General features: G+C 40.5%; 9 protein-coding genes across 11 annotated transcripts in view; 6 read left to right on the top strand and 3 right to left on the bottom strand.

The window, feature by feature from the left end:
* Positions 1-5,045, top strand: part of DNAJA4 (DnaJ heat shock protein family (Hsp40) member A4) — a 6,160-nt gene extending 1,115 nt beyond the window's left edge. The window contains exons 3-8 of the mRNA XM_054387756.1: positions 835-1,015; positions 1,917-2,021; positions 2,732-2,959; positions 3,039-3,269; positions 3,798-3,898; positions 4,002-5,045. Coding sequence (XP_054243731.1) covers positions 835-1,015; positions 1,917-2,021; positions 2,732-2,959; positions 3,039-3,269; positions 3,798-3,898; positions 4,002-4,220 — 1,065 coding nt within the window. The 3' untranslated portion in view covers positions 4,221-5,045. The remainder of the gene's footprint in view (positions 1-834; positions 1,016-1,916; positions 2,022-2,731; positions 2,960-3,038; positions 3,270-3,797; positions 3,899-4,001) is intronic.
* A 463-nt stretch (positions 5,046-5,508) lies between these two features.
* Positions 5,509-12,320, bottom strand: SKIC8 (SKI8 subunit of superkiller complex). The gene is made up of 11 exons (XM_054387953.1): positions 12,284-12,320; positions 12,014-12,057; positions 11,894-11,921; positions 11,438-11,543; positions 10,487-10,659; positions 9,698-9,846; positions 9,270-9,363; positions 8,408-8,501; positions 7,673-7,765; positions 6,994-7,072; positions 5,509-5,732 (listed from the first exon to the last, which is right to left on the bottom strand). Exons 2-11 carry the CDS (start codon positions 12,023-12,025, stop codon positions 5,643-5,645), a joined length of 918 nt encoding a protein of 305 aa, XP_054243928.1. The 5' UTR covers positions 12,026-12,057; positions 12,284-12,320; the 3' UTR covers positions 5,509-5,642.
* A 19,698-nt stretch (positions 12,321-32,018) lies between these two features.
* Positions 32,019-45,029, top strand: CRABP1 (cellular retinoic acid binding protein 1). Its single transcript, XM_054388150.1, has 4 exons — positions 32,019-32,088; positions 32,606-32,784; positions 35,476-35,589; positions 44,979-45,029. Exons 1-4 carry the CDS (start codon positions 32,019-32,021, stop codon positions 45,027-45,029), a joined length of 414 nt encoding a protein of 137 aa, XP_054244125.1.
* Positions 45,030-61,816: 16,787 nt separating this feature from the next.
* Positions 61,817-90,737, top strand: IREB2 (iron responsive element binding protein 2). 3 transcript variants are annotated; one of them, XM_054388076.1, is made up of 22 exons: positions 61,817-61,940; positions 63,275-63,364; positions 66,242-66,407; positions 67,558-67,695; positions 70,429-70,650; positions 72,223-72,292; positions 73,445-73,628; positions 74,139-74,278; positions 75,057-75,228; positions 76,384-76,484; positions 76,953-77,069; positions 78,220-78,379; positions 79,203-79,338; positions 80,045-80,129; positions 80,648-80,804; positions 81,090-81,214; positions 81,525-81,629; positions 81,907-82,049; positions 85,715-85,862; positions 85,951-86,073; positions 86,734-86,919; positions 87,558-90,737. In XM_054388076.1, exons 1-22 carry the CDS (start codon positions 61,922-61,924, stop codon positions 87,666-87,668), a joined length of 2,898 nt encoding a protein of 965 aa, XP_054244051.1. In that variant the 5' UTR covers positions 61,817-61,921; the 3' UTR covers positions 87,669-90,737. The 3 variants fall into 3 exon arrangements, with proteins under 3 accessions (XP_054244051.1, XP_054244053.1, XP_054244052.1); XM_054388077.1 differs by lacking the exons at positions 61,817-61,940; positions 63,275-63,364; positions 66,242-66,407; positions 67,558-67,695; positions 70,429-70,650 and having other exon boundaries at positions 75,057-75,239; positions 76,395-76,484; XM_054388078.1 differs by lacking the exons at positions 79,203-79,338; positions 80,045-80,129; positions 80,648-80,804; ... (5 more) ...; positions 86,734-86,919; positions 87,558-90,737 and having other exon boundaries at positions 76,953-77,098; positions 78,220-78,365.
* Positions 90,738-93,117: 2,380 nt separating this feature from the next.
* Positions 93,118-97,874, top strand: HYKK (hydroxylysine kinase). Its single transcript, XM_054388037.1, has 4 exons — positions 93,118-93,463; positions 94,124-94,266; positions 96,539-96,722; positions 97,375-97,874. Exons 1-4 carry the CDS (start codon positions 93,118-93,120, stop codon positions 97,836-97,838), a joined length of 1,137 nt encoding a protein of 378 aa, XP_054244012.1. The 3' UTR covers positions 97,839-97,874.
* A 300-nt stretch (positions 97,875-98,174) lies between these two features.
* Positions 98,175-103,296, top strand: PSMA4 (proteasome 20S subunit alpha 4). The gene is made up of 9 exons (XM_054387838.1): positions 98,175-98,258; positions 98,515-98,552; positions 98,843-98,885; positions 99,588-99,750; positions 100,783-100,860; positions 101,087-101,175; positions 101,988-102,118; positions 102,317-102,440; positions 102,894-103,296. The coding sequence occupies exons 2-9, from the start codon at positions 98,550-98,552 to the stop codon at positions 103,046-103,048; spliced, it is 786 nt and encodes a 261-aa protein (XP_054243813.1). The 5' UTR covers positions 98,175-98,258; positions 98,515-98,549; the 3' UTR covers positions 103,049-103,296.
* Positions 103,297-109,506: 6,210 nt separating this feature from the next.
* On the top strand, positions 109,507-121,695 carry CHRNA5 (cholinergic receptor nicotinic alpha 5 subunit). The gene is made up of 6 exons (XM_054388343.1): positions 109,507-109,627; positions 115,485-115,636; positions 116,486-116,530; positions 117,863-117,972; positions 118,926-119,757; positions 121,534-121,695. Exons 1-6 carry the CDS (start codon positions 109,507-109,509, stop codon positions 121,693-121,695), a joined length of 1,422 nt encoding a protein of 473 aa, XP_054244318.1.
* Positions 121,696-124,867: 3,172 nt separating this feature from the next.
* CHRNA3 (cholinergic receptor nicotinic alpha 3 subunit) lies at positions 124,868-132,109 on the bottom strand. The gene is made up of 6 exons (XM_054388336.1): positions 131,998-132,109; positions 130,098-130,237; positions 129,976-130,020; positions 128,617-128,726; positions 126,481-127,492; positions 124,868-124,996 (listed from the first exon to the last, which is right to left on the bottom strand). The coding sequence occupies exons 1-6, from the start codon at positions 132,092-132,094 to the stop codon at positions 124,868-124,870; spliced, it is 1,533 nt and encodes a 510-aa protein (XP_054244311.1). The 5' UTR covers positions 132,095-132,109.
* A 5,374-nt stretch (positions 132,110-137,483) lies between these two features.
* Positions 137,484-141,296, bottom strand: part of CHRNB4 (cholinergic receptor nicotinic beta 4 subunit) — a 12,916-nt gene continuing 9,103 nt past the window's right edge. The window contains exons 5-6 of the mRNA XM_054388263.1: positions 139,013-139,985; positions 137,484-137,624 (exon numbers count right to left, since the gene is read on the bottom strand). Of these exons, the coding sequence (XP_054244238.1) occupies positions 137,484-137,624; positions 139,013-139,985 (1,114 nt within the window). The remainder of the gene's footprint in view (positions 137,625-139,012; positions 139,986-141,296) is intronic.

The following is a 141,296-nucleotide window of genomic DNA, read 5'->3' as shown; positions in this document are numbered from 1 at the left end:
GGACTGTGGAAAACTTGAATGATAGGACTATTTATCTAAAAGCTGGTGTGGTAGTACTTTAACATAGAAACAGAATCTCAGTATTTGTGTATCTAGTTCCCTAATTTACAAAACTCAAGTAACCTTTTCTGCTTTTATTTTTGGTCTGTGTTTTTTCGTAAACCACTTCAGCTGGTCATAAGTGACTCGTACTTAAAGTGGAAGCAGTCATTTCAGTAATAGCAAATAGTTTTTTAAAAAAAACTGAATTTTTTATCTTAGTAATGGGGAACTCCTGATAGCTATTTAGAAAAATTCCTGATTTTTTTTTTTTTTGATTGCTTGGGTATTTTGATTTGTATCTGAGTCCTATTAGTGATGTGTAAGCAACACCAGTGTCTGGTCAGTTAAGTCTGTTTAGCTCTAACTGGATGTAGCGACAGGCATGAAGGATCTCTGTGTAGCTCTGGAATGACTAGCACTGCTGTGGTCATTGAGCATCTGGGGACCTCCAGGACTTGGGGAATACGATCATATCCCTTTCTAAGTGGATTTGTTAAAGGTGTATAATAAACTGCAACTACTACAGCCGTCGAAGTGTGGTTTGTGTATGTGTGGAAGTGGGATGAATTAAGTCCCATTGTAACATGGTGGGGGGAGGGGGGTGAGACAGGTAAAAGGGGTGGTGTTCTTGGACAAAAGTGTACTATTACCATTTGTTATACGTTTGTTTAGGGAGTTTTCTTTTAGATAAAGAAAACTGCTGTAGCAGCTCAATGGGAAGATGAAGTTGCATATGAGAGGGTTACTTTTCCTCTTGGGCATAGTTGTTCAGAGCTTCTTTTTTCTTTTTAGTTTAAACTCATATCCCAGGCATATGAAGTTCTGTCGGACCCAAAGAAAAGGGACCTCTATGACCAGGGTGGGGAGCAGGCTATTAAAGAAGGAGGCCTGAGTGGCGGCAGCTTCTCTTCACCCATGGACATCTTTGACATGTTCTTTGGTGGTGGAGGCCGAATGAATAGAGAGAGAAGAGGTACACAGTTCTAAACAAGTTCTAGAAACTCTAACCATGCACTTAAGCATACAACACCTGTGCTATGGTACTGCTGTTCTGCTAAGTGCCCATAGTGTGGATATTACATGTTGCAACAAGAGACTGATTTATTTCTAGTTACTCTAGCATTAAGATTCTAATGAAGTAGATAAAATGACTTATCCATAGCAATCTTTCTGATGAATTCTGTTTATTTTTTTTATTAAAGTGGGTGTGGGTAGTATGTAGGGGAGGGGGGAAACATTGGTAGGTTAGAGTACTTGAATGAGACCTGTTTTAAGTTACCTGTTTTTTATGGATCTGTGCCTCACTTGCTCCATATGCTTTGGGCAACTTGTTGTAAAGGACACTGCCAACTTAAGCTTCAGTAATGTTAAATCATATTAAAATATTTTGGAGAAATTATGTGAAACTGAGTACAGACTGCTGCCAAAAGTGCAGTATGATTTTGGCTTATTCCATGCCCAGTGTCTGCTGAAAGCAAGTAGTAACTTGCTGTACAATCTTTGGAATTAATGCTACAGTATGTCATGGATATTTATAGGCAAACATAACAGCAACTTCTAAATTGACTAGATCTGAAGCTCGTAGTGTCCTTGCATCTTGTCTCAAGTTTATACATTTAGGAGTAGAGGTAGGGTGGCTTTAATGATGCTTTGCTTAATTACAGCTAAACTTCATGTTCTGACATAAGTGGGTACAGCTCAGTGGAAGCTGATGGAACTGCACGTGCTTTTAAGGGGGGTGAGCAGTGTTCTAAGTTTGGAATAAACTTTACATTTCTTCAGTAAGACTGCATGTATGAATAAGTATTAGAAGCATTTAAACATTTATCCTCAAAACAGCTGAAATAGAATTAATTTTTCTCTTTTATTTAAAGGCAAAAATGTTGTGCACCAGTTAGGTGTATCTCTTGAAGACTTATATAATGGTGTTACAAGGAAACTGGCACTGCAGAAGAATGTTATTTGTGGAAAGTGTGAAGGTAAAAAAGCAAGTAGTGGTTTCAAACCCCTGTTACTCCAAGTTCTTGTTTGTAGAAGAATATTGGGGGGAGGGGCTGGAAGTAGTGTGGGATATTTTTATTTCTCTCATTTTTCCCCAAAATAGGTAGAGTACTTCTTATTTATTAAGGCTTTCTTAAATACGGTGGTATAAAGTTATTGTTCTAACGGCAGAATGAAACTCACTGTGAATTATAGTTAAAGATACACACAGGCATCTCAATCTGGAAATTGAATTTTTAAAAAGTTTAATGAAACAGCCATTTAATTGCTGTTGGTAGAAGTCTGGCTTGTATTATGCAACTCATTTTAAAGCTATTAAGTATCCACAATGACTGGCCATCTTTGAGGTGAATTTTGGTGAGTTCTTGTATCTTGGTGCTTTATGAAATACTTAGTGAGCAGATTCTTTCCCAAGTATTAATGGAATGTCTGGGTCTTGAAATTGGTATGCTGACAGTTGCTTGAAAACCAAGATGTGTTGGGAGGTGAGGCAGAGGCTAATGAAATAAGCTGTGCATAGAAAACTTGACTCTTTTGCATGTAGAAACTAAATGCCAGTTATGTTGGAATACTGTTCCTGAACTACTCTTGAGTTGTCACAAACACGCTCTTGAAGTCAATGAGTTACTCTACTATTGTAACTTCTTTTTTTTTGAGACTGAGATCAAATTTAACTTTTTTGTCAAAGGTTATGGTGGAAAGAGAGGGGCTGTAGAGAAGTGCCCAGTATGTAAAGGAAGAGGAATGCAAGTTATAGTCCAGCAGATTGGACCTGGCATGGTACAACAAATCCAAACTGTGTGTCCAGAATGCAAAGGCCAAGGTGAAAGAATAAATCCGAAGGACAGGTGTGACAACTGCAATGGCTGTAAGGTTGTAAGAGAGAAAAAGATCATAGAAGTTAATGTTGATAAAGGTAAGAACTATGTATTTGTTCTATGTCCTTAATGGTAGTCTATAGTTCTGCAGAGAATACATTTGTTTCTTTTTTCCAGGTATGAAAGATGGGCAGAAGATTGTATTTCATGGAGAAGGTGACCAGGAGCCTGATCTGGAGCCCGGTGATGTTATAATTGTGCTTGATCAAAAGGATCACAGTGTCTTTCAGAGGCGAGGGCATGACTTAATCACAAAAATGAGAATTCAACTCTCAGAGGCTTTATGTGGTTTCAGAAAGACCATTGAAACTCTGGATAACAGAGTTCTTGTCATATCATCCAGGCCAGGTAGGTTTTCAGAATTCTGATGCTACATTGTGCCCAGGCGGAGTTTTTTAGAGGGGCTGGTTTGTGGTTTGTTTTTGTTTGTGGTTTTCTTTTTTTTTAACCTGTTGATGAAACAGATTCAAACTACATTTGCAGTCATTTAATTCAGTTATGTTTTTGATGTTAACACCTTACAAGGAATGACACATGCAGAATCACAGCTAAAGCTCTAGAATGCCTCTTAGTAAAACTTCAGCCTCAGTCAGCAGGTAGTCAGGAAAATACTGAAGGGGTCTGAAACTTCAGCTCTGCTAGGTTGTCTGTTAATGTAGCCTGAAGGCTCTAAGAGAAGCTGATTCTCTTACAGTAGAACAAACAGCGTGAATGGTTTTAACTCCTGCCTGGCTTGGGTTTAGTAATGCAGTCTTTCCTGTGAAGTACTTACTCTCCCTCCAGTGCTGTGGAAACACTGCTTGTGTGTAACCTGCCTTTTCATGGCTGTGAAAGGTCTGCCATTACAAGCTTACTTACAGCTCTTGCACCCTGTAGGTGAAGTAATAAAACATGGTGACCTGAAGTGTATCTACAATGAAGGGATGCCTATCTATAGATCTCCAACAGAAAAAGGCAGCTTAATTATACAATTTTTGGTAAGTTAACTGCTTTTCTATAGCAAATATAATCATCTTGGCACTGGATTAACTTCATAAAAAAAAAAACCACCCATGAATAATTTAAAAAAAAAAATTGTAGGTCCAGTTTCCAGAGAACTTCTGGCTCCCAAAGGAAAAACTGAGTCTGCTGGAGGCTCTGCTTCCTCCACGAGAAGATGTTATGATTACAGATGAGATGGATCAGGTAGACCTCGAAGACTTTGATCCAAATGAGCAAACCTATCGTAACAGTGCAGGAGAAGCATATGAAGAAGATGAGGAGGGTCCAAGAACAGGAGTACAATGTCAGACATCTTAAAGTAAGGTGGAATGGATGGCATCTAAAATGTAAATTTTCACAATGAAAACTGCATGGCTGTAATAGCCACTGCTTGTGGATTTTGTGTTCAGCAAATTGAGTTGCTGCGCTGTCAGTATCACCTTTTTGTAACTAATTTATATTGTGTTCTTGTAGTCTGTCTCTATAAAGCAAATGTCACACAGCTGAGAACCAACTGAGTTGATAGACATTTTCCTTTGCTGTGAAGGTTCTCGATTTACTTCACATATGCTATTTATATTAGACTTTGGCAATATTGATAGAGGCTAAGTGGAGTGTCTTATGTAAATACTTTCATACTGGAAAATTAATTTCATAGAATAAACCATAGCAGAAATAACTTCTAATAAATAGAACTCTTCATTTTATCATGCTTTTCTTGTACTTTTTTAGCCACTCCACAGCCCCTTCTTACTTTTTCTTCTAAGCTGAGCCTCATATCACCCAGTCCAGATTGTTATCCATATTCAACTTTGTGTTAGTATTGCAGCTATCTCCATTTTTTTGTATCTCAGAAGCATTTCTCCATGTCCCACTTTTTTGCATAGTGGCACTTTTCCCTGTGTTCTGCTGTGCTAGAGTAACATTCTTGAAGCTGCTCTGCTCTGTAACTTGGAGTTATAAAGTACCCTACTCCAGTGTGCACTCCACATACTTCTACTTTACATACAGGCAAATAACTTGCAAATAAAATTTTGATCTTTCAGAAGCTCCAGCTCTGTATTTTAGTGTTTCCCCTTAAAGGGTTTATACTTACTCCTAGGTCTTCTGTACTTGAGGCTTAACTGTGATGAATAAACCAGAAGCACCTACACTTGGGTATATTGCTCCTCTTTTATAAGATACTCCAGGAGAGTGATCATGTTAAAGCTTTTTTTCTTTCACCTGTTTGTAGCAAAGTGTGTATGAAATCGGGGTTGGAAGCAATTCACACCCTTTGGCCAAATTAAACCATGATGAAGGAGCTCCATCTCATCATACAATTGCTGGAACAGGTGTTAAACTGTAGTGACCCTATAGCTTCTACGAGGACAGCATCAAGATGAGTGCTGGCTCTTACTAACCCCACCTACAACACACTGCCCCAGTCACTTTTCCTTTTGCTAAAATAAGCTGCTGTGAGGTGTGGTCAACGCTTTCCAGCTCCAATCTATTTATGTATAAAGGCAGGGAAGACAAACTGAGCAATTACTTCATCCATGACTACGTATTGCCAAAAATACTTTTTTCCAAGGATGAGACAAGTTGCTTGGAGTTGTACCTTTTATTTTAAAAAAAGTAAAGCTTTCTTTCATGCTGAACAAAATCAGGATTACGTACAAACATACCTGCTTTTATCATACTAAAAAAATTACATAGGACAGTCGTGTTCCTAAGAACTGCCCCAAGAATTAACCACGTTTAAACAGGACAGTCATAAATATGAATTTCTTGGTCATCTCCAACAGATACAATTTTGGACCCATTTCCATTGTATTTCACTCCCCAAACCTGCAAAGAGGAAAGGTACAAGGTTAGTAACAGGAGACTCAAGAAACGTCTTCATAGCAGTCATTTATTGACCACAATGAGCAGAAGAGAGGCTTATTTAAGATCACCTTATTAGAGCTGGTCCAATTACAGCTTCTGCTTTAACAGAGATTAGGCTGATGAACCTGAGGACACTGCCACCTAGTAGCCTAACCAGTTTTTGCATTCCACTCCTGACAATAGATTACATAATCTAAAGAGTGTTGAAAAGTACTGGCTCCAGTTTTCATCAATCCTAACATTTTCACTCTTGCCCTTTCTTGTTTTCCTTTCTGAAGAGCAAGTGGGGACGTAACTTTTCATACATCATGGCAGACTGAAGAAGGATCCAGTTTATCCTTGGACTGATTAAGTCTTTTACTTACCAGTGCAAAATTTAGAAAAATTCAGGTCAGTTCACTGACTTAGGACAGTTAAACTCTTAAGTGACTTCTATCTCCCACCATCAAGGTAACAGATTGAAGGCTACCCAGCATATTAACAGCATTGCAGAAAGGGTGCATTGACAATGGCATGTTTTGGAGAACCTCATAAACTATTTTGCATAAATACTGAAAACCCAGCCTTCACTGCTTTCCACGAACTCCACAGATCACTGCAGACAACAGCTAAAACACTGGAAAACTCAGTCCGCTTGGTACTTTCATGCTAAAACCCCCAAAACTGTAGATAACTGAAAAGGTTACCAGCAAAATAGAATGATGGAAGAAAGAGCCCAAATCTGAAACCATTTCCTTCATTAAATCTTCCTCTATGATCAATTAAAAATAGAATTGTTCTATTTAACACTTAAAATTTGGCAAAAGAGTAGCTTAGTAGATACCCAAATTACTCATTCCTCACAGTGTTTGCCATCACTGAGTAAAAATAAAAGGGTATTACAGATATTGGAGAAGGAAAGAATCCCAAGAATGAAGGAAGCCATCACATGCCACGGAAGTGATGAAAACAAGTAAGACCATAGCCAAAGTCTGGTAAGAATCCTTTTGGCCCATCAGGACTCCCATTGTTTGGACCTGAAAAATGTAATTACTTGGAGAGGATCAACCTACAAACCTGGAGTCCTAATACTGAACTAAGTACTAAGTAATTGAACAAATGGGAGGACTTCATTACAGCAAGCTGCTGTCCAAGCACCAAGTTGAAGCACAAATGCACACAACTACACAACTAAAGTTCTCCTGTGAACACGGGGACCTAAGTAAAGCAAGAGCAGACGTACCTGATCATGGTGGTCATAGAAAGTATGAACACAGGTTCTTGTTCCAGCTTCCCAAACTTTTACACTTTTATCAGATGAACTGAAAGAAAAATAGTATTGAGCAGTGCTTAAATTAATAGATTAACTATTGAGCAAAGTGTAACACATCTCATACACTAGGCATAAGAAACCCTCTGTCACGCATCAAATAGAGGGATGAGGTAGCAAAGGACTGCTATGTACTTACTTCCATGTTCCAGTTACCTTTAAAATACGTTTACTCTTCCAGTGTATGCAACATGAAGATACCCATTTTAGCCAGAAAATTCTTGGAAGCAAATGCCTTGGCTAAAGAAACCCCTCTTACAGACATTGTCTGAGCTGTTTTAAGAGTTAACACTAACCAGACTAATGTACTACTACATTAGGTTCTTTCTTATTCAACAGCAATTTTTTAGCTATTTAGAATCAAATTGCCCTTCTCTTAGGTTTAGATATCCACTGGATTCGGATGACTTACGCTATAAAACATTTTTAACTACAACTGGTATTGCATCACAGATTGGCTCTGGAGTCTTTCATTACAATGTATGCTATTTCATTACAAATCCCATTGCAATCTCTACACGATCCATCTCCCTTTATAAATACAGATATTTTTTTTTTCACTAAGCATAAACAAATAAAAAATCCTCCATACCTGGAGACAAAATGGGTATCATCAGGACAAAAGGCTACATTTAATACCCAGGATCCATGGCCGCTTAATGTGCCAGCCAAGTTTGCATGTTGCCTGTGGAAAGAACAAATGGTTTGTGAAAAGCAACAGCAATATACTCTTAGCTCGTGATGCCAGGAGTGGTTCAATGCAAGGTCACGGAAGGTGACATGGCATTTGTTCATCCAAGCTGAATGGGTGTTACAACAGATTCTGTTTCTCGATTTCAAATGGTTAACATAAAAAGTCACTAAGTGTCCACATTGGTGAACAAAACAGTTTCACTGTGAACAAGGCAAAGTGATGCAAGGTTTGGGGGAAATCAAGATCACTCAAGCAATGCCTTTTCTTCCCCAGGGTCTTCCAGGTTTTTGCACAACACAACAGAAATAGGTCGTAATTTCTTGTGTACAGAACAGATGATCAAGATGGGTAAACACAGACAAGACAGATACAAAAAGCAATCAGCCTGTTGCCTACAGGGCAAACAAGATGAAAGTAATTTTAGTTTGAAGTTAGGGCTGTCATCTGCCTATGCACTTTTTCAAAACCATCAAAGTGGTAGTATTTTATTGTTTAAGATTATTTATTATATAAAGAAATCACCAAAAGCTGAAGGGAATTATAGAGAGCATAGGGTTTGATTTTTTTTTTTCTAGAATCAGCGTCTCTGAATAGTTTTTTGCTGTTAGCATGTCTTGGAAAAGAACAACTTACACATCGTAGATTTTGATGTAGCCATCATCTGAAGCAGTTACAAGTAACTGAGAATCTGGTGAGAATGTCAGTGAACGAATAGGCATCGCATGACCTGAAATTCAAAGTTACAGGTGGCTTAAAATGCAGCTATTCCTCCTCCTAATGGTAGTATTTAAGAATGCTGCACCGGAACGGCATTCCCTGCTACAAGAAAGTAATGTCTGAAGATGCTCTCTATGTCTCTGCAGGCTCCTTTGCTCAACATAAAATGGAAACTGACAGTAATTCTCAACTTTGAATGTTAAAGCATGTCCACTGCAACACAAAAGTATCTTATTTTTTCAGCTATGGATCTTTGTTAGAAATTATGACGTGTTTTCTAATAGGATTTCATATTAAGTGGTTGAGTTTTTTAATTAGCTATACAACTGGACAGATACTGCATGAATACTAAAACCTCATTTATCCATTAGAAAAATGTATGTCTTCTGCAATACAAATTGCTCGGTTATTTTTAAAAACAGGATTAAATTGCTAGAAGAATGGTAACACAGCAAAAAGAAAAATCATATGCATGGCAACACTTAGTCTAGTTTTATTCCCTTGTACTGCACTGCAACACAAAGAGCAACAGCAATTTAAGAATCTAGTAAAGAATTATTGACTATATCTTTTCAGATGGGCACATACAATGCAAGCCTGAGTTTACAATTTGCCTCTAATATTTTAAGTTACAGCACACTAATTTCTGTCTAATGGACAGAGGCATCAACTCATTTATGCCATGGCTGTTGTACCTTATTCTGACTTGCATTATATCCTTTGGTTCTGTTGAGAAAGGAAGCCAGCACTTGGGTGTTAAAATTACACAAACCATTACCTTCTAGAGTATGCAAAAGCTTTCCAGTTGCAATATCAAAAATATTGATAATGCCATCTATTGCTCCACTGGCTAAGTATTTTCCATCTGGACTCTGCAATAAACCACAGAAAGGATGTGTTTAACATCTGTATCCATTTAGCCTATGTACCTCCCTAGCATGCTCTTAGTGACTTTTCACAATTGCAATCTACTCAAGATAGCTGCCCTCCAAAAAGCCTGAAGATTCAGCAGATGTACTATATGCGTATAAGCAAGAGCAAAGAGTATTTTCCAGATATGCAGTTTCTATCTGGAACTATCAAAATACAGCTGTCATGCAGTATTAATGCAGAGAGAAACTCATGGACGGAAGCAAAAGTATCTGATTTACAACACGTTACAGCAATAGCAGTTTCACACACAAAATTATCAACTGTGCTTCTTACATAGGCAATGCTAAGGATGAACTTTCCCCTGGTGTCTAGAGAATATTCTTTCTTTCCGGTTTCAACACCAAAAATATTTACTTTTCCCACATGACTTCCTGTTGCAAGGTACTGGGAATCAGGTGAAAAAGCCACAGACCAAGCATCAACTGTATTAAAAAGAAAAACATCAGTTAGCTGAATACCGTTTCCAGTTCTTACTCACTAGCATCCAGTTCTGTATGCATCTGTTTAGACTCTTAATCTCCTACCTACTCTTAACACTAAACTCTATTACATCTTCTTAAGAAGAGTGCCCAAGTTCATGAAAGTTAATTTCCTTCTGTGTAATTAACAGAGCACAGCTTGAGCCATTACTTTCTGTTTAGTGAAAGATTACAAGATCTGGAGATTATCAGACCCTCCTGCAACAATAAATGTAGACTTGAAGATTGTGGTTGAGTCTAGTCTTACTTTTCTCCTGGTACCGAAAAATACTAAACCAGTAGAAGAAAGGAACACAAGTTTAGCAAAGTACAGATGCAGAGAAATACAGATATACAAAAGTAAGAAACCAAAATTCCTTGCAATTAAATTTAAACCCCGTATCTAAATTTATGTGGGAAGGCATAAGTAGTGTGAAAAAAAACAATGCAAAATTGTCTGACACTGTGTTGAGTTCATAAAATCACCAAGACTTTTGCAAACAAATATTTTAAGACCCCTAGTCATCTCATATACCCTAATTATACAGTATAGAATTTACTGTCTGGACTAAGTACACTTCTTACACAGAGACTGCCATCTTACCAGGACCAGCATCTATTGACTTGATTTGTTTGCCAGTTTCTAAATCCCAAAGACGAATATGGGCATCTAGTGAGCTGGATGCTGCAATGGAGCCTGTGTGGCTGATATCCACAGATACCACACCCAGCTGGTGACCCTCCAAAGTCCACTGTAGATCCAATTTTTCATCATTCCTTTTTTTCAAGGGAAAAAGAAGCCTAGTTATGAATAGTTGGGGATATTTAGCCCATCTTCAACCTCAAGACAAAACAAATCCCTTTTTTTTTTTCAACAGAAGAGAAATTCAACTTCACCCATGAAATGTGCAGATAGCTAACCACAAACTGCTTGCTGCAAAGCAGATATTTCACCTTGTTTGTAAGCAGTCTCACCAACATGTCCATTAGACATCACTACACAGCAGACTGCCAATCTGTCAGCGTAGCACGAAACGCAACAACCACAACAGAGCATCGCTAATTTAAAGCACACACTCAGTACTGTTTTGGCTAAGAGACAGAAAAATTTCTTTACAAAAGTACACTTCAGTGTCACCTGTATGATGATTATGAGGATTTTTTCAATTAAAACAAAATGTCATTTCCTCTTTTATTCCATTACCATTATTCCTTTCACAGTACAAATGCTCACAATGCTTTGTCTCATTAAAAGCTGCATTCCTAATTCTTCAGTTCAGAATACACCAGGCTGTAGTATTTTCTGACAGATGACATGCAAAATAGTGACGTGCATTTCTTTGAAAATTAAAGCACTGGAACACTACTGGTCCCAGAGAAAGCATGCACCAATGAAGACAAGCTTGCTCAAAAGAACTGTTCTGTGAGCCAGGTTACCCCCTACCTGATGCATCTTCTAACATCTCTGAAGATTTTGGAAATTCAAGACTACTGTTGTTTCCATACTGACTATTTCCAACGCTTTAAACTGGCTAATATGGAGCACTTCACTTACCACTTCCAGACTTTCACTAGATCATCCAAAGAACCAGAGATCACTGTTTCAGAACCATCTTTTTTATTTTTTCCCCAGGCAACTGACCAAATGGCATCATCGTGAGCTGAAAGAGAATATTAGCATAGAAATTATAAACTAAATGGTTTCTTTTGATGAAGGGCAACCACCAATTTTGGTAATGCTAAAATTGCTAATTGCAATGCTGGCAATAGACCCTTTGCTCTTCAAGTCTTATCAGTGTTCTGAGAGCTTTGTTACTGTTTTAATTCTTTCAAAACACATCATGCCCTTTGTTCACTAGGGTCACTGCTGAAGAAACAGCATAGCCATTTCTGAGTTATTCAGGTTTATACTTAATACAAACATAATCAAAGTCATCTCACAAGTAAATCTACCACTATCAATTTTGCATAATCCAAGAAGCCCAGCATTATTTAATATGTATTTTCTTACCTTGCTCTTGCTTGAAGAGAATACCGTACTAGAAAGAAAAAATAATTACCATTACGCATGAGTAGTCCAAAAAGAGAACAAGCTACCCATTAGTTCAATGAACGCTGTGTTTTTATTTACCTGTGTGGTCATGTCTTTACGGAAGCAATCTTAACAGGAACACTCTGGAAGGAGAAAACCCATTAGGCTCAGCACTAGGGCTCTGCCTCAGAAACAGCGCTCTGGAAGGAACAGAGGAAGGCCTGAAGGAAAACCGCCTGTCACCCTCCGGTCGCACGGAGAGACATGCCCGGCACCCCCTCCGCGGCTTCCCCTCAGCCCGCCCCCGTCTTCGCCCTCCCGCGCGGTGCGGCATCATGTCTCGCCGTGTGGTGCCGTGCCGTGCCGTACCGAATCAAACAATCCGTGCTGGACACAAAACTTTCAGCCGCCCACCACCATTCCTCCGCCGCCTCCACGGTCGCCGTCGCAGTGTGATGACGTCTCCTACCATCGAGACGTCCCGAACGCCTCTCCTCTAAGCCCTTCTCTTCTCCACCACAGAGTACTCCGCGCTCTCTACTGCCGCTCTGTGCCCAAGGCGGCTTCCTCTACCCTCACAGGCCTACCGTCCGCGCGCGCCCCGCCCGCCGGCGGGAATGGTTCGCTTCGCGGCCCGCCTGCGCCCTGGGGACCGCGGCGACGCCGTCAGTGCCCTCCAGCCTTCACACACCGCTCCCAGCAGTCCCTCTGGTTGCTGCGGTTACTCAGGCATCGCGTGTCTCGCTCGGGCCATCCGACAGTCCCGTCCCACGGCTTGGCGCGCAGCCCAGCTCCCTGACGCCTTGTTCAGGGGACGTCGGTGAGGCCGTAGGACTGAGGTTGTGGGCTCCGTGTTCGGCCGCTGGTTGCCAGCTGTACCCCTTCCCAGACCTTCATCTCCTCACGCTTACATAGACAGCGAGCCCCTTGTGCGAGGGTCCAGTCCCTGTAGTTGTAGCTGTACGGCAGCAATCAGCATCTTTTGTGTGCGATGCAAATAACAGAGACCCTTTAGTGTTGTGATGGCACTAATGTGAACGGGAGGAAAAATGAGGGACCGTGGAGTGCATTCCAGTCCTCCGTCTCAGCACTGCCGGAAGTTGCTGACTGGAAATTGCCGCTGGCTGCCTTTGGTCCAAGATGTGGAGGAGAAATGCCAACCCGTCAGGGAAATCGAGCACAGCATTGGCTTGCTTACCCTGTACTGCTGAGTAATTTTGTGAACAGCCGGCTCCGGGGCTCCAGGAGCTGCAGTAAAAGTTGAGGAGTACTGCCCTTTTTCTAACCACGCCACAGAAGACTTCTTTAATTTCACTGGAGTGAGAAGAAATTTGCCTACTAATCATCTCAGGCAAAGTCGGGGGGGAAAAAAAAAAAAAAGATATGACTTTTTTGGAAGCTGAGTTATTTCAAGTCGATGCCTCCTCCTTGAGTTAAAAGCATGAAAAATGTCATAATTCAAGTTTCGGAGAACAAATCAGATTCCCTGAGGCTTAAATGAAAGACAAAGGATCAGTGGCCTTTCACAGCTTTTAATCAGTCTGTATGCGTACGCAAAGCTCTTTGAGATCAAGAGTGCTTGTCTGAGGAAGCAAAGTAACAACCAAAACAGGCATTCTAAATGTGTCTTAACACAGTTCTGCAGTCAAGAATGAAAATCTGGGTAAAACTCTTACATATAATTACAGAATTCTCAGTTCTCTGATTATTTAGATTGAGCTTTGAGAGGATTTTGAGGCACACTGCTTTAATGTATTGAACTTCAGAAATGCTAATTTTCTGGTTAGAAATGATACAATGGTAAGCATTTCCCAAAAGTAAGAGAAAATATTCTATTTTTTAGCAGTATTCTCCTAAGAATTCTTCCATTTAAATTTGTACTTGTGATATTTTCACCTTATGATCAAACGATCAGGATTTGGTTCTGGAGTTTTCTGTAGAATACTGCAGTACTGTAATACAATCTTTGTCATGGAAAGTGTTTCTAATCCCAGCAGAGTTTTCACACCATGCGAAGTTGTACTTGGTAGTATTTACTCAGTACATGGAACACCTTAGACCTTCAAGGGAAAAGATTGTTATTGTTCTTCTGTGAGTGCAGAATGAGATTGTGGGTTATTTTCTACATCACTTAGACACAAATCTGTATTTGTTAGACTGAAAGCTGATTAGGTGCTGCTTTGGTGCATTGAGGGGATAATCTGAAGCAAAGTGTGCCACATGTGCCTTCTCAGAATAATGACTGAGATCAGGTTTCTATATCTAGGTCTATTGTTCTGGAGTGCTAGCACACTTTGCATCTACATGGATATTTTAACCCTAATCAGAAGAATACTTTATGAGTGTTTAAATGCCAGTTTTTAAACAAAAGGAAAAAGGGATGTATTTAAAACTGTCACTATCACCCTGATAGTATGCTAACACGTAGAAATTAATTAGGTCAGAACTTTGAGATATTATATAAACATAACAAAAGGCACTTCCCAGCTCAAAATTCAATTGCCGAGAACAAACTGAGAGAAAACACTTCATTTCAAAAATAATAGGCTGAGTGCTACTGTGGCCATACTGCCATGACAATTTAGATCAGCATTCACAGTTCAACATTGCCCAGTCTTACAGAGAAGACAAATGCCAGGTGAGCCTTGTTTTATTAATGTCTTGAAGACATATGAACCCCCATAAACCAGTAAGGTTAGATCATTAACTGGAGCTTCCGCTCTGCAGGTATGTGGACACTACTGCATTTGAATGTTGTCAGACATGTTAACTCCTCTTCCCCCTCCACACTAAACAATTTACTAGTGGATTGGAGGGAAATGCTAATGGTATTTGAAGTTACGTGTAGTGTGTGCCAAAGAAGGTGAGTGTGTATTCTTGTGGCTGTCAAGGATGGGTTCAATGGTGGATCACTTTCAGGACTGATCCATCAATTTTGGGTTTGATTTTCTGTCTTAGGGTTCAGTGTAGGATCAGTCACAGAAACCTGCAGGTGCTGCAAAAACAAAGGGTGACTTGGAGCCTGCCTGCAGATTTATACCATCTGCCCATTGTGGGGCAGCAGCACCAAAATAATCTCCATCTTTTCCCAGTAGCAACAGGGTTGGCAATCACAGTGAAACGTTAGTCATTCCATGTCCTCCTGTGTCTGCAGACTCTGAACAGTTATGGCAGGAGCCAAGTATCCTCTGCTCATGTTTCCTGATGTGCCTCTAGGAAACCACCAAGGGACTGTGTTCCAGGAGTGAACTAGAATGACATTTGCACTATTTGCTCATTTGTTTCAGGTATCTGTCCCCTCCATCAAGTTCCAGGGAGACAGTTACACACAATACATAAACCTTTGTCTTGAGAGGGAGTGTGCAAGCATGTATAACATGCCCACCAGCATCGTCATGCATTAGCATCAGGGTCACTGAGGCAAACGCAGGAGCTGCAGAAAATCAGTTTCTGAAGTTCCACTTTTTTCCAGTTGCATACATGCAGATTTGATAAAGTTTCAGCTTTTGTTTGTTTTCCTCTGCTCTCTTATTTATTTTATATATATTCATATATATATATTTCCCCTCACCCCTTTTCATGCAACTTTTTTCCCTTTTCATGCAACTCCATATGCTTTTTCACTGATACGTTTGTCTTGGATGGTCCCAAACAGCTAAACAGGGATGTAGAGTCAAGTATAAACTTTTCTGGAGTTGACAGAGGTTCAAATCAAAGCTTTGCTTTAAACCAATCTCTTGTCTTATTTTTGATACCATCCATTGTAAAGACATTGCATGTTCCAGGTTGATGACACCACACCCAGCCATCAGACTTTATGGGATGTAGAGTTGGAACTACATTCGCATCTTTAGTCTAAGTGCTGGCCAACACAGGGAAATGACATAAGGGCAAAAGTTCTTCTTTAAGAATTGAAACCAAGTCCAAATATTAATGACATTCTCACCCTGTGAGCTAAGGAAGGATCATTATCCCATTTCACAGATGGGTGCAATCTGAAGCAAGGTGACAAATGTAGTGATAGATCGAGGAATGTAACACTTTTCTTAACCTCTTGGTATGTGCTCTTAATGTGTACCTATACGTTGACATTGCTTTACACTCATGTTTAAATGTTAAATTGCTTCTCTAACAGGAAAGCAAGCTTTTCAATGTGTTCAGTCAACAGGCAGTGAAAAGTTCTTGGGACAGTTAATTAAATCAATTCTAGAAGCTAGAATCCCTACTCCATGGAAGCAACTTCATCCCCACTGTCACCTGCAGAGAAGGCAGAATGGTCACATGTAATTACAGACCCTTTAACCTCCTGCTCATGGCACTTTTAGGTCAAAGGAAACCTTTCAGAGCTCAATTATTTTGAAAGGAATAGTAATAGAAACAAAAAGTCCCAAAAAAGCATTGTTTGTGGGAGATTTTCTAACAATTGGTCTGTTCTTGATGATAACTGAAGCCAGACATGGTTCTCACCCTATCTTCTCTTTTTCCTTATGGAAAGACTTCAGTTCTTCCTTCGTTTATTTGCTGTATTTAATCAGAATCATTATAGTCTATTCTTGATTTTGTTCTCTCTTGCAGCTTCATGTTTTTTTAGGGGGTGAGAGGTGGATTGCAGAGTTTGTAAGACCTGAACATGAGCCTGAAATGTTGAATGACTATAAAATACAGGCATGATAAAAGAAACATCTGGTGCTCGTTTGTCAGGATTGAAATAAGGCTCTTTAAAACATCATGCATATGGTTGGACTTGCTTTTAGAGAGCACAAAGTTTCAACTCATACATCAAACCCAGCAGTAAAACTTTTCTCTCCAGTATGATGAATCTCACATGATTTACCAGAATGAATATATGGCCCTTGCTATTGTGGCTTCAGATATACATGACAGCTAGGAAGGGCCTGGTCTATGACCTTATGTACCAAAACTGAAGTACTTGAGCTCTAGGAAAGCGTTTTTTGGCTGTCAGGTAGTAGCTGTCTGTTTAGTTGTAAGCAAGTAGATAATGATCATGTAATCTAAGCCACTATTTTAAGCCTGATTATGTACTTTTTACTTTGGTATCCATACCTGATACTACAGAAGAAAATGCTGTAACACACACGTTGGTGGGCTTTTCTACACTAGGCATCACCCAAGTGATGTTTGGTTCTGAAGCGTGAGTGAATGTTTGCACTCATTACCTGTGTAAAGCAAGATACTTTCATAAAGCAGCAGTATAAAGATACAGGGTATCCAATGCATTTTTTTAACCCAGAATACAAATTCGTCTACTTGCATCTGCGTCATGTGAAGCTATGATGGTGTGGCAAGGAATAAAGTGTCTCTTTTTTCTGATCCAGGCAGATAAGTGTTCGAATAGGTTGCTAAACTGGGAGTTAAAGAGAAGGGAAGGAGTTTCCTCCATCTGCTGTGGACATTCTCTGCCTGACCAAGCTCCTCACAGTTCACCAATGATGTAGTGAATGGTTCCAGTCTCTGGATATGTTATTTGCTGCATTGTAAAATGTTGCTAATTTTATGCTTCTTAGGGATGCTGCTGATACTAGATTTTAGCCAATTTTGAGGGGGAGCGGTGAGCCGGAAACTGACCTGGCAAGGGTCTTTTTGATATGAAAATATTCTACAGGATCAAATGCAGAGGGCACAACTCTGGCTTTTGAGAATAATTTGTGAGAAAACTCAGAAGGAAACCCCTTCATTGGTAGTAGATGCAAAGGAAGTTTGTAATAATTAGCTCAAATGCCCTCAGAAACCTCTGGCTGTGTTTAGTAAGTGTTCGTTCCTATCTATTTTTGTGTCACCATCTCAAATATATTTACATAAATAGGCAGTTAGATCTTCAATCCCTGGTATCCATTTGCATGGGCTGCTGGCAGGCAGACTGTATGGATGCACTTGGCTCAACCAGCCAATTACTTCGCCACTTATCTTCATGTCACTGCCCAACTTTGTTATTGCAGCCTTCAATGCCACTTCTGTCTTCATCAACACTGTCTCATTCATGCTGTTTGCTTTGATGACTTTGCTGGGCAACCTCTTTCGTGTTCTTGTCTCCTTGTGAAGAGAGGCTTATTCTTCTCCATTTTGCCTGTCTGGCTCGCAAGCCCTTGTGAATCGAATTGATGGTGTTAACGTTACACAGAGGAGCTATGCTGGAGGATAAAGGCCAGTGCTCCGCATGCTCCAGGTCCCACGGAAGTCACCGAGAGGAGGACTAAGCATGGCATGTTGTGAAACGTTACATTTGGCTTCCTCCGGCTGAGATGATAGAATCAAACCTTGTGAAGTTTGTTAAATCCTTGTGTCCGTTGCTGGCTGTGAAAGCCTGTGCTGCAGTGGTGACTCAACAAACCATTTCTGCACAGCAAGAGCATGTGTTCATGTCTGATGGACTTTACTAGGTCCTGAGTACATGTTCAAGTGTCTGCTGAATTGTTTCCATAAATACCTCATAGAACAGGCTGGACACTTTTTCCTGCTATTGTGAGTTCCCAGCATTAAGTACTTCATTCACATTTGACACTGCCCCGCTGATGGGTGTTTCATATAATGGAAACATTCCTGGCTTCTAATGAGATGATTGTTTGACTGTTTTCGTCTGCCTGTGTTTAGTGATGTGTTACTGACATGAGCACATAATAGATTTACTTTGTGAGGTCATCATCAGCCAGAGCTCGAACTTTTTGAGATACAGAACAAAAGGAAAAAAAGAGAAAATAAGAGGGAATAAGAGAAAATAAGAGGATTTCAGTGAATTTCAGATGTATTGCTGTGACTAGAGATTGTTCCCAAGAGCACAAAACACTGAATTGGAATTTGGACACTGGGATCCCAAGTCACAGGGCTAAAGTTTCATGGTGGGACCTGAGTCTTCAGCAGCTATAATATTCTTTTCTCAGTCTTGATGATTTGGATTGCTCTATCTAGAATAATTTTACTGTAGCCATTCTGACTGACCACAGACTCATTTGTTCTCGTGTCATTACCACTCTAAGCATGAGCTCCTTGTCCGCACTCTCAGGCCCATTCATAGCTACAAACTCTGTTTCTTTATTCTCTCTCATTCAGTGTAATAGGTTCCGCATAGTAACAATAGGCAGGAGCCTGCCTGTCTTTTTCACATGCCACAGTATATTACTTCTGGAGTAGCCTCTGTTTTCAATGGGCATACTTGAGAGATTGCATGCAAGCCATTTTGAGTAGGGGTAGGAAAATCTGCTCTGAATTATTATTGTATAATAAATAATCTCCAGATGAAATAGTTGGATCAGTTTCAAAATCTGTATCCTTTGAGATTGTGAAGTAACAAGAATGGATGTATCATCACGTTAACATGCATTACAAATGAAGTAAATAGATGCCAGTGCATGAGTGACCTGACTGCTGTAACTTCCATCAGCTCATGGATACCCGGAGTAAGAAAACTGTGAACTATTGGCATCATGAGCACTATAACTGTGGACCATTAGTCCAGAGACTGATATAGCTACATTTAAAATTGCATCACAGAACCAGTAAGCTGATTTCTTAATCTTTGATCTCATTGTGCTCAGGGCTACCTTCTTTGCAGCTACTAGTAGTCATTCTTGATGATGATGAAACTGTTTAAAAATTAGAGTTAATGGAGACTTAATTAAGTATCGTTAAATACACTAGAGGCTGCAGCCACAGAATCATGCAATCATTGAGAGATGTTTGTTTTTAACAGTTTCACTGAACAAAACAGCTCCTTTCAAGTCCAAGATGTAGATTTTCCTAAAATAGCAGTTGAAATTCATTACCGTGGTGAAGAACAGTACAACTCTGGTTTGTTTATTCGGACACTGGGAAAAGGTCTGTTTCTGTCTGTATTGCTCTTTATCAGAAAGTTAGCACTAGCTATTTTGGGTCAGATAACTAAAAGCTTGGAGATTAGTGAATTTTATTTTTGGAGTGGTGTAGGGTCAAAAACAATGGTTTATGTAGACTCCTAGATGTAAAAAACACATCTGAAACTCTGAAAGTGACACAAATAAGTAATTAGCTGCTTTTCCTTATCTTGTCTGTTTCAGTATAAATTCCATTTCCAATTGCAATAAGAGTTCATTCACTGAAGACTTCCTTCTGAAGTTGGTAGGAAAATATTCTTTGGGTATGAATGTGACATGCATTTCATGAAAGTGACAGCAAATTGCTTGATTTTCACAATGCTCCAGATAAAACACTGCCTTTTTAGAAAAGCTTTCTTAACAGTAAATCAGTCTCATAGATAAATTATCATTATTCTAACCATAGGATTGCACCACTCTGTATTAAGGAAAGATGGTGAGGAGGTGCTGCATACAAAAGAGTGTATATGTGAAAAACATTAGTCTGAGGGTTTGGCAGGTGATGTTCATAGATAACAGTACAGTGACATCTGTTCTAGTAGGAGTTAATCTTTGCAGAACTGGTTCCAGTGACAGAGAACTAATGATTTCCTCAAGCAGCAGACCCTATTAGCATCCGCACTGGAAGTTTGTGTGTCTGACACATTGCCCCTGCAATGTTCTTTATGCCACAGGGGTTCCTCTAGAAGCATACAAGTAGACTCTCCTTTATTTTCTATTCTTGCCTGACCCAGAGGCTTATTCTGTCAAAGTGCTTTCCTGTGAGGATGGAAATATAAAAAGGATTTTAAAAAATGTATTTCCATTTTTTTTCCCTTAATAAATTCCAATTCTGCCATCTCACTTCAAAGTGTAAGGTTGCTTTCATGCAGTTTCTGTCAATATGCACCCTGGTGAGATACAGCTGGCAGAAAACCAAATCAATTTAAAGCAGTGAATTTAAAACTGAAGTAGGTGCTGCAGAGTCCTCCTGCAGGTCTGTGGCTTTGCTACCACTCTGTTTCTTTTGTTTCTTTCTTTGTGCTTGTTTGGTTGGTTGGTTTTTACATGCTTATTCTATACTGTTTCCCTGTTAAAGGTATAGAAGGATTTTGGAATAACTAAATGCCATGACCTTGATACTCAGGGATGGTCTAGTTAAGATTCACTGAGTTTCCCTCCCATCTCCAAACTGAAACTAACCCTGTAAGGCAGAGCTGGCTTGGAAGAGAATTTGAAGAAAACACCAGAATTTACTGAACCCTACATTTCACAGAGTAAAGACATTGGAAAGGTTATCAGAAAAATGTTTTTTCTTCAATTCTTTACATTTACAGGAATTTGTAGGGAATCACAGACATACACATTTTTTTTTCTAAATCTTATCAATATTATGTAAACATATATTCAGGTAGGTAGTATTAAAACATCAGATTCCTGCAGTACCATTCTTTTAAGTTGTGAGTTAAGGGCAGTGATTTTTCTTAATATTCTTCTGATAAAATTCCAAATACCAATTAGTTGGTTTTGTCCCACAAGTGAAACAATTAGCCTAGGGGAGATGCCAAGATCTTAAAAACTGTTCCAATGTGTTGGCTCTTACGCCTGATGGCTTTGTAAAGAAAATATTTCTAATACTCCTGTTATCTTTCCACACATACACAGTGCTATCCTAATATTCTCATCTGCTAAAACACTACTTGGTGTCTGGAGATCACAAAGAGGCAGTCAAGCAGAGCTACTCCAGAACAAGCTGTGATATCATGAGTAAATGACCTCTTCTTTTCGATTGCTGTCAGTGCCCAAGGCCAGCAAATGAAGAGTTTTAATCTATTCTGAAAAGAGAGCGTTGATGTGCCACTGTTGGGTTGTGAGAAGCAGCATATAGCACTTAATTAGTACTATATGAGCTCTAGCTGGCCTTACATACTACGTACACTGCACTTCTGTATATATTTAGAATTTGGGACACCATAGTGCAGCTCTCTTTTTGCGTCTTACCAGTGGGTTTATTGGGAAGAGCTATGGCTGTGCCAAACCCCCTCAAATGATAGGAAGCATACCTCTGGTACTTTGACTGAAGTCCCACATAGGTGGTGAGCTGTCAGTCTTTTCAGTGTGTCAGTACTCCTGTTTTGCTTTTCTTTGCCAGTGTGAGTCTGTTTCATATTTAGCATGATGGCCTACCTGCTTTTCTTGTTGGATATAATTAACGTCATAGCATCCACAGGAAGGAATGACATTTGAGAGGTGGCTGCACACACTGGTTCCTTCAGTAGGAAGTGACAGGTCAAATACTTCACCTATTTTTTTTGCCTAGCCTCCTCCAAGGTTGGGAACTCCATCTGAAGTGTGTGCAGGTGAACTGGCTGTGTGACTCATTTCATACATGTTCAATAATGGCTTAAGCCAGTAATACATTATACACATTTGTGGGATTTCTTCCTACCCAGAGTGACTGGTGATGGGACACACTATATAGTCCATGTTATGCCACTCACTGCTAGTGAGTATGGTACAACTAAGCCTTTAGGACTGTCAGATGAAACAGAATTTGAAACTTCTAGCCAGCAGCAATCTTCTCTGTCACAGTCATTAGCCTGTTGTGAAAGTATATTCTGGTTAATGACAGCTACAGGCTGTGTTTCTCTTAAGCAAGAAGAAAATCAGAATGAAGAGAATGAAGGTCCGATTTAACAGTACAAAGTCGGGAGGAGTTTATATGCTGTTTACCTTAAAAGATGTGGTGGACCTTGGGTTTTGTGTCTATAATTGTTCTAGTGAGTAAATGTTTCCTTTTTAAGTCTGTGATACTTAGCCCATTTTCCAAAGGCAAATACTGTTTCTGGAACTAGGCTATGGATATCTCAAAGTCATAAACAACAAAGTGGTAGGGTTTTTTGCAGAGAGTTTTGCTGGTGTCACTTGAGAAAATTAGCAAACACTCACAAGACTAACAGTGGAGAAAGGGAGTTGTAGCTAGTGTCATGGTCTGTCCTCAGGCACCTTGCCAGGAGAGCACCGTTTGCTTGTGGCTGAAACCAAGTGCAGAATCCTGTCCAGTCCTTAGTTCCTTCCATTGATCAATGCCCCTACACTTTTCAGATACAGATCCCATATCTGGCACCTGGAAGCAGAGGTATTTGTATCCCATAGGCTGACTGCCATACCTGTGCTACACCTATGCCACAGTCTACTGAAATCCATAGTGTGTCAAGTCCTTAATAGACAGTGAGCTGAGATTCCTGGATCACAACAAGCTTCTGAATACAGTTTAATTGCCTTGGTACTTACTAATCTTTCTGTCTTGTTTTAGATCATAGATAGTTCTCCCAGTAATCTTGCTTCTGGTAGTGGAACATCTCTGTGTTCAGAAAAGCATCCTCCATTACTGAACTCTCCCTCTCTTTCTCTGATATATGGGTTCCATTTCTCTTCAGAATTTCTGCTTAGGCTTGTAGCCTTCATTTTAGCACAGATTCAACAACTGGGTCCCAGATATACACAATTATTTTTTTCTGTGCCAAGAAAATATCATTCACAGTTATTTATGAATTAAAAAATGCAGACAGAATTACATCTATAGCATCTGGCATAATGGGGACTTTTATCTCAGGAGGGCCTTTTTAATGTACTATTAAAAAACCGTTGCATAGCTGAAAGAGATCTGTGTTGTCTGTGTTCATAAGCCCTTTCATGATCAAGGTCTGGCTGTTTGCATAAGACTATTGGATTTTTCTTTTGGGTGTGGACTCAGTGTTGCTTTTAAAGTGTTCATGTAATGACATTTCTGCGTTTATAAACTATCTGCCCAGACACAAACACTCTAAATGATAGAACAAACAATGCCATTTTAAAATTTTCTCTTATAAAGAGAGAATTTCTTGTATGGGTGGGAAAGCCATAGCCGTCTGACACTCTGGTGGCAGAAATTGAGTTCAGATGGGAAGAGTGCTCTTTATTCAGTGACCCACAGTAATTACTGGTAAAAAGGAACTGTTTAGCTTCTTTCCCTAAAATGTGTGGTTTGGGATTGCTGTTTAGGTTTCTGAAAGGGAAAGATATTGGTGCTCTTTGCAAAATGAACCAACATCACATAAAATAAAAATTTAAATATCACTGCAGCTTCACTGTGGCCCCTTTTTATGTCACCTCTCTTCTGAAAAGTAGAGCGACTACATCAGCACAGTCCAGTTTAAAGAAATTCCTCTTTAATAGTATACCCATATAATAAACATTCTATTGTTTGTATGTCAGTAAATAGCCTCCTGAAATTCAGTTGTAGTATTTCACATAGCTTTACTTTGAGAGTTGATATCTTGAAATTATTTGACATTATATCCTGTCCTTCTCCCATGTTTTTCCTGTTAACATTATTGATGGAAGATGTCCATAGGAAACTGCTCAAGGCTGAATGCATCTGGGATACAGATGGAAGAGCTACGTGTGGGTGCAGTGACATGAAGCATGCTCTGCACTAGGTGGTGCTGATGGGAGAAACTACAGCCTCGCTACCACAGTAAATTTACTGCTATTATCTTTAAACGGAGAGTTCAAAGATATTTTGAGACTACAGAATGGATTTCTTAGATCCTTGGATTTTGAATGGGCCCTTTTGAGAAAAAGGCTCTTGATAAAAATGACATAAATTCTGTAGAAAATTACTTACTTGTAGTAATGAGTTGCATGAATATAAAAATAAGTCTGCTGTTCCTAAGGGACTGAAGCCCCCAGCAGTATGCCTCAGTAGCTTGAGCAAAATTTCTGCTTTTCCAGAGTATATTATACAGAGATTCCTCAATCTGTACAACCATTCAGAATATCAGACTTTTTATGTCTTGCCTAAAGAAAAGGGAAAGAATTTTAAAAAATAGGTACTTCTCTCATAAGCACTTTTTAAAGTCATGTGGATCCTAAACTATAAATTTAGAAGCTTAAATACAGCATCCTCTGTTGAGAATTTTCTCCATACTTTCCACATTTGATTGCTATTCATCTAAGTGCATAGTGAGGCACATAAATAAAAATATTGTACTTCATAGAGGTGCTAAGTACCCTGTCCTTGATCTACTGACCTCAGTGGGAGTTCAAGCTATTATTAATTCTGAAGACTGAGGTTCTTTTCTTTAGAAACCTTATCAAATAGTTTGCTACAAAGTTAGACATCCAAGTTTGAAAATTGTGGCCACAATCACTTAGATCCCTAGAGATGATCCCTCTGATCCTGATTGACAAGGAATTGGCTTGAGTTATCTTGATGATTTCCAGGTAATGTTTAGACAAAGAATGTCTGCATTATTCTTTTCAGCCTGAAATTTACAGATCTAGTATTAGGGAGGAAGCCTGGAAAACAATGACCTCCTTGTCAGAGACTCTGGTTTCAGTTGGGAATGGTCACTGGGCCTGTTTGGTTAATAAGCCCCAGAAACCTTCTGAATTAGAAAGAGCAAAGGATGTTAGTTTAGAAGGTCATAGGGTTAAGAGTGGAAGGAGCAGTTGCACTCAAGGTCATTTTCTGAGCAAAGTTTAGAAGGACCAAATAAAGATAGGAAGAGGACTGACAGGAGTCAGGACACCTAGACTTCATCTTCTGTTGGTATAAATTGTCATATTTTCACTGGAATTAATAGAAATGTAGTTGTTTGTATTGTTAAGGACTAACTCCAAACCCTTAGACAACCTAGTGCTTTGAAATCTACTGATGAAAAACCTTTCAAAACATTTTCAATTTTAAATTGAATTAATGGGTGAGATTCTTATTTCCTGGTTCTAATTTATGTGGAATGCTAAATACTCTGTTTTGCTAGGAAAGGGAAAATTAATTTCCTTCATCTTCTTTTTGTCTGCCAGATGTAGTGGAAAGCTTTTGAATTTAGTATATACACAAAGGTCAGGGCACCAGAGTAAAACCTAGGATTGTGTCAATGACATGGCCTCTATAGCTTCAGGACATGGCCCTGTTGGGGGTTCAGTTCAAACCTAAATGACGATATATCCCTTTGAATTCACTCATTCTTCTTCTGGACATTTGGGAAAGATAACATGGTCCTCTGTCCCTGGAGATGAAGATCCTGTAAGTATTCAATGACCATGCATCAGCTTGGTCCATCTGCCTCAGTAAGTCAATCTTAATAGACCTATGTTGTCTTCAGAGAAGAGCTGACACAGTTTGATTACTGTTATATTGACAGATCCAGCTTCATTAGTGCCTTTTGTTCAAGCAAATGAGAACTGCACAGTTCCTGGAAGCCTCTATGAAAATCATTGATTTCTAGTGTCATAACTGCTTCATGAAAAAAGAAACAACTTTTCTGCGTTAGTGATTATGGGGAGCGTTTCTAATTCCACAACCAAACTTCAGCAGTGTCCCAGACTGATGGAACAAATCAAGGCTGTGCATCATGCATAGCACCACTATCTCTTCTCTAGCATTGTTTAGTTATTTGCTGTGACCACGTAGGGAAACTGCCAGGCATAGCTCAGTGGAACTGTTGGTTTTAAGAGATGCTTTATCAACATCTCTGCTCCTTGCCTGCTCAAGTGCACATTTGGAGACATCAATTAAATACACCATATGAGGTATTTATTTAAAAGTCTCTGCTAGGGAAACAATAACTTCATTCCTGACTCTTGGTCTATGAAATAAACTCTATGAAAGCTTCTTTGGCTGGAGATGATTTTATTGTGTAGACCAGTGTGTCCCAACTCCTGCCTCAGTTCCTCTACTCTCCTAGCTTAGGTTTGCCTGAGCAAGTACAGGCACCTTTACTGTGTAAAGAGCTGTTTATTATCTTGCCTGAAACGAAGATATTGGGCTGAAGGGAAACATCCCAAAAATTAGCTGAACCAGTCTGAATAGAGTATTTCATTTAGCTTCCTTCAGTAAATGATAAGCTGGGGAATGAGAAAACAACGCTAATTTGTAAAAAATCTATTTGGATTCTCCAGGATCTTCTTGATTTAGAGAGCCAATTTTGATTCACAGATCCACAAAATATCCATTAAAACACCCATAAGGCTCTTCATTGAGGATGACTTCCACCCAATGCCACTCTCAACTGTCACAGATGCTGAAATTCAATAAACTCTTTATTTCTAAAGTACATTATTTTACTCAGTAAAACATAAAGCTCTGTTTAATTATGTGAGCAGATTTTTTTCCTGTTCATACAGGACCGCATTTTTAAGCTGACAGATGATCAATGTTGCTTGAAAACTGTTCATTTCTAGCATGTTGCTTTATCTAAAGCGAGGGGACTTGGGGACTGAGAACTCTATTTCAGCTGCCAAGCCACGTGCAGAATGTGACTTTTGGGAGACAGGAACTGTTCAAGGCAGCTGGTGTTAGCTGGATAGTTTGGACAGAAGGTAATGTCACTTATGTTCCTAACACCCTCAGTCAGTGTTCAAATTCTGTGCATGTGCATTCAAAGGTCCAGCCACTAAAAATCTCTATGAGGTGTTGGTTAGGAGTGATCTAAACTAATTTATATTACAGACACAATATTAGTATGAAACTGAGAGATCTTGATTTTCCTCTCCACTATTACTTGTGGGTTTAATCTGGTACCAGCCCAAGAAAACACACTCAAGAGCACCCTTCAAAACACAGTTCATAGTTATTATGTTACTAGCATCACTACTATACCTTGCTGAATCAGGATCAAATTCCTCAGCAGTCTGTGGAATTAATGCCCAAGTGAAAAGGCTCAAACTCCCTTTGTTTTCAGAGTAAGAGCAGCAAATTTTATTTTGGTTAAGAAAACAATTCTCAATGTTATTGTATTCTTGTAGCAGTTAATAAAAGGTGATAGAAAGAGCAGGTGGCCAGCTAAAAGCCTGGCTATAGAGGAAAACATGGGTCCATTCATTCCTCTTGAAAGGGAATACTATAGGGAAGGAATTGTGATGATAACATTTATTTTTCTTAATGAACATGAAACTGGCAAACACTTTATTATCCACCTTGAACAATGCAAGAATTCATTTACTTCTCTATTAGTTAGGTCCCAAAACCCAAAAGGATAGCTTGGGACTGGAAATCCCTCTATCATTTTAGTTTGAGAAGAATGGGGTTTCTCTCAGCTTAATGAGAGCATAGTAGCAGATACAAGGCAACAGTACAGAAATGGTGTTTACTCTGTGCGTACATTCATATTACATTTCACCTATTGTCATGCTGGAGTGCAAATTAATTTGGCAGATAAATTTACAATGGCAATTTGCCTTCCAGCTGTATAATTTATTCATCTCAGAAATAATTTATTATATTCTCCCTTAACCCTTTTTTTCTTTTTCTTTTTTCTTTTTTTTTTTTTTTAGCCTGGGATACCACCTTAGTAAATAAAAATTATTGTTTACATTGAGCTTGTGTGACTTCACAGTGGTCAGTCAATAACCTCAAGGGATAGTATTGGTCATATTACTGGTCACTTATTTGGATGGATGATGGAGTGCCCTGGTCCCATCTGTACATATATTACTTTCTTTTGTCTTAAGGGCACTGTTAGAAAGATTAATTAGGTCCATCTGCAGGGAAGGATCAATCCTAGGGGATTCAGGTAAATAAAATAAATGCCAAGGGGAAAAAGTGCTGAGGGGAATGTTTAGAAAATCAAACTGGTTTTCATAACATTAATGGGGAAATTACATACAGAAGGAGATTGAAAGAAAAGTAAAATTGCCCTTTTAGTCTGGGTTATTTCAGCATGACCTGGTAAACATCCTCCATTGCTGCTGTGCTAGGATAAGGATCTATGAAGAGGTTTAAAGACCATGGGCAATATTCTCAGCTAATATAAATCAGCTTTATGACCTCATTGGAGCTATCTTCACTTTATAACAGTAGAGATTTGAGTCATATCTGCTCTGGTGATACTGCTTCTGCCATTTGAGTGACCCAAGACATGCAGTAAACTATTCCTAATTCACATTCTGTCCCCCCCCCCCTTTTTTTTTTGTGTAATTATACAGTGCTATATTCTTTATGGGTTTTATGTCCACTGTCTTTTTTCCTTTCCTTTAAACTTCTTTCCATATTTTCTTCCTTACTTTTTCTTCCAATTCCTCCAAAAGGTTCAGTATGCAAATGAATCTAATAGCATTGAGCTAATTGTGATGATCACAGCTTGTAAAATAGAAATGCACCTCTTACTGACTTTTACATAATTGGTGTACATAAGCCAAGTGAAATCTTTTACCATTTAAATTAAATCTCACTCTGTTGCCTTATTGGTCTAAGTGGGGATCTGTACTCCACAATGCTCTGGGATTACAATTCACAGTATTGTCATAAAGCACAAAATGGAACAGCAAACAAACTGTTTTTCTCACTGAGCTTTAGCTGTCTTAAGGGACTGGAATATAAGAGTTGTTTTGCTTTTAAACTTTCGTTGGAGTGGTTAGGTTCCCTATGAGTTTGGAGTTAACTCCTGCTGACTTTTAAATTAATTAATAAAGCCAGAGACACATGAAGACGTATTTTTGAGATAGAAAGGGAAAACATCAGTGATTTAAAAGGAAAGAGAAGAAGCAAGAATATAAAGAAAAATATAATTCAGGTGGCAAGGGAGGAATAGCTTTTGGTGATCAGTTCAGCCGGTGTCTATACTTGAAGAGCTACTGGTGAGAGTGAAGACATTGGTTCTGTAATTGCCCATGCCTGTTTCCAGCCAATGCTGGCAGCAGTGGCCCCTCAGCCTCAAAGAAGGATAATTCCTTTTGTGGTCAGACTTTGAGGTCTAATTCTAAACAGTTGGTGAGCCCACAGTATGCAGTGCTTGAAGGAAACTGCCTGTATGTATGTGTAAATAGGGTCTGAACACATATGCATTGCCAGACAAAGCCAGTTAGACACTCTAGAGCGTACCAGGGATTTTGTTTTAGAAACTGTACTGTATAGCTGGATCAGTATCTCACCACCTTTAGATAAGACTGTCATGTAAATAAAAATGTAATTTGATATCTATGTATTTAGGATCAAGAGCTCAATCTACTGCCATTGTGGGGCACAGCCTTTCTTGCCTGAAGGCTCTTGATCCTTCTAACTTGTTACACTTTCTAGATGAAGAGTATTCTGAAGGCTCTCTCCTGGTCATCATGAAACAGGTCAATGGGCACAGTCCAACACCTACAAAACAAGCCCTACATCTTAGAAACACTCACAGCTACCATCTGCTGGAATAGTTCTTGTTCTTATCAGAGGTGCCAGTGAAAGGATAGTTGTGGAAATTAAATGGTCCTTTAAAGAATAAATTGTCCCCCCTTAAAATCTCCAGAGACAAATTATTTTCTCAAGTAGAGACTAGTGATTCCTCTCTGGTTTATCCTGCACATACTTATTATCATTGGAGGTAAGGACTTTGTCCTGCAAAGAGTAAGCTGTATAGCTTCCACTGGGCTCCATGTATGCATATTCTGCAGGGTTCTGGAAGCAGCCTGGATCATGGTAGTATGTTCGGTTGTGCAGTTTGAAGTTGAAACTGAGAGACTGAGCAGGGGTTTTCTTCACTCTTTTGTAGCAATAGACAAACCTGGTATGGGTTTGTTGGGCCTGCAGCCTTTTATTTTTAAGACTTGAACATACCTGCAAGAAAGAAATTACTTGCGTGTCTTTTTGGTTTTCCCCAGGTGGTTGGTTTGTTTCTTTTGAAAGTTTTTTTAATGCGATTGGAAATCTTTAAACAAAGTGTTTGAGATGGAGATTAATTCTTTTGTCATTTACTGAAAAATGTTTCATGCTCTGTTGAGGTTTGTGGTTTTGTTTGGGGGTTTTTTTGTTTGTTTTTTAGTGAAACCTTGTTATTAAAAACAGCTATTCCTGACTGAAATTTTAATTTCATGAGAAAAATCACATTTTTCATCACAATATTTCAGTTAAAGAACTATGCCAGGTCTCTGGGGTGTCCTGAATAGATGCGGTTAAAAATCAATAGAAAAAGAGTGACTATCAACAGACTTGTATTTGGTTCTGTTCTATGGTTCTTACTCAGGTAAATTTATTCCTGGGATAAGAAATGAAAACAAATTTCAGAATATAGGAAGTACAGAATCCTGCCTGACATACAGCTAAAGTAATTCCCAGATATATTTTATACATTTTATACATCCCTCAGGTAACAGCTTGTCCATTTTACAGAGTGAGTCTTACAAGTGAAGAACAGTTGTGAATGTACCATGAAGCTGGCTCAGGAAAGGGCTTCCTATAATTAAAATATATCTGCCTCTGTTTGGATTGGGAAATCACATACCTCTGAATGTTCAGAATATTTCCTTATGCACAACAGCAGCAGAAACACTCCATCTGCCTTAACCTATCAAATTCTGTTCCCCTCAATCATGTGGATAAATCATCTGCAATGAGGAACTTTAATCTAGCACCTTTGACCTGAAAGTGGGAGATTCATAGCAAAGACAATGGAACTGGTCATGGCAAGCCTGAGCAGTGTGAAATAGCTTCATGTCCATCTCCACAAAAGCTGGTGACCACCACGGGTCACGATCCTCTGGTTCTGCAGCTATGTCCTTAAAATGCCAAAAGCACCACAGAGCAGGGAAGGAGTGTGTGGCTGTGTCTCAGAAATGGTGCAAACATTTTTCATCCTTCTCAAAGGGGCAGAGTCAGATCAGGAAGCAGTGGCAGCTTCCTTAAAAGTCTCTTGCCTTGGAAGGGGGTGCGCTCCCTACCATCTATTTGGCCTGGTGGTCACCCAGATTAGCAGAGCTGGGGGCATGTTGGTTGGTGTGCAGGCTGCCAGGCTGGGGGGGGGGCGTGTGTGTGGGGAGCTTGAAATTAGGGATGTGATGTGTTATTGTGTCTTGGCATGGGTCTGGTAGGGGCTGCTCTGATTTGGATCACCCTCTCCCTTCCCTGCCTGCTTCTGGAGCCTTTCAGCAAGTCCTTAAGGTCCACCTCAACTGTGGGACAAGTGACAGTCGGGCTGTCCTTGCTGGGAAGCCCGAGGAGGCAGCTGGCAGGCTGCAAGGCAGGCAGCCAGGGAGTGATGGATGGAAGGGTGCATGGATGAATGGATGAATGGATGGATGGATGGATGGATGGATGGATGGCCATGGCTGGGGGGTGGCCGGCTGCTTGGCGGCGTGGTGCTAGCCCCGGGCGGAGGGGTGGGGGTCGGGTGGGTGTGACCCGCTCTCCCAGCTGCCGCCGCGGTCCGCCCCGCTCACAAGGTGCCTGAGCCGGAGACAGAGCCGCAGCGCCGCGTCCCCGCGTCCCCGCCGCTGTCTTCCGCGCCTGCCTCGCCATGCCCAACTTCGCCGGCACTTGGAAGATGAGGAGCAGCGAGAATTTCGACGAGCTCCTCAAGGCGCTGGGTGAGGCGCCGGGCAATCCGGCGGCAGGCAGCCCGAGGTTGTGTCCTGGGGGAAGGGGACAAGGGGATGGGGCTGCAGCCAGAGCCGCACTATGGTACCCGGGGCCTCCGGGGCCAGGCACCTGGGATGGCTCCGTCCGCGGGCGGGAGAGCCTCCTGCTGGCGCAGGGGAAAGCTGTGAGCCCTGCCCAGGACACTGCCAGAGCCTTACCTGCGAGCGCCCGGTAGCCGTGCCACAGGAAGCATCCGGGTTGCCGCTGTCCCGGGGGCTCCTGCCGCGCTCTGCCACGGGGATCATGGCAGGAGCTGCAGCTGCCGCCCGAGCAGAGCCCGCCAGCGCCGCAGCTCCCTTACGGCTGCCCCGAGCTCTGTCACGGGGCTACTCGCGGTGCTCGGGTTCGCGCCGCCGCTGCGGTCGCCGCCGGTCCCTCTCCCCGCCGCGATCTACGCGGAGCTGGGAGAGCTCTGCCGGGGCATGGCTGACGACCTTAGACTATCCTTCCCTCCACTTTGCCCAGGTGTCAATGCCATGCTCAGGAAAGTGGCTGTGGCTGCCGCCTCCAAACCCCACGTGGAGATCCGCCAGGATGGGGACCAGTTCTACATCAAAACTTCCACCACTGTCCGCACCACTGAGATCAACTTCAAAATCGGAGAGAGCTTTGAGGAGGAGACTGTGGATGGACGAAAGTGCAGGGTAGGAGGATAGATGGGGCGTGTGTGTATGTATATGGTACCGAGCTCTTTTAACACGGGAGAAATACATCTGCTGCTGGTGTGCCCGGACAGTGCCATTGCTGCCCTTCACCCTCATCCTCCCGGACACACTCTTTGAGAGGATCTTACTGGTTGACATGTCCCTCATATGTCATTATCCCTCCTGCAGGGTAAAATTGAAATCTGAAGGCAACAGAGCATGACAGGTCCAAAATGCAGAGTTCAAGTACCTTCTTGTCAGCTCCTTGGCTGGCAAGGGTTTGCCCAGCTCTTTTTAATTCCCTCTCCTCTGGAGACCTCTGCTGCAGTGAAGGCTGTGCCTCTGATAGGAACATGGAGAATAGTGGAGCAAGAGAGACCTCAGAGTCAGGATTTAGTGCACAAACCTGACATAACTTTTGTCCTTAACTGAATCCGCTGAGTTCTCAAGAAGGACCCCTGACTGTCAGTAGTCTGGGAATTAAATCCTCTTTTATTTCCTTGCAAGTGAATGTCTCCAGTTTGCTGAACTTGAGCAATCTAAGACAGACTTTCAGCTAGTGTTGTACCAGCCATAGTTACACCATCTCCTTGTGCAGAAGTGTGCTAGAGGGTATTCACTGAAGCACTTGGGGCTTGATTCCATGTGTGAGCCCCTGCTCCTCTACCTTTGTCACCACTTACTTGGCCATGGAAGGGACTTGAAGTTGGCTGTGTCTGAGCTGTCTTCTTGCTGGTGTAGATACCTCCTGAGGTCTGAGGTACTGGAGAACTGGGCTGAGATCATAGCTGTCTTTTGAGAAAAGTTATCAAAGATATGAGGTAGTGATCCTTTCCTCAGGCACTTCAGTCTCCCACTTACAATGGAAGTACGAATAGAGAGTATCAGAATATAGTCCTGAATGAGAATACAGTTTTTGAAGTATGCTATGATGGTGAAATAATCTACTTTCCAAAATGTGATCTCTGCTAATTCTTGGGCCAAATTCTGAGACTATTTGCATGACTACAGATTTAGAACTTACTGTCTTGGGTGCAATTGCTCTGAATTTAAATTTGAGAAAAGGGGAGGCAGATTCTGGGAGCCAGTGACTGTTTAGAACACCCACTTGTTCTGTTGGATGAGTTATCGTATATTTAATAGTTTGTTCGGGAAATGTTGCTGGCTTTGTTAGTTTATCTTGTTTGGCAAAAGCAGTAATTTAGAATCTTCATGAATAATGCATACACAATAAATGTGACCCGCTTTCTAGAGAAGAATTTATTGCTGCAGATGGAAAAACAATAATTTCAGCTGTGAGCTATGAAAGTTGGAAAAATCTGAAAGAAATGTGCTTTGTGAAGCAGTAAATTTTTTCCATGTGTTGTGAAATTATTTATAGTCCACTCTCAGGAATAAGTTGTGCTGCTGTGTGTACGTAACCAAGATGTGGCCACAGAGTAGAAACTGACAGATAATAAAATAATACTTCAGAATGTAATTTGCAATATCTGGCAAAATTGCTGACTGGTTATAGATTTTGATACACTTTATGGGGTGCAGGGTTTCTTTCTTCCAACTAACTTGATCCATTGTTCATATGGACAAAGAGTGAGTTGTGTAGTTGTAGTGCAAGGCACAGCTTCTGTAACTGCCTTTTGGGATGGCTTGTTGGCTTCCAAATCTATTGTTTAGGAAAATATTTATAAAGTAAACAGCTCATTTAAAATCCAAGTAAAGGGTTTTTTTTTGCCTTGGAAAGTCTGGGAAGTGTTGACTTGCTATGTTTATGCACATGTATATGTGTATATGTATATGTATATATATGATCACAGATAATGAATGTCTCCCATGTGATAGTTATAAAGCCATTACTTGCACATTCATCACAGGGCATCCTTCTGCACAGCTGTTCCATCACACTGTAGAATAAGAGTTCAGTACTAGAATGAAAAGCAACAGTCAGGGCTTACCCGTTTGTGAAAGCCTAATATAATCCTGTGTTTTTTGTTTTGGTTTGGTTTTGTTTTGTGATGGTTTCATAGTCATTATTAAAATGCTTTGAAATGCCCAAGGGTATTTCAATCTCCAGACCACAACCTTAAAAAAGTGGTATTGCAAATACTAGAACTCTAACAATGTTTCTTTAATTTAGTTGTGATTGATTGTAGTTTGTTAGCACAGTGTTTAACAGACAGTTAACGTGGCACAGTGCCATGTACCATGAAAGGTTGTGAGTGAGAAATACTGCATTATTTGTGACCACAACATGATATATAGCATTCTTTATGATTTTACTCTAAGAGGACTCCGTAGTGATAAATAGCATGTCAGGTCAAACCACATGCTTAGAAAGATGATTGTGAATGCAGACACTACATTGTCATATGTTGCTAAATTACAGTTTTCAACATCCAACGTTTTAGGAAAACTGGGAGGCTTTTTAATTTGGAACCAGATGTGAATTTACACTGAAAAGACACCTTTACACTTAGCTTGTTACTAGTATATGCCTATTTCTAAAATGCCCCCTCACACCTTAATCTTGATTTCACCGCTTTCTGTTGGTGTCTTTTTCCCTTTGCCTTTATCTGTGTATGTGTTGCTCCTTTACTGCAGCAATCATTCTCACTACTGCTCATTGTTGTGTCTCTGTCTCATGCTGCTGGGGAATATAATTAATGTTATTCCTAATGGTTTTCTTGCCTGCAGAGTTTGGCCACTTGGGAGAATGAAAACAAGATCTATTGCAAACAAACTCTTATTGAGGGAGATGGCCCCAAAACATACTGGACTCGAGAATTAGCTAATGATGAGCTGATTTTGGTAAGAACCTTGAACCCATTCAATACATGCACCATATTAACCGTTTTTTGTCACCAAGCTGCATGACTTAGTATTTTTCCTTACTTAAATCCATGTGCAAAACTTCCATTTTCAAAATCCTCTACAGTATAATCCATACATCACCTTTTCCCCTTTATTTTTAAATGTGCATGTTTATTTGTTTGTTTTTTAAGAACAAGAGAAGATGGAAGATGTATGCAGGTTCTCCCTTGCATTTTGATGCTATAACTTTTGATGTGGTAGAATAATCATGAACAGGCCATTTCTGCTGTGTAAATTCATACCACCACCAAAGAACTTGCCTGATTTATTGCAGATTTTCTCTGGAGAAAGTGGGATAAAAGCATTTGACCTCATTTCTGGGGAACCTTCTTTTTTAGGCATGTACAGAGTATGTTGCTTCTTATCTGCAATTACATGACATATAGCAGGAAAGATGTGACATGTTGTTAGTATGCTCTCATTTATTTCTGTTTATAAAGAACATATAATTCCTCCCCTGACTCTGCCACCTCCCCCAATGTCTGAATCCATTTCAGAATTGCCTTCATGTGTTTCTCAGAAATACATGGATTTGCACATACGCTGTCAGCCAGCATCCCTCTACTTAGTACTGTGTGACTTTCCATATGGCAGCAGGGTTACTGCAGGCATTCTGAGCAGTACCTCTGTGACTGCCTCACCATTTACACCATGAATCATGTGCAGTTTATTTATTTATATTGTACTTACTTCTGTTAGGGTTGAGTTCTCTTCACAGGGTCTTTCCTCAGCAGTCCCTCTACATTAATGAAACAATATCCAGAAGTGGATAGACAGAGTTTCTCTGAGTTACAAGCAGCACGGTTCAACTTGAGTTCAGAGTCATTTTATTGCACATATTCTTACTAGTGAATTCCGGATAAATAGTTGATTAGACTGTTACGCCTCATCAGTTTGGGCAGGGAAGGCAGGCTGCTGGAGTGATGGGTAAGAAAACTTCAAAGCAAGAACCTCTGCACTTTAAAAAACAAACAGGCTCCCCAGTGTTTCTCTAAAGCAGTTGGAGCTCTGTTACTAAGACTGCATCTGAAACAAAACCAGGCCCCAAATCTAACCAAGTATAAACAAAAAGCTTTTAAGGTATTAATATTATTCCAGACATCCTGGAACAGTTCACCCACCCGTTATGAGGAGGTGTATGCTGTTAGTGAAATCGCACTGGCTTCTCTTGAATGAATACTCCAGGTCTGGATAATTTCTTTTACTCGATCACTGGAATTTTTCATATTACCCAAAAACTTCAGGAGGCAAAGTACTTTGATCTTATCTTCACATTTATGTGTAATGCAGTAGGCAGATAGATATTCTCAACCACAATTTCCCCAGCTTTCTAACAATACATTTTTGTAGGTTTTTTTATTTAAGCAACAAACTAGTGAGGCAGCTGTTAGTTAAACAAAGCAAACTGCTCCAAGCAAAGCAAGAAAGCCAGTCATAACACAATTGCCTCCTGCAATCAGAAATGTGAACTTAACCCTGCTGGGGAAGAAGAATGAGGTTGGTTAAGAAACCAGAGTGATTCAAACATTATAAAGCCATCTAACATTTGGTTTTTTCCTTGAGCAATTCAGTCTGCTGAGCTTTTCTGAATTAATCAATTTTTAAATTAGGATCTAAATTAGAAAAACTTCCTTCCTGTTATTTTCCATTATAGGAATTCAATCACAACTTTTGAGAAATCATTTTACTAGTTAATTTCCTTGCCATTAAAGTACATATCTTATTTCTAATCTGTATATGCCTAGACTAATCTTCCAGTCATTAGATATTGTGTATAAAGGAACCTAAATAATATGCCTAAAATTTGCTATTGCAAATACAACGCTGCTCATGCCACTTCTTGGAACAACCTTGTTAAGCTAAACCATTGGTAGACCTTGAGCCCTTCAACATAAAGCAAGCTTTGTTTGAATCATTCTTTCAGTGCTGCTTACCCCCTCCAGTTTATCCTTTTCCTTTCTAAACTGTCCTTTCCTTTCTTCTAAACACCAGAAGCACACATACTGTTCTGCTAACAATCACACTAGCACCTGATGCATTGGTGACTTCATCTCCCTACTCTTATCTGAAACTATTCTAATTTATATGCAAAGACTTTGTTAACTTTTCTTTGGAAACTCATGCTCAGCTGATAACGATCCCAAGTAATTTTCCTGGTTTCTAATTCCCCAGACTGATCCTCTTCTCCAATGTTCATTGGTTGTAATGTACAATTTTACCGTGGCCCTTATGAAAACATATGATGATTCAGAATCATTCTCTCTTTTACTCTTTAGTTTGATATGCAGTTCCATTTTCCCAACTCTTTTCTGGACCATAATAGCCTCTTTGGCTTTATTAAGTATTAAGACATTACCTGGTCCTCAGGACAAAGATTTTCAAGCCCCTCATGACATCTGATGACACTTAATATACACATCTTTTAAATACATAGGTCCACATGTTCAAAATCTTCTGACACTCTAAAGCTCAGCAATGATATGTTTCTAGGAGTAATGATGGTGAATGTGATGTCTCCGGTCCTCTGGAGAAGTTAAGCTGGCCAAAATTAACCCTCTTGCAAGGCTGCAAAGGGTTCTACTGTTTGGAGAAAAACAGAAAAAGGATAGGGAAGTTACATTTTCATTACTGTGAGATTTAATTTTAGATCCCCAGAATATTCCCTCCAGATTATTATTTGGGTTTTAAAGGCTACACTAGATGAGGAGATTGGCTGAGGTTTGCTCTCCAGCTGTAACAGGGAACAAAGTAGGAATAGGAGCTCCTGATGAGAAGACCCTGTGGTACCTTTTGATCTCTTGTCTCTCAATTGTGTTTGGGTTTTTCAGCACTCCTGTAAAGAAAGATTCATCGCAGATTATTTGATTTTATGCCTGGAAGTTTTCACTGGATCTGAGTGTGCAAACCCCACTTACATCTTCTTCAAAACTAAGATCACAGTCAGAGGAAGAGATCTTTGTTTTCTCCTTTCTTCTCTCACCTTCTTTCAGCTTTGTTAGGGTAATTTAGGACCTGAAATTCCTTCTCAATCAGTTTTGCTGCCCATATTTCCTCAAACATTTAATAATTTCCATCTTCAGACTTCTCAAACTTCCCTACTTACCCAAGAAATATTTCTATTCCTTTACTCTTTCTGATGTGCTTTGGTAAGCTTTCCCTATTTCCATTCTGGCAGAGAGCCTTAAATAAGCAGAAGGAAGCCACATTCTTGTGAACTTCTAGAAGTCTGCAGCAGTTCAGGAGCTCTGTAAGGCTGATACTTATTCTCATAGTATCTGTTCCTGTTTCTTTATCCAAAGAAGTCTAACAAGAAATCTTGAGTCTTCTTAGCTATTGCATGCATTTGCAGAAGAAATGAAGGAAACTCATACTCCAATGTAAACTGTTAGACTGAGGCACGAACAGAAAATATGCTTGGGGCAACAGGCAGGGGTAAGGAATGAGTTTTACTCTGCTAATACTGGGTGCATAAATGTTGGAGCTTTGCCATATAATTTTGATCTAATGTGCTGCATTGCTTAGGGGGTTCATTTGATTATGACACTTTCTGAGTGGAAGGATATATTTTTCTCCTCAACACAGCATGCTAAATAAAATGCATTTATTATCACATATAATGAAAAAAAAAATCAGTGTTGACTTGTCATGACTACCACAGAGATAAAATGAAAACCATATTACTGTATAATTACCAGAAGAAGAATTCTTTATGTTCTTCAAAGATATTCCCTTGGAGCAATACAATGGTCTTCTATGTCACATCATGTCCTCTGGTACACAGATGCTGGGAGCAAACTATTTAGTTACCAAAGGTTTTCTTTACCTTCAGATACCAGATTTGCCTTTAGTTCTCCTTAGCTACTTGCAGTGTGGAGAAGGAGATTACTCTTATTAGTAACAGAAGTAATATTTGGCTTATACAATGGCAGATGTAGGTCTAAATTCCTGTTACAAAAAGAATCCTTTCAGCTGAGTAAGGGGTGAAGGACCAAGCTCTGTGTTGTAGAAAAAGTGAACTATGTAGATAAGAAATGACAGGGAATATGCAAGCAAGGGAGGGTGAAAAAGGTAGATCCTCATCAAAGTCCATGTTTGTTTGCCTTGACTGTATCTTTAGATTATGTTGTATGTTAAAACTGTAATGCCCACAGTCAGAATAGCTGTATTTACAGCTCCACATTCATGAACTATACTTGGATTAGCACTTGAGCAATAAAGATCAGAATATAACACAAAAATATATATTTCCTTTACTTGTCTGAAAATTAAGGTCTGAGATTAAGACTTTTCTAATATGCTCTTCTTTTCTTCTATACGCTACAATGTTTTTGCTGTTGCTGCCTGTTTTAGTCAGGGACATTAATGAGCTATCAATCACTTGTGTAAGTCAGGAGAACAAAAAGTCTGCCCTTTACAAAGTTAAAGGATGCTGTTTCCAAATGTGAGCTATTCAAATCAGAAACATTTATATTAAGACTTGATCTGCATTGCTGCTTTCATGGTACCTCATGTCTCTATAGATTTTAGTTTAATCTGTAACACACAAACATTTTAAAGTGGATGGTTACTGAAGAGGGGCTTGAAAAACAGCCTCAGACCACATTTTACACAGTTCACCTATCACACAGGGGTTCTCAGAATCAATTATAGCAAGGGTCAAAGATCAGAACATTAGGGGCGTTTCAAGCATGGTTTCTATTCTACATTACCTCCCCAGAAAAATCATGCCATGGTTGATTAAAACTGGTGAACTGTGGAGCCTAGATGAATGAGTGAACATTTTTTAAATTATATGGCTGGCTTTTAAAATTAAACATAGTAGGTGAGAAAGGTCACTGCAGGTTTATAAAGATACTTTGCAGACAAATGCTGAGATTTTTGAGGTGCCTAGGCCTTGAATCAAGCCTAAGTGTTTAACTTTTCTGTGTTTTTTAAAGTTTATCAGTTATCATGAGCAGATTTACAGGAGTCTTAGGGATCTGCTACCCCTGCTAGTATAGCCTGGTCTGGGTCACACATCCCAAATCTGTAAGCAGAAAAAGAAGTCAAAGCCATTTGCATCTTGGAAGCATCAGATCCTGTACATACCCTCTTAGAATATCAGATGTAGCTTGGATGTTTGCTGGGTACTGGCTTCCCAGACTACTACCGGAAGGTACCATTTTCTCATGTTCTTACCTCTGTCATTCATTTGCTGCCTGGCTCTGAGTAATGGCAGTTCTCAAACACAAATACCAACATTTAGGTACCTTGATAAATGACTTGACTTTGCATGGTCCTGTTGATTGATATCCTGCAGAGTGAGGTTCTGTATAGGGTGATTAGCTATTAATATGCAAGTTTGAAAGGCAGGAGTTATACCTCCTGTGACTACATCCCTGTAATGATCAAATTCTTTCATAAGATGTTATGGTAGTCAGAAGGAAAAATGAAACAATGCAATATGCCTTTATTCTGAAGTTTTATATCTTTATTCTGCATAGCCTTTTCTGAGGAATCTTTTAAGTAATATTTTCTCTTCTTCATTTGTTTGCTGATGTATTCTATCTTCCTTTTGCAAGGAAATTCTGCAGGTTAGTCAGTCCTGAGCAGATAATGGGGTTTCTGCATACTCTGGCAGAAGTAATCTTCCCCAAGTGATTGTTTCAATGACAGTCTTCCTAATTATACAGTGTGCTTCGCTTAACACAAAGACTCCTCAGCAAATGTTTATAAAGAAGGCCTTCAACAAGAAGATTTACTCATACAGTAATGTATTACTGCCCTGTAATTCTCTTTTAATCTCCAATGATGTCAGTGGTCATCAGATTTTGAGTGAACTGGGAAAGGTCAATTTATTGGATTATCCTCCTGTGCAGGGCTTTGTTCACAGTGTGCTTTTGGACTCTTAGCTACAGATTACAACAAGCCAAGTGAAGAAAACTGTTCTGTAATTTGCAGTCATTGCACATTTAAAATCCTATATTAGATTTAGATAGAAGCCCTGCCTTGTAGCATTTTGTAAGGTAAGTGGGACCTTTGCAAGCCAGTGAGAAGGTAGTGTTTGAAAATCCTGCATCTTCTCATTAGATTTGAATTGCAGTTTGGTAGTGTTGCACTTTTATTTTTGTTGCTCTGCTGAAACTTCACCAACAGATAACCAGGGTTGCTTGGTCTTTGTCTTTTTATTAGGACATCCTGCTCCTTTAGGTCATGGAAATCTTTAAAGTATGCTTGTTCTGACAGGAACTAGGACTTCTTTCCAATCTAGAATTAGAACCATAGACACTAAACTGCTTAATCCTACCCTGAACACAAGGATTTAAGTATGAAGGATAGAGGACTAGCAGCCTTTTGATTTGGGCTCAGCTGTACTTTAGACATTTCTGTGAGTAACCACAAGAGAAGGAATGCAGCAAGTTTGGACATCTTCCTCTGCTTTGTTTAGCAATGTTTAGTGGAGTTTTATCAACAATGCTAGTAAGGTAGGGAAACACATAAGTCCATATTTAAACCATGTACATAGCCCTGACAATCAAATGCATTTATTTGTGTTTCAGTATGGAATTAGGTTGCTAGCCATCTGAATGGCTATGAGGCATAAAATCTAAGTGCTAAAAAATGCATCTTATTCCTGGGACAGGTCAGAGGCCACATAACAGAAGTTAAGTGTTCAAGGAAAGGATGCATGGCTGTTTGAGAAGGTACCAGTGGCTACATGGTACTCCAGAGTAATTGTAATTGGGCTTTCCATGCATTTTATCTCATTATGATCTAAGCTGAAAGATACAACTGTGTTAAACCATAGCAATTTTCCAGACTGTGAGACTGATGTGTTGCAGAGAATGACAATCCTTGTGTATAGCAACGGATTAACAGTACTATGTACTGGGGTATGTCCATGTTTTCTGCACTTAATTTTTATTTCGAATGCAGTCCTTTGCCAGAGATTTTCAAGAGCCCAGAAATCCATCTGAATGTTGGAAGTACAAAATAAACAGCCATTGTGCTTTGTCCCAAGTGGACCAAGTTGTGACTCTGTGAGTGCATAACAGTCAGTCCTGCTGCCTCTGCAATGCATTCTGGAGGCACCTATGCAACTCAGCTTTCCCAGAAAGTTACAATTTCTTTTTTCTTCCTCCACAAATGTATATCTTAATTTTCACGCTCCCTCCTGTGGCTCTTGCAAGGAAGCAGCCAGTCAGACTATGCTGAGGTTTTAGGAGCAAGCTTTGCTCAGTCTCAGAACTGGACACTTAGAAATTCAAACACTCAGACCTACAGTGGCACCTTAGGACAGACCTGCTGTATAGATCACATCTATTTCAATCTGTTCTTCCCTGCAGCATTCTCTTTCAGTACAACTATTGACCTGTTGTAAGAATAACTGCTCTTGCACAGGATTAGGGAAGAAGGTTATTGTTAGTTTCCCCAGAAGAATAGACATAATTTTACTAGGGAGGTTACAAGAGTTTTGGCAATCTGCTGCTGGAGCCTTTCTTATTAGGACTGCCTGATGTGGCATGCACTCACATCACAAGATGTGGCTGCATAGCCATGCAGCTCCAACCATCAGGCTGCAACTATGCCAGCTCTTGAAGAACACCACATAAAGACTGGTTTACTATTATTTATGATTTATGTTGAAACAGCAGCAGGGGCTCCAAACTTTGCTGTGCTTTGCAGTGCCTGAATGTACCATGGAATCACTGTCACAATGGCCTTCCAGTCTCCAGAGACAGCCTCAAGCCCTGAATGGTCTTGGCTTTGACTTGCTTACTCTGGCATAACTCCTGCCAAAATAGTTTCACCTTTGTGTAAAATTGTGGAAATGTTAAAGGAAGCCATAGTAAAGGTATTTGCAGCTGGTGATGTGGGCAGAAGAGAACTATCTGCACCCTTTAATATTAATTCTCAGACATTTTCATGTGTAAGTTAGAAATGTTTATAAAGATTGATATGATAAGTTCTTTATATGCATAAACCCAAAGCCTGTATTTCCAAAATACTAAGACTTTTCTCTAAAAAGTGAACAGAATCTAAGCCAGAGTCAGTTTTAAAGCCAAGTCCTTCCAAAGAGGTGCTTGCCAAAACAGGTGTAGGAAGCATTAAGCCAAATTAAGTCCAGCTGAATGTTTGTAACACACTAGGGTAGTTCTTAATTATATTTTTCAGTGAGATCTTGGCATTTATTAGAGCCAAACATCCCACCTCACACAACTCATTAGTGGCAAGCTCAAGACTGTCTGTCAGTGGACCTGGAAGTCCAAAACATGATGTTTTTTGCAGTCTGTTTCCTCACTCTTGCACCTATTACTTCCTTCATGTTTAATTGCTGGCTTAGATTTTAGCCTGACAGACCTGAAACTGCATACAAACACTTGGGGGTTCAGGAGGCTTTCTCAGATAGATGCCACAATTCACTGTCTTGCCTCAATGTCCTGATAATCTGTACTGCAGTATTGTGGTAGAATTGTTTTTAACTGCAGAAGTACAAAGCCATTTATAATGACCATCTGCAACTCTATTCCAGACAATGGTATGATATCATATAACACCAGCTCTAAGTATCTGGAAAATCCAGGTTCTCTGAGCAGCTGAATTTGGTGTAAGAAACAGGATGGTAATAGGACACGGTCTCCAGTAAGTCAGTGACTTTTGGATGTGTAGTGGTGAGACGTTTGCCAGATCTCATAGATGTTTTGTAATGTGAAATGACCCACTAGGTTTTTCTCCATTATGTGCCCTCATTTCAGTCTGTTATCATAGTTAACAAATTCATTGGTTAAGGTTGTGACTGACACTGTTCACATCACAGCTTGGGAGAGAGGCTTTTGGTATTCTAACATGGTGACTCAGCAGCAGCATGATGTTTACAGGTTATATGTATACATTTTCCTGGTGTTCAGCATTGCTGCACTGACTTCATTTGAACTACAGTCATTTATGCCTGCAAATATCAAAGAAGACCTTTCTCACATGCCATCTGAATTCCACCCTCAGCAATTCCAGTTCAAAGTGCTGTACCTGTTTCTAAATGTAACAGCAGTACATTCCAAATTCTCTTTTCTCGTATTTATTTATAAATGCATGTCAAGAAACTATAGGAAAAGGAATTTCTGCATCATTTATCATTCTGAGAAAACTTACCATGCATTGGGAAAAAAGTCTCTTACACTGCACTCCTCTTTCAAAATGACTCCTTTCTTTATTCTCATCTGTCAAAAGACAGAGGAATAATGTATTTCTACTGTAAAACTAGGTACTAAAGTAAAAATAACATTTAAAAGTGATGTTAAATATTTGCTGGTTCCATCTCTTCTGATTAATTTCTATTTCTTTTCCAGACCTTCGGTGCTGATGATGTTGTGTGCACAAGAATTTATGTAAGAGAGTAAAAGCATCAATTTACTTGTCATCTGGGAGGAAGTGGAGAACTGTGAAAATCCCCAGTATAATGAGTATCTGTGTGTGCTGTTACTAATGCGGTGTTGTATGTGACCATGTGTGCTATATCTGAACCTAGACCCTCTGTGAAGTGTATTTTTTCATTTTCCATCACAGACATGATTCCTTTCCACATCTATGCCATCATTTTCCATGTCTGCTTTGTGTTTTGTAGTTGTCACTTGCTATGGTTTCATCAATTATTAAACTTATTGGGCCTAACTCACAGCTGGTTTGGGGTGTTTTTAAAATAAAACCCAGCAGTGCTTAGGTTAGGACTGAAACACATTTTACCCTCTGTTGAAGTCAACGTGGAGTTTCACTGCTGTTGGCAAGCTCTGTGCTGTCAAGGAACACCTCCTGGGGCAACACAAAGCACAGGAGAGCAAGTGAATTGCAAGGCCCTTTGCAGACCTGCAGGCTGCTTCTCTCAAAGCCAGCGTTCTGCTTCTTTCCTTCTTTCTGTCCTGTCTCCTTGGGAGAGTTGTTGAGGAACAATTCCTGTATCCTGTGATTCAGCAGAACCAGGCAAGACAAGAAGAGATCTTTACCCTCTTTCCTGCTGCGTCTCTGAATGCCCAAGCTTTCCCTGTCAAGACACTCATTATCCAAGTTCAAAACCCATCTGTATCTACAGGACAAATAACATTGTGACCATGACTAATACATGTCACCATACGCCAGCACCTCAGGCCTAATCAGAGAGCCAGCAGAATCGGACAGAAATGACTTGTTTGGGCTATAGAAAGAAAAATCTGAGGAAAGTTGCTTCTCTCCTACCTTCTCACCTGCAGCAGAGAGAACTTCCAATGGCTTTACTCCCCATCAGTGTTACAGCTCTCACTTTTGATGACTCAATATTTCATTCTTTGAACAACTAAATATTTCACAAACTAGGGCCATAGTTCAAGAACGAAAGAAACACCAAATTTAATGTATTTATTCTGGCTCAAAGTTCTGGCCACAGCACTACCAAGTATTAGATTCAAGCTGAACAGACATTCCTCTAATGAACCAGAAACTCTCTGTTCTTCCACCTTGGAAATACCTGGAGGATAAGGCTAGGAACACTACTTATTTCAGTGCAGTATCCAATCTTACCTGACCAACTTTCAGCTTTGCAAGAATAATTATCTGCTTCATGTCACCCAGGCACAGAGGATTTTTAATAGGTTCAGTGTTAGCGGAATACATGTCCTGATCAATGGACTGTGCTCAATATTCAGAATGGGAAAATCTTGATGTTGTTAGGATAATTCATAGAAAACAAATTTGTCTCTTCATCGCTTGCATAGCTATGCAGAGGAGTTTCCTTTGATAAGACTGGAAAAATCAGCCAGCTCTTCTATATGTTGCAGGGTGAGCCACAGCAGCATAAGAGAAAAACATTTGCTCTAACAAGGTCACACTTTCTTTCTCTGCCATCAGCACTCAAGATAGGATATTTCAATTGAAAAGGGCAATCTTTGCATTGCACGCTTTAACCTTAATCCAAGCCTGTTTCCAAGACCTTGGTTCAGTTGTACCAATTAAATACACTGCAGGTTAGCTCACATTGAAGCATGGGCTGAAATTAGTTCATTGTGGTTTGGATGCAGCTAAAGGTACCCCCCGGTAAGAACAAAACCTTGAGGGAGAATGACAGTGATCTATCTTTATTTTCTATCTTTTTTAAGATTCAAATTTAAACAATTGGGGTTTATTTCCAAACAAATTCCAGGACCTGCTGTGCCAAAGGGACTCTGTAAAAAGTGCCAGGCTGAGCTAGCTCAAAGCTTCTCAGTGGTGCAAACGTGTCTTGGCCACATCAAGGCTGAGAAGTAAATAGCACTATGTTTCAGGACATGCTGGGACATGCCATATCTTAGAGCAACAGCAGCCCACCAACATTGTACAGTGTTTTGCCTCCACCTCCCAGAAGGTGATGTTTGGGCTGGTACCAGGTGATGAGGCAAGCAGTAGAGACAAAACCAGACAAAGCCAGTAGGTAGCAGAGCTGTTTTGCCATTCCAGAAAAATACCACTCTTAGCAGCTACCTTTGCTAACTGTGTCTAAAGCAGCCCTGATGCACGGTTTGTGAGTGTTCAGCAAGGTATTGGTATGAACTTCACACTGTCTAGAGCAAGGGTGTTGTGATGGGCTGAAAATTACACACACACACATTAACTTTGCCAGACCAGCTCGGTTTGGAAACAAATGAAAGCTGTAATTACAAGCAAATCAACAGTCTACAATGGAATGCAATTAATATGTACAAATATACATATTTGTATTTATGGATATTTTCAACTAACAAACAGCACAAGGACCCCCCTGGTCAAAGCCCCGGGGGAGCTGCAACAGCTTCTCCTCCCCTGCCCCCCCCTTACCCCCCTGTACAAAAGGGACAAGAGAGAGAAAGCAGAGATATTAGACTTAGCCAAAAGTGATGCAGCCAAGGTCAGTAAAGCCAGTTAGTATCTCCCCTGAGCAAAGAAGTGAGAAGAGAGAGAAATTGTTTTGGGAACCAAATCTTGTGGGAGATATCTCTCCAATGGAATTGTTTAGAATAATCATTATTTTCCTTTTTACACCCAATAGTGATTTATTTACATTTTTACTACTTTCTGCTCGAGATCTGTGAAAAATTTTAAAGGCATAGTCTAAAACTACCACAGGTGTGCATTAATGAAAGCAGTGATTTCTATTTCGTTTCTAGGAAGGCTCATGCTGAGCTGTTGTGCTGCTCAGGCAAATATTCTTCAGAAATCTTTCCCATCACCTGGAAAAGACCAAGCCAAGTTTCCATCCAGTTGGCAACTACTATCCAAGTACTAAAGCATGAGCTGTGTAACTGGCTTGTGGAGGTTATGATTAAAACCAGCTCTTGAGATATGACCTACCCTGCATAACTGGGACTTTCTTCTGCCAGAATTGAAACTGTTCCTCTAAGCTTCCTCTGCAGTCTGGCATGATAGAAGTTCCTTTCTTCAGTAATTTCAGTGTGGAAGCCTCACTACTTCACTGAATTTCATGAAGTCACATTGGTTACTGGTGCATGGCTAAACTCATATGAAGAGAGACTAGGATTGGTCCAGGGTATTAGTTTTATAGCTCACTGTTGAAACAGTGCAAAGGCCAAATATTTTGTGAGTCCTCCTGGATTTCAAAGCTCTTCAAACTGAGGCAGACAAGGATCTGGAATGATTTTACTGTCCCGAAGTCTGGCACTTTTCTCCTGCTTTTCTTTTTGCTGCTGAGATTAAGCTCCTTTGGGAATGTGGATGTTGAATAATGCCAGACTGGCCAATGGAGACAGTTTTATCCACTTTGTGTAAAAAACACGAGTTCACCCCTCCCTAGATGAGGTGATGGAAGTAGAGTTACTGTAGCTGGCATTCGCACAAACTTAACTCTTGTTGATGGCTGTGTTTAGGTAACTAACTCCCAACCTATGTGCCTGCAGGCTTGGGACCATGCTGTGCACTTCATTGACCTCAGATAACTAACTGCTACATCACGACAAAGAAAGGTTTATACAGATATCTGCAGCAACTTAGCACATGTTTAACATTTCAGAAAACCAAAATTTCCCCACATAAGTTGAACACTAGGATACAGCAACCATAATCTCTGCCCTAAGGCAAGAAGAGTTCATTTTAGGATTTTTCTTTGATTTCCCATACTTTGTTCTTCTGTTACTTTCATAAAACATTTATTGTTTTTCTTTTCTCCAGGAAAAATAAATATTCAAACCAGTAAACAGATCAGGCAGTGAAGCTGGACTCAAAATAGTCCACTGTGGGAAACCCACAGTATGAAAAAAGAACCTCTGAGCCAGAAATATGATGTTGCATTGAATTGTTGAGTTCACATGCATCTGTGCCACTAGGCACTACCATGCAGGAGCAGAGCTCTCCCATGGAATGCTGGATGCCCTGGAGAGCTTGTACTGCTTTAGCTTGAGTGATCACTTTTTGTACTCTGAGTGCAAAGAGATCTAGTTCTGCTGACACGAAGCTCCAAATCCCACATGGCTGCAGAATACAGAGTCTTTGAATCCCATTAAAATATGTGCTGTCTGCATACTGCCATGTCAGAAGTGGAAAAGCTTAAGGTGTTGTCTTTGATATTACAGATGGCTGGCTGGCTAAGGAGGGCAGTGAAAAAAACGCTGGGTTTAATTGTGGAGGAATAGGGGGGAATAGATGTCATAGTGCTTTCTAATAATGTCTTTATTTTCAAAAGTCACCACATTGCCTCCCAGAACATGAAGCCAGTTTTAGTCAAAAAAACAAACCAACCAACCAGCCATGATTCTTGACATTTCGGTTTGCTCTTACTTGACTCTTGCTACACTCTGCTAACTCAGTGAAGTTCTGAAGCCAGGGATTTTGTCTTTTATCTCTCATTCTGCTTCCATGTGAGGTCCTCCCAGAATTGTCCTGCTGACATGATCTATGGCAAGCACTTAGGTTTTTTTCCATGTTCTGAAAACAAAGAGGAATCTGGCAGCTAATCTGTTTTACAATCTTGAGTATGATTTGCCATTAGAATTTGCTGCATGGTCAGACACTGCAGCTGGAGAGGAAGGGGGTGAGAATTGAAATGTTTTCTTCAGCAGGCAATACCATAGTCTTCTGCTAGGTACTGCTCTCTCCCATTCTGTCTTACTGGGAGAGGCAGTTCAGTTGCTCAAGCAGAAAGGAGGTGACAGTCTAGGGCTGATGCTTTCATGTCTAAGTAGCTACCACTGCTGGGAGATAAAGGTGCAACTGCTAATCAAGTGATCTTAGGAAACCTGCAGATAGGAGCAGCTACAGTGGGTCAGTGTAAAGGTCCTCTCTCCTCCAGTATCCAGTGCCTAAGACTCTTCCCTGAAACCCCTGTGAGATTGCATGTTCCTTCAGTGGGCTGAAAGACTTGCAGCTAGTCTGCCTCCAAGCCATGTCTTGGAAATACCTCTATGTGCTTGTGTCGCATCACTCCAGTTTCCTCACCATTGTATTCTACACACACCTCAACAAAATGCCAGGACCTTTTTAACCCCATCAAAGAGGCCAAGACACCTGCCACCTTTTTAAATGAAGTGAGAATTTTTGGCATCTCAGGTTGGGCTGAGACAGCATCACTGAAATATACAGCAGTTCAATGAGCAAGGACTTAGGGATTCTGTGAGTAAAATTAGATGTTTGCTATCCTTTTATGTTTAGCTTCAATTCTGCCCTGTGACACAAGCCCAGGCAATACACCCACAAGATGACAAACACAGAAAATACACCCCTATCTCTGGAGAAAGGTCAGTGATGTGAAGCAACCTCGATGGTAAACTGTTATTGATGTGACTCAGAGAGATGTTCTAAGCATGGATCTACCATCTATGTCAATGTGGAGATTCTGATGCTATGAAGACGTTGCTGACTGATGAAGCTATTTCTTCCTATTGCTCTTGCTGCGGCTGGGAGATTTTTAAAATGTTCCATCTGTGGAAGTTGATGTAAAATTGACACTGTGCTGTAATGATGTACAGCCTGTCTGGAACATCTAAATAATGATATTAATTTGCATATGACCCTCCATAGGGTGTGCCAGGACGCCAGCAATGACTGCAGTGAGAAGTCTGGGTTTGAAGTTACCACCCAATAACTTTTTGCAGGATTTTTTAACACTGAGCTTATGCAGTCTGTGGCAAGGCTAGAGACTGAGAACATATTGCAGTTATTAGAGAGCTTGAAGTCTAAGTTCCTTTTAAGACACGTCACCAGCAATATGTTTTAATTAAGGGTACTTTAGTGAAATAAACTGGAATCATCTGAACCTGACTTGCACCATGTTCTCTTGAGCATGATTTATTTGTTAGTTTCTTTAATGAACTTGACATCACGACTTTGTGATGAACATTGTGATGAACACAAGGACCTGCAATGCTTTCCATTAGCACAGGTTATACTAAAATATTGTAGTTATTGGCTTTGTTGCAGCAACAAAGAGAATCTTCAAAATGGGTCATAGAGCAGCTATGGGAGTGGTGTTACCAGCATTTTGACTTTTTTATTTTACCATGTGGATTGGCACTGCGTCACACAAGATTTTCTGTACAAAACTCAAACAGCTCTTTCCCCTCTCACCACAGACAGTATATTCTCAAAGCTATGGCCATAGCACACTACACTGTAGATAAAAACTTTTAAAATCTGTGATATAATACCTGGAACCACAGTGGGATCTCAGAATAAAGCTCTGGAGCTATTCTCACATGGTGGGGAGGAGAAAGGGGGGGATTTACAACTTTTTCTACATTTTCCCCCTTGATTTTGGCTAAGAAATAGAATTTAAGGAAGAGTTTGAATACACTGCTATAATTAAAAGCCTGGGAAGAGCTTTTTTGTATGCATTTAACTTACAAGCATTTGAACAAACTGCTGTATAGCTCCCTAAACTGTTTGACATTTGCTCTTGTTAGGACAGATTTGGGTTACATCTACTTTTGATCCTGATATCTTGTGAAAGAGCAATTTGCTCTCTACTAAGTTTAAACAAGTGCATGTGCTAAATGCCTGTAATAAGTGCAGTGGCCTGTTAAATTAACTTTGAATTTATTCAGGATATGTTAATTTTATGAATACTTCTGAATAAGTAATTATCATTTTGCCTGAAGCCTGTCATTTAGATGCTGCAATAATTAGGGTGCCTGTTAGCCAGATTTTATCATCTAATAACGAAAAGCAAATACAGAAGGAAATTGCTGGGTGAGGAGAAAAAGTTTGTTTCTTGAAGATACTAAGATAAAAATTTAAAAGACATGTCTCTATAAGCAAGACGAGTTAAATAAGCTTTTGAAGCTGATTCAACAGTGACACAGCAACAGCATTCCTCTCACTGATAACAGCCATCACAGCTGGGTGACTGCGGGCAGAAGCAGGCGGAGGTTGCCTCCAGCCACTCTTTGTATTGAGTAGAGCATAAGAATCTGATGGCAGTCCACTAATGTGCATCTGGTAAAGAGAACAGTTCACATATCTGGTCATAAATAGATGAGATCAGTTTCAAGAAATGATGAGAACCTACAAACATCCTGGTGTTCACTGACTGGGAATTGGCCTGAATCTTCTTCTCAGTTATCCAGTCCTGGAAGGTTATAAATCATTCTGGTACTCTGCAGTCTGGGCAGCAATTTATATATAGCTCAGTCCTATGAAACTGCATTATTGCCTTGGAAGGATTTTACTACCATAGTTACCCACTTATATGTAAAGATGTTTCTGAAAATAAACTCTTCTCACTGTAGTTTGAACATACGTTCCCAGTGGAGTCCGCTGAGTCTCTGCACTGCCCAGAGTTTACTACTGTGGCACAGAAAGTGGAAGGAACTAGCTGGCTTTGGAGGCTTGTCCATGTAAAATAAAAAGTGAAATCTATGCCTCACACAAATGTGAGACATCATGAAGCAGTGGAGTAGAGAATGCTATACACAGAGCCAGTGCCAATCAGCAGACCAAAACAACTTGCTTTTGGTCAAGGAAGCAGCTCTTGTTCCTCCTCTCCCCTGCTCAGCCAGAGTCAGGCTGTGCCTTTCTGGGTAAGTCCAGGAATAAGGCACAGGAATGTGGATGGTCAGGGATCACAGCCATGATTTACTAAAATGAAAGATGTTTGAGTGGGACACACTTTTACAACTTGATAATAGATGCAAGACTGTCCTTATACTGAAGGATGTCTTAGGCAGCTCTTTGACTCCACCTAGTTAAGGCCTCAGTCCTGCGATCAGCATGTTGTGTCCTGCTCACTTTAAAGCAGTATGGTTACTTGCTCAAAGGCTGCTTAGCATGTGTTGTCCATGCACACACATTCTTCTGCACTGGGAGATCTCGTTGCAAGGATGTTGAGGGCAACTGCTGGTGTGGGCATAAGGAATTTCTTTTAAGGTTCATCTGTAGAGTGCCAGCTGCATTTCAGACTATAACAACAGTGCCCTTTGTATATAGGACTTTAAGGACATAATTAGACTTATATTGGTATAACTACTGTCTTCTCATGTTTAGTGTTGTAAGAATAATCAGGAGGCATTCAGCCTGCACCAGAGATGTTGTTTTCTCTATAACACATGGTGAAGTCCTCTATTGTTTCTGGAAATCTTTGTAGTTTGAATGCATTATTTGGCCATCTCATCATCTGTGTGCATGATAAACTGGGTACTTTTGACTATTGTTTTATAAAACTCTAGCTGTGAAAATGAAATGGCCTTTTATCTTATTTGAGCAACAAAGTGATTTATGAAAACCCACATTCATTTCCCTGATGGGAAGTTTGCATGTGCTTTAAGTCTCTGAGCTGGCTGTGAGCAGAGACTGTGCCTTTGCCAGAGTTCTTCATCATTCATATTATTGGAGTGCCCAGACTCCATTTGTGCTAGGTGCTGAGACAGTGTAAGGGACCTCCCAAACTTCAGTCTCTGTACATGCTCTGGGGCAATAGTCCTGAGGACAGGAAGACACACTCTTCTTTCCCCTAGGGTTCAAGTGGTCACACAGAGGTTGTCATCTCTGGTATTTCATAGATGAATTGGAGAGACAGGAGGAAGATCAGAGCAGCACAGAAAATAAATCATTCACATAGCCTTGCTTCAGTGCCTCCTTTCTCAGCTCTCTCCACAGCAAGGCCTTCCTCCAGAGCCATACCGTTTTCACATCAGTGGGTTCTTCGTTCAACTTGGGCCTGGGAAACATTGTCCTCTGAGTGGAGTGGGGGTTGGGGCAGTGGTTTGTGTCTCAGGACAACCCTCACTTGTGTGAAATGAAGCTGTGCTTAACTTTAATCTGTAGTTATATCTGAGTGCTTCCAGATTGGTCTGAGCAGCCATGATAGCTGGCTGAGGCCACTTGGCTTCATCTAGTGAAAGGTAAATGACTGAAAGGATGAAAACAGGGCTTTTTAATTGCCAAGCCACTTGAATCAATAGGGAAGTCTGCAGGCTACTACGTGTGGTCTCCATGGACCCCATATGAAAGATGAAGGCAGCTGTGACCTCGCTTCACCACCCTTGCCTCAATCAATAGCTACCAGCTTTTAAAGTCCCAAAAGGTGTGATTAAAGCCTCTGCTGCATGAAGTTAGCATTTCCTAGCACACAACCCATTGTCCTGACTGAAAGGGCCTAAAAGCCTTATTCTGTGAGGGTTAATGACCAGCTGTCCCTGGAAGGAAGCCCATCAGGCCTGGCTCTCAGTGCCAGGAATTACTGCAGCTGATTTCATTTCCCTCTGCATCCATGTCTTAGCTTGAGTGGACAGCATGGAGCACTCCACCTGAGTGAGTATACATGTGCAGCAGCAATCCCAGTGGCGTCCTGGGAGGGGACTGGAAAGGTAGTTAGTGTAATTCAGTACTGTTGTGTGGAAGATGCTCTTAGTTGATGAGAGGAAGCATCAGAGGGATGCAAACTCAAACCCTTCCATACATGGGAGGATGACAGTTCATGTTTCAAGTATATGTATCCAGCACTGTCTCTGGAGCAGTCACTCTTACTGTGCTTGTGTAAATATGATAATGCTAGCAAGGCTTAAATCAGACTGTCCCCTGTAATAGCCAGGCTTTTTGTGAAGAGGACAATTACACTGTAAGGACAGGTCTATGGTTAGCGACAGCAGATGCTTCAGCACATTTAATAGAAAGGAACAAAGCAAAAGTTGTCTCATCTACGCTGTATGTAATCTGCACATTTCACAGTGTTAGCTAATGTTGATGCATCATTCTCTGTGGGCCACTTCAATGTCACCATTTTCATGCAGACTTCCAACAGTACATACATCAACTTAAAAGGATTCCAGGAGCAGCTGGCTTTCTTACTTGCATTTTTCTTTTGCTCTGTCTCATCATTGATCTCTGAGCTCAAGAGGCTGTGAGGATGTGTCACTCCAAGGAAAACACTAATACTGGTCTCTTGCTCTCCACATGGTGTATTATTGACTGTATGTTACTACACTCAGCAGCACAGTTAGGGAATGGGGTTAGCACAGTATAATGAGGGTACATGCTAATTACTGGAAAGTCATTACCAGTCTTATGATGTGTTTTTGCAGTTCTTAATTAAGGCTTTTATTTTCCTTTGTATGTTAAAATTTTGAGAAACTTTGATTTTTAATCCTCAGCTCCTTGTAGCCAGCAGCAGCTTTGCTTTTGTAGAAAAAAAAAAAAAAGCCTTGTAGGTCATCTTTCCATAGGTTATGCCTTGCAGGGCAGTCTGTGTATAAGAGCAGCTCATTAAGGATTGGAGGCAGAAATAAATGTGTGCATACATGAGTATGGAGCACAGATGAATCCAGTCATGATTCAGTTTGAACACAAGATTAGTTTCCTTTGAAATGCCATCAGAAAGCATTTGCTCACAATCTAGGTCACAGCAACAAAGGCTATGGGAGGGACTGACTGAAGGCAAAAGGAGTGAAGCTGAAATTACCTATGTGCAACAGCTGTCTAAGTCTAAGCCAGATGTCAGCAATGTTAAGTACTCTGTGGCAATAGCAGGCTGTACCCGGGTAGACCCTGTAGTGGGAACAGACTGAATTGTACATTTATGTAAGTCCACACAATGACCTCATATCTGTCTTACCTATGCTATTGCTAAAAATCTCTGCTTCTCTTCATGCTAAAACTATGCTGAACACTCATTTTCACAGAGAGCTAATACCACATTTTTTTTGTTTCACTTCCTTCCCTGAATAAAATAATTGTTCTTTGAACTCAGCACCATGAACTAAACATTGATACAGATTAAGATGACCAGCAGATGATGGGAAACAGAAAATCCAGCCAGATTCATTCAGCATAAACAAATATTTTGAGGTGCATTGCTTAGGCAATGATTAGTTTGCCAGCTGTAGGCAGAGGAAATTAAAAAGATGGAGTATGCTGAAAAGTGCAGAAGGAAAGAAACTACACCAAGGTACAGTGACTCATAATGCAGCAGGGAAAGAGTGGGGTTTAGACTAGGATCTGCTGGATTTTGAGATTCTTGCCTCTTTGAGAGTCAGTCCATCAGTGAGATGCTTTCTATACTGTTATGCCAACAGTGGGGCAGAAACTTTCAGGGTTTTAACAGGCAGGAGGAGGGGGGAAAGCCCTGCATAAAACCCAAGCTCTCATAAGAGGAAAATATTGCATACACCTTTTCAAAATCCTTTAGGATGCAGCTGCAGATAATGAAGACAAATGATGCCTTCAAAATGTCAATAAAGATAATAATGGAAACAAACTATGCCTAGAATTCACCTCTGCTTTAGATTCTGATGGCAACAAAGATAATGGCATAATGGAGCCCATTAATGCAGAAGGGAGCAGAAATAGACAAAAGCCAGAAGGATGAAGAGTTATTTAAAATCTCAAAGTGATGTGTACATAAGAGCCTGAGGCAAAAAATCACTGAGATCCTGAAAACATGAACAGTACATGCTGAGTACCATTACCACATGATGGTCTCACTACCTTTACTCACAGACAGTGTGGGTAGCGTCTCTAGTGCCCTCTCCAAAAAGAGGTATCTCAGCAAGCAGCATTGAGTGTCAAGTAATCAGAATGTTTTGAGAAATACAATTACTCTTGTCAAGAAACATCAAACAGGCCCCAAACCTCTCCTGCCCGTAATGGAACACTAACAAGGAAAATTCAGTAGGTTTAGAGCAGGATTTCCACTTAAAAAGCAACCACCTATGGAAAACATCCCAGTAATTTTGGCACTCAATGGTACTACAAGACACATGGGACAGGTAGTTCCAAGTTCCTCCTCCTGTTTTAGATGGTATCACTAACTTCAGTCTGAAGATATGGAATATGCCTGCTTATGGTAAGTTCTTTTTGGTATCCTGGAGATTCTCATAATCCCTGCAAAATATGAAAAAATCTGAGAGAAGGAAATCTAATCTATGTGCACCTCTAAACAAGAATTTTAGTCACCTTATCACTTCACATCTAATGCTATCTGATAATGCAGCAAGACTAGAGTGTCCTTTTGTGTCACTTCCTCTGATTTATAAGAAAATTTGGGACAAATTAAATGAAATGGCATATAAAAAACATATTTTGAGCTGGAAGTTCTGGAGAGGGAACTGAGAAGATCTAAGGATAGGACTTAACAGATGGGGAAGCAGAAAGCCTGGTTCATTTCTGTCAAATTCATCACAGGATTCCTGGAGGTTAATGTAGGTGCCGCCAGAGCCCTCATGAACCCTGCGCAGCAGGGAGGCCTGTTCCATATACAACGAAACATGAAGTTGTCACTGAGGTCTGTTGAGGATGAGGCTGTAGGCTTAAGGGGCATGCACACCATCGGAATAGCTGCACTTACAGATCAGTGCTGAAAGTACAGCTGGCAGCCCGTGTTAGTAAGGTTTGATCTGTTCTCGTTGGAGATCACACATATGAGAGTCTGACTACTAACTTCACAAGAATGGTTTAGAAATTATCTTGTTGCACTTCAAGGTGTCTCCTCCCCTGGTTTATCATCTCTGTGCAATTGAGAATCTCTCTCACACCTGCCCTTGAAACCTCAGCCTAGTCCTTTTTAATCTTGCCCTGGTAGCTATCTAGACTTTCATGCATCTGTAAAAATCCCCAGAGTCTCAATATAATCGCTCCCAGAAAACCTGCCTGTGTGAAGGAGTGTCTGACACATGGGACAGTGGGGTGGTAGAAGAAGGCTATGCCACAGCTTCTGATGGTCACTGTTACTCTGGGCTTCCCCAGCCACCTGTCACCTCTCAGATGCTGCAGCTTATTGCATCAGGAGTAGTCCCTGTTACGGATACATGGTGCATATTTCAGTGGAGCCTGTGGTTGGAGGCAACAGTACATTAATTCTAAATAAAAAAATTACTGCTACTAAGAGAACAAAGACTTTCAACTGAGATTAACATTTGATTGCCTGGGCGGTAGGTATCAAAGGGCTTTATGGCCCTTCAGTCCAGCTGGACTCAGCACAGCTGCTCCTCAACTGGTTTAAAGATGCTTCAAGAGAACACCACTTCCTGCTATTGCTGTTCTTCTGGAAGGTGCACCAACCCTCTCAGCTTAGCTCAGACTTGCTCTTCCACCTCCTCCTCCCCTGTGTTTTTGCTTCAGGCCTAGCAGCCTCATTCCTGCATCCTCTCTGCACTTCTCAGTAACAACCTTCAGCATGAAATTGATAAGGAGAGCATGGTGGGGTGATACCAGTAAGCAAATGCACACACAAAGTGAAGCTGTATGTCAGGTTCCTCTTGCTCAGCTCTCCCCCCTAAACTGGGCTCAGGGACCAGGAAGGTATAGCTCTGGTTACTTCTGCCCTGATGGGGCAAGGTGTGCTCTGATGTAGCCAGCCAACTACTCACCTGCCTTGGGGCTGCTCAGTAGAGGCAGTAGCACAGGTATTTCCCACAGAGGTCATGTGGAGGCGAAACTTTCAGAGGGTGAGGTTCGCACAGCGAGCAAGAATAATTGTTTCTGCCTCTGTAGTTGTTGACAGGGTGCAGAAACCTCTAGTAGCAATGAGGGGATAAAGAAGAGGTGGAAGACTCAAGCCTCTAACTGCACTTGGAAGTGAACAATAGAGTGCATACATCTAAAAGATAATGGCTGTGCTGAAAAACCTGAGATAGCAGGACTAGAGCAGCTCCTCTTCCACTAAAGAGTTGCAGATGGGTGATCCTGGTGGAAAGCTGAACAGCAGAGAAGTAGGTTTCAGAGTTTGTTTAAGCTCCTTTTGTTGCTCTGCACTGCAACCAGTAAGACTCTTGCCATGCTCTAGCCTACATTTCACTCTATCCCTAGGATGCAGATGCCATCTGCAGGAGCAGCTCGATCCAACCTCCTACAATAGCTACGAAGGGAAGATGTAATTCTAGTAGGTGGTGTCAGAAGAGAGTCTGCCTGCTTCACTCCGAGAAGGAAGCACAACCCCTTTTTTGTGGCAAAAGATGCAATGGCGAGTGGCAGCAAAACTGCCTCTTTCAGTTAGGGTCCAGGGGTGTGAGAGACTGTTTAGCTGAGGCACTGCTCCTATTTTAGGCTGTAGATGGAAGATTTCTCCCTGCAGTCTGGGGGGTTCCCACCTCCAACAAAAATATGTTACTTGCTCTCACAGCTAACTTCTTCCCTGGTATGGTTCCTGAGTTTTCTTAAATGTACACATTTGCGGGACTCTTACCTAATCCTGATGTGAGGACCATTTTCCAAGACAGTATGGTGTTCTTTTCTCAGACTTTACTGGCTTAAGAAGGATGGGTATGGTTTTGGAAGGTTAACCAGTTGCATTTTATCTTGCTAAAAGCCTCATGCAGTACAATACATTAAGAATTCCTTAGCACACTGCCACCATCTCTCTGTCCTTTGGGTGACAGTGCTGGCAATGAAATATAAAGAGTAAGCTAAAACTTGAACTTGCTGTGAGCCAGGTCCTAACTCACCAGAAAACAAACCACAGAAAATAGTTTATCCAGCTGTGCAAGTTTCCACAGATGACTGAATATTGTCAGGTGCAGATAAGCTGTCATCAAATTGGAAGCATTTAATAGCAATCAGCAGTTAAAAATAATTTTAATACCATCCATGCTTCCCTTGTGCACCAGGGAATTGCAGTGCCTGGTGCTGAAGGGTGTAACTTTAAGATCATTCTTGCCAACTGTTTTATTAAATCCCCCAAATTTCTTTCTTGTGGATGTTTGGAATGTCTTCCCTGCTGCCATCCCTCTCTGAAAGGATGGAGCTCTGGGCTCCCTGCAGCTGGGATGTGCCCAACAATCTTGCCCAGTGCTCAGCCCTCCTTGCTTTTTTCCCTCCAAATGTGAGAAATGCACATAGTGGTACTTGCCAAATCAAGCATTCTCCTGCAGCGAATGAAGCAAGCAAACAATTTAGCCCTCCAAATCATATGTGAGCAGATGGCAGGTTAGCTCTACTGTCTTGAGAGGGAAAACACTTGTTCCCAGAAGTTTAGGGGTGAAAGCTCAGCCAGCAGTGCCTGGGCTTGGTACCTGAGGTACGAAAGCTGAAATGTGGCTCCCTCAGTTTCCAGCTGCGTTTAGGAAAGGCGGCAACAGATGCCATCCATTTAAAACAAGCATGTCAGCAACAAGCAGTCTGAACCAAACCAGATATCATCTCCATGGCTGCTAAGTCTGGTACTTCACAGACTGCCAGAAGTGCTGGACAGTGTAGCTTGAGGTTCCCCAGTCACTTATTGTATTTCCTAAAATGAAGACCTCAAGGCTCGCAACTCAGATATTGCAGTTAATCTATCATCAGACCAAAACCAGTCCTGCTTCATTACATCCCTGGGAAGAGACTTTGCATACACTTAAACTCTGCTGAGGCAATTTTTCAAGCTCCCAAACGATAAAGGACCAATGGTACTGCAACCTGAAAATAGGTGCTTGGCTTAAGAAGAGTAGAAGTTCACCATACTACTCTCTGATCTATTTGGAAGTAAGCATGCCTACTCTACCGAATTTCCTTTTTGGAACTAATAAACTTCTCACAGCAAGGCTGTTCTCCCAAATAAAATAATCCACTTTGCTGCTTGAGCCTGGCGATGAGTTCTGGCTGTGTTAGTGTCTAAACCCTAGACATTATCTGTATCTTAGAGCCTGGAGAAACTAGTGTGGCTTGACTAGATCACCACATGTGACCTCATGTGCTGCCACTGCTGGAGATCAAGACAAAAATAAAATTTCACCACCCTGCTAAGAAATCATAATTTAAAAGCAAGAAAAGAAAAAAGAAAATAAATTGTGTTCCAAAAAAATCTAGCATCAGAGACTAAGAACACATCAAGGGCAAGCCTAGCTGGGTGACAAAATGGCAGCTTTCCACTCTTTCCAGTGTGGGCTGTGGTGCTGTTAATGCTCTGCATCAGGAATCAGCACATGGGGGTGTTTAACCCTCTGTCACGGTAGAGGTTTGCTAGTACTTACTTGCTTGAAGGCTGTTTTGCACCCATTTAGCAATAGAAGGCAAAAACATAACACTGCCACGAGCATAACATAAGCGAGTTCTGGAGTGCTGCTGCAGTGGCCCCAAGTGTCTGTGGGCTCTCTGCTAATACCCACTAACGGAAACACGCATCCTCAGTCCCGTTTCGGCCTAACGGATGGCAGCCTTGAACGTTACAGTGCTTTGCTTCCATCCACTACAAGCCTCGAATGCCTTCGGAAACGCCCTTCAACCACGGCTGCTGCCTGTTCCAAGCACTACAGAACGGGCTTTTGCGGCAGGGCACAGGACACAGCCTGCGCAGCTTTGGCTCTTGGGAGATTCCCTCAGCCACCTACGTGAGGTACCACAAGCCCCTGTGCTGCACGGCTGACGTGCGAGGTTGCGTACAGCGCCTCAGCCCCACTTCAGCTTCAACTCGGGCAGGACACCGAGCGCAGGCGAGAGTCGGCAGACACCAACCACAACACCACTACTTCGCGAGAAGGCTGCCGAGCCCCTCCCCGCCGCGTCAGCCACAGTCACGTCACGTGGGCCCGCACGTACTCGGGTCAATAGACGGTGCCCGCGGCCACGCTCGCGCAGGGGATGCAGATGGCTCTAGCGGGAAGCACTTCCCTAAAGGGCAGCTGTGGCCCTAAGGTTCCATCAGCGGCCGCACAAGTATCGCGAGAGCAAAAGGCTACCCCTGTCGGCTGCTTCCGGCCTTCCACGAAGCGTCGCGAGATCTCGTGCCCTTCCTCCACGACATCGCGGCGCGTTGCTTTCGCCTCGGCTCTCGCGAGATTGTGCTCCGCCTCCGTGAGCGCCGGTCAGGACATCGTGAGAGCTGGGACGGCCCCACTTGGGCCAGCTCCCCCAGCCCCCTGTTCCTCTCCCGGCAGAGCTAATATGGTCGCCAGCGATGGACCCTGTAAAGCCAGGTCAGTGAGAGAGGGCGTGCTGTCGCCCGCGGAGCTGTCCCCAGGTCAGAGGTCTGTCGCTATCCCACCCGGCGGGACCCCGGCGGCCTGGGCTGTCGTCTTGTCCTCTCCGCACCGGGCGGCAGCGAAGTGGGGCCCTCGGTGGTGCGCGTCTCCTGTCCTGCTGGTCTCTCCTTCCCACCTCCGTTGCGCGGCTGCCGGAGGCCCTTTGTGCAGGAGCGTTGTCGTAGGCCTGCGGCGGGCAGGAGCGGGTGGCATCTCTCTCCCTGGTTGCTCTGGAGCACAGGCCGCCCCCCGAACGGACCCGTTACCGCCCCCGGCGGAGGTTGCCCCTGTTGCCAGCGGAGCTTTGTTCTCGGCTCTGGGGTCGGCTTCGAGGCCTGCTCATTTTCTGGCTGCTGTATGCGGTTGAAGCCCATCCGGTCGAGCATCCCGTTATTTCTTACGACCATTTTGCCCCTTTTTCTCTTCTCTCTGCCGCAAACGCTATAGCGGGCGGGGGATGTCATGCCCAAAAAAGTGTCTCCTCGAAGGGCTGAGACCTAAACGGTACTTGGCTCAATTATAGGGGCATGTTAATAATTTCGATGTTCAAATGACGCAATTTTCGTTATCAGTTGATGATACAGCATTTGTTTTTCAGGGAACGTGTAACTGTAGTGTAGTAAGATCAAACCAGACACCAAACAAAGGCTGAATGTTCTGCAGATCCACCTTCCGGGATTTGTGCTCAGAGGAGCAGCTCGATGATATCAGAACTAACACCGTTTTCCTTGCTGTTTGTAATCTAGATTATATTTCCTTATGAAGCTCTTTAGACCTGAGGGAATATATCATTGGCACTATCCTTTTAATTTGCTGGCACTGATTTAAAACATTCTTGAACCTCTGCTCTCCTTAAGCTCTTCATTCCACCTATTAACTGTATTGTGGTTTATATGTCTCTTGTTTGCTTCTCATTAGCCTGGCACTTAGTGCTTTATGTTTTCTACTGTAATAAAACCTGTATCTCTTATCTGAGTTGGTGAGGTGCATTTATCCTCCTTTGTAGATGGTAAACTGAGACAATAAAGGTCAAGCGTATTCAGGCGTGTGACTATGTGTAATTACTTGCATGACCTGTATGTACCTAGCATTACAGACACTTCTAGAATTAATCGTAGTCAAACATCTACATCATCAGGTGTCTTAAACCATTTAGAAACCTTTCCATACTATGATATCCTTACAGTCCTAGAGGAACATTATTTTATCAGAAATAAAAAAGCTGCTCTTGTACATGCTCAAACGTTTCATTCTTTGTCTGTAACTTCTTAATTTTTTGTTTTCCTCAGGAAGCCCTTACCAGCCTGTAATTGAAACATTAGGAAGCTATCCTCAAAAGAAGTTCTACAATGTCTCAAAGCTTGGAGGCGCCAAGTATGGTAATGATGCTTTTGGGTTGTTTGCCATTAGGATGGTGCCAGCAGTAAACACGCATCACTTACTGCTGTAAGATTTTAGGAGATGTAATCCTGAACAGGTGCATTTGAAAACTTGTGATTTTGTAGCCTGTTACTGCTTGATGTAACTTTTATTCGGTAGAGAAGAAGGCATAGGTGTTACTGGAGTTTTCAGCAATACTCCAAATCAGAATAATTTATTTTCTGGAAAAAAGAATGAATAAAAACTCCTATGTAGTACTTCAAAAATAAATACAGTTTTTATTACAATCTTGCACTGCTTCTTGGGGTTCTAGTTTCCCCTTACCGGGAGCTTCAGACAGTGAGTTCAGTGTGTTTACGGGAGCATAGCTTCTATTGCAGTGGCTGCAGGAAGATGGGGCTTTGTGGTGGTCATACAGTTACTTAATCGGGGCGTATTGTTGGTGTGCAAGACAGCATTAGGTGGTATGTGCCAGAAAGACTTTTTTTGGGGTCTCTGTGTTTGGGTGCCTTTACAAAGAAAAGCATGTGCCCATGTGATGGAGGAGGGAAATACATGCTGATGGACAGAGCCACAGATCAGTGTCAAATAGAATAGGCTTTACTATGGCAAATAATCAAAACAAACTTTAATTATTCTCTCGCTTTACTCTCTTGTTAAACTTGTAAAATGCTTACTTGAGGTACATGTTAAAGGGGTAATTTTTTTTATTCATTTTGCAATTACTGGATTACTTTCATGTATTCACAGAATTTGTGATGTGTTTCTTAACTTAAAAATTGCCAGTGGATATTTCACTTTAACCCCATATTTGACAGCAGTAATGACTCCCCTGTTGTTTGAAGGGAAGAGAGAGGAGCTAGTGCATGGTGGCTTCTGAAACTGTTGTGCAGCAGCTGTGTACTCTTGAACATTTCTGCCGTTTGTAATAAAGCAGTTAATCTTTCAGATAAGCACATAAGAAAAAGACAGAATGCTGCTGCTTGTGGCTTTGTCCAGGAAGAAGCAGTAGTATGATAGTAACAAAGCCAGTCAGGTCTACAGCATTTTTTCAAAACGCTTGGTGTCAGAGATAGAAATGCAAAGAGAAGACACTGCCTTCTTCTAAGATGTGCCACAAAGCTTGGAGCAGCAGATATTCCTTAAGACGTTTGTAGGAGTCTTAATAGACTAGATAAGATTAAGAGTGTCTTTGACTTCCAATAGAATCTTCAATGCAGAAGCTGGAAGCCTCATACTAACTCCATTTTAGCAAGATACTAAAGAAAATGTAGACATGATATGGGACAGCACTGATAGCACATCCAGCACCTTGAATTGCTCATTGCATTTCCTGCTACAATATGAATTTTGGCTTTTACCTGTCTATTCTCTCCCTTGGGACTTCTGACTGATCTGACAATAGGTGGCTGTTCAAATGGATCAGATGATTACTGTAAATTTAATTGATTTATTTAACAATTTTCTAGTGAGAATTTATTTTGTAGTATTGAGTTATGGATAAATGGTAGCTAGAAGGAGCTCAGAATGGTTTGGGGCAGAGGGAACATCCAGAGGTTTTGGCTGATCAAGTAAATTCTAGTTCTAGCAAGAGTCTGGACTGTCTCAGTTGAGCTGTGCAAGTGGTGACTACCTCTCTTGTCTGTGTGCTTAACTACCCTCCCTGTGAACTTTTTTCCCTTTGTCCAGTCACAGTGTCTCTTCCTGCGCCTTGCAACTTTTCTTTATCTTTTCACTGTTTGTCTCTTGAGATCAGGCCTCTGCGGTTCCTATTAGGTTGAGTATGGCAACATGTAGCTTTTCTTCTCAGGATGAGCAAATCTGGGTCTCCCAAGTGCTCCTGTGTGTCAAGTACAGCAGCCTCATAACCACCTTAGAAGGCTATTTCTGGATGCTCAATGGATAATATTTAAGAGAGACAATGAGGACAGTCAGCAGGTCCTACAGTAATCGTTTGTGGACAAGGCTGAGAATGCCAAATTAACTTTTTTTGTTTCACCTCTTCTTCCAACTAACTTTTTTCTATTTCTTACTGTTCTCAAAGTCATTTGCTTCCTTGCATGTGATGGAAATAATGAGATTTGGGGAGAAATGTGACTGCATCTTCATTTATTCTTTTAACTTTTTTTTTTGTATGTGTGTAGTTTGTTGGCTGGTTTGTGCTTGTTTGTTTTGATTTTGTTTTGTTTGCGATGAATAGTGACATCTGCTGCATTTTTATTCTCCCACTTTTTTCCTTCTCATTTTCAGTTCCCTTATTGTGCCAGAAAGCTGCTTCTAGTCAATACCTTAATCTGGATCAGTAACAAACTTAACTAAAGTTGTATTTAGTGAAATGTCATTCTTACTTGTATATTATGAAATGTGTTTCATTTTAGGGCATATGGCAGAATAGTTTCTGGTCTTCATATCACTGTTTATTAAAAAAAGATGATATTCTAGCATTGGATGTTTTTGGCTTGTTATCTTAAGTAATGAAAGGGTGAATTTATGTTTGAAAATATTTTTTAATATTTTATATGTTACTGCTTTTTATTCAGCCCTAGATTCCTTGCATCTCTCATGCCGGCACAGCATACCTTCTTAAATGTCACTGTCTCAACACAGTGCAGTCAGGGCATTGGTATCTTTCATTTCCAATCCCCTATGTTAACTCATTTTTTGCAATATAGACATTATGCAACTCACTGTTCCGTGTTGTCATGAAGATAAACCCCAAAAACAACTGGTAAAGCGGGCTCCTGTAGCTCTTGTCCTTCTGGTCCCTAGCTAAGGGGAGTTCTTTAGGAATAGGAGATTGTAATTTGCAAAAACTTTGTGTAAAAAACTCTGCTAGGTGAAGGTGTTGCACTAAGTGTTATTTTGCTCTACCCTAGATACTCTGCCTTACTCCATACGAGTGCTGTTTGAATCCAGTGTTCGTAACTGCGATGGCTTCTTAGTGAAAGAAACAGATGCTATGAACATCTTAGACTGGAAAACAAAACAGAACAATGTTGAAGTGCCCTTCTGTCCTGCCAGAGTTGTTCTTCAAGACTTTACGTAAGTTTGTGTGTGCCAAAACCACTGAAGTAACCTGTGCATAACACTGAAATAACCATACTGAACTGTATGTACAGTTTTTTGGCTCTGAAATAAATAACGCCTAGCCTTTTGATACTCAACTAGAAACCTGTGCACTGCTTCTGCTATCCAGTAGATTCCTCATGATGCAGGGATAGGAGTTGTTCCATAGGGGTACCCTGGTTGGCAAGGCTGAAGCTGTTGGCCTACACGAACATTTCACAGGGTAAGAGCCAAGACACAAATGGAAGTGGTGAGGTTTTGGCTGTGGCCAGATGGCTGATGGTTCATTGAAATACATAGAATTCTTGCTTGAAATAATTGAAGGTTCAATATTGCTTACTCTATGAGTATATATAATCCCATTGAATCTGTGAAGAGGACCGGTGTTTTAAAAGAAGTCTTTTAGGATATTAACTTCTTGTGGTTTGAATGTGGCATAGCTAAAAGGGCAGGCCTTCAGCAATTGCAAGTATTCAATTTTAGCTGTTTTGCTGACTCATTAGCTATATATTTATCGAGAAATGACATAATTAAAGGAATTGTGATGCTAATAATAAAAATGAGGCAACTTGGTAAGCCAAGTGAGAAAGATTTGTATAATACTACGTTATGTAAACATCATCCTCCTCTCAGTTCTGTGCTTCAGGTGCACTTCTGTGTGATAGCAACAAGAATATTTTTGTGAGATGATGTGAGCTTCAGAAATGGCTGGCTCTGCAAGAAGAGTAATAAGACGTGCCAGGGTGTTCTAATAAATAGTGTGAGCCTTGCTCGCACTGGAAAGTTCTGTAATAAAAGTAATAAGTATCTAAAAGTTTTGTAGGGAATTACTGTCAGATTTCAGAAGACAAGAGAGAAATGTAATTCTTTTCTTGGAGATGTTCCTGTGTTTTTGTTCGGTATGTTATCTTCAGACTTGCTGTTGCTTGTTGTGAATGATTGTCTACTCCATGAACTTGTAACAATATTTCATATTCTACTAAAATTCAGAGAATAGAATGCTAAGGTTTTATTTTCTGAGGTAGAACTTAGGCAGATCTAGACTTAAGTTAAAAATAAAAAGTTGGTATGTTTTACTGACTTAATGTCTCATATTATTATACTACTTTGTTTTTCTGTCTGTTAGTGGAATTCCAGCTATGGTGGATTTTGCTGCTATGAGGGAAGCCGTGAGAAATGCTGGAGGAGATCCTGTGAAAGTCAATCCTGCCTGCCCAACTGATCTCACTGTTGACCATTCTTTGCAGATTGATTACATCAAATGGTAATGCGTCCTGTTTTTTGACGTTTTTGTCTGATACCGATATGGGTTCACTCTGGTCTTCATTCTGTCCCATCAAATAATTTGTCATGTGTGAATCCCTGAAACAGATGCTATCTGAAAGACAGCTGGATACAAATGGACAGAACGGCACCCCTGAAGGACAGCAAGGATGACTGTGAGGGGTTATGGGTGAAGCTGACTGGCAACTAAATTCTGGGCAATTCTGCTGAAATACATTCATCTGTCATGGTTTGCAGAAAATAATGTCTTAAGAGAATGGAGCAGAAGGAGTTGGGGATTTTGCTTTGTTCTTACTCTTAAAACAAAACTTCTGAAAACCTGGCTGCTTTGTCGCAGCTCCAGAGAAACAGCTTGTGTATATTTGCAGAGAGACAAGTGTATTTGTAGGGGCCTGGAAGAATAGTGAATCTGGAAACCTAACAGGATAGCTTTCCTTTTCTAGCAGTCAGTAATGTTTTGAAAACACCTTGCTAGAAACAATCCTGCAGAAGAGGAAAAACTCTCATTTTATTCTGTTTGTGAACACTAAGTAATGCTTAACTAAAACACTTTAAAAGAATAAGTAAATCTCCTTCACTTTCTTCCCTCTACCATGGAGCCTTTCAGACATATGCGGAATTGTCAACTGTTCAAGCTCTTCGGGAATTTTAAAATTTGGTGGGGAAAAAGCCTGTGGCCAAATGAACATTAGTGGATAAGTCATCGTTGTAGACCTTCTGCACACATAGAGTATTTCAGTTCTGTTATTATTGGAAAAATGAAGAGTTAGAAGCTCAAACCATTTGTTGCGTTTGTGGTGTTCTAGTTGTGTAGTGTGTCCATTCTGGAGGGACAGCTGATTGGATTGCAGTTAGGCTAGCCTAAAATTATCAGAACAACCAAGTGTTGGTAAAAGGTCTCAACGTGCTGCTTTGTGATGATAAATCCACCTTCTGGCACTTTTGGAAAGCTGACAGGGTCTCAGCAGCTGCTGGCCTATGATAAGAAAGCTTTCAACATGGGGTGGGTTGTGCTGCTTTTATAGAGCTTCCATCTCCTGCTGTTCAGAGGCTAGTGGGCTAAGTTGGGATTTAAGCAGGGTGTCATCTGAGGCCATACAATGTCCTGCAATTCAATAACCAACTATGCTTCTGTGTTACTAAAGCAGAAGAAAGAAGTGTCTTTAGCTAGGAATCCATGATTTGGTAAATATTGAGCAGCCAAAAGTCATTCATTTTGCACAGCCAGCTGTCTTTGCTCTCATGCAAAGGCTGTACAAATAGAGGGTGTGTGTTGTAATGGACTTCATTTAAAAAAAAAACCCTACTGACTTCTGTGGTCTGACTCATGGCATCTAACATTTATCTGAGCCTTTGATACTTTGTATAAAAAGCTGCGTGTAGTAAAGCTGCATTTCTTTTCTTGAGAAATAAGACAGAGTTTTCAGTTCTCAGGGAAATAAGGAGAGGGTTTAGCAGAATGGCTGCCTTGGACTTCCATAGGGCACATTCTGGCCTGTTCAGGAGATTGATTGACAGTCTCTAGGGAGGCCATCCTGCAAGGCACAGGATTTAAGGAGGGGCAGGGACTCTTTAGGATGGAAGTCTTGAAGGCACAAGAACAGGCCATACCCACATCCCTGAAGATGAGCTGGAGCTTTGGCTGGAGCTCAGGAACAAGAGTGCATCGCCTTTGGAAGAGGGGTCAGGCCGCTTAGGTGGACTATAAAGATGTGGTGAGGCACTGAAGGGAGAAAATTAGAAGGGCCAAATCCCAGTTTGAACTTAATCTGGCTACTATCTTGAAAGGAAATAAAAAAATGTATCTATAAATACATGACCAGTGGGTGAGCAAAGGAGGACCTCCAGCCTTTAATGGCCACGGGAGGGAACATAGTGACAAAGGATGAGGAAAAGGCCGACGCCTTCTTTGCCTCAGTCTTTAGCAGCAAGTGTAGTTGTTCTCTGGTACCCAGCCCCTTCCACTGGTAGGTGGGGAAGGGAATGAGGCCCCAATGCTCCAAGAAGAAATGATTTGCAACCTGCTATTCTGCACAAGGCTATGGGACCACCATCCCTGGAGGTATTTAAAAGATGTGTGGATGTGATGCTAAGGGACATGGTGTAGTGGTTGCTTTAGCAGTAGTGGTGGGATTGTGAACTCTGAGTGCTTGGTCATGATCTCAAAGGTCTCTTCCAACCTCGACAGTTACTCTGTGATTCTGTGGCTTTGTCTGCAGTCATTCCTCTGTGGATGTAGTTAGTGGAACATGTCTAGCAGTGTCTTTAGAACATGTTCAGTAAATCCACTATTTGGACAAGGCTCTACCCACACCTTCCAAGTTTAACACCCTGAGTTTGGCCTTTGCAGCATGGTTGGTAGAGATGTCTGGACTATTGTGAAGAAATTCAAGGAGTAGTTTATCTGGTGTTAATTTTTCAGACAACACAGTTCTGTTCACTTGTCACCACACTAGATTATGTCACTAAGCCTATTCATTGGTAGTTTACTTAGCAACAGGTGTTGTAAAGTGACTTTTTTCAGATATTTTTATAATCTGTTGAACATACTGCAAAAAGCCCCCACAACCACTGAAAAACAATGGCAAAAAAACACAACAACCACAAAACCCCCAAACGAATGAACAAACAAAGAAAAAGGTAAACACAAAACAAATCCCCAAAAACCAGAGCAAACTTCCTGATGTTTCAATTACTGTGTTTGCTGTTGCAGTGCAATACAGAACGCTCCAAATCCTGGAGGTGGTGATTCCCAGAAGCCGGTGGCAAAGCTTTCTCCACTGAGGGCACAGCCTCGGAAGCTGCCTTGCAGGGGCCAGACAGGCTGCAAGGGGCCGTGTGGCACCGGAGACGTGGGTCGTGGCACGGGGCAGTTTCCAGCACAGATCGAGAACACGCCCATCCTCTGTCCCTTCCACCTGCAGCCCCTGCCTGAGTATGAGAGCTTCCTTTGCTGTAAATGCTGTGACAATTGATAGAGATGTGATTTTACTCCTCCCCGGCTCCTCTCTACTGTTTTTCGCATGTGCCGTGAACAGGTTTCAGCATCTGTAAGGTCTGGTGTAGCAGATTTGAGTTAGTCTACAATGAATTAATGCATTTATTTATTTATTTATTTACAAGAAGGGTTTTACTAAACAGTGCAGATGGCCAGCTGTGTGACTTATGGCTTTGATTTTTAAATTAAATTTTGAGACTTCCTTTGTTTCTTTACAAGGCACCAAAGCATGGGAGTAATCCTCAGTCTGTTATGAATTAAAGCTCAATAACTAAATCAATGAAGCATTGATTTATTTCTAAAAGGAAATCTTGGATTTTCCATGAGAACTTTTCAAAAATTCTGTCTCCTAGGAGCTAAGAACTAACCTATTCATCATCTCCCAGCTTCTGTGGAATCTCACAGTCCATCTGTCACTGAGTTGAAATTCATTGAATATCCTGCCTGTATGAGGGGGACCTCATCTCTCTCTCTGTTCCAGATTTTCAATGTTAATAGCAGGTCACTGTGGACCATTTCACTTAAAATTTTGTAATTTTAAGTGAAATTTTAAAATTTAAAATTTAATGTCACCATCCTCCTCTTTCACCCCCACTGCTTTGGGAGGATAGACTTCAGATCGTTATCTTCCTGTGCTGGACAAGTGTGTGGTTTAAACCTGACCAAACCTGTATCCCACGGTGATGTGATGCTAGTTGTCTTGTGTATATTATAGTTACGAAAATATTCCTGCTCAGTACAGGTGTCAGAATGCAGAATTGAAAATGTTTTCAGATATACTGATGTTTCTGGCAGCAAAACAGCAGCAGTATTTATCACGGTGATGAATATCATGGGGGGGCCTTGCAGAGCAGAACAGCCACCAATCTTCTCATACTGCAGGGAAGGGTCAGGATGTAAAATACACCTCTAGAAAAGTGAGGACTCCCTTCCTTCCTGGCACAAAGCAAGTGTGTTCCATTACTTATCCACCTTCTCAGACCTAAGGCTTAAATTGTGGATTACTCCTTTATAATGAGTATCAGTATCTTGATGAATACTCTCACTAATATGGTTCATTATGTAACACTGTACTGATGAGTCTTTGTGAACAAAGAACTGTGGCATAGAGGCAAAAAATACAGAAATGGGGGATAGTTATAATTGCCCTGATGTTCCACTCAGTCCCTACAGAGTTCTTTGTTTAATTTAAAGGTGTGCAAGGTGAAAAAGTCTGTGTGTTGTATTACGGTTTTGGAATACATTTCTTAAAATGACTGTTTGCTGAAAGCATTTATCTCAAAAAACCTAAACCTAAAATAAATGTGCTCAAGCACAGCACAGATCAAATCAGGATTTTTTCCACTGTTTACAGAAAGCTTGCTGCAAGGAAAGAATTATCTTTGTTCTAATAAGCCCCTTCAGATTGTGCTGCAGGCTTAAATGCATCTTTAATCAAACAAAAATAACTTGTTCCTCTGTAATTTGAAATAAATTATGACAGTCCTTTTAAACTTGCTGTCTTCCTAGGCCTGAGACAGTACTGAAAAATCAAGAGATGGAATTTGGCAGAAACAGAGAGAGGCTTCAGTTTTTTAAGGTATATATGTGTACCTGTGGGCTTTGTGTGTTTGGCTATCTGAAGAGCTTGCACTATTTGTGTACCAGGATTCAGGTTGGGATGATGAATGTAATAATTGAGAAATGACTCTCAATTTGAATTTTTTATAGGAACATAAAATTTGCTGATAACATGGTTTGTGACTTCAAATCTTAAAAGCTGTTAGGTGGCAGAGGTTCTAATCTGGGTGTCACTAAAAGGGGAGTTAATTTTTTTTTTTAATGCTAACTTGAAAACGTTTGCACTGATTTGGTTCACTGGTTTGAAGGTAGTGGCCAAAGTAGGTATTTATGCAGCATTAGTCTTCTTAATGAACTCGGTGCTTGAGGTCACAGTGAGTTTCTGGATAACAAGTTAATTTATCCATACTTCTGTTACAAACCTTACTGAAGTTGGATGTGTTGGACAGAAGTCAGAGTTGAGACATTGCAGCTCCCAAACTAGCAGCAGTACTAGTAAACTAGTTTTTAATAGAAGCCTTGTATTGTTGCTAGCCAGGGATCCACAACATAGATACTTGATTCTCATCTGCTGATTTAGTGTGGTTTAGGAATCCAGAGCACTGAGATAAAAATATTCTCATATAGGTAGATGAGGAGATTGCTTTCTGAAAGTTGCAAATTAGCTTGTACATTATTAAGGAGGGAAACTGCTGAGCTGAGTCTTGTTACAAGTTTCCATGTCAGCTTTTGTAGTTCTGTCATCCTGAGTTCGCATGTGGTAAAACACTTCTAAATTGCATCTTCAGTCTCCTCCAGGAGTATAAAACCTAAACTAAATCATGCTATAAATACTAGTGCTTAGGTTCTATGGTCTAAATACTAGTCTTAGCTGTGCTTGGAATCAATTGTGCAAACTGAAAGATAGATCTATGCAGACCTGCTTCTGAAAGGTAGATGTGAATTACTGATGTGGCCTTCAGCAGGAATGGAATGGTTTTGTTGATTGAGAATGTACAAAATCCTAGGGGATTACTTGCCTCCTTTGACAAATAAGCAAAAGCCTGGTTTATAAATAGTAGGTAGTGGTTTATTGCATATAATTTTTGCCTTTTTCGTTATGATCTAAGAATGGATTACACCTTTTAAAAAATGCATCTCTCTTTTTTTCCTCATTTTGGAAAAATTACAGTGGAGTTCAAAGGTTTTCAAGAATATATCCATAATTCCACCAGAGACTGGAATGGCACACCAAGTTAACTTGGAATATTTGTCAAGAGTTGTTTTTGAAGTTAAAGATTTCCTATATCCAGATAGTGTGGTTGGCACAGATTCTCATACAACCATGGTAAATGGCTTGGGTATCTTGGGCTGGGGTAAGTATGCTGAGAATAACTTGATAGCACTTTGAAAGGCATGCTCAAGCCCTGCTGAGAAATCGCTTCTTCCCACTGGACATTTCTGTCTCAAGCATTAACAAACTCTGTCACAAATTATTCTTCAGAATGCTTTTTGTCTAAAAGTAATCTCAACTTTAACACTTACAAAAAGCAGTTTCTAAAGGCAGTAATTTGAAGAGAAAATAGCCAAAAAGCAGTTGATATTCAAATAAGTCCTTTTTGTACATGCAGTGTAAAATATGCTTCAAGGTTTCTTTTCTGTTGGAAAGCTAATTTTAGATAGAAAATTATTTTCTGGTTGCCTGAAGTCTAACTTCAGCAGCATTCTCGCTTGGTTTTATTTTTCTGGTTCAACTGTTTAAGAGAACTTCTACATTTCTTACGGCAGCCTTTGACAGGAAGTGTTTAGTTAGATTTTTAGGACATCAAAATATTTATTGTAGCTAACATAAGCTGATGACAGACAACCTCCCATTCTCCTTCCAGGTGTTGGGGGGATTGAAACGGAAGCAGTGATGCTAGGGATGCCAGTTACTCTTGCTTTGCCTGAGGTTGTTGGGTGTGAACTGACAGGCACAGCCAGCTCCCTTGCTACAGCCATAGATGTTGTTCTAAGCATCACAAAGGTAAGAGTTTGATGCCTTTGCAAAAGAAAGCACAGGAGTTCTACCTGTGGGGTTTGAGAATGGAATTAAATGCTGGGAGCATTTTTGGTATTCCTTTAATTATGGCAGTGCAGCAAGGTACAAGTAATCCCTAACTTGTTTTTTTAGTAGTCCTCCAAAGTAGTGTGGTGGTTTTCTTTTTTCTTTTTTTTTCCCCAATAGAGTGATTTATTTATAGGCCCTCTGTCACTGAAAAAGAGTTCAGGGCAGGAAGGAGAAGTCTTTTTTTCCTTTCTCCTACTGACACCATGTAGACTACATCTCTGTTTTTCTGGATACCCTCTTAATGTGTTTGCCTCTCTTGTAAGACACCAGGCCTGTCAATAGCTGTAAGATGGTAGTACTCAGGAATGTATTTTCTGCAGAGAGGGTTTTGTCAGGGTGGAACAAGCTGTTGCTGCTGCAGTAGGTGAAGTGAGCATCAAAGCACTTAAAGGGCTGTGATTGCTTTGAAAATAATTTATTCTTTCTGGTGTGTGCCTTAAGAAGCATCTATCTGTTCTTGACTAGGAAAGCCAAAGAACTCAGCTGCAGGTGGAGGTGCGGTTTATTGTGTCAACTTCCAGTGCAGATTTTTAGAATCCAGTTGTTGATAGGGCTTGGGGTTTTTGCAGGTACCAGCTTTAGGGGTTCAGCTTTTCATTTCAAATGTTCATGGCTTGCTTTTTGTGCATTGTGGAAACAAATGTTGCTTGTGCTGTACTTTTTCACATTGCAAATGTTGTCTTCTTTTTAACAGCAACTTAGGCAAGCTGATGTTGCTGGAAAATTTGTGGAGTTTTTTGGGAGTGGAGTTTCCCAGCTGTCTGTAGCAGACCGAACCACGATAGCAAATATGTGTCCTGAATATGGTGCTATTCTGAGCTTTTTCCCTGTTGATAATGTGACACTGAAGCACTTAAAGCATACAGGTAAGGATGATGTTAAAATAGTGATTCGTTGTCACAGTGGTTTAGGTACATGTGGGCTTTTTGCTTAAAACCTCATCGTTCTTAAACAATGACTTTCTGCAGAGTTCTGATAATGCGTTTCATGTCTAAAATCTGCTGTACCCCTACCGCAGAAGTTGTATCAGACAGATTTACTGCTGCCTGTTTTCAGGGGGCACATGGTACATGGTGTATAGGTACAGATTATTTGCCTGCTTTATTGGCATGAATTTTCTTGTGGCCAATTTTGACTCCATGTGTGCCATGTACAAAAGGAGGCTGTAGCTGTTGTCTGCCCAATACTGACGTGTGGATAGGTGACTTGCATGTGAGGATTGTGTCCAGTTTGGCTGGTTTGTCTAATACTGGATTTACTGGTACCATGTTGTTTTACAGCATTTGGAGTCCTTTTTAAAAGCGTATGTCAACTGTCAAAGAAAATTATTAAGAAAATTCTTGCATTTTGAAAATGTAAGGAATTAAGTCTTCTCCATTCCTTAACATCTACAGATTTCCCACAAAATCAAAATCTAAAAGGATTACTAGAAATAAGTGATAATGCAAAACAAATCACAACACGTTCCTGATATTTCTTTCTTTCTTCTTTTTTCCACAATGAGATGTTTTATTTATTTTGGAGAAAGCCACAGGGAAAATAGAAAACCCAACACCAAACAAAGACCACAAAACCATGAGCATTAGTAAGCCTTTCTGAAATTGAAATCTGTCACTCAAATATAAGTTAAATGTGTTGAATGGAATAGCAAACAAGTTTTGTTTGGTCAGTGCAGAGCAAATGAAACATTTTATAATAATAGGCAGTAATACTGCCTATTATCAACTAATTACATGGTCTGTGTTAAACAAGTAAATCTTAGTAGAGGAAAGCTTTATGAATAAATATGGGAATGCAGTGAGAATTGCAGCTGTTAGGGTTTTAACATCTTACTCTGTTCTTTGACACAAGAAGGAAAGTTAAGCTTATTAAAAAATTCATGTGTTTTGATTCTGTATTACTTCTGAATAGCTCCTGGACGTTGGGTATGGAAGTGGTGTGCCTTGAAAAAAATTAGAATTGTGTGTTTTGGTTGGCCTTTTTTATGTGACTTTTTTTGTGTTTGAAATAATCTTCCTAAGGTTTTGACAAGGCCAAGCTTGAGGTCATGGAAGCATATCTTAAAGCTGTGAAGTTATTTAGAAATTATGAAAGTTCTTCCAGAGAACCTGAGTATTCCCAGGTATGTTTTAAATGACCTGTTTTTGTCTGATTAATTCTTGTAAAAAAAAAAAAAATAACCACTGCTGAGTTAACAATTCTGTCTCCTGTTTCAATTTTTATTGCTTTAATAAGCCTTGCATTTATTAACTCACATTTTTGAGAAGCAGGGTATGTTTCCAGAATACAGAGGGGAAGTGGGACAGAGAGGAAGTACAATAATGGTTATGTCAGCTTATAGATACTGAATTCCTGCCACTCCTGAGAGAGTGGGTAAGTCTTAGGGGTGATAGAATGTCAGGGGTGGTGTTAAAGCACTTTGAATTAGATGAACAGCCTCTGAGAGTGGGCAGTCTTGAAAATGGGAGCCCAGAGTTTTAATGTCTGCGAACACTGATTCTTTAAACAAGAGGTCATGTCTGTCTAGAGTGTATTCAGTGTAATGTTGGGCTGGGATTGAGCAATCTTGCTCTGATTTTGTTTGTTTTAGGTAGTACAAATTAATTTAAGTTCCATAATTCCATACGTCAGTGGCCCCAAGAGGTCCCAAGACAGAGTGGCTGTTACTAACATGAAGAGTGACTTCCAAGCCTGCTTAAATGAAAAGGTGTGTACAACTGATGTGCTCTTCAAAAGGTACTTGCTAAAATTCAGGTGAAAAAAATTGTTACAATTCCTCCTTATTCCTATGTAAACAGCTTATTTGGGGACACTGTTTTGCGGCATGAGTGTTCTGAGAACAGTAGCTGGTCAGTCATAGGTGTGTTGTCAGGAACACGAACTTCCAAACAGAATTGATTTCCCAGTTCAGCTTGCAGGGAGGAAAAACTTAATAGTGTAAGTTTGGGGAACATTTTCTTATTTACAGAGCTTATCAGCTGTATTTTACTTCATTTCCAGTCCAGAATTACCATAAGAAAAGAAAACTCGCTTCTTAGTGGAGATACTGAAGGGCTTCCAAGATTTATAGATAACCAATGTTCTGAGTTCTTAACTTAGTACATTATTTTTGCTTGCAGCTTAATTTGACTTCACGGAGGGAATGTTTTTACTCTGAAGGTGACAGTTTTGGTTAGAAATGTGCACAAATGTCTAAGAATGTAGTTAGTGTAGGAACACATCTTCATCTTTAGTGTCTGTCCTTAAAGTGGAGACTGGGAGCTGTATTACAAACACATACACTGGGAGACTCTGGAAAAATAATTTCTGTTGGTTTTAGCATGTCTAGCTTATAATGAGGTGACTAATACAGAATAATCAGTTGTGCTGGAGAGCGAAGTCATAACTGATCATCCATCACAGAGTATCTGAGGTTGAAAGGCAGCTTTGGAGCATGACTGAATACTTCAGAGCTGGAGGGTGTGAAATGTCAAGTGACCCAGTCTGGTTTTAGCTGCCATCCTCTTCTAGTTAAAATCTTGGAAATGCTTCTAATTCAGAAACAAGTATTGTGTAAAAAATAGATGTGTCCTGTGAAGATGTGTACTTTCATGTATAGCAGGAAATGAAAGTGGGATCAACTGTGCTTTGTCTGGCAATTGTTCACCATTGTTGCAGAGTTAATGCAGTTAGGAAGAAAGAAGGATGAGACCTCTGTATGTATGGAGAGAGGCATGAAGTGAGAGCTGCTCTTAAAATCTGTTTCAGGTTTCCTAATGGGACAACTGAGTATTTTAGAGTGAGGGTTCACTTGGTTTTGCTGTAATGTTATACCTTCTGTACTAAAATACCTGCTAATGTGTGTTTTTGTTATTTAGTTTGGAGTTAAAGGGTTTCAGATTGCAGCTGAGAAACAGAATGACATTATACCTGTTCACTATGAAGGAAACGAGTACAAGCTGTCTCATGGCTCTGTTGTCATTGCTGCAGTAATCAGCTGCACAAACAATTGTAACCCGTCCGTCATGCTTGCTGCAGGTATGGTCTGACTAGTGACAGCTGAGTCTTGATAGTGCTCCCATATTTACACACCCTTTACCTTCAGTTTGTAGCTCTCTCTAATAACTTGACCTAGGGCTTTGAAACTGTAAATTTTTTAGCCCTAAATTTGTATATTCTGGAGGTTATATAATGAAAGTGAGTTTTCAATAATCCAGTCTCAGAATTTGTGCTGTAAAGCAATACTAATGATAGTAATTACCAATACATTCGCTAGTATTTCAACACATAACCAGTTTTAGGGCTCTATTCAGATGGATGCACATAGTATTGCAGAGGGTGGGCTTTAGCTTTCCCTTCATGCTTCATGATGGTCACTTGAGCAATAGTGAGCTGCAGTCTGGAAGGAAAATCCATACTGCTGACTGGGTGTTCTGTGCTTTAGTTCCTGTGTGCCCTACATTCACAAGTTGCGTGCAACTCAGAGGAGCTAATCCTCTGTTAGACCTTGCTTTTTTCTTTCAAGGTTATCTGTGGCCAAGGCAAGCTTACCTTTGAAATTGTGTGGCCTTTATTAGAAGAGAGTAAATGTATTTACACTATCAGCTAGAACATGAGAAAGATACCATTCTTATAGAAAAGAAAAATGGGCATCTGTGTTACAGGAAGGAGAGCAAAAAACCTGAATGGTACTGTTACGAGTTAAATTTCACAACAACTACTTGCTTGAATAATTATTTGATAAACTGAAGGTCTACTTATCCTCTAGGGTTTTTATACTTAATTAAGGTAGCACCACATAGATGTTCTCGTAAAGGATACGCAAAACATAAGTTGTCCGTTGGTTTGTTTTTTTCCGTAGGACTCCTGGCTAAAAAAGCTGTTGAAGCTGGCCTAGTGGTTAAACCTTACATAAGAACAAGTTTATCACCAGGCAGTGGAATGGTTACGCATTACCTCAGTTCCAGTGGAGTATTGCCATACCTCAGCAAGCTTGGGTGAGTTGTGGTGACCCCTTCGTTTCTGATCTTCGGAAAATAATGCACAAGGGTTTTATGCAGGTTGATAAATATGGTTGCAGTTCATTTTGGTTGGCTAATTCTTAACTTAATAGATTGCCATTTTAACTACTTGTTGACTTAAAGTTAGTTTACTCCATTTTATTCCCACCTTAAAATTTCCAATGTGTATATCTACTTCATCTGAGCTGTTTTTTTCAGTTACAATACACTTAACTTGTATCTTAAAGAACAAGATGTATTTGTTTATACGTTTTTAAAAGAGGAAACTGGATGTTAATTTCTCATGAGAGTCTTCATTAGTCTTGTCTCAACATTGCTCTTGTGGTTTGTTTGAGATGGTTTTAGGTTGCTCTGTAGCAGTAAGTTAGATTGTTTATAATTATGTGAGTACCCAGCTGTGCTCTCTGAGAAATGTTACTATCTTTGCTTTGTCATTACCTATGGTAAAATCCTGAGGTATTTTAATTTATTTTAATCATTTACAAACCTATTACCTTGTATCTTCCTGCTTGCATCAGTGAGATATACTACTATCTGTTCTTCACTTTCTAAAAAGTCTGATTGTCAAAGGAGAGAAAAAGATATTTTCAGTGATTGCTAATAAAAGAAGATGGTTTGCTAAAAAAAATTGCTTTTAATCACTTAGTGTGTTCTTTGGTGTTGTTTTTTCCCCCCTATGTAGTTTTGAGGTCGTTGGCTACGGGTGTTCAACCTGCGTTGGAAACACTGCCCCCTTGCCAGAAGCCATCAGGAATGCAATAAAGCAGGTAAAGCTCTAAGGGTTGTTGAACACAGAAATACAGTTCTCACTTCATTGTTGGTTTGGACTTTGTGTGATATTTTTGCACGTGGGAGACTGTGGTCAGGGAGGCTATGGTCATTCATTGCTATGTGAAATCAAGGTAATAAATGGTATTTGTAGCATAGAGATAGAAACAGCAAGATAAATGCATAGGATGAAATCTTTCTGGAGGATGCCATGTGTAGATTTTGTGTTTTAAATGGAGAGGAGGATTTTGAAGAGCTGTGTGCTTGAGTGAAGTAGCAATTTTGAAACAGCTGCAGAAGAAAAATATAAGAAATAACAGGCAGGAGTTCACCAAAATGACTAGAGAATACATCACAAGGTCAGGAGTGAGAAAGGAGGAAGGGTAGTGGGGGAAGAGCAAAATGCCTTTAAATTGAAGTATTTGAAGTAGAATGCATCTGATTTAGTCAAAAAAAACAGCACAAGCTGTTGAATTAGCACAAAGTCCTAGTAAAATGTGTATGGTCTGTCTTTCAGGGTGATGTAATTGCCTGTGGAGTGTTGTCTGGAACAAAGAACTTTGAAGGACGTCTCTGTGACTGTGTCCGTGCCAACTACCTTGCTTCACCACCACTAGTGGTGGCTTATGCCATCGCGGGCACTGTTAGAATAGACTTTGAAACAGAGCCTTTGGGTAAGTGCTTCCTTGCATCTTCTATCTCTTCATCTAATGCACATGTAGAAGCAGTTTGTTCACATACATTTCAGCATCCAGAAGCAGTGTATTTGTAGAGAAAGTTCAGCTGTATTTGGGGTTGCTCATAGCTAAAGCAAAGCAGCCATTTAACTGAATCAATTCTTTGCATATTGGTACCATGCCTGGAGATCTGAACATACAGGTATTCATATTCTAACACAAAGACATAAAGTGTAATATTTTATTTTTCAAAATAACTGTTCTCTTTAAAATCTTACTCAGGCACTGGCTTTAATGGCAAAAGCATTTACCTGCGAGATATTTGGCCCACCCGAAGTGAACTCCACGGAGTAGAGGAAGAGTGTGTGATATCATCTATGTTTAAGGAATTGAAAGAAAAAATGGAGGTGAGAATGGACTTTTGTTCTACATAACTTCAAGATTGCATTTCAGTGTAGCTTTGTAATATCTTCTAGTTGGACATATAATAGGTTTGTTATTTACTTCCATTACTGTAAAGGAGGACTTAACTGAGATGGGTACCTGTATTAAACAGTGATTTTTTTTTTTTTTTTTTTTTAAGCAATACCCAGCAAGATAACTTGTAGTACATAATAGAAAATAAAAGGAAAGTCACCATTAAGTCTTTGGTTTCAGAATGTAGGAAGAGTGTAAACCACTTTCTCTGTCCTACCTGGTTAATTTTCTTTTGTGTAGAAAGGAAACAAACGATGGAATTTACTGGAAGCGCCTGAGTCGACTTTATTTCCCTGGGATTTAAAATCTACTTATATCAGATGTCCTTCCTTTTTTGATAAACTTGTAAGTACGTGGATACATCCACTAGATGACATGCATTACCTTTAAGTAAAGGAATAGCTAATCCAGTAGAGTTTTGATGTTCAAGTAATACAATTGATTATGAAAAATATTTCTCAGCCTTTCAAATACTGTTTGTTAGCTGTAGCATGAGTGGAGCCTGTACATCAATGTGTCTTCACGTAGTGCAGGTATCTTTTATGTTTCTAAGAATCTGGGAAGAAAAATAGGTTTCTTTTTGTTGTTTTTTTTTTTTTCCTGCCTGCCCCTTCCCTTATAGGCCAAAGAAGCAGTTGCACCACAGCCGATTCAAAATGCCCATGTCCTGCTCTATTTGGGCGATTCTGTAACTACAGATCACATATCCCCTGCTGGAAGCATTGCAAGGAGTAGTGCTGCTGCTAAGTATCTGACCAGCAAAGGGTAAGGACTTCTCATGGTCAACAGCTGTGATTGTATCAGAGTGCTCCTTCACATGCCAAATCATTGATCAATGCTTTCTTTATAAATGTCTGCATGAAGTGGAGATGATGGGTGGATACAGCAAGTAGTAACTGCTGCTAGGGTTTCTAAGTAAGCACTTGTCTTGCAGTTCCAGTAATCAACGTTCTTGCAGTCTCTAAGGTTACAACAAACAGCTGAGATACACTTTTAAATACCTCATATCTGCCCTAATGTATGCCAAAGCAAAAATAACATACTACTTTGCAGATCAGGTGACCGCTCTGTTCACATGAGGTTAGTCACTGTACTGTCACTGGCCTCAGGATCCGGCAAGTACACAAAAAAGCTCAGGAGCTCTGGAAACAAACAGCTTAAAAAATGAGGGCCAGTTTTACAAATTAATGTGCTAGGTGCTATAACATAACCTCTGCAGCAGTAGTAGGGGCCTTTCACCTCGTCTGATATTCTGAACAGTCACAGAACACAACACAATGCTGGGCTGTTGAATGCCACATCTCTTGAGGGTGTTTTGGAAATGACGTTGTGCTGCATTACAAAGCTGTATTATTATTGTTACGGTATCAGTGAGGCATGGCAAAAGAATAGCCTCTGCTGTGCACTCTTTTTCCTAACAATTGACTTCAGTTTCAATGAGTAGTGTTAGGAGGAGAGAAGAATTAATGGTCCTTTAATCCCAGGATGGTCATTTGATTTATGAGCAAAGGTGTTACTTTGATACAAAGCCTAATAAGTATGCTGATAGAGGCAAAAGCATTAGTAAACAGGCAGAACAGGTAGACAAAAGTCTCCCTCTAATTTTTTAAGTACCATACTGTTCATAGCACTTAATAATGAGGTCACAGAGCATCTTTCTTCATGAATGATGTAGCAGTGATTTACACATTTTGGTCGTGATTTATAATGGTCATCTTTGTTGGATACAAGCCCTTGAAGAAGGACAGGCAGGGGAGGAGGGGGGGAGGTGTTGCTCTCTATATCAGTGACCAGCTGGAATCAGTGGAGCTCCACCTGGGAAAGTATGATGAGCTCGTTGACAGCATATGGGTGAAGATTAAAGGGAAGACAGGGGAAGGAGATGTTACTGTAGGGGTCTGCTACAGGCCACCTGACCAGCAGAAGCAAGCAGATGAGGCCCTCCACAGGCAAATAGAAGTGGCTTCATGGGCACAAGCTCTGGTCCTTGTGGGGGATTTCAACCACCCTGACATCTGCTGAAGGGACAGCTTGGGTACCAGTGTTCCAGGATGTTCCTGGAATGCATAGATGACAACTTCCTGCTCCAAATGGTAGAGGAACCAACAAGGAAAGGTGCTATGCTGGACCTTGTTCTCACCAATAGAGAAGGGCTGGTGACCAATGTGAGGCTCAGGGATAACCTTGGCTGCAGTGACCATGATGCAATAGAATTTAAGATCCTCAGGGCAATTAAGAAGGCACATCCCAAGCTTACAACCCTGAACTTTAGGCATGCAGACATTGATCACTTCAGGGATCTGCTGGCCAAAGTACTGTGGGACAAAGCCCTAGAGGGAAGAGGGTCCCAGGATAGCTGGTCAGTATTCAAGGACCACCTTCTCCATGCCCAGGAGCAAAGTGTCCCCACAAAGAGGAAAGCAGGAGTGGAAGAAAGGACAGCTAAGAATGGGGGGCATATAAGGAAGCTGCCCGAGCAGCAAGAAACCTGGTTAGGAAAGCTAAAGCTCAGTTAGAGTTAAATCTAGCCAGGGAGATCAGGGGGAAGACTAAGAATTTCTACAGGTATATTAATGGTAAAAAGAAGACTAGGGAAGGCGTGGGCCCCCTCTGAAAGGAAATGAGGGGGGTGACCAGTGACATGGAGAAGGCTGAGGTTCTCAATGACTTCTTTACCTCAGTCTTCACTGACAAGGGCTCCAGCCACACTTCTGGGGTCACAAAAGATAATGGCAGGGACTGGAAGAAGGAACTGCCCATTGTGAGTGAAGATCAGGTTTGTGACCATCTCAAGAACCTGCAAGTGTTTAAGTCCATGGTACCTGATGAGATACACCCATGGGTGCTGAGGGAACTGGCAGATGAGGTTGCAAAAGTCATGGCAGTTGAGGGAGGTCCCCACTGACTGGGAAAGGGGAAACACATAACCCCCATTTTCAGAAAGGGAAAGAAAGATGACCCAGGGAACCAGTCAGTCTCACCTCTGTGCCTGGTAAGATCATGGAGCAGATCCTCCTGGAGGCACTGCTGAGACACAGAAGAATAATGAAGAGGTGATTGGGTACAATCAGCATGGCTTCACCAAGGGCAAATCCTGCCTGACAAACCTGGTGGCCTTCTATGACAAGGTCACAACACTAATAGATGAAGGCTGGGCAACTGGTATCATTTACCTGGCACTGAGCAAAGCCTTTGACGCTGTCCCACACAACATCCTGGTCTCCAAGCTGGTGCAGTCAGGGTTTGATGGATGGACCATTCAGTGGATAAAGAACTGGCTTGATGGCAGCACCCAAAGAGTGGCTGTCAATGGGTCCATGTCCAAGTGGAGGCCAGTGACAAGTGGAGTCTCTCAGGGCTCAGTCCTGGGACCAGTCTTGTTCAACATCTTTGTTGGTGACATGGACAGTGGCGCTGAGTGCACCCTCAGCAAGTTTGCTGATGACACCAAGCTGTGTGGTGCAGCAGACAGGCTGGAGGGAAGGGATCCATCCAGAGGGACCTGGACAGACTGGAGAGGTGGGCCCATGACAACCTCATGAGGTTCAACCAGACCAAATGCAAGGTCCTGCATCTGGGTTGGGACAGTCCCAAGCATGATATAGGCTGGGCAGTGACTGGCTTGAGAGCAGCCCTGAAGAAAGAGACTTGGGGGTGCTGGTGGATGAGAAGCTCAACATGAGCCACCAGTGTGCACTTGCAGCCCAGAAAGCCAACCAGATCCTGGGCTGCATCAAGAGAAGTATAGCCAGCAGGTCAAGGGAGATGATTCTCCCTCTCTACTCAGCTCTGGTGAGACCCCACCTGGAGTACTGCATCCAGTTCTGGAGCTCCTATTACAAGAAGGATCTGGAGGTGCTGGAAAGCATCCAGAGAAGGGCCACGAGGATGATCAGAGGGCTGGAGCACCTCTCCTATGAGGACAGACTGAAAGAGTTGGGGCTGTTCAGTCTGGAGAAGAGAAGGCTCTGAGGAGACCTTACTGTGGCCTTCCAGTATCTAAAGGGGATCTACAAGAAAGCTGGGGAGGGACTTTTTAGGATCTCAGCGATAAGACTAGGGGGAATGGAGCAAAACTAGAAGAGGGTAGATTCAGACTGGATGTTAGGAAGAAGTTTTACGCCATGAGGGTGGTGAGACACTGGAACAGGTTGTCCAGGGAGGTGGTAGAAGCCTCATCCCTGGAGGTTTTTAAGGCCAGGCTGGATGTGGCTGTGGGCAGCCTGATCTAGTGTGAGGTGTCCTTGCCTATGGCAGGGGGGTTGGAACTGGATGATCCTTGAGATCTCTTCCAACCCCAACAAGTCTATTATTCTGTGAAGTAGTTCTTTACATCTTGCACTGAAAACTTAAAAGCTGTTGTCATAATTATAAAAATCATGATGTAGTTTTACATGAGGTATCCCTGTTAAGTATTTCTTTTATTCTAGACTCACACCTCGTGAATTCAACTCTTACGGGGCTCGAAGAGGTAACGATGCTGTGATGACAAGAGGTACCTTTGCAAATATCAAACTTCTGAATAAATTCATAGGAAAACCAGCTCCTAAAACAATTCACTTTCCATCTGGACAAACGGTAAAAATATATTTGCTTGCATAGCTGCACTGAAATGTTGCTACAGATTTAAACCTCACTCAGACTATTTCACTTTACTATTCCACAGCTAGATGTGTTTGAAGCAGCAGAGTTGTACCAGAAAGAAGGCATCCCTGTCATTATTCTAGCAGGAAAGAAGTATGGACTGGGTGGCTCAAGAGACTGGACTGCAAAAGGGCCTTATTTACTGGTACTGCTGGTTTGCTTGATTTTGGGGTGTGCTTGGGTAAAGTTTTCTGGAGGTACCTAAAACCACATTGTTTAGTTTTGGGCATGAATGTATTTAGAAACTTTCTTCTGTCTTGAATATGGTACCATGCTTTCTTTCTAAAGACTTGTCAGTAATTTTTTTGCTGGAATCTTCCTAGAAGAGAATCACTAGTCAGCATAAATCTGAATTCCCTAATTACGTAACTTACTGTCTTAGACTCCAGACTTTGAGAAATTAGACATTTCTTTAGTGCTGACCTCTGTCTGATCTCTGAGGAACATTAGGTATCTGGCCATTGGAGACTAGTTTGCACTAATAGTCAAAATGTATGAGTCAGTCATTCACTCATGTGGAGTAATGGAAGCAACTGTGTTTGGTCTGAACGTTTCTACCTGGTAACTACATGGTAGTCACTGGTGTAAAGCTCCATTTTATGCTGTATGGGCCTGCTTAGGCTTACTTGCTTTCATCTAGATGTAAAACTTAAAGATGTTACCTGTTTACAGGACTCATACAAAGCACTGTCTTTATTTTTTACTTTGATTTCCACGATTTTGAACATAACCTGTGTTTGAAGCTTTCTTCTGCATTTCACTCTGATCTCTATACTGAAATACAGCACCACTTGTATTTTTGCAGGGTGTCAAAGCTGTCCTAGCAGAAAGCTATGAGAAGGTTCATAAAAGTCAGTTGGTTGGAATTGGCATAGCTCCACTTCAGTTTCTTCCTGGGGAAAATCCAAGTACTTTGGGTCTCACGGGCAGAGAGCAATTTTCTATATTGTTCCCTCCAGACCTGTCACCAGGAATGACTTTGGATATTAAGGTATCTTTGCAGTATTTTTTTCACTTCTCTGTTGAATGTAGTGACAATTGAAAGTACAGAAGGAAAGGTTAATCTTGCTGATGGAAAGCAGGAAAAGCAGAACTTAAATTTTGTTGAAAGTGAAGTTCTAGTCTTGCCTGAGGTTTGTCATGGCTGTTGAGGTTTCTCCAAGTACATATAAATGTGTTCTTTCTAAACAACTTTTTTTTGCAGTCTGAAATTCTTTATTTTCTTTTTGATGTTGATTTCCCCCTCATGGGCACTGGTAGAGTCGAATTGAGTTTTGTCTCTCATTCAGGCACTTTTGAAGACAAGTGTCACTATTTGAGAGAGGCTTCAGCCTTCCAATCCGTGTGAAGGACTTGTATGCCCATAATGACACTTCTTGTACTGTCTTAGGGGAATTAATTTTTCTTTGTTATCAGTGGGTATGTAGCATGCTCCCAGCTGCATCTAAACTGTGCAGTAAAATAAGCCCTCATTCTGTTCTCAGGAGTGCCTCAGATCTGCAGTGGCAGATAAGTAAGTTGAATTTGATCATCTTCAATAAAATTTGGAGTTAGAGTGTTTAACTGAGAATGATCAAGGGGGGGTGAAAGCAAAAGTCTTAATTTTCTCTTTTTGCTTTTATTTTGAAGACAAGCACTGGAAAAGTATTCAGCGTGATGGCCTTGTTTGAAAATGATGTGGAGATAACATTATACAAGTATGGTGGAAGTCTAAACTTTGTGGCTCGAAGATTCTTATAGTAGATATTGACTCTGTGGGTACCCTGCATTAACTGGTAATTCTGAAAATGCCTTGTGTGAACCCAGGAATCTGTACTGTGGAACTGCAAACAGTCCTAGTGTGCTCAAAGTTACTTCGTCCATGGATGTAAAAGATTGTGAATTATTGTAACTGCAACAAGATCCTTCCCGATTTTAAATAATATTCTAATGGTGCTATTAAACATTGCTAAAATCAACACGTGTATTGTGGCAGAGAGCTGTAAGTATGGAGGGGATGTTTATCAGACCATTTTGTAAATAAACTGCGAAATCTGAAACTGATTGTGCTGAAGATTATTATGTAAGAAGATTTTCTGCAGTTGTTTCCACTTGGTTTTTGCACCTGTCAGCCTGTGTACTGCTGTTTGTTGGTTTAAGGGTAGCAGATGGTATGGAATTTTGAAGGCCAAACTATTTTTTTCCCAGTCTTTTTATTTGCATCCAGATCTTAAAACAGATACTCAGTTACAAATGTCTTGTTTATGGGCAGGAAAAAAAGCAGTCTACGTGAGGGCCATGGTATCTTGGATCACAGATCATGACTTTCTTACCTTTATTATGGGATAATAGTTAATCTGGATCCAGATTTAAAACTCACTCTATGAAATGGTGTGCTTAGAAGTGTGGGAAACATGTCAGCGTTTCAAAACGGCTTTCACCCTTATTGTTCATGCACATTAAGGGTAGCACCTCAGCTTTTTGGCAAGCTGCAGTGTCCTTCAGTTGACGTTTGTCATACCTGCTTCCAAGGAAGCAGTTTGTCACTTATGACATCAGTTTTTACTGTACTGTCTGCAATATCATTAGACCAAGTACCTCTCCTTAGTATTGTAACCTTTAAAAATCTGTAAAAATATTTATATACTAGGATTGTTTAAATTCTTCTGCTTTAAATGTGACCTATGGCTAATAAGTTATACCCACTTGTCAGATGTTAAGTATCTGAGGTGGCCTTACTGCCTTTTAGTGCTGTCTGCTGTGCTGGTAGTTCACAGCTCTTCCAAACAAGCATCACCTTTCCCTGCTGAAGATCCCTGGGTACTGAACAAACCTGGTTCTTACACCATTGCAACTTCTGTACATATGTCAGGGAATTGATGGTGACAGCCCTGGTCTGTAATGAACATTGACAGAAGAGGCAGTTTCTGCAGAAGTTTTGGTTTTACCACTTAATCTGCTCAGTGACAGCTGCTAACCTGTGCAAGTGAGTCTTTGAGATGCTGTTGCTGTGCTCCTCTATCTTGAAAAGCTTCATGAAGCCTCTTAAGGTTTATGTGGAGATGGGTTTCCTTTGGAGAACAAAACTGCAAGGATTTGCCTACAAATGGCAAAGATTTTGCACTAAGATTTTTTGTTCTCTTGATAACCATTGTCTTAAATATCAAAACTTCCAAGAGGACTCTACAGTGCTTTCAGTTTATAACCAGGCACTAAGCTGGTTGACTTGCAAACTAAAAGATGTACCATTGTAATCTTTAAATAGTGTTTCTGACATTCCTTCCAAAAAAAACCCTGCAAACCTGACATAATTATGTACTTCCAGTATATTTTTTTCATCAAATTAATTTTTATTTCACTGACTTTGATACACATTTTTAATTTTACTGGATAAAGCTTCCTGAAGTTTGAATTTCTGTATAATTTCTTTTCCTATTTCACTGTTTTTGCTATGGTTTTCTTAAGATAAAGACCATTCTGGTGACTCCTTCCACTGCTAGGGGTGACAAATGAAAGCAGTTTTGAATACTCAACTGAATGCTGAAATGAGTGTCTGTTCTGTGGTACACCTTTGCTAACTTTATTCAGAGTTGTTGAGCAGATCTTATTTCTTGTATAGTATTGTCTGTTGTTTTTTTTTTTTCTCCTAGCTCAGTTATTTCTTGATTTTTAGTTCAAGAAAGTGAATGTTCATTATTGAAGAGCAAATATGAACTTAGTGCTGGCACATAATGATGCCTTGTGCAGATAATAAACCCACAACTCGCAGCCGGGTTATAACTTGTGTAACTGCTGACGGTTGGACAGAACACAGCCTCCCCACTCTCTCATGTGGCAATACTCGTTGCTTCAGGACATAGTGACCCAAGCCATGTCAAGGTAAACCAACCAGTACTGTGAAGTGCAATTTCAAGAGATGTGACTTATCTGCAGGTTGTCACCAATAAAGCTGGTCATCTCTTGTGAGACAATGATGGGTTTTATTACCATAGCAACTACTTCAGTTCTGATGCAGTCTGATTTCTTCAAAGCCATGAAAGACAGTGTTGGAGTTGTGCTTTGGCTGTAGGCTCCTGCTGTTGTTGATGCAGTGAGTCCAGCCCTGAATACGCTGAAGTCAGCAGTGTCCCCGTAAGCAGTGCAGACCCTGAACGTCCGTGTGGCTGCAGTGCACTGGGTGCTGCAAGGAGCAGTGCTGCTCACCTATCCTGCTCTTGCTGCTCACATGGCAGTCTGGGTTGGAAGGGACCTGCAAGGGTCATCTAGTCATGTGGCTGTCCCCTTCCTCCTGCTGCAGTGAACATCATAAAGTCTAGGTCCATAGCTGAGCATCTAACTTTAGACACTGCTAGGATGCTTTGAGCTTTAGCGAGGGCAGGAGTGACACCCTGCATGGCAATGGCAGGATACAGTACAGACAGAGGATTGCTGTGATCATACACAACATTGCTCAGTTACCCCTCTTTACAGTATCTTAAAGCATTGAGGAAATGGACTTTCTGAAGATGTTACTCAGTGTTAGATTTATTTAACCTAGACTTCCCTCTCCACTTTGATTTGGGGGAAAAATATGTTCCAATTTTTCTGAATGTTTTCTCTCCTTGCACCCTTCTCCTCCCAAACTGCAGAGCTTTGGGATAGTGTTGATGTTTATACATTTTACACTTAAGTATAAGAACATAAAGCTATGTATATTAATCATATTTAAGCAACTGCACATCAATGTCTGCTGTTTAAAGCCAATAGAACAGTGTTTTAAGTTCAGTAAGTATTGTATAGATATAGATATACTTGAAGTTCAACTGATGACAATTGTGCATAAAATGTTACCAATGCTGTAAATTATTTTTAATAAAGAAAATTGTATCATGGTTTTTGAATGGTACTATCTATTTTGCATAGGTAATATGGAATACACTTAAAATGGTACTGGTGTGTATGAAAAGGGTGGGGTGAATAAGGACAAGAGTATAATTGAGCATGTTTAACTTTCTCATTAGGAGTGTTTCATGTATAGGCTTACAAAGATTTTTGTGTTAGCTGAGCTCCAGGTACTAATCTGGGTGTTATAAATATATGAAATGCTTTTTGATAGGCCTGTATTTTTTTCTTTAGGAAAATGTCTATTTTAGATTATAGACCAAATCCTGTATTAAAGCAAGCTGTTGACTATGGTTATGGCACAAAGAGCTTACAGTGATGACAAAATCTTCAAAAGTGGTTTGGGGGTGTCTAACACTGACCCACCCCTGAAAACTCACTTTCAGAAGAGGCACTAGACTTAAATCCACCACAGAGATGTTAAATTATTCAAGTCTTATCTTTCTTACAGATAATGATAAGAAAGGCTGAAGTACAACTTCAGTCTGGTGCATTGCCTGACTCCCACAGTGTACTGCCCACCAGAACAACAGGCAGGCAGGAGAAGCACAGAGGTCTGTAGGGCTTAACTCTTGGCACTGCTGTCTGGAAACTAAGGCAAGGCTAACAAGGTACAGATCTGCAAAATACGTTGTGATTTTGTTCATGGAGGGAATAACTGTATTCTGATTTTCCTGTAACCTGCCATGTCTCTTGAAGTCACAAGCGTAGCAGGGATGCTTTCCTGTATCTCATTTTCGTTCGGTGAGCTAAACGTTTAGTCAGCCTTAGAATTTGGGAGAGGGAAGTAGGTAAAAATATTTATTAGTTCGTTTAGTTGGTTTGTTTAGTAAGATCTATTCTGAAATTAGGGGGGGTGGGGGAGAGGGAATCCAAAGGACTTACTTCTTTCTTAGGGAAATAGATTCCCTTTCCTAAATTTCCTGTTGAATTAAAATAATGTTTTCAATTTTATGTCCTTCATATTGCAAACAACACTAAAGTGTTGGGACAGAGGATTCTTAAGTAACTGTCTTAAAACTATGAATGGTTGGGGTGTTTTTTTGTTTTGTAGGGGCTTGTTTTGGAGGTTTTTTGTTAGGTTGTTGTTTTAAACTACAGTAAGCCTTTCCTACTTTTTCCTCAAATATTGCAGATTTTTTTTTTTTTAAATGAGTAATTTCAGAAGATATGTGTATATTGAAAATTAGTAGAGGTGGGAGACAGGTTTTGTAATTGAATCTCTGACTGGCCAAGCATTCCTGTCTGGTGCACAGTCTAAAAGACATCTTGAGAAAGATGCTTCAGGTTACAGGGGAATGAGCTTCAGTCAAAACAATATGGTAAGTTTTGATCTTGTGTGCTGATAAAAGGTTTCAGACAAAACCCTCAGCTGTGGCTATTTTCCTGAGAGCAGTGGGGAGCACTCCTGTCAGGAAAGGGAAACGCTTTAACAAGAAGTTGTGCGTTTCCTTCCAGCAGGGTGTTTAAAAACAAGTGCTGAACGGTGGCGAATTGGTATGAAGCCGCCATGCAAATTTGCTTCGTCTGACCGGGGCGCCGTTCGCAGAGACCCGCAGCCGGATGCCCGCAGCCGGAAACCTCAGCGGGGGTCCGGGCCACGCCCCGGAGCTGCCGGGCAGGCTCCAGCACTAGACGGGGAGAGCGGAGCTGCTGCCGGCGCGCCGGGCTGGGCCCGGTTGGGCGGGCAGCGGCCGCTGGGAGGGCCAGGAGCGGGGCGCTGGCCGGACAAAGGTTGGCATGGCTCCAACAGGGTCCAAGGGTCGCTTGTTTGCTCGTCGGCGAGACCGAGCTGCGGGCTTCCAACGGCCTGGTACAGGCAAGCGGCAGTAGGTTTGTGCTGATTTCCGAACGCAGGAACTCTGCAGGCCGTTAACAGAGACAAAGATTGCATCTGCTTTAACGTTAAGCTCTGCCATTATGTTTCTTACCTGTTGCTGACGTGATTTAGAATCTTCTAGAAAGGGACTCAACAGCAATGTTTCTTAGAAAATCGTTCCTTGGTAACAATGTTTGTGGTTAGGTGGCTACAAGAAATTAGCTAATAAACCCACTCCTAGTTAATAAGCTTTTCGTGTCTACTTCCACTGAACAGACTGAGCACAATCTCTCTTAGATGCCTTCCTTGTGGGGGTGCTACAGACTATGTAGTTGATGAGACGCCATGATGTAAGAAACCTGGGCTGGCAAAGTGGATTTTCTTTGCTTGTTTAACGAAGATTTGGAGCTCCTCTCCAGTATGTGAATGCATTTTGTTGCAGTCATTACTGCTTCTCGTGTTAGAATACAGGTAAGATCATCCAGCTTCTCTTTTTGTCCTAGAGAGACAATGTCGTCTGGAAATGACTGTCAATCCCTGGCCTTAACCAAACCTGCACTTGGTGAAAAAGAAGTGACTGAATTGATTGACAGGGTGTTTGGATTAAAAGTATCTTGGATAAGGCCACTTCCCAGCTACAATGATCAGAATTTCCATGTGGGTGTCTCAGGAAGCCGAGGTGTGTCTGAAAGTGATGATGAGTATGTCCTCAAAATCACCAATTCGGAAGACAGCCAGGAGCCTGACCTCATTGAAGTGCAGACCCAGGCCATGATGTTTCTCAGCAATGAAGGCTTTCCTTCAGCTACTCCTTATCTTACAAAAGATGGGAACACAATGTCTCTGGAATCTGGAGGTGAGTACCTTCACTGCCCTATTAGCAGCCTTTGCTTGCTATATGGCATGCCGTATATTTATTTAAGTACAACTCTAGGCTTAATTTTTAATACTGGAGACTATGTAATAGATTATATCCAGCTGTATTAGTTCAAACTTAAATACCTGAAGCAAAGCAAGTAAGAAAGAGTCAGAAACACTTGGGAAGTACAGTGTAATGAATTGGAGAAAACATTGATCTGACCTGTCCATGCCCAATAAAAGGCAAAAGTCTCATTTACTAAATGGCGCTAGAAATTATTTGCCTACCAAATGGTGTAAAATACAGTTCTAATCCATCTCTGATGCTAGAACAAGTTTGGCTTTTATTCTCCCTGTAACTTCCATATAAAAGCTGGAATTTCTGAGACCTGCTGCAGAACTGTGTAAGTGGGTGCTGAAGGAAGGCTGCTGTAGTAGAGGTGATGCCAAGCACAAGGGCTAGAAGTCCAGCATAAGCTGTGACTGTGTTAGGGTTTGATGTACAATTGCTCTACAGCATTTTGGCAAATCACATCTTTGAATGAAATCTGTTTCTCACCTGCACTCGGTGACTTTCTGCAGTGGGATAAAACTTTTTTGTCTTGTATTAGCTAATAATACTAGGTATTGATTGGCTGCATCTCTTTTTGCTCACTAGGTGCTGGACCTGGAAACAAAAAGTATATGGTTCGACTGCTAACTTACCTGCCAGGTACACCTGTAGCAAAAATTGCTACAAATGCTCAGATCTTCTATGAGATTGGTCAGCTGGCTGCCAGGTTGGATAAAGCACTCTCAGAGGTGAGTTTTCATAGCTCTGGCCTCACAAACTTCTTCTCAATTTATTCACCTGTATTTCTTCTTGTGCTGCTTGTTTGTTTCCTGCGCTACAAAATTCAGTTTGGTGAACACGGATGTCAGTTTAATTCCAATTTCAGATGGCCAGGCTTCAAGCTGGTTGTTACTAAAGCATTTCCCTCTGTAACATGGCCAGTAGGTGCTTGTGACATCATGTTGGTGATCTTTTTCAGTGTATTTTTGTATTGTTAACTAGGAGATAAGGGTTTATCTTTGCTCATGCAAAACTCGCTTCTTTGTTGTTTCAAGTAAGGAAAGTGAGCCCTAGGGTGCTCACATTAGAAGCATGTAAAGCTTGTTTTAAAGTGTTGTATAGTGTCTGTCAGACACAGCTGGCTCATCTCTTATTTTTAATTCATTCTGACTTGCTGTCTTACCTCCTGGTCATTAGAAGTATGACCCTTGAACATTGGTGGCAGTTGATTCCTTCTCTACAATGCCAGCTGTGCCAATGAGCAGAGATTTGTGACTTCTCTTGTTTGTTCCACTTCCAGTCAAATAATCTTAATGCAAAGTAAGTGCTTTCTCTATTCTGTAATTATACAGAGCAAAGCTGATGAATTAGGTAGTAATTAAGTTTGATGCATAAAAGAATTCTTGCATTATATATTGTCTTTCATTAACCTTTTATTCTCATGTACTGGCTATCATCTTTGGACAGTTATGGGATGTGAATTACCAGCTTTACTAACGTCCTTAAATTACAAGAGTATTTTTCAACAGGGAAAGGTAATTTACTGTTGCCTTCTAACACTCTGGTCATGCTCTTGTACTGCAGTTAAAACAGTTTATATATACAAGCTAGTTTCAAAATATGCCTGTCACTTGTTCTGCCAAGGAGGAGATAGCTGGTGAGAAAACAGATGTTGATGTAAATGGACTCCTTATGCCCTTAACATAGGGATTATCATTTACCATGGTTGGTCATTTAAAAAGACAAAAATTACAGTTCTCACTGTCAAACCTTCAGAATATCAGTGACACTAGAAATGAATACTGAAGGTAGTAAGTTTTCTGGAAATACACAGCTTCTCCGTTCTACTCAGGTCAGCTTGACAGCAATGTGCCAAGCTCAGTTCTGTGCACAAAATAGGATCCCACCACTGTTTCTGCTGGTGTGTCCTTCAGCTTGGATGTGCCTCATATGCTCTCAATGGAAATAAGTTCATGGCTGTAAGGTGATTGCCGCTTTACAGGGCTCTTGACTTTTTATTACCCTTCACACACCTGATAACCCATTTATAGTGTGCTGGAGCACCTGATTTGTATTGGGAAGGTTGCAGTGGTTGCTTACAGATGGCATCCTGCCTACCAAAGCGGTGCTTTATTTTGGAAATTTTGGTGTAGGCTTGACCTTTTTTCTTATGTTTTTGTATACAGTTCCAGTTTTGGCTGTCATTTAGGTATCTTTGTGAGTCTTAATTACAAGCATAGGGTTGTTTTTTTTTTCTGAGGAAGCCATCTAGTCTTGTGGGAAGTCTTTTGTTTGTTTTTCATTTGCCTTATATGCTGGTAGAATGTGGCCCACAAGCCACAGTAATAAGCATTGAAGAATTTAAGCATGATATGCAGTGAGAGAGACGTTTTTCTTCCTTGAATGTCACTTTTCAAACTACCTTTTTCATCTGTTAGTGAGAGAGGTAAGCACCTTGCTTGTTTAAAATATTTAGGCCTACCTAGTTTTACAAAGGAAAATTTTCATATGAATGAAGCACTGTCCAGTATCTCCACAAAGCACTTGTGCCATAAAGACTTTTCACATATCAGCTGATCCCAAGGCCTTGCCCCCAGAAGCTTCCCCCTTTAAGAGCACAGAGTGTGCCAGTTCACAGCATGCTGGCAGGTTTTGTGTCTCTTCTGCTCCCACAGTTTTCTGTAGCACCAGTGTGCAATCCAGGCTCTGTCAGTGTGTGGGACTCTGGCCTTGGCAAGGCCTCAGAATTGCTACATGATGTCATAAAGTCAGTACCAATGTTAATTTAAGTGAGTAATGACTCAAGATGATCTTTGTACCTGAAGACTGCAGAAAACTCCATTTGGTGTGTACGCAGATACGAAGATTCTTGCCTTAGTCATTCTTGTTTTGCTGGTTTGATACAAAGCAATAGTCAAAGTTGTGGTGCTTTTCAGTGAGTCTCATTAGGAACCTGTTACTAGGGGCTTTGAATCAAGGATCAAATCGAGGATTTTTACTTATCTCATGCTGTTTCCACAGAAATTCTATCACCCATCAGTAAAAAGTCTGCATCGAGATCAGTTTATTTGGAATCTGGCAAATGTTCCTCTTTTAGATCAGTATATTTATGCCTTGGGCCAGAATAAACATCGCAAAGTTGTTGAAGAAGTTATTGAGCAGTTTAAAGGGAGAGTGATACCCAAGCTAAGCAGTTTTCGACCCTGTGAGTATTTTATTTTCACTGTAATATTTTGAACTGAGGCGCTGAATTTTCTTACAGGAATTTGGGTCCGTGGAGAAGGGAAAAAGACCTCTGTAGCTAGACACATAGTAGACATGTGCAAATACTGTGCTGAATGACCACAGTGCAAAGTAAGCCAGGAGTGTGCTGTCCAGTCAGCTTCAGGTCTTCATCTTTCTGAGTTTGCTTCCAGTTAAGGTGGTGATTTTTTCATGCTGTTTAATAACAATATATGGAGTACTTCTTTTCATGAAGGCCCAAATAACTGCTTAATTCTGTCTTTGTAACTCAGCTCACATTGATGTTGGTGATCAATTGACAATTGGATTTGAAAACTGCCATTCAGTGTTTGGAATACATGTGGCATATCCCAGGTAGTTGCAGACCAAATTAAGGTCTCATAACACTCCCTTATCAGTTACTGTCTGGTCACCTGCTAGTGTAATACAGGTTCCTAGGAAGATGTAAGCCCGTGAAAGGCCACACCTGATGTTGAGGGACACTACTGTGGTTTTGTCCTTGTGTTAGTTTGAGCTTCTACGCATCTTTTCAAAGATGTTGAACTGAGAAATAGCAGAATCTGGTTTTTTCTGTTTAAAAGTTATTAAAAACTGTTTGTTTCTTATGTGTTTAGGTATCAATCACGGAGATCTTAATGACCACAACATTCTAGTAGATTTAAGTTCTGCTTCTCTGGAGAATCTTCAATACAAAGTGTCAGGCATACTGGATTTTAGCGACATGAGTTATGGCTATTATGTATTTGAAATCGCAATTGCTATCATGTACATGATGATTGAGAGCCCAGACCCTCTGCCTGTTGGGGGACATGTTCTGGCAGGATTTGAAAGTGTCCTGCCACTCACAGAGGAGGAGAGAGGTGCTCTCTTCCTCCTGGTGTGTGGGAGGTTTTCTCAGTCCCTGGTCATTGCAGCTCATACAGCTCTGCTGTACCCAGAGAATAAGGAATACCTCACGATCACAGCCCGAACCGGCTGGAAACACCTAATGAGAATGTTTGAGATGGGCCAAGAAGTGATGGAGCAGACATGGTTTGAGACTGCCCGAGCATATGCAAATCACGCAGCTGCTGAGTAGGCGATGGCTACGGTGACAGCAGACTATTCAATAAAGACAGCGCTGGCTGTGCTGGAGCACTTCCTTCTGTGTTGGGGGGGACGGGGCGGGAGGCCGGGCAGGGCCGTGTGCCCTCAGCAGGGCCCCCTCCCGCTCTGAGCCGCCGCAGTGCGCGCGGCGGGCGCGGGTGAGGAGCTGCGGCGGTGGCGGCGGTGGCAGCGGCAGCAACGGCAGCAGCTGGGGCACGCGCTGCAGCGCCGCCTGGTGGCTGTGTGATGGGGAGGGTAGGTGGTTCTGCGCCGATCTGACACACGGCAGCGCGCAGGCGCGGCGGCCATTTCCGGCTCTGCAGTGAAAATTTGTGCACGGCTGTAGCGCCCGGTTCTTTGCAGGACGAGACACGCACTCCTCCTCCGACCGATCGGTCCGTTCCGGCCTGCTGTGAGTGATGACGGGTGGGCTGACGGGTGGAATGGGGGCAGCGGGGCGGGCCGGGCCGCGTGCGGGAGGAGGCGAGGCTCCCGCTGCCCGCCTCGGTGAGGATGACTCTACAGGACGCCGTCTTGCGAGGAATTTGGGCCGGCGCGGCTGCAGCACCCTCTGTGGCTCCGCCCGGGTCCGGGATCTGTGTACGCCGGGCCGGGCAGGTTCGGCGCGGCGGTCGGCGCCGGTTGACGCGCTTTGTGGTGTTTTGCAGGCCCGGGTCCCTCCTCCCAGCGCGTTTCCTACACCATGGTGAGTGGCAGCTGCGGGTTGGGCCCGCCTTCACCGGGGCTTCGTGTCGAGTCATGGCCCGGTCGGGCCCGGCGGCGGGGGGTCACGTTGCGGAGGGGCCGGGGCTGTGGGCACGGCCGGGTCCATGGGCGAGGCCCGCGCGTGTAACGATAGCGGCGTTACTGTGGGTACCAAAGGGAGGTCACCAAGCATTTGGGGTTTTATAAGGGGCGCATAGCAATTGCTTGTTTTAGAGAGTTGCTTTCTGACAAGAGAACGATGGTACTTACTGAGCTGTTGTTTTTTTATAGTCTCGAAGATACGATTCCAGAACTACTATATTTTCTCCAGAAGGTATTTTTTACCCTACGTTCAAGAGTGTTCTATTCATCTTCTCAAAACTAAATGATGAACTGCTTGTACAATGATTGGTTGTTTACAGCATGGTTCACATGAGTTACGTGTATCATATTTCACTGCTATGAGCAGCGCCTAGTTCTGTAAGGACACCAGGGGTCTGAAGTGGACACTTACACACTTGTTGTAATTGAAGGAATAACAACACCATTAGTGAGTTATGTCACCTACCCTGTTTTTTAAATAACTTGAGTAAATCTCTACCCTTCCTCGGTTGTTTGAGTTCAGATGGATTTTGTTACTGTTCTACCACCTGCGAACGTGTATTATCCTGTTGCTGCAATCATACCTCTCCTTGCTATTGTATGTGCTGAAAAAAGTATGTACAAACTATATTTTTGTGTTTCTTAAATGGGATGAATTAAAAACGTCTACTGCCGATTTATATTTTTTATTAAAAAAGAAAGGAGTTGCCTTCCACATTGACAATGCCCTGCATTATCTTACCAGATTTGTGGATTTCCCTTATTCTGACTCCTTCTTGTGCAACTAATTGATTGCTGTTAACTAGGAACAGATTGCAGAAGTGAGACTAGGTTGTACAATGGGCATCTGTCAGATTTTTGCAAAGTCACCATATGTATTTGGTCTTGTTCAGTGTTACTTGTTTCATGTTACTAATGTAAAATCCTTTCCTAGGTCGCTTGTACCAGGTTGAGTATGCAATGGAAGCAATTGGACATGCGGGTACTTGCTTGGGAATCCTAGCAAATGATGGTGTTCTGCTAGCGGCAGAGAGACGCAACATTCACAAGCTTCTGGATGAAGTGTTTTTCTCTGAGAAAATATACAAACTGAATGAGTAAGTTGAAATGATAATCAGATGTCCAGTAATGTTACCCGTAACAAAACATTGCTATTACTGAGATATTCTGGCATTGAATCTGCTTTTATTTTATCTGAAGCTTTAGTATTCTTGTTGTTCAGTGTTTTAGTCAAATTTGGCTATTTTGTCTTTGCTTCAGTAGTTCTTCTTCTAAAATGGATTGCAGATTGGTGTCTTAGAAGTTTTTGTGATACCAAATTATCTTGTTTTCTTAAAATAACATAATTTAGGTTTCTTTGCCAGAGCTGTGCTGGAGATGATATATTTTCCTATTATGACTTCCTTTTTAGTTCTCTGGAAGTTAAATTTGAAGGTGTGCAAATGAAGCACAAATAGCTTTTCATCCTGTCAAGCCTCTCATTCTGTGTTGATCTTGAAAGCATCTAGAGCTGTAGAAGGTATTGGATTTTCAAGGAGGCAGTGCAACAGTGCACCACCTAGGCAAGCCCTTCCATCTTGGGAACAATTTCTAAATTCACTTGGGAAAAAATTAACCTGGATTATTTTTCCTTTAATTCTTTCTGTGTAGTGAAAGCTAGTAGCAATATCAGATTAGGCAAAAGAGACCCTAAATTAAGAGCTAACCAAATGATCAACGAGGTGAAGTGCTTGTTTTTCTTGTGATCAAATCAAGGTCACTAGGTTTCAGTCACACAAATGCAGTGTGTCAGCCAGCAGCTTTCACTGAAGACCTGTCACATCATTGTGGTGGTCTCCAGATTGGCCCTCGTATGTTGCCAATGGCTCTTGTGAAGACACCTGGGATTTTGTCATCTTTAACATGATCCTTTTTCTCAGAATTGTACCTGTAATTAATGTACTGACCTGCTTCTTGCTGCCCACCTCTGCTCTTACAAAACGGTTATGTAGTAGTTTTGGTGTCTTCTGAAGATGGGAGCCGATGAACCTGTTTCATCATGCAGCTAGGTAGTTTTGATCAGAAAAGCCCAGCAGTTGATGTTTTGCTTGAACTGCTGTATGAAGATTGTTTGTATGCTTTTGTTGCAGGGATATGGCTTGCAGCGTGGCAGGAATAACCTCTGATGCCAACGTTCTAACAAACGAACTGCGACTGATTGCGCAGAGGTGGGTCTGCTGAGAGTTAACGTGGTTTTACTCGCCTGTGCTGTCAGATTCAGTTTGGTTTATGTATTAAATCAAAACGAATGTGTACTTAGAGCAGAAGGAGATGTTGTGAAATAAAACAGATAAGTCAAAGAGGCTCCTAGGAACATCATTCTTTTTAACTGTGGTACAGAATACCATCAGCAAAACAAGTTTTGCAACCTTTTTTTCCCCTCTTTCCTATTAGGTATTTGTTACAATATCAAGAGCCCATTCCCTGTGAACAACTGGTGACAGCACTCTGTGATATCAAGCAGGCTTATACACAGTTTGGAGGTAACAGAATGTGATGAATGGTTGTGCTTTGAAATGTGTATAGAATGATTCTGCTACATAATTTGAGGGTCTGAGGCTCTGGACAGTTCTACCCAACTCTTCTGTAACACTAGGAAAGAAAACTTTCAGAGGGATGTGGGTTACTGCTTTGTTCCCTAAAGTGCCACTTTTTAGTGATCAAACAATTAATGGCTGAAATTCCAGCCCCCTTGAACAGAATGGTTTGAGTGCCCTTGGATTTATTGAATGCCTTCAAAAGACCAGCAGAGAATTGCTTGATACGTGACCTTTCAACATTCTGGGTCCATCTAGCATAACGGCACAATAAATCACAAATAGGACCATATGGAAGAGTATTGTGATTGTAACACTTCAAAAAATATTATTTCTGTGAATCAAGCACCATGTTAGAAAGCGATGTGTTATGTAATGTTCCTTAAAGCTTGAACTGGTAATTTTGGTATTTTACATATATATAGTGTGAAAGAACAACCCTTTATGTGCTTGGTTTTAGCAGCTAAGCTATATACTTTAAATACTGAGTTTTGATTTAAAATCCTAAGATGATGAAGTACGATTTATGGAGGCAGAAATTAGGTGCTCTTAGGGTTAAATGAAATAAATCTCTGCTGCCCCTCATCCCCCATGACTTAGGACATGCTGGCATGCTTATCTCAAGCAACAGAAGTGTAGAGCAGTCTGTTAAATCCTAGTTCACAGAAACAGATTTGAAAGAAGAAAGCAAGGAAAATTGTCACTCATGACTAATTTTGTTACTAAACTTAGATATCTAATAATCTTCTTTTCAATAGGAAAACGTCCTTTTGGTGTTTCGTTGCTGTATATTGGCTGGGATAAGCATTATGGATTTCAGCTGTATCAAAGTGATCCTAGTGGAAATTATGGAGGGTGGAAAGCTACATGCATTGGGAATAATAGTGCTGTAAGTTCTGGTTATTTTCCTCTCAAAACATCTGGCAAAAACAAATCACACTGTACTAATTAAACTGGATTGGTGATTACTAATGCAGAGCAGAAATAGATGACTGAAGAAACAGTGCTGTTATGTATTGGTATCATTTGATGAAAAGTGACTGGTTGATTTCCCAAAGATACCGTTTTAATTTTTTGACATTTCTAGGCAGCTGTGTCAATGCTAAAGCAAGACTACAAAGAAGGAGAAATGACCTTGAAGACTGCACTTGCATTAGCCATTAAAGTTCTAAACAAAACCATGGATGTTAGCAAGCTCTCTGCAGAGAAAGGTAAGCAGTTTGCTAACATAGGAGAATGCCCTTTGCTTAAAAAAATGCAGTGATGTGCTCTAGATGGGGTTCATTGGGTTTTTAGTTGTCATGTGAAAAACATTCTCAGGTAATGCAGCAGCTCTGAGCCTTGAGCTTCCTAAGAGGCATACAGGTAGCTTAGTTGAGGATCATCAGCCCTGGGCGCTAGGCCACAGCTCAGGGACTGCCAGCCACTTTGGTGCAGTAGCAGAAATGGCTGCGTCTGGTGGAAGAATCACTAGAGGGGTGCTGACAGACCTGTGCAGGCTGCTGCAGATGAGTGCTGCTGCCTGGCCTGCCAGTCAAGCTGCTTTGTAGAGGCAGGACAAGAGCCTTCTGCTTTATTGTCAGTTGTAACCTGAAATCTTGCCCTTCTAATGATTGCTCTGTCTGAAGCACAAAATGTGACACTGTCTGTTCCATGTGTTTCAGTTGAAATTGCAACACTGACAAGAGAGAATGGAAAGACAGTAATAAGGGTTCTGAAGCAAAAGGAGGTGGAACAGTTGATAAAACAACATGAGGAGGAGGAAGCAAAAGCTGAACGTGAAAAGAAGGAAAAAGAACAAAAAGAGAAGGATAAATAGAGTATGAAGTCAAGTGTTCTGTAAATAATATAGGACCTGCTTCAGTAAAAGATCATCTGGATTTCTGTTTTGTAGAAGCCTGTGACTATGCCATGGAGGACCCAGAATTACTTTTGATGAACCAGGTCCTTAATCATCATTCAGATAATTAGTTTACTGCTCGTTATACCAATAATTGCTTTAGTTATTGAACACTGTTTCTTTCATCTTCTATTTTTTATTATGGAATAAAATTTAACAAGAATGGTGACGGGTGTCTTTCTTTCCTCAGTAATGCCTGGGTATGTGTGATCTCGAGGGATTTAATTGGTTTAAACCATTAAAACAAAGTGTATGCTAATAAAGAACAAATAACAGCGTTAGAATTACTAGACTTTTGTGTGTATATGTGAGTTTTAAATTAGTGAAAAGGACTCCTGATTATTCAAAAATAATTTCACAAATACTAAATTGAAGTGGGCTGGCATTGCCTAGTTTTATTTTTGGCCTATTTTGTTCTATAACAGGTGTGGTCTTACAAGCAGTAGTGCTTTAAATGTGCCCTGTAGTAAATGTGCTCCTTTTATCATGGCCTCTCATGAGTGCTTGTGTTTTCTAAGAAATTAATTGTAGAACACTACCTATATTCACACAATCTAGAGAGACGTTTCACAAAGGCTACATGAAAATCTGAAGCCATCTTGTCAATAAGTAAATAATGTAGGGCATGATTTTAAGCCGTGTTAGCAATTGTACTTTTTATCTTAAAAGGGATCTAAGATGTTTTATGTTTAATGTTACTGGTGATACCTCACCAGAGAATTTGGGTCCCTCCCTGACAGGCACCAGTCTAGAAAAACAAAATTAACCACTTGAAATCACACAATGTATGCGTGAATTAGAAATGACAACATTGTTATGATTGTCACTCTACTCAATGCAAAACTATGGTTTTCAGATGACCAAAAATTCTTTATTGTTTGAAAAGAAATTATCTGGAGTTTATAATAGAAGAGATGAAAACAAGCTACTGAAAATTATTTTACACCCTTTCAGTCATCAAAAGCAAATTGAAAAGCTCACTTGCGTGACGTGCTTAAATGGGAACTGTGACATCCAGCCCCTTTGTGCCAACCCTGGGTGGTAGCTACCTTTCTACCTTGTAGTTAGCTGGGTTTGTGTTTGGGTTTTTTTTTGGTTGGGTTTGGGTTGTGGTGTTTTTTTTTTTGTTTGTTTGTTTGTTTTTTTTTTTTTTTTTTTAAGGATATCTGGCTTTTGCAGGATTTAATGTGAGCACTTCAAGAAATGGGGTGAATCCATACAGCGTTACATTAATCTATCCAGATATTTTTGACTGATAAAATGTGCTTGGTCAACATGGCCAGAAATTGCCCATAATCTCTGTGAACCTCATTTTGGAGACAATTACTGCAGAACTCACTGTTGAGCACTGAGGGAAGGAATCTGCCTTGAGCTGCGTGCTGCACGTTGCGCATGTGTTGCACTTACTCTCTCAGCCTCTGTCCAGAGCACGGTGGGTGGCGTGGGTCCTGTGCAGGCTGCAGGACCTGCTTGTTTTATTTTCTAAGTCTCAGTGTAGGCCATTGCTTTAGTGTGTTGTACTAAACTTTGGTAGTAGTCAAATTTTATAACTAATAAAAAGCAGACTGGGTTTAATTGCACCTTGTGCAATAGCAGATCTTCCAAATGCTAACAGGAATGATACCTCATGGAACAAATCCTGAAGAGATGCCGAGAACATACAATGGGTAAGACTTAATTTCTATTATAAAGAGTTGTGCTCCATTTTTATGCAGAAAAATCAGTGCTCATTCTAATTTTTTGATACCGTGAATGCAATGTATCAGCATCTTTTGCAGGTTTCTAGATCACTGATGATGATTGTACAAGCACTTTGAATAATGTCCTAAAGCCAAAATAAATTTTTTTGTACTTTCTCAAAGATCACTAGCTACAAAATGTGATAGACTCTAGTAATGCTTTCTAGGAAACAATTAGAGCACCTGAGACTGGCTTCATCAATGTATATAAACCATGCAAGGCAATTTTTTTTAATGTACTAGTACAGAAGTATAATTAGATAACTTAGGACATAGATTTATTAAAATATTTTTTCATAAATGCTTCAGTTTCTAACAAAAAGCAAATAACAAATATACTTGGGTCTTTGTTTAAAAAATTGCCAATAGCATTTCTTTGCCAAACACTGCATCCTTTGTTGGTAGAGAACTTTTCAGATACTGTAATAATGAAGTTGGAATGATTTAAATAATGTTCTGATCTGTACTGCATTTTGTATTGAAGCGTTGTGGTTTATAAATTGTGTCGTTACACTTCATTTTAAAGGATTATTTATTTAAGGGCTTAATTTACCCAAATATTGTTAAAAATTTATGAGTATAATCTTTGAACAGTAATTACCGATTTAATTTAAAACCTGCCATGTCTTACTGAGTGCCATCAACAGCTCATTGTGAGATGAGCATCAGTGCTGCCTTGGAATAGGCAAGGAACACTGTCTGGCATGTGTGGTCCAGTTGGACAGTGAAGTTCTGCTGAGCTGACTTCAGTTTCTGACTCCTGCATTTTAACCAAAGGCAGTAATCAGACGCTGGAGCTCTGCTGTGGAGTGGAATCTTCCTGGGACAGCCTTACACTAGTGCAAGTTCCTTACCTGTTTTTCCTAGGAAGAGAGCAGAGTTTGATTGCACAGGCCTGTTGTGTGGATTCTGGATTTGTGCTTGAAAAGAACAGATTTTTTTTTTTTTTTTTAAATCACTACTGTCCATGCCTTCTCTGGGTGTGGTTTGGGGATAAGTAGTAAGAACAGAAAAATTATTTTGGCAATACATTTGAGCAGTCTTTGCTAATCTTCCTGTTCTTTGTGCGGGGTTTGTTTTTTTTTTTTTGGGTGTACCTAGTGTTCATGTACTCTTTCCAGTGTATTCAAAGTATTTCAAATAGTTAGCTATTGCTGTGGATTAAATGTTATTTTAACCTCAGAAATTCATATGGTGCTTTAGAAGGTAGAAGTATTTACTTGAACTTGTTTGCATAATATGATGTAAACATAGCTAAGGACTGGAGAGGTTATCTCTCACTTGAGTGCATGATAGGACTTTTTGGGGCAAGTATTCACAACTAGATGGTCCTAATTAATTGTGGTGTGTTTTAAGTAGTTTAAGAGATAATTTCATAATAATGAAATTATGGCTTCTCCAGTAATACCTGTACTGTCTCTCGCTTTTATCAGTGGCTAAAAAAAAAGAGCTAGCTTGTTTTCTAGATGACTGTTATTCTATTCAAAGGAAGTCAAATTGACTTCTGAGACTGCTTTGTATGTGACTTGCTTGTGCACTGGAACGCAGAAGATTCCTTTAGGTATTCATGCAAATATTTTTGCTTGTCAGTTATAAAAGCACCCAAATGAAGATGACGGACAAAGGACCTCTAAAGTTGGATTTGACTTCTGCGTTGTCATGGATTCCCCAGGTAATTATTTATTCTTTCTCTTCCTAATCTTTAAAATTAGGGACAATACCTCTCCACTGTGTTGTGAGGAAAATATACTAATGATTTCAAGGTGTTCAAATTGATGGTTTTAGAGGCCACTGGACTTTGTGATACATAGGTAACAGCATAGCTAAGTCATCCATCCTCAGACATCCAAGTCCAAGAAGTTAATGCACTCTTGTACTTCATACACAAGAGAAATGATGTAGCTTCAGACTAGATAAGATTTTAGGACTTACTTTGATGTTCTTCTTTTTTCTTTAAGAATATTTTCCATTACAGTTTTTCTGTAGTAGAAGTTGTCCTTGTCTTCAAGTTTTAATTGCAGATATTTCTGTTGCAATATGAAAACCAGTTCAAATAATTTCATGTAAGAGTATCCTTGGCTGGTTGTATAGATCTTCGCTTTAATCTGGAGAAAATTCAGCTTCACAAAAAATATTTGTGATTTTACAAAGAGAATTGAGCAGCTTGCTATTTTTATCTGTGATTAATTTGGCATTTGGCTTTTCAAGTTCAAGTACCCTTCAAAGCACAGTAAAAGCTGCTGTCGGCCAATTTATTCAAAATTCTCAGAACATACTTTACTGGGGAGCTGCAGATGTCAACTATTGCTGAGAAGGACCCCTTAAAAGATTGCAGACAACGCATGTAATGGCTTAGGCTTTCCCTTAATGATAAATATTAAACTTAACGTGCTTCTGTTCTTATTAACATTTTGCTCCAGGTCCAAAGTGGCAGGAAGAAATAGCTTGTTATTTATAACTATTATTTTCTAAGCAGTAGTAATGCAACATAATTAATGTGTGCCAGATGATGCTACATCAAGTATTTAGCAAAATGTTGGGCATGTAACCTAGATAGTTTAATCCTTCTATATCTTACAAGCATCTGTTTTGCCTAGCTAGGACCCAGCTGCAAACAAATTCATAGTTATGTAATGAAACCAGTTTGCTATGTCCTCCAGATTTGAGTGGTCTAACACTGTTATCTAGACATCACTGCTCTAAAGTGCTCTTACTGCAATGCACATATGCAGCTAACAAATACACAGATTTTGTGTGATAGCCTTATGTGGGGAACACCAGGTGCAGTGTAGCGGTGGACCAGCTGTCAGGAAAAAACTACACATTTGCAATTTCAGTGGAAACATTGCCTGGTAATTTTTGGAGCACTCAGAAACCACCCAAACTCCCATGTCTCACAAAAAGAATAAAATAGAGGAGGTTGTACCACGTATTTGGGCAAAACATGTTTTTATTTACTTTAAAATCTTGGGTTGACCACTGCATGCACATTGAGCATTTCAAAATAAGAGTCACACTGCATCCTTCGGCTCGTATACATTATGACTGTGGAGGACATGCAGTATACAAATGGATTCTCAATGTATAACATGCCCATATTTACTGCAGAACATTCAGATCAATACAGCATGTCACTAGAAGAGTGCTGGGAGAAACTACTGTGTAAGCAGCCTTTTGTCAGATGGCTTTTGCAGGCTACATTATGGCTTGCACAGACATGCACAACATAAACACAGCTGCAGGATATTAGAGAAAAACACTGGTTTAAAAATTAAGAAAGAAATAGGAATGCTTAAGGACTCTCTTCTGGTTGTGTAAGAGATTAATCATTTACACCAAGAGATGAACTATTTTTCTGTAAAATGACCACTTGATAGAAAAAAAAAGGTAATTGACTGTCTGCCTACTGAAATTTTCTACTTTGGATGGTTCTCATTTTAGGAAGGTACAAAGTTGCTAAAATTGTTTGAGCTGAATCAAGTCCACTTTCCCGAGGAACCTGGTGTCTAGCTCTTTTCACACAGCAGCTGATAAATGCTGCGTAAAGTCATTTAGCCCTTCTTTCCCAATCTGCTCTCTCTGAAAAAATCGAATCCTAAACAGTAGCTTACACATAAAAAATGCATTAATGCCAGCTGCTTGTTTTCCGTGGCAATGTGAACACTGTATCGTTCCATTAAGATCTAGGAAAACTCACTGTATTTCAGTTTGTGCTTTTAAAGCTGTCTTTTGTAACAGCTTTTTATGTATCTGATACCGGGGGGGGGAACAACAAACTTTTTTTTTGTTGGAGGATTCATGCTATGTTATCTATAATAATGGAAATATTCTGGCTCTTAGCTTCTGTCTATGTATTTTTGATTCAAAGATCCCAAACATTCTGATTTAGAACCTTGGAAAAAACCCAAACCCACAACCCCCCCAACTCTTCAATGTTTCAAATGGAAATTTAAACATCACTTTACTTTGCATATTTTTCTTTTTCCTAGAAAAAAACCACTGCTTTCCTCCCAAGACCGGGCCTAAAAGAAGCGGCTGCTGCTCCAGGTGGAATCACCGTTAGTTCTGCTTACGGTTTGGCGACTACAGCCGAGTTTCAGCAAGCCGCGACCCAGCTCCCGCCTCCCTCAGCAGCACCTGCTGCGCCCCAGAGGGAGTCTCGTCTCTAGCTTTGGACGCGACGGGACGGTGCTCACGGGGCCCACTACCGCTCTCCCGCCCAAGTACCTGCCAGCAGGCTCCATCCCATGGCACTCGCCTCCCTCACGAGACGCTTCCCCTCACAGACCGAGGAGCAGGCGCTGTCTGTTACCCCCCCGAAACCGGGCCCAGAGGCGCTGAGTCTAACTCAGTAGCTCCACACGGTCTCACTCACAGAGCGGGGCTACAAGCTGGTACCTCTGGGCCAGCTCCGCCAAAACGGCTCGGGACGACGCCTTGCTGCTGACGCTCGCGCGGCTGCCCCCCGCAGCGCGCCAACCGCTGTAACGGTCCCCGCGCGAGCTCCGATCCCTCCCCCCGCACCCTTCCCGGGCTCCCAGCGGGGCGTGGCCAGCGCCGCCCGGCACCACCGGCGCCCTGCTGCTGCGCCCTGTCCGCGCCGCGGGGCTCTGAGGCAGAGGGGGCTGTACCCTGACCATGGCCGAGCTGCGATTGTGGCTGCGCTACGGCGGCCGTCCTCTGCTCCTCCTCACCTGCTTCTTCGCGCCCTTTCTTGGCAAGCTTGGAGCCGGCCCCGCTGCCTGCGCGCGTTACGCGGGTAAGGCTACTCGGATGGCCCGGTGAGGGCGAGTAGGACGGGAGGGAACGGTCAACGGCAAGTTAAGAGCCCTCGGGAGCTTCGGCTTTCGCGTAACCGGCCGTTGTATGTGGGGAGAAGGGGAGGTTGTGCCGGAGCCCGGGGTTCGGCTGGGCCGCCGCTGACTTCCTGCCCTGTCTGCTCCGGCCCTCGGGCGGGCATCTGGGAGTGGCGGGAACGCTAGCGGGAGGTGAGCGAGGGTCGTGTGGAAAAATGAGGCGGGTTTTGTGTGTGGTGCTGGGGCGGCCACGCACCGCGCGGCGATTTCCACGCCGTCAACTTTTGCCAAGAGGAGACCAAAACAAGGCTTGTTTGGAGGCCAAGAGGGATTCTACCGGTGCTGAGGTAGGGACTGCGGGATTTCTGCTAGCCTATGAGAACGAGAACGTGTGACCTACAGAGATCCTGGTCACCGGCTCACCAGGGCTGTCCCTTGCGCAGAAGAGGGGAAAATGCCTTCACCAAGCTGCGGCTTTTATGGTGCATATCAGTCGTGACTATCGGGCATTTAATTACACTGGTTTTAGGCTTTTAAAATTCACGTGTAACGCTCTGATGAGCTGAAGCGTCTTGACTCTCAGTTTTCGTGCTGCTCACGTAAATGAGGCACAACTTAAATGAGTTGTAGGTTTGTGGTACTTGCTTTTTGTATTTGCATATGTTATGGAGGTAAATTTACAGAATAGATTGTAATGGTTGCACTGTCATGTATGTAGAAACTCTTAGGAACTTAAGGAAAATTATTCTTAGATCATGTTTTATTTCTTTGACTTCAAAAAGTTGGTCTCATAATTTAATCAGGATGTAACTTTCAGAGTTTAATGATGTAAAAGCTAGTCAGTAATTGTGCTTTGACTTACAGACAATCTAGTAAAGGTGATTTTGATATTTTAAAAATGCTTTAATGTTGATTGAATCCTTAAAGGAGAAAAAACACGGCAGTATAAGTTGCGTTGTAAGACAGATGGAAAACTTTTTTTCTCCCCCTTCTCTTAAGTGATGACCAAACAATTTTTGTAGCAAGTTTTAAACAGTTGCCATTTCAGTTCCTAGACTTACTTTGTTATAAATTGTTAAATTGTTTGAAAAAGTAATCACAGTATCATCTGAATAACTACACCAGTGTACCAAGACAGGTGTACAGGATGTATTTATTAATCTTCCTCGTTTGTAGGCGAATGGTTAGTTCTTGTTTGTAGTAGTTAGGTTTGTGGATGAAAGTCTGTTGTGATAACATGCTGTTAAGGAATGTAATGTTAACTATCAAATATGGATATTTTGCCATGTTTATCATTCTTAGTAACGTTCTTGCTTATTAATGTTCTTGCTTATTAATGTTCTTGCTTATTATAGTGGTATATAATCGTGGTTCAATGATAAGGCTACATTAGTAATATATATTGCTTCTGAATCTACATTTTAACATTAGGCTTCTTAAAAGTGACCCTTTCTCTTCTCCCATGGACCCCTTTTGAAAATGAACCAAGTAGGGATCCAAAGAAACCCTGAAATCATTAGCACTCAATTATATCAATTAGACAATGCTTTGAACTACACTGTTTAAAGTATAGGGACCAGTGTTACACCTGCAATCCAATGTTTCACTGGTAATTCTTATAAAAAGAATACTGTTACAAAATCATATTAAGATGCTAAGAAATTTCATCCCATAATGTACAGTGAGAAACAAGTAACAATAGAGATTTTACAAATGAAAAGGCATTTAAAAAGTCTGCCTTTAGCAGCACTACTGACGTTTTGTGTTGAGAATGTTAACAAAATGAATACACATGCACATGTTTTGTCGTGCTATCTGAGACCCATGTAATGCTTCCTCTTCTAAATGTCTCCTCCACTTTTATTAAAGAAGTTTGTTAAATGTTCAGGGAGGAAATGATAGGACTGAGTTTTGTGTCTGAGGTCAGGTGTTTAATTAGCATTTCTGCTTGTGGAAAGTGTACTCTGACTACTTCAGTGTTTGGAAAAAATGAATCATTAGTCTGCTTTGTGCATAAATATGTCTCCTTTTTCCAGTTCAAATGTTGGCCATCCAGCATTTTCTCATGTGATTTAGGATTTTTTTTTCATTTATTTCTTCCCCCTGAACATGGAATCAGACTGAGCTGGAGTGAGCAGAGAAGGGTTTCAGGTGTAAATTATGAAGTAAACATGGTCATGGGGACTTATCACTGAACAGTATAGAGAGCTGCCTTTGATTTAGAGCACGGAAGTTGCCTGGCCTCAACAAAAATAAAGCAGGGATGCTTAAAATTGATACAGGGATGCTTAAAATTGCCCTTCAAAGACTATAGATTTTTAAAGTTTTTCTTAGAACAGTTAGCTAGTAGCAGGCGTGAGTGTTTTGCTATCTAATTTAGTATGAGATTTGTACCCCAGGCAAGCTGTTTGCTAATCTTGGTAGCTATAGGTCTTACCCTCTTTCTGTTCCTCTCCAGCAAGCATAGCCACTCTGTTGCCTTAAACCATCATCTCTTTTCCATTTTTCTGTTTCCCACTAGTTCTTAAACTTTTTTATTAGCACTAATTGCAACAAGTAACTAAGGGTTATGCCCTCTATTATAATCTTAAAAGCATACAGACACATGGAAAAGAGTGCAGTCTGTATGGAGTGGCCCTATTAAATAAAATACAGAAATATAGGGGTAGTTATTGATTTTGTGTTTGGGGATGCTTAAAATACTGTTCCTATCTCCAGCTCTCCTTCGTGCAAGCTGCCTTTTGTAGACCAGTATGCCCCATCTTATTAATAAATAAAATAAATGAGAAATATGGAAAGCTGTGGATATTTCTATGATAGCATATGCATTGGTTTTCTTTGTATATCTAGAAATGCTAACTATATTGTTAGGAAATATGGTCATCTTAAGAAACCAGTGAGTAGGTCTGTGTTAGATGTTTGAAAACAATTCCCTAAGCATATAAAAGTGATCAAGAATCGAGTCCCCATTTGGCATAGCAGAGGAGATGCTGTGTTTTAAGAGAAGCGTAATCTGGAAACAGTGTGTACCCTGCAGTTGCTGTTGTTGCTGTACAGGAGGTCATCTTACAGGAACTCAGAAATGGTGAAAGTGCAACTTTGCCTCTGCATTGCTTCAAGGTCAGTTAATGGAGAGAGAATACACAACTGCACTGTCATTCTCAAATTGTATCCAAAATTCAGCTGAGAGTTGTAACTGCAAAAGGGAAATGTAATTAATGCTAATATGAAAATCAAGCATTTATGGAATATTAAGCTGAAATGTACACAAACCACTCATGATTCAGGAAATAGGGACATAGAAACAGATAAATTAAGTTGTCTTCAGGAAGCATTCTTGTGGATGCTTGTAAAAAGTAGTACTTGGCAAATATATGTATAGTTTTAAGAAAAATTCCTTGGCTAATGAGCGTGCACTGAACCTAAGGTGTCAGTAAAAATAAATACTTTTTAACCTAATAGCTGTGGATGTATGTAACATTCTGTCACTGGATCCTTTTTGGCAGGAACTCTGTCCTGTATGTACCCACCTGAGGGTATATATGAAAAAGTCATCAGTTCTTTGCTGCTATACAAACCACATGCCAACAATCTTGAAATGTAAAGATGTTAAATTATAGAGCATGTACAAATAATACATCTGGAAGCACAATAGGTTTTCAAATGAGGGAAATATGGTGTAAACAGATAGATTTGTATTTTGAAACAAAGATGAACTCTCTTAAAACAGTAGTGTTGATTTAGAGTATCAGGGACTGTTCAGCAGCAGGTTAACTGTAAGATCTGGGGGTGAAAGGAATCCTGACTTGGTTTCGAACCTACTCCTTAAGACACACTCTGCTTTTACTCCTACTGTAATCCAGCCAGTGTTCATAATAATAGTGCTACTGGACTGTCCCAGACCTGCAGTGCAGAAGGCAGGGAATTGTCTTGTGGCTGGGCTCTGCAGTGCTCTGGGTGTTTTATCCAAAGGATCTGTAAGAGCAGCCTTTTGCAGCACGGCAGAAAGTTGTTGCTGTCATGAGAACCCTTTGATAATGTGAGGCAACTTAAAAACTTAACATTGCCTGCCTTGGTCATCTAGGGTGCAGTGTTTGCAGTCACACAGAATTAGTTTAGGTCCGTCTAAATTAATGGCTTAAATGGTGTTAGTCAAGTTTCTCCTACAAATGAAAGCCACGAAACTGTTGATCAAATTCAGAGGCAGATTTTTGCAAGTTGGGTTGAAATGGGAACTGGTTCTCTGTGCAAGTAAGATACTATCTGACATAACTGACAATTTTAGCCATCCCAGGCAATTCTAAAATTCTGGTTCTCTTCAGTACCTAATAATCTGATTTTCTGAATGCTAATAGCAGTTAACTTCACACAGAAATTTTCTACTGCCTTTAACTAATGCTTTTGTTTCCTTGACCTTTTTTTATGAGAAAGGATAAATCCATCAGTGTGCTTTTCTACATGTTTTCTTCACTACTTTATCTACTTGTGTTATGTCCACTAAATTCATCTCCTCTCCAAACAAAATTATGTTAATCTCTTAAATCTCTCCTTGTACAGATGACTGTCTCTGGTTTTAATCTGTTTATGACATTCTCTAGTGCATTTCTGTTTCTGAATTATCTTTTTTTAGATGGGTGCTGTTAGTGAGCACATCATTTCTAGAGAGGTCATGCCTTGCTTTTATGTAATGGTATAATGTTTTAAATCTGTGTTAGAGATGGTTGTGAACCTTTTCTTAGGTTGAATTCTGTCCTTTAAACTGACTACTGTCTGAAGAAAAACTATTATTATAATTTCAGTCAGTTTAAATCTCATCAGTGAGTATGTCTAGAGCATATGTTCATGTCATCTTGTGGTGGCTATGACTTTTTTCTAGGAATTGGAGACCGTTTTGGAGCTGTTCCTTTTAGGGTAATTGACGTGTGTAGCTTGTGCTGCCTCTTGAGGTGATGGCCTTCAGATCTTTCGCACTGCAGATCTTGATACTCCAGCTACTTAGCTAGACACTAATCTTGCCTTTTTATCTCCCCTCTCTCCATATCTTTCCCAAGTTTGTCCTTCTCTTATGGGCATATGGTTTTTTTGCATGGATTCTCATAATGGAGAAACTTCAAACTCTGGTGTTTTTATTATTATTATTATTATCAGAGTTTTTAATGATACGTTCCCATGAGATTGTTTTGGTTAAAAATCTCAGGTTTTAGGGATTCCCAAACATAAAGGACAGTGGTTGCCTGATGAGGTGCTTTAGGACAATGTATATACATATTTTTTAAACTCTGGGCTACTCTCTTCCTGATGTTTCTGCATCTGCAGTACAGTTTATTGTTTTTTTTCCCTTTTTTCCCTTCAGTGGTCTGCCCCGTATTCCATTCTCTTGAGAGACAAAAGATGATGTTTATTTCCGCTTCTTTGTAAGCTAGACTAAGATTTTGTCTGTTCCAGGCCATCAGTCCAGTTTCCAGGTATTGAAATGACTCCTTGAAAACTATGAACACAAAGTAATTGCATGTATACTATTACTTAACTAGATAGGTGCCCTCCAGTCAATATAACATTAGAATAGGTAGAGCATTGACTGGTAAGTAGATTGGCATGTGTTCGAGATACCAAACAGTGTGGGGAAGAAGTATTCTACAAGTACTGCAAAATTTATACATCATATATGTTGCACTTCATAAAATTATTCTTTCAAGATTTTGGCTGTGCTTACAGAGAAGAGGGAATGAGAAACGAACATAGCTGTAGCTCTTTGGACAATAGAATGTGGATGTACAATGCTCATTTAAATAAATGGTAATACATTACTTTTTAATCTAGGTGTATCTGAACCTTCTTTTATTGCTAAAAGTGAAGATCGTTTGTTTAAACATCTATTTGAAGACTATCAAAAATGGGTTCGTCCAGTGGAACGCTTGAATGACACAATAAAAATAAAGTTTGGCCTTGCAATTTCTCAGCTAGTAGATGTGGTATGTATAGTAAATGACTTTGGTTATTTTTATCCCCTAATTATTAAAATTGTGGAATGTAATGTCATATTAAATAATCGCGCACGTTTAACATCAAATACAGCAGATTATACCTGAAAATATTAACAGCATAATAACAAATTAGATGAGGATATGAAGAAGTGATTGTGAAGAGGTAGAGAAGTCAGATAACTTCTCTGTGTAGTGATGTTTTCAGGAAAAAAACAAAGTTGAGTGAAATTCTTAAACCCTGGAAATTGTGTTTAATTTATTTATTTAATGGGAAACTCAGGTATTTTTAAACATAATAAATGTCATTTCTGTAAAATTCAGGAACATTCACAAATACTGTTCTTTTTGCCCTGTTAAGCAGCAAAATACTTCTGAAGTCTTCAAAGAATTCAATTCCATAGCAATGAAGATTATTTTTTGGAATTACCTGTGATGTAAAAGAGATGAGCCTGATAATATTTCCCCTGATACTTACTCACTTCAAAATATTCTTTTCCATGTTGAATTCACTGTTCATAGCTGTAAGGTGCTTTCCTTCCACATATTGGCTCTTTGTTTCCATAGAAAAACAGTAGGACTGTGTAAAATACAGTCAAATAATAAAATGCAAAGGAGGAAAGAGACAGAGGGGGAAAAATGTAACTTAACAGTTAAATGATCCAAGGATACTGTTACGTGTTTAAAAAGTTCTCATTTAAACATACTTACCAGTGGCTGCAATGCTTTCAGAGCGTGTTTTGTATTTTAAATTACAGCTGTGAACTAAATCAGCTAATTACTGTGAATATACTGTGCAGTTTCAATTTTTTTTTCATAAAATATGCTTTATTTTTATAGGATGAGAAAAATCAATTGATGACAACAAATGTCTGGTTGAAACAGGTATGTGTAAAATATTGATGAAAAGTGCTGAAGTTTCCTAGGTGCAAGTTAAAAGTTGGAAGAAATTTTTCTATGTAATCATGTATTCCACAAACCTTAGTTGTTATATGAATGTTTATGTTACATAGTACGTTTAAAAAATTTCCCTGCATTATCATTTGTTCTGAAACTCTTAAAAACCCAAATCAACTAAACAAGAAAGGTAAATTTCAAAAATACCCCAACAACCTAATTAAAAGAAATTGGATATGGAATCGCTTGGCCATTTGTGTTCAGCCATAACAGTTACCACTTTGGTGCGTAAGTTTTCTTTCCAAAACTATGTTAAGGAAAGTATGGGTTTGTGTAGTCTTTTGTATGATAGTGTCAAGATCTTTCTCTTGTAGAATGTTTCAGATTATCAGGCAACTGAAGAATTTGTTTCAAAGCTGTATGTGCTTGCTGAAAAGAGCTACTTTTCCCATTATAAGAATATTTGTTTATGGGCAGGAGGAAGCTTCAAGCTTTATAATAATCAGTCCAGTGCTAAACATAATGGCCACTATTAACTTGGGAAATGCTGGTTGCAGATAATTCTTGATTTAACTTAGAAGACTGTTTGCAGACTCCGATTACATTGGGTAGCTTACTGTTTGTTTTTTTTCTTCCCAGTAAATGTTATTTAAGGCAAAGATTACTCAGCAAGTGAGAGGCAATTTGTCAATGTGAACACTTTGTGCCCTCTTCATAGTTTCTGCAGAACTTGTTGCAATTGAACCACTTCAAATAAAATAACTGACCTGAACATGCATTTGAAATTCGGTGTGATGGTGAATTCTTAGAAACTTGAGTTTTCTTCTTGAGCTTTTGAGTATAGAAGTGTAAAATCACCAAAGTACTACTGTGCTTTTAATGGTGCTATTTTAGTGCTGCTGATAGAAACAGGAGCAACTATCTTAGGAGACTTGTACTTTTTTGGTGATGAAAATGTTTTAGTTGTTTCTGATTAGCTTCCAGAGTCATTGATAGTCATTCAGAACAAGCTTTTATCAAATTTAATTGTCTGTATGTTATAATAGTTCTTATTGATATATACATGCTGTGATAAAGGATTTTAATATATTAGCTTCTATACAGAAATACTGTCAAGTGGCACTTATAACAGAGAACAAATACTGGATGAGGTAAATAGATGTCTGTTTAGCAAATTCAGCATTGCATGAAAATTTTAGAGGCTGGCTTGATGATTGTAATTTTTTTTTTAAATTGCCTTTTAATTTATTTTCATTCAGTCTTGCCCTGCTTAAATCAGCTTCACAATAGTAGTGATTTTTACATCTTGGATATCCACAGGAATGGGTAGATGTGAAATTAAGGTGGAATCCTGAAGACTATGCTGGAATAACGTCTATTCGTGTCCCATCAGATTCTATTTGGATTCCGGATATTGTGCTGTATGACAAGTAAGATTTTAATCATATAATATAAATACACTTAGTTTCTAACTTTACCATCCAAGCTGCTTGAAGGAGACTCCTTGTATAGATACATGAGCACATTTAGTAGAGCTAAGAATGTATGGAAGACTTTTGAGTTCAAATGGATTTTGTTGCTATGTTAAATGCTTCAATGTTTTGCTTTGACTCTGTATGGAATTTCTCATTTGTTTAAAAAGTGTATTTCCCCTTCTCTATGTAAACCTTTTATTTTGTTTTTTACATTGGAAAACAGTGCTGGGTAAAAAATAATAGGGTAAATTGATGGGAAGGAAACAACTAATTCATGCTGTTGTAAGTCATATTCAGCATGGATTTAAAATGAAGGAGAGTATTACTGGTTTTGGGGTTCGTTTGGAATTTTTTTGGCTTTTTTATAGAATTTTATGTAGAATTACTACTCAGAAGTAGTAACTTTTGAATTAACTTTTCTGCTCAGGTCAGGTGCATATAATGCTTTTACATTTCTTGACTGAAGTCAGGGGAAAAGACTGTTGCAGTGAGTATAAATTAAAGGTTGGAGGTGGCAGACAGGTATTACTTTACCTGTTTCATCATTTATTTATTTTTTTCTTCAATAATTATGATTTGGTCACATTGCAAATTATTTATGCTATATTACCAATAGAAAAACCAGAGCTTGTTCATGCTCTTACAGTCATTTGAGAAGACATTGGTGCCACAAAAAGCTGCATGGATCTTTTAATGCCTTGAGAACATTCTTGACCCTTCCAAAGCTGTTTACCTGTGTAACTTTCAGATTTTAAAACGAATTTAGAAAATTGTCTATGAACACCATACAGAATTTTGGTTGTGAAGGAGAAGGAAGGATAAAGAGCTGAGGTGACGACAACACCACCACTTATTTTCTTATTTTAAAATACCCCCCGTTGTAACTGCATGCGTATATCTCTTTTCAGTGCAGATGGACGTTTTGAGGGAACATCTACAAAAACTGTGGTAAAATATGATGGCACCATTGCGTGGACTCCACCAGCAAACTACAAAAGTTCTTGTACTATTGATGTAACCTTCTTCCCCTTTGACCTCCAAAACTGCTCTATGAAATTTGGTTCCTGGACTTACGATGGTTCGCAGGTTGATTTAATTCTTGAAGACTATGATGTTGACAAAAGAGACTTTTTTGATAATGGTGAATGGGAGATAGTGACTGCAACAGGAAGCAAAGGAAATAGGACTGATGGCTGCTGCTGGTATCCTTTTGTTACATATTCATTTATAATTAGACGTTTGCCACTTTTTTACACCTTGTTTCTCATTATTCCTTGCATTGGGCTTTCATTTCTAACTGTCCTTGTCTTCTATCTTCCTTCCAATGAAGGTGAAAAAATTTCACTTTGCACTTCAGTACTGGTATCTTTGACTGTTTTTCTTCTTGTTATAGAAGAGATTATTCCATCCTCTTCTAAAGTTATCCCACTTATAGGAGAGTACTTGGTGTTTACTATGATATTTGTGACATTGTCCATTGTAATAACTGTCTTTGCTATCAATATTCATCATCGCTCTTCGTCTACACACAATGCTATGGCACCTTGGGTTCGCAAGATATTTCTTCACAAACTTCCCAAGCTGCTTTGCATGAGAAGTCATGTAGATAGATACTTTGCTCAGAAGGAGGAAACAGAAAATATGAATGGATCAGAATCATCTAGGAACACCTTGGAAGCAGCTCTGGATTCTATTCGATATATTACAAGACATGTTATGAAGGAGAATGAAGTTCGTGAGGTTGGTGTGTTTTTCATGTTACACTGATTTTGTGAAGCTGGAAATTATTAAAACCAGTAATGGTTTACTTGTCAGTTGCATATTAAATACATGCTATGGGATTTACAGCTTCACTGGAAGCCTCTAATTATTCCACTGGAAAGAATTACATGCACAGTTCCATACTGAGAGTTCTTATAGATACTCAGATGATGCAATGCAGTAGTTGGGTTTTTTAAATTATTTTGGTTTATTCTAGAAGTAATTTCATGTTATTGACTCATTTTGCAACTTTCAATTCCAAATAAAAACAGTTTTCAATGCCCTAACTTACATGAATTTAAATACAAGTTGTATAGTTGTATGTTGGTCATTTTGTGCTAAGACCAAAGAGTGAATAGATGACTTCTTGAGTTCTCTTCTAGCCTTATTACTATTTGTCTCTAAGTTTATATCAAAAGCTGTTTTTCAGTCTGTACATTTGCACTCTGAACTGTCCTTAATGGATGTTTACACCATTTAGGTAAGGGCTTTCTGAATCTGTTTTCTTTCTGCACTTTTTAAAATAGCAGCATTTGTACATCAGGGACTTAAATGCTATTTTCAGGCTAGTGTAGAAATACAGAAGCTTGTTATGTGGTCTCATGATACTGCTATCTTTTGTGATGGCAAGGCCTGAGATTCTTTCAATATATACAGAAATTACTGTCTTCAGAAGCTGCTGCTTACTAAGAGTATGTTCTTGCGTACTAGCTTGAGAGTAAGCCAGCTCCTCTAATGTACCTTCTCAGGACTCAGTTCTGACATCATCACAAGGAATCCAGCCTACATTTTAAATAAATCTACCATGGTTTTAAAAGATAATCTAATACCCCTACATCGTATAAACAACAAAAATAGAATAGTTTTCTGTTAAATACATAATTTCCTTTAAATTAAGGGTTGACTCTGTCTCTTACTTATCTTATTCCATTTGACTCTGAATGACAAGAGAAGTGGTTAAGTATTTGGTTTTCAGGTTTTATATAGGTGTGACTCCAGACCTCAGAAATTAATATACAGCTGACTGGGGATTCAATTCTATTTTATTATTTGGGCTCCAGAGAATTTGAGCTTTAATTGCAGTTGTTGTTAATAAAAGCAACACTACTAGTGCAGTTACAGCCTTACCTCTTAGGAAGCAGTAGGCTTGGGAGTTGTGGATACCTTCAGTTCAAATCAAAGACAATTATTTAGCAAGGTTTTAATTTGCTTCCACAATTATATCTGCTATATTTGCAAAACTATGTCTAGACGTTAATAATTCCATCAAAACGAAAAATAGACCTGAAAATACTGTGAGTTTGTTGCATTGTGTGGTTTTGTTTGGTTGGTTGGTTTTGGGTTGTGGTATTTTTTGTCAAGTTTGGTTTGAGTGGTTTGCTGGTTTGGGGTTTGGTTTTGTTTATTTGTTTTACACTTTATGATGAGGCTGTGGCATGAATCCTAAATCCTGCAGTATGTTAGAAAATTGCATACTGATTTGATCTTTTTGTTGCTGAGGATATTTAGTGCTTGTCAGGGTCACTTTCTGCATTGGAATCTAGTATTTGTCTGTATAGCTTTACAGTTTTCAAAGAGGGAAGTTTGTTGCTCTTCCAGCTCATACTGTAGTTATAAAAAGGAACTGAAGGGGCTTACCAATTATACCTTATTTGGGAAAAAAGTGTACTGTAAAGTGATTAAGAATTGCAGGATTTTGAAGTGTATTTTTATTTGTTTTCACACATACTGAGTCTTACACTCTTTGTTTTCTAGGTGGTTGAAGACTGGAAATTTATTGCTCAGGTGCTTGATCGAATGTTCTTATGGGCTTTTCTTCTGGTTTCAGTAATTGGATCACTTCTGTTATTTATTCCTGTTATTCATAAATGGGCAAGTATAATAGTACCTATGCATATAGGCAATACAAATGCATAAAGTAGTTCTGGGTCTGTCTTCTGCTACTATAGCTCTAGAGGGTTGTACAGTAGCTCTGTTTCCATGCATGTTCTTTGCAGGCATGTTTCTGATAGAGAACAAAAATAGCCGAACCCAGAAATTTGTATTAGAGCATGGCATCCCTAGGAGATGCAGAAGTCAATTTGCTTATTGCCAGTCTACTAAGCTGTTTCTAAATTAGGTCAGAATTAAAAGGACCTTCTAAGCACTTGCATGTGAGATGTGTCCAAAAAGCATGCACTGACACTTACTGTGAAATAGAAGGGTAGCAAATTTTTTAGACAGTGATCACTGTAGTCCAAATATAAATTACTATGTAAATTGTTAATTATTATATATTTGCAGATATTTGCACAGCAGAGCTGCTTGTTTCAATTTACTGTAGTATGCAAAAGAGAATTTTTATCACCTCTCCAAATGTGTTGTGAAAATATAAAGTTTCTACAGAATAAATATAAAATAGTAAAAAATTACCACTTAAACTTACTGTACATTCAACATAGAAGTGAAGACAGTGGTTTGGCTATGTTTTGTCTTTATACATTTTCAGTGGAATTTGCTGCTAAATTTAAGCCCTTGTTAATTTTATCATACTGATGTGAACATTTAATGCTGTAAGGCTTAAAATGCCTACAGGGTGCACAAATATCAATATTTCTGTCATCTAGGGAAAGAAAGGCAAAGACAAATTAAATGAGTTCCCAAGTTGCGCAAGTATTCTAATGGTCCAGAACATTCAGATTTCTTTATTCTTGATGAAGGATTTGATACATACTGCTAACGGCGAACACGTTAATCTTTCCATGCCTTTGGGTGTTTCTCAGAATTAAGTTTTTAAGCACAGGTAGAAGGAATTTGGGGAATGCCTTTCTGAAGGAAAGGGTTTGAAAATTATTATGTTGTGTAACCAAATACAGATGATTAAGTTTTTGCACATTTGTTAAACCAAAATTAGAAAGCTACCTTTAATAGATTCTCCTACTTATAGAACCATATGTAACTCTTAGGCCATGAAGACTTACAGATTTCCATACTTTTTTTCCCTTGAGAGTACTGAAAACTAACCTACAGTTTTAAAAATATTGCATTAAAATATCCTAGAAATACTGATTCTGAATTCTTTACCTTTCATTCCCATGCCACCTTTCCTGAAAGTTTCTAGAAGAGTCTAAACCAGAAGTTTTCTTACACCAAAGTTTTGTCAGTGTATGTTGTAATACAGTTGCATCCTGCAAACCAATGCCAAGCTAATTTGAGCAAGGCTTGGTCTACTGCTTTAAGAATGTTTAACAATTTTTATGGTGATTGTGGTGACTTTGATAATGTAGTGATTACAAATTTGGAAAACAGATACATGTCCCTGTCTCTCCTTCAGAATAGCAGTTTGGCACTGTACCAATTATAATACAGATTGCTTATGTCATAATTTTGCTAACATTGAATATTTATTTAAAATTGTTTTCACTTGTAGAATGCTGTTGGATTTATGTAACTTTTTAAGGCTCATAGGCAGGGCAATGATGTTTTCTTTTCAATACCATCTGGCAGTGGATATCTGTATTTCCTCTAGTCCCATCATAATTAATAAGGTGAATTTACAAACATGATCTGATTTAACCCATCAATATAATAATTTTCACTTTTTCAATATTACTAAAATTAATACATTGTTGACTTTGTGTGGAAATTGCAGGAATACTTTAGATATCTTATTTCCTCATCAAATGCAAAATTTCATTTTATGTAGTCCTTGGTCTTAAATCACTAAATTTTAGCTGGGTTATATATATTATTAAGTTCCCACCTCATCTCTTTCTCCTTATCACATGGTGTCTGTAGACTGCCCTATTTTATCGCAAGGTGACTGATGGCATATTGGCCAATGAAGTATCTGTCTTTATACTAGTAACCCAAAAGTTTTGCAAATGCATGAGTTTCTTTTAGTCACTTCTTGATTCTGATCCTGGTAAGCACGGATAAGATAGCTGACACTAGAATCATTGGGCTCTCTTGCTTATTGGGTATGTCTGAAACTTGGAAGCTATGTCTGAAACTTCGAAGCATGGACCTTTAGTTATGTAACTTGTTTCTGAATGTGTTGAACTGTAGCCAGTGCTACCTTATATAGGTTTTTGTCATTTGGTCAAAATAAAATTTAAAAAAAAGAAAAAAAAAAGGCACAATTTTCATCAGCTTGATTCTTTTTATTTTTGTAAATTTTTAATCACTTGATACACTGAATTAAAAAAAAAAATCCTGTGTGGTACAGAGAGAACAGTTCATATTTTTACAAAATATTTTCTTACGACATTATTTTGTTGTTATTCATGCTCTTGCAAGCCCAAGCAGCAATTTTAGCATACTTTACAGGACTATTTTGTATCTACATGCCTCCCTCTGTCATAAAACACTTCACTATAGCAGAATGCTTCTGTATCCAAATTTTACTATCAAAGTATTTTGATCCTTCTCATAACTTACAGACTGCATCTTAGTATGTGTTTCACTTGAGCACAGTTTTAAACATCGCTAAGTTTGAATAGTTTGGGGTTGTGCAGAGTTTAAATTATGGCTGTTTTCTTAACATCATGTATTACTTACCTATTCTCCTTTTGTAATAAACTTGCCCATAGTCCTTTCCTCCTACTAGCTGAGTTAACGTTTTCACACCAGGTGGCAGTGTCTGCATTCTAACAATTTGGTATTTATGTTTCCTAAACAATTAGGGCCTTAAAAGGAATTCGTAGAACTCAGAATGAACTTCTTTCCTGTCTGTCATGGTCTAAAGAGACCTGGCACTGGACTTGTGGAAGCAAATCTAGTAGCCAACCTGTCTTGACTTTCTCAATATTCATGTAATTCTCAGTTTCTTTATCAACCCCTTCTTAAACCATTCCTGTAGAGTTTAATGTTAGTGCAAAAAGTAGCTGTCAAGCATAGCTCATATTAATCTGAGATTAGCTGTCACAAAGGTTCAAAATCTTAATTTTTCCACATTTTTGCGCTTCTAACAAAGCCTTTGGTCAGGCAAAGTTGAGGCCAAGCGAAATCTTTGTTCTACTAGACATAGAAGAGACACCAGATGTTAGGGTAGGGGTGCAGATTTGGTTGGCAAAAGTTTTATTTGATTTCACGACATGCCATTTCATCATTACATTTCATCTCCAGCCATCAAAGGCTGCAAAAACAATCCTGCGGTTCCTAGAATGCACACCAGGATGAAAACCCATAGGAAAATACGATCGATTACCATGGCAACATATTTCCAGTCATCCTGAATCTGAAAAAGAATAGCATGTTTATTAGATAACTGCCATTAGCAGTTAGTACCATTTTCTATAGAAAGCACATATATTTTCCATCTGTAAATGTCTTTCATGTATGTACAGTGTACATATCTCCGTTTTCTTTAATAAACACATTCACCTTGAAGAAGCTTTATTTGAATGTACAATTTGTGGCAAAGCCAGAAGGTACTTTTTCAAATACAAAAGGTTGATCACTGAGACATGGACTTCATGAGATACAGCTTCTCTTCTTCTTGCCAAAAATGAAAGTGAAAAGCTTTGCACTCTTAGGTCATCAGGTTCGTCCAGAAACCTTTATTGAACCAGAGTGCTCTTACAGATCTTTAAGCAGAATGTAAAGTGACAAGGGTTAATTGGTATATAATTATTGGTATGTTTCTTATGTGGTACTGAAATGTGAATATTCTCATGCATAATATGAAATTCATCTGATTTCCTTCCATGTAGAGAGGAAACTCTGTTTCCGAAAACCAGGTTTTACTATTTCATTTTTTTTACAGTAGGCATTATGAGTCATACTGAGGTATTCTATGTGTTATATATTCATAATAACTGCATTAGGCGATCATTTTAGTTATTCTTGCAATCACAGTTCTTTTTTTTTTTTTTTCTCTTCAGGAAGGCTAGTACATGAATAATGCATTTGTTGGTTTTGAAATATTGCACTTTTTAGCTTAGAACTTGTTTGTTAAGGCAGACTGAAAAAAATTCCCCGAACAACCCTGTATCTTCTATACCAACTAATTCTAACTTAAGTTCTGATTTCAGCATAAACACAGTAACCTCATTCTAACTGTAAGTGCCATACTACAGAGGTTTTAAATTCTGCAGCAACTGTGGTGGTGTAGCTACTGCTTTTAGCATTTCCAAGGAAAATGACAGAAATAAAACTTTGTATTGTATTAAAATGCAGTGTTATGAAAGATGATGGTTCCCATCTTGCAGGAGTTACCTCGTTTAGCTACAGCACTTCACTCTGCAGCAGCAGAACAAGCAACATCATTGCTGTGAAGGACATTCCTTCTTAATGTTCTTTGTTATTGATGATAAACTGGCAGATGGAGAATGTAACTCTAAAGGCCATAGCATCAGCAAATTCCAGTATTAAGATTACAGATTGGAAAAATCCTCAGTCTGAATGTTGTAAGATGGATACTCCACTATCTTTCCCTAGCAGTGGTTACCTTCATATGCTTCACTTAGGGTATGTGTTGTCAATAGACTGCTGTGCAACAGAGCTGCTTCTCAGAATTATCTACAGTCAAAATTGCAAGTATTTGTAATACAGCTTAGGTAATCTTGTATAAAATAATTTTAATAATAAAATTATTTCTTGTCCTGTTTTCTTTATTCCTTTTATTATTTTTTGTATGTTTTGGGGTTTTTTTGATACCTGTTTGAGATCAAGCTAAGGGCAAATGTCTGCAGTTTGAGTAATAGTAAAATATATTCTTACCTCTTTTGCTTCATTCTGCATTTTCATATTTTCTGCAATGTATTTAACACTTTCAATAGCATCTCGCATTTCTGGTGACAGAACTGAAAACGAAAACAGAGGATCTACAGACTCAGAGCTTGAACTTCTTGTGAGATTGCCACTGACACTGCGGAACTTCATTCGCTGATACTGACAGCAGCTGCATGCCATATCTTGACACACAAAGCCTTCTTTGCAGCATTTGGTTTCAGAACTGTTGAGGCAATTTACGTTTGAAAACTCAGAACTGAAAATTGGTTTTGGCTTCTCATTATTCTCTTCATCACTGGCAGGCCTTGTCATAAACATGATCCTGGGAAGTAAATTCAAGAAAATGGTTCTCACCCACACAGGCATTGTGTGTGTCTTGGGTGTTCTGTAGTGCACATTAAGTACAAATACCGTAATGACAATAGAAAGAGTTACAAATATCATGGTGAAAAGCAGATATTCCCCAATAAGTGGAATTACCAGGGAAGTAGAAGGTATCGTTTCTGTAATAACAAGAAGGAACACTGTTAAGGATAGAAGGACTGATATACAGAGTGTCACCTTCTCACCACAGTCTGAAGGCAAATAGAAAACCAGCACAGTCAGAAAAGAAATCAGCAGACATGGAATAATCATATTGATAGTGTAAAATAAAGGTAAGCGCCTAATGTAAAGAGAATACGTGATGTCTGGATATATCTCTTCACAGCAGTTGTATTTGATGTCATGTTTATACCCAGGAGCTTTAATAATAGCCCATTCTCCACTCTCCCAGTAATCTTTCAGGTTCATTGTAGAGCCAATTAAAACTAAGTCAATTTTGGCTTTGTCATAAGACCAGGAACCAAACTTCATGGTGCAGTTCTGATAGTCAAATGGGAAGTAGGTTACATCTATTTTACATGAGCTCTTAAATATAGCTGGTGGTATCCAAGTTACATCACCCGTATATTTTAAGAGGGCCTTTGTCTTGTCATCAACTTGGAAGTCCCCAACTGCACTGCAAAGCAAATAAACATAGTGAAAATTAGAATGCAGCTACTCCAGGTAGTTTCATATATTAGGTCATAGACATTAACGGTTTGGTCTGTTTTGGGAAAGTCAGCTATTACATGTTGAGATGGAGCTGAATTGCCTGGGCAGCACTGTGAGTCACTGGCTGGCATAAATTTGCATAGTTAAAACTGAAATAAACAGCTGTATAAATTTACCAGGGAGGATTCAAGGGAAAAATCCTCCCTTACTGCTTGCACAGATCAGTGCAAGCAGCATTCAAAGCAGCAGATAGGAGATTGCAAATAGCAGTCCAGCTGGGTGATTGTTGTAGGTTCCTTCCAACTGAACTGTTTTGTTCTATTCTAGATCGCCTCAGAACTCAAGGGCTGATAAAGAGGATACTGGCAGTACTGCTATTTCCACCTCTTCTTTGGACAGTGCAGGTAGTAACTATGGAAAGAGGGATTAGGGTTGAGGTGCATCTTTGTGCAAGTGAATTGGGTATGGGTTTTCCTAAGTCTTACATGGCAATCTGTATCACACAGATCTAGTAAGAGTGGTGTGATAATTTTAGTTGGTAAAAAGTAAATTTAAAAAGGCAATTGGACGTTTTAAGGCTGGAGTTGGAAAAGGAGTTGTTTCACAGATGTAAGCCCTTGGATCTGTGTAGCAAATGTAACAGTTTGGCTCCTTATAGTCTCAGAAACTGACATTAAAAGTAAACTTTTATCTGTGGCTTTTATGTCAACACAATTTGACACATTTGCAGTAATAGTTTAACTGCTAAAAAGCTAGAATTTGCAGGGTTTTTTCAGTTAAAGGTCTGACTCTCAGACAAAAATTCTCCTGTCTTCATGGAATTTCTTGCCACCTGTTTTGTAGACAGAGATATAATAGCCAAAGTCAGAGCTTGTGAAGGGGAAAAGTGAAGTTCACTTTGGCCTGCCCAGTGATGCTAATACAGATGGCACAGAGGTGGGTACAGCAATAGATATGGGACAACTGTGTTGAGAAGCAGGCTTTGCCAGTTAATTAAGTGACCCTGCTGCTGATTTATTTTATTTTTTTAACTAGTAACATCATCCCCCTTCTTCCTGAATTAAGAAGATAAATATGCAAGAGTCTTACTTGTTATATAAAACAATATCTGGCTTCCAGATCTGGCCAGATGGTACTCGAATGAATTCAGCACCTCCGTAGTCCGCTGGATTCCATCGAAGCTTGTAATCGTTCCAGATCTAATTACAGAAGAAATGAGTCCATATTAGGTTTGTGAAGAAACTGAAATTCCATAGACTAGACTCAAGTGCCAGCATATCACTTCTGGGGTTGTTCTATTTTGGTGGTTATTCACATGGGGATTGTGGATGGGCCTGTTAGTATAGATATGACTTCAATGTGTGTGACTTCAAGTCCCAGGAATAGGACAAGGAGAAAGGGGGAATAAGACGCTCACCAGAGTGTGTAGGGCTTAAATAATTTAGTTATCAAAAGGCCAGGTATCTGTGAGATGGTAAAAACAATTCTTAGGCTTATGTACTAGGTATGAAAGGTGAGTGAAGGACCTTGTGTGGAGGGGTACCAAGAGCTGCAGGGTGTCATCGCTCAGTTAAGCTTCAGTAAGGCTTGTTAAACCTCAGTTTAGCAAAGTTTAAGCTAAACCCGGGAATTAAGTTGGTTATGAAGCTCAGAGTATGGTGAGCAATCGCATTTTTAACCCATGAAGACTCTTTTAAGTCAGTATTTTGTGTTTGTTCTCAGGTTCGAGGCACTAACCGGTAGTAGGTGATGCCTTCTGGGAGCTCCTGACGCGGTGCTTCGACTATGCTAGGTGTAGGCGTAGGGTGGCTGGGGGGGATTAGGGCAGCTGCTGGCGCCTCGCAGCCGGAGTTTAACGGCTGCACCCCGAGCCAGGCCACTATTCAAACGTTGCCGCACCCCGAGTTGGTGAGAGAGTGTGGGAGAGAGGGGTTTCTGGTCGGTCAGTTAGGGAAAAGGTGCCCCTTAGCAGGCGGTCAGCCGGGGGCAGGGCCTGAGGGTAGAGCAGGGCCGAGCTGCTCCCTGCCGGGGTCAGCCGCCGCGGTCGGTGGGAGCAGGCGGGTGGGCTCTGCCGCGCCTGCGGCAGAAGGCGTTCCTCAGCGCGCCGCTGGGAGGCAGCAGCGCGCCGGGGAGAGCGCGACGGCGGCGTTCCCGCTGGGCAGGCGCGCTGTGGGGCAGCGGTCGCGATGGGGGCCCGGTGGGGATTTGCCTGACTCTGTGGTGGCTCCCCAGGCTGCGGCTTTGCCTCGAGGGACCGGGACCTGGCGCGGGCCGGACGAACCCGGTGCTTCCGGGAGACACAGACGCCTTCGTTGGGCGGACGGTTCTTTCCGCTGCTGGTGCGGCCCATGAGGGTAGGGGTCCGGCCACCCCGGTTGCGGGCAACGCTTCCCATGTTGGGGAGGAGGTGAGGTGGTGCCGTCTGGGCTACCAGTGAGTTCTACTTACGTGCTTCAGCCACAAGTTGGTTTCCATTATCTGGTTGACTTCATCCTGGAAAAGAGAGAGGTGTCAGGAGAGACGCCGGCCCTCCCGCCGCCCGCGGGCGCCCCGACGGGGCGGGTACTCACCACTTTTACCAGCTGGGACATCGATACTTCGAACTGGATGATGACGGGGTCCGAGACGTTCTTGACGGGACGGACGAACCGGTTGTAGCTCTGGAAGAGGGTCGCATAGAGCCGGTGCTCGGCCTCGGAGCCGCCGCAGCCTGCAGGGGGGAGGGCGGGGTGAGCAGCGGCGGGGGCAGGTGCAGCCTCCCACAGCAGCGCCCTGTGTTAGGGGGCTTGGCCGTGATGGGGGCACTGCCGCTACTGGTTCTTGTCTTGCTGTGCATTGAGTGTTGGCGTTTGTGTGATGCCTGGGGAAAGGCCCCGTGAGTGGTCTCATGTTAGTGGGTAGTAGTGTGTCGTGACTGCATTAGACTGGGAATAGAAAAGCAGTGAAAAGCAGTTATTTAATGATAATTTTCTCACGTACATCTTTGCAAAAGGGTTCAAGAAATAGTTTTGCAGAGTTAGTGGAAAACTGGAGGTGCAAAAGCAGTTTCACGGGCCTCAACCCCTAGAGCTGCTGAAGCTGCAGGGGTGTAGAGCAGAGGAAGGGAGAAATGTGACCCACTGGGCCAGGACGGTTGTAAGCTTTGAGAGTGCTTTGCAGTAGCAAGATTCACAGAAAATAAGAACTCTGCTTTCTAGTCTGAGTCATGATTATAGTGATGATAACAGCCTGCTTGCTTGAGTGCCTGTATTTCACACTAGCTTTTTAGTCTTGGAGCTAGCTAGGCAATAACTGTCCTGAGAGCTGGACATTATTTAAAAGTTAGTAGCCATTTATTTTTGGGGAACTCTATTGTAAACTCTGTGGCCACACATCCCCAAGCACTAACTGGAAAACAGAAAAAGACTTGTTGTGTCATTTATGGATGACCTTATGTGAGTTTGGCAAAGGCACAGAAGTGAAGCGTGTTGAATATGCAGTTCCTTTGAAACACAAATATGAATCTACAGATATTAGCAAGGAGATTTTTTTTTTTTGGCCAGACAGTTGCTTTTCAGTAGAGAAAGAGATGGAAGGCAGGAGTCTCTGCCGCTGACTGATCTGTAGTGTTTCATAAAGCAGGTGTTACTTTCTGCTCTTTGAAAGAGCTCTCCCTAAGAAAAGAGGGTCCCTCTCATGTGAAACTGTATTCAGATAAAAGCTCTTCTTTTCTTTTGTTAATGTCTTTCCTCCCTCACCATCTCTTGTTGTCTTGGTTGGGCAGTTTTATTTTCCTGTTAATGAAATCATTTAAACCCACTTCCTAACTAAAAACCAAACTTACTCTTTCACACTTCTTAATTGCTAACCTTGCCTTTAGTATTTATTGATATATCTCTCACATCAAGATTTCCTGGAATAAATGCTGCTAAGTCTTTTACAGAAATTATTTTAAAGTGAGATTGCAATGAATTTCTGTTATATCAGTCCTAAATTGCCATCCTTTTTACATGTCACCAGTAGCTAAATCTAGCATCTAGTGTATCTAGAGAAGTGCATTGTTTTCTATTATTATTTATTTACATTTTTCTATACTTTTTGTGTCTGCAGAGAGAAGGTGAACTGTTTTCAGCATGTATTTAAAGCTGTTTAATATTGTTACTTTTTTGAGTTCCTCTCTACAACATGTAAAACTAGACCTTTACACATAAGGTATTTTCTCAATGTTGCATTGGCTTTGTGTGTCCTGTTTGACATCTCGAATCAGGTCTACTTCACTACTTTACAAGGAGAAATTAAAAAAGAAAAAAATAACCAAACCCCAACAAACTATGTAACAAACAGAGCTGTAGTGGGATTCAGGACATTTATGCATTAGTTTGGAATGAGCTTCAGCACTTCTTTAAAATAATTTGCACCAAAGCCACCTCCTGTTCTCCTTTTTACCCCCCCCTTCACCAACCAAGAATAAACAAATTAAAGATCACTCACCCTGACAGAGAAAGCAAACAGCAGCAGCCAGAAGGAGATAGTTTGTGCTTTCCATGATGTTATGAATTACTGTCTGTCGACAGAGGATGTTGGACATGAGCTTAGCTTCCAGAATTGTGTGATCATGGGAAGTACTGAGAGCTCTGCTCCTGTGATGCATGAAATGCTTGGAAGCAGCAGACGGCAGGACCCTGTACACAGTTCTGCGCAGTGAGCTCCCGTTAGGTTTGCTGTGCTGCCCCCTTTCTAGCTGCCCAGGCTGTCAGAGCACTGGAAACAGCAAATAAATTGCAGGCAAAACAGATGTTGTTGTAAGTAAAGAGCAGTCTTCTGGCCAGAAGAATAGTCGAGTCCTTACGCTGGTGCATAAACGAACCTGGTAAACTGACAGTGCTAAAGATTTTTCTAGTCACCTGCTATACAGATCCTTCTGTATCAGAAGCTCATGCCAATCTACTAGGAGATGTTTAATTAATAAACATCTTATAATTGAGTTGTGCTGAAATGGCTATTGACATTAAGGATGTCAGAGTTAGCAGTGAACTGACATCATGGGACCTGAATTTCCAATTATGCTGTTAATGGTGGGTTTTTTTTCCTGTCTCTGTTTCATGCAAGTACATGTGCCGGGTGCTTGACTGTATAAAAAGGTTGTGTTGTTCCCAGGAATCATTAAAGGCATGTACAACTCTTATCAGGATCTTAGCCCATAAATATCTATATCTTAGCTGGGATACAGGTAGCTGGAGATCAAACTTGACTGAACACTTGAGAATCTTTGGACCTTTCCTGCTCTCACGGTTTAGAAAGGTGAAATTTGAGAGTAAGAGCATAGGATCCCAGCTTGATCCCACAAAACCTTATTGTTTAGGGGGAAGGAGATGGAGAAGAATGTGCAGTTGTGTTTGAAACTGAATCACTCCAAAGCGACTCATTCCCTGGGTGCCCATCCAATTTCTTGTTAACTTGTATGTCACTTTTTGACTGCCTTGAATTACAAGGTGATGCTCGGCTCAGACAAACCTTGGTTGTTGCATACATCTGGGCAGTCCATGTAGAGGGAGAAGGGAGATGGAGAAAAATGTGGGATTCCACCCTCATTTTTAGAAATAATGAGAGGAAAGCCCTATGGGATAGGAGACTGCACCTAATGGGTGCTTCACTCCCTGTAGTTAGGGAAGGATAAATGAGATGACCTCATGTGGCATTGTGTTAAGAGGTAGCACTGGGAGGAAGAGTACCAGACTGGGTTCAGCTTAGCTGCTCTTGGCACAGAGCTTGTTTATCCTGTTTGCCCTGTCTCTCAGAGCATCATTCACTCTGTCCCCAGACACATGCTCTTATGATAATTTCTGCAATTTTATTAGCTTGGAGGAAATAGGCTTTACTGTCCATTTGATTTTATCTATCTTTTTTTTTTTTTTTCAGAGAACTTGGCTGCTTGGTCTTTTAGCTTAACCCTTTGTGGGTACTTTTTTTGCCTTTCCACTGCCTCCAGACTAGATGTATCCCTTTCTGCCCCCCTTGGTTTGCTATATAAGTTGCATTGTAACTGAAGTTTTTGTTTCTTTTTAGTCACAACTAGAAATGAGCAAAAGCTTCAAAGATCAGATCATAACCCATGTTCACAAAAAGTCAGCACTTAAAGCTGTATGATTTGGGAACATCTGATCTGCAGAGACAGCAAAGAGCCATTGTATCAAGAGATACAGATACTTCAGCTTAATCTGCCAGGTCACTGAACTTTTCGGTGGTGTTTGTATGTGCAGATACTTTGTTTCTAATGTCCATGCTGGAGCTCCTGCTGAAATCAGCCCAAGTTTGTGATAAAATTATTTTTATGGCTAGGGAGAGTGATGTGCTAAGAACACATCACCATGTCTGCATTGCAGAACTATGTGGAAGAGGAATTTGTATGGTGAGGAGCAAGCTGATCTACCCAAGATCTATAGTGGCAGACATGTAGCCTTTGCTTTTTAAGAAATCTGCCACTTTCGGAGGTGTGAAGATCAGTCAACTGAGGTGATGAGGAAAAGATTATTTTCCTGCCTTTGTCTGGGATAGCGATGCTCCCTCTATAAAAAGCCAACATTACTGATCTTTCTAGTTTACTGTGGCTGCAGAAGTGCATAAACAGTCCCAAATAAACTCACCTGGATGCAGATGTGGATGGTGGTGGCACCTCTGCATGTCCCAATGTGAGACAGGATTGGTCATGGTCAAAGAGTTTTGTAATGGTAGGAAATGGGGAGGGAGCCAAGAGAGGCTTTCCCTCACTAGCAGGGAAGTGAAGGGTGGTTGCACCCTGCCATTGAAAAATAGTTTTAGTGAAAAATGCATTTTGAAAGACCACTTTTTCTTAATGAAAAGCATTTCTGTAAAACCCCTGGCAAGTGGAAATATTGAAGTTTATTTTGTTTGATGAACTGGCACCTTACCGTATTTATATTAGCCTGCAAGGTGACATTTTTAGTGTTTTTTCTCTCCAGAAATCTTTTCTTTTTGAAATTTTGCCCAGAAATCAAAGCAGAAACCCCTACAATTCTTTGACAATTTAAACTGGCAACAGTTCTATGTATTATGTAGGTGGAACTGCTGAGGGATAGGCAAAAATAGCATTTCCTATTTTCAAAGCACAGTTTTAGGAGGTCAGATGTTTTCAAAATTTTAGAACTTTGAACAAAATTTTCCATTCTGAAATTTGCTGTGGATTGGACTATTTCTGGAAATGTTAAAAAAAATATAGTGGTGGCTTCCAAGAACATGACTAGGGCAGATTATATTGCTTCACTCATTGTTAAAAAGGAATGAAGTGGCCAGAGTGTAAGGCAAGCACCAAAGCCTACCATTTCCTGGATGAGGAGCTCTAGTTCTGCAAGGCTCTCCCTGGGGCCAGTGATGTGCCTTCTGAAAGCTTTTTCTAGGTTTGTCAGGTCTGAGGCCTCCATCTGCCTGTGCTCTGTGTTAGTTGCTAGTTGAGCTGCCAAATCCTTTGTAAAACTTTTGTCTGTGCTGGGGATAATTCAGCTGAAGGCTGCAGTTATCGAGCCAAGCATTATCAGTCATTACTGCTCATAAAGATAAGGCCAGTTATGAGATGGGAGTACTGGAAGCCTCATTTCAGCTGTATTCAAGCAGTGATGGGGAGGATAAGAAGGGACCAGGGAGATGAGAGTATGAGAGAGGGCCAGAGCCAGAGGAACTGTTAGTGCTGGGTGAAAAGAGCAGGGAGGGGTCCAGTGCCAGTCTGGCAAACTGACAGTCTGTGCCTGACCTGCTGCATCCTTGGATTGCTTGGCTCTGTGAGCCCCTCTCCCTTCTGCCCTGTGCTGAGGTCTGTGCTGCCTCTTCCAGATTCCCTATGCAGGGTTATTGTGGGATTTAAAGGGGCTTCAACCTTTGCACTGTGTGCAGTGCTGGCAGCTGCTCTGGCTTCCCTTGGGTTTCTCCGTAAGCAGAAAAAGCTGCTTAGCAGCTGGGACAGTGCGTGCGCTTGTGTGCTTGTGATGTTCTGCTCCACAGCAGCACCCAGCACATAACATAGAGGAGCATCTCCCTGCGTGGGTGAAGGCTCCTCTCTTCTCCCAAGAGGCCGTGTGTGCTCTATTTCATCTTGCAGCTGTTGTTTCAGTTGCCTGCAGAGACATAGCTCTGCTCTCTAGGTTTGAAAAAGAGAAGGCAGTGTTTGAGATAGGGAAAGCAGGTTCGACCCATTTAAACTTTGCACCACCCAGCAGTGACCATGGGAACTGTCCAGTATGGTTAATGTTTGGGGATTTGACCAGGGCACTGCCACCCTTTGCTAGAGGCTGGTGTGACAGCTTCTGTGGTCATAGGGCACATCTGCATTAGGTGACTGTCCTGCAGTCATCTTTCACCTTGCCTTGTCTTCAGTGATGTTACTTCGGTTACAGTGCATAGTGGAAAGAGAATAGAAAGGAAGATTACAGTGTTACAACCATTCCTTTTTCAGGCATGCCACCTGAAAGAGATGCTGCTGCTCACAGAGCCTCACGCACCCCACCTCGGATGCTTTGTCATTGTATCACTGCAGCCATGCTGTGATGCCCAGGTCCCTGGGACAGCCCGTCCAGGGGTGGGGGGGGTGTGCCAGCAGTGCTGGGGAGTTCAGCATATTGCCATGGAGGGAGTGAAGATGGGAGTCAGCAAAGGTCCCAGAGTTGCTCTGAACAATTGGAAAGCTGATAATGTAGCTGGTTTGGCATGTCTAAATCTGTGCAGTTACGTGTAGCTGCCTATAAATGCTGATCTGGGTTGAGACGTAGTTCGGTTTTGATGAGAACAAATAGAGTTGTGCTTTGCTGAGGAACGCAGAAACCTGTGTTGGCTAATCCTCCTCTGGGACAAGTGACCTTCAAGTCCCCTTTACAAGGAGCAGTGGATTTTAACAATTTGTTCACCAGTCATTAGTTGTATCTATCGATTGTGGTAAAAATGTTATGTGTTCTGACAGCACCTTAAGGAAACAGTGAGACTGGTTTAGCTTGAAAAATGCCAGGAGCTCACTTTTCTTTTTGCAGGTTACAGGCTACCTGGAACAAAATGTGGTGGAATTGTCCTGTGATGGGAGTCTGGGGCCTTTGATTTGTCCTTTGCCAAAGATTGTGCATGAGTTATTTGCTTTCCCAACTAACTTGTTGAGAATTATATGTAAATCCACACTGAAGTCTCACCAGCAAAGCATATGGGTCTGTTTGTTCTCAGGGAGCTGCCTTTCACAGTTGTTTTCTCTAGATACTTTCCTGTGCTCTTAGCATTCATGGAAGTGTATATGAACCCCAGTTATATGCACCGTTAAAGTTGCAGGAGCATTTCAAGACTAAAGGAAAATTTTACATTTTATTTATATTTCATCACTGAGCAGAATATATACATGTTTGTTTGTCATATATTAATTTGGCTTGTATTGATCAATCAGCTATCAGAGATGGCAAGGTGAGAAACCTGTTGGTGATTACCTCAGAAGTATGTCTTTATGTCATACTCAAACAGCTAAACAGTGATTCCACCTGTAAAGTTCTTTGTAAATCAGATGCGTTTGAAGGAAATGGACATCATAGCAATTCCTTCTTTGTAATAGGAAATGTCAATACTCTGAGGAAAGAAAATATCCTTCCTTATATAATGTATGTAAAATACTTCAAAAATAATAATCCTTGTGAGCCAGGATGGCATATTGTGCAGTAAATACCTTTCTCTGTAATGTTCAGGCTTCAAATAATTAAGGGCCAAAAAAAAAAAAGGGGCAAGATACCTCCAGAAGTACTGAGCTAATTGAGAAAACTTTCTGTTTGTTTGTTGTGGGTTTTTTCTCTATCACAGCAGGTCAAGTTCTACTTTCCATTTCCCTAATCTAAATCTGATGTAACAGAACTCAGCTGGCATATCTGTGGATTTAACAGAGAGGAGCTGAGAGCAGAATGAGACCCAACATCTATGTAAGTACTGACAGTTTTAAATGACAGCTAAGGGTTCATGGCAGCAGTGTGATTTTGAAAAAGTGGCTGCAGAAATAATCCAACAGTCCCCAGGACACAAACAAGGACGAATATCCAGAGAAACAGCCTGTCCACTACCATGGCAACATACTTCCAATCTTCAATGACCTGGAAGAAAAAAAGCCAATTAAAGATATTAGCAATTTGTCATATTCTTTTGCTTTTTGTCTTGCTAATGCCGACATTTACGTTATAAAAATAAAAGGAAACATGTCTTAAGGTTCAAGGAATAAACTGACTTTAGGCTTGGGAAGGGATTTTTCTCCTACAACCATTCTGTGCTTTGGGGAAAAATACTGTAAGTATTTCTTAGCTGACTTGGATGCATCAGGTACCGAGTGTGGCTCCCTGGTGGAAGCCAGTCCGGAAGGACCCACAGGATAATCCAATTAAGGAATTTTTTCTTTCATTTTAGTTTGCAGCTGCTGTTAATCTTAGTGGACAAAATAGATGTTGTTTACTGATATTAAACAAGGTTAGCTTCAGTGTTTTTATCAGCAGTCATCTTAATCAAGGGGTTTAATGCATATTAATACTGTTGCTTTTATTAAAATCCAGTTTTGCCTTGCAGATGTTTCTGGTTTGCCTTAGACTCTGTTCTCCAACTGAAGTGATTATCAGGCTGTTATTGTAAAGAGAGAATATATCAATCTTAATTTGCATCTCAGGAGTGATTTTTTTCCCTCTCTTACTGATTTTTAGTTACACATGAGACATCCTCACCTCAATGACTTTACCATGCTTGTCAATTACCTCGTGCCTTATAGTAGAACATTACGTCTTTTTCCTTCAGTGCACAGTGTTAATTTCTATTGCTGCTAATGGGAATTGTGTGCTTCTGAAATCAGGCTATGGTAAATGCCCACAAGCAGTTACCAGACCGTGATAATGAAGGAAGAAAGCAGAGATTAAAATTGTGATATGTAAAAGTGATATGTAGAGGATCCAGTGTGAAAAACATTCAATTAATTCAAAATTATTCTTAGTATCAAGTGGAAACTTAGTAGATCGTTTGGAGTGCAACACATTCTTGCAAGAATTTCTGAGCTATTAGAAAATGTTTTTTTTTCTGCTCCTGTTCAGTCCATTTCAGTGTTTACAAGCTCATGTCTAATGTTAATCACAGATCTTCTTTATTTATATTGACAGTAATTTCAGTTAATAGAAAACATGAACTACTCAGCAGCCTGCTCCTCAAGGGACTTCTGCAAGATCAGAAACCACTCTTAATCTGCTCGGCTGAGAGAGGGAGAGCACAACAGGAAAAGAGAACCTAGAGTCTGAGTTGGGTTAGAGAGAAGACACTCGTGTAGGTATCAGGATATTTTTTTTCTGACCATGGGTGCTTGTCTAAACAAAACTCTGAACCATCAGAAATTATTTTCTCTTATAAACTATAGCTAGAATCTCACTAGAGTAGCTAAGAGCCGCATGTTGTAGAGTAGGACAGGATATGAAGTTTGGAAGGACTGAGATGATATCTTGTTTTTACTTACGCTCTGGTCATTGTCATCACTTTTCATGTGCTCTGCTATAAAACTGACTCCATCAATTGCTTCTTGGACTTCAGGAGAAAATTTTGTTCCTGTTCGTAACCTACAATCTTGATGGCTGCTCATGTTGTCAAGAGTCTCAGTGATTTTCATATCATATTTTTTGCCAGAGGCTGTATTCAAAAAATAGGTGGAGTTCTTGTAGAAGTCAGCTGGATCCATACAAGGGTGCTCTGCTTTAGTCTTTTTGCAGTTGCATGGCTTTTGCCGTGGAGAATTGTTTTCTGGACGCTTCATAAAGAGGTAGGCTGGGAGTCTTTCAAGGAAAACCAGCTTTACCCAAGGAGGCATAGTGTGAGTACTTGGAGATCTATGGTGGACATTGAGGACACAGACACTGGTAACTATTGAGAAGGTCACTAGTACCATTGTAAACATGAGATACTTCCCAATCAGTGGAACATCTAGAGATGTTGGAGGGACAATTTTGGAAATCAGCAGCAAGAACACAGTCAAGGCAAGCAACACAGATATGCATAAGGTCATTTTTTCTCCACAGTCTGAAGGCAAGTAGAACACCAGGATGGCTAAGGATGTAATTAGCACACAGGGAATTATAAGATTGATAGTATAAAAAAGAGGCTTTCTTTTAATGATGAAGTCATATGTCACATCAACATAACTGGGGTCCAAAGGGTTTACAGTCCTTCTTCCTGGGAGTGCTACAATGTCCCACTCACCGCTTGGTGTAAAGTCGTCCATGCTTGCCATGGAAGTTTTAAGTACCATGTCAATTTCTGTGTGATCGTATGTCCAAGACCGGAACTTTAATGTGCAGTTTTGTTGATCAAATGGGAAATGCTTCACTTCAATCTTGCAGGCACTCTTGTAAATGGCGGGGGGCAGCCAGCGAATGCTGCCATTATTCTTCACGATTGCGTTTGTATATAGCGACACTTCATATGTGCCATCCGCACTGATGAAACCAGAGGAAAGAACAGGGAGAGACGATAATAAAGCATTAAGAGAACAAATAGAGGTCAAAACAGAAAAGCCCTGACATTCTTGGTCTTGTAGACTTCAGTTGTTTCTATAATCGAAGTTGTCCTATCTATGTTGTAGGAAGTTAGAACTTGCTAGTGAGGTCAATATATGCATCTCTCCCAGTCAGAGAATTGCTGTTTGGTCCGATACTTACTAAATTATTTTATAAAACTATCGTTAAATAATACATTTACATCTCTGTTTCATCCAAAGTATTTTGTAAATGTTTGTTAAAGTAATTAAGGCTTATGACATCTCCAAAGGCTGTGTATAAAAGCGATCATCCAGCATGGAAATGGAGGTACTGGAACACAGCCACTGCTGTGAGCACACAGCAACACTCCTAAATGGCTTGGATGAGGAAATAAGGATGAGCAGCACTGGTTAGAATTCCAGGGAGATTGTAGGCAGAGGAAATGTAATTATATGGTTTAGAATTTGTTGCATCACTCTAGTTGATGTTTACTTATTACAGAACCAGAAAAGAGAAGCCAGTGTTCTTAGTGCCCACAAATCATCTTGGCTTTGTATTTCCTCCAATTGCTGAACTTCCACCAGGAGAATCTTCTGTATTATGATGGGCCCTTTAAGTCAGGGAGAAGATCATTATCAGTCAGTAGTCAGTATCTTCTCCTGTCCAGTGTTTTGGGGCAAACCACTTAGGGCTGTTTAACCTATGAAGTATCCTGAGGTAGAAATGTGAAATGGTCAATTGCTGACAAAATGTAATATTTCTGATTGTGTTCACTGCGTCTTCTCAGACGCGCTATGCAACACCTTTCAAACACAGCCACTCAAGCTACACAAACAAAAGTGTAACAGTAGGATGGAAAAACTTAGTGACAGTCTTTCCTGACACGTTGGGAAGCTCAAAGGTTTGTTCCTATGTTGATCAACTGCTTTCATTAAAAGCTGGGTTAGCCCCTTTGTTAGACTGCAGAGAAGAGTCTGGACTAGACACATGGAACATGCACACAACGTAAAGACAATTTGCTTGTGCAAAAATGTGACCAAACTTCACTGCAAGTGTAAACAAATGAAGATCAACTTATGTCCTGGTTTTGGCTGGGTTAAATTTTCTTCCTAGTAGCTGGTACAGTGCTGTGTTTTAGATTCAGCTTGAGAATAATGGTAACATTTTTCTGAGCAGGAAAGCGCTACAAGTATCTGCAGTTGGCACATATATAGCTTTTCTCCAGATGAGTTACATTTGGCTCTGGTGCCTGGCACTGAGCTGAGACCC

The sequence above is a fragment of the Indicator indicator genome, chromosome 16, assembly GCF_027791375.1.
Source record: "Indicator indicator isolate 239-I01 chromosome 16, UM_Iind_1.1, whole genome shotgun sequence".
NCBI classification, from domain to species: Eukaryota; Metazoa; Chordata; class Aves; order Piciformes; family Indicatoridae; genus Indicator; species Indicator indicator.
Note: the sequence above shows the minus strand (reverse complement) of the source record. Positions and strands in the feature narration are given on the sequence as shown.

Excerpts from the sequence above, each read along its gene's own strand:
- SKIC8 (XM_054387953.1), bottom strand. Across the intron at positions 11,544-11,893 it reads TCTCTTCAAGCAAGAGCAAG|CTCACGATGATGCCATTTGG; the intron begins GTAAGAAAATAC and ends ATTCTCTTTCAG. Across the intron at positions 7,073-7,672 it reads GATACCCATTTTGTCTCCAG|TTCATCTGATAAAAGTGTAA; the intron begins GTATGGAGGATT and ends TTTTTCTTTCAG.
- CRABP1 (XM_054388150.1), top strand. The coding sequence starts at position 32,019 with ATGCCCAACTTCGCCGGCACTTGGAAGATGAGGAGCAGCGAGAATTTC. Across the intron at positions 32,785-35,475 it reads TGGATGGACGAAAGTGCAGG|AGTTTGGCCACTTGGGAGAA; the intron begins GTAGGAGGATAG and ends TCTTGCCTGCAG. Across the intron at positions 35,590-44,978 it reads CTAATGATGAGCTGATTTTG|ACCTTCGGTGCTGATGATGT; the intron begins GTAAGAACCTTG and ends TTTCTTTTCCAG.
- IREB2 (XM_054388076.1), top strand. Across the intron at positions 72,293-73,444 it reads AGAGGCTTCAGTTTTTTAAG|TGGAGTTCAAAGGTTTTCAA; the intron begins GTATATATGTGT and ends GAAAAATTACAG. Across the intron at positions 75,229-76,383 it reads GAAGCACTTAAAGCATACAG|GTTTTGACAAGGCCAAGCTT; the intron begins GTAAGGATGATG and ends AATCTTCCTAAG.
- HYKK (XM_054388037.1), top strand. The coding sequence starts at position 93,118 with ATGTCGTCTGGAAATGACTGTCAATCCCTGGCCTTAACCAAACCTGCA. Across the intron at positions 93,464-94,123 it reads AATGTCTCTGGAATCTGGAG|GTGCTGGACCTGGAAACAAA; the intron begins GTGAGTACCTTC and ends TTTGCTCACTAG. Across the intron at positions 96,723-97,374 it reads GCTAAGCAGTTTTCGACCCT|GTATCAATCACGGAGATCTT; the intron begins GTGAGTATTTTA and ends TTATGTGTTTAG.
- PSMA4 (XM_054387838.1), top strand. Across the intron at positions 99,751-100,782 it reads AAAATATACAAACTGAATGA|GGATATGGCTTGCAGCGTGG; the intron begins GTAAGTTGAAAT and ends CTTTTGTTGCAG. Across the intron at positions 101,176-101,987 it reads GGCTTATACACAGTTTGGAG|GAAAACGTCCTTTTGGTGTT; the intron begins GTAACAGAATGT and ends TCTTTTCAATAG.
- CHRNA5 (XM_054388343.1), top strand. The coding sequence starts at position 109,507 with ATGGCCGAGCTGCGATTGTGGCTGCGCTACGGCGGCCGTCCTCTGCTC. Across the intron at positions 109,628-115,484 it reads TGCCTGCGCGCGTTACGCGG|GTGTATCTGAACCTTCTTTT; the intron begins GTAAGGCTACTC and ends TTTTTAATCTAG. Across the intron at positions 119,758-121,533 it reads AGGAGAATGAAGTTCGTGAG|GTGGTTGAAGACTGGAAATT; the intron begins GTTGGTGTGTTT and ends TTTGTTTTCTAG.
- CHRNA3 (XM_054388336.1), bottom strand. The coding sequence starts at position 132,094 with ATGTCCAACATCCTCTGTCGACAGACAGTAATTCATAACATCATGGAA. Across the intron at positions 130,021-130,097 it reads TGTCCCAGCTGGTAAAAGTG|GATGAAGTCAACCAGATAAT; the intron begins GTGAGTACCCGC and ends TCTCTTTTCCAG. Across the intron at positions 124,997-126,480 it reads TGCAGAATGAAGCAAAAGAG|ATTCAGGATGACTGGAAATA; the intron begins GTAAGAATATAT and ends ATTCTTTTTCAG.